This window comes from Netta rufina (genome assembly GCF_964035555.1).
Source record: "Netta rufina genome assembly, chromosome: 12".
Taxonomy (NCBI): Eukaryota; Metazoa; Chordata; class Aves; order Anseriformes; family Anatidae; genus Netta; species Netta rufina.
This window is the reverse complement of record NC_140135.1, coordinates 7136684-7258811: the sequence shown is the minus strand read 5'-3', so window position 1 is coordinate 7258811 and position 122128 is coordinate 7136684. Positions and strand designations below refer to the sequence as shown.

Sequence of the window (122128 nt, the reverse complement as noted above, 5' to 3'; positions counted from 1 at the left end):
AGGATGGGGCATGGGGAGGCCGTGGCCTGTCACCCGGCCCCAGCAGGCAGCTGTGGTAGCACCGAGTGGTGTGCTGGGGGAAAATCTGTGGCTTAGGGCGAAACAGGACCTGACTGTGAGCGAGAGGCTGGACCCTGGTGAAACCCACGATGGGAGAAGCTGCCCCGTGGCCCATTGCCCTCCCAAGTCTTCGTGCCACAGCCACCCTCGGCAGGGACACAGTGGCTCATTTTTCTAGCACTCTCACACGATGAATGGCATTTTTTCCTTTAAGAAAAGAACTTGGCCCACTCCTCATCCTGCCTGCCAGAAGTGGCACTGTCTTTTCCACTGAATCCTGAAAACGCTGTCTTTCTGCAAATTTCCAGCAGGGAAGCCCCAGTGGGCCACATGCTGCTGGTCAGGATTCACGGAGAGGGAGCTATTCATAAGTAGGATCTCATTGAAAGGAAAGGAGCAGTTCCAGCGGCTCTTATTACGAGACATTATGGCTGCTCTGATCCCTTTGTGTGTCTGGGAGGGAAGCATCAACTTCCTCTCTGGTCCCTATTTGCCGTGGGCTAGGGTAAGGAGGGATAGGAATTGTCCTTCCCTCAGTGCCAGAGCAAGAGCTTGAACTAAAAACCTCTCAAGCATCTTTCCAGTCCTACTTTAATAATGCAAACTCCTCTGGCCCATACAGGTGGCCTCATTGTTCCTGGAGCACTGGATTTAGAGCAATCATCCCAGTGAAGCAGGTGGTCCCCATGCACTGGAAGCGACCCCCAGGCCGCCTTCATTCTCCTTTCCTCATCATCCCTGGCTGTCTGGTCACGGCACCAGCCGTTCTTGGTGGCCTGTGGATGTTCCTGGCTCATGCTGGTGGCCCTTCCTGGCAGCAGGTGTTGTCTCTGCAGCAGTTCACACCCACTGTGGAGGTGCTGCACCCTGGCAAAGGGCTGCTGAGCACCCAGGCACAGGAGCTAGAGGTAGAAGGTAGTTGTTTTTTTTATTATTATTTGTTTGCTTGTTTTTGAGGGAAAAGCTCTTTGTTGCCTGGAGTGCTCATCTGTGCAGAGGTCCATCTGTGCTGCAGCAGCAATGCTGGGGAACTCGCCCCCCGCCCAGCTGCTCACCCATTCCCACTCTTCCTCGTGTTTCTTGTAAAGCAGACACTTTTGTTTTGCAGGTAACGGCTTCCTGCCACAGCCCCTTGGCAGGTCTCCCTGTGGGGTTGGTATTTGCTCCCTCCTTGCCCCTCTGGCTGATGCCTGTGCCCTCATCCTTCCTCTCAACCCTTACTCTCTGGACCCAGCACTGCATATGGGCTGGCAGGGCACACACCCCAGGAGCAGTTTTGCAGCGATCTCCTCAATGGGAGATGCCTGATTTGCTCTGAATTGATGCTAGGGTCACAGTCTCAGCACTTTCATATCCCCAAGCCCAATTTTAGCCCTACGTACGCACAGATTTCCAGTAATCCCTGCAGCACTGGCCAGGCATGTCAGGCCTCTCCAGGCTGCTGGCATGCCCTGCATGCAGAGGAGCCACGTGACGAGCAGTCATGACCTTCCAGACATGGGAAAGTGGGTAACTGGTCACCTTATCTGCTTTTATTGCTTTATAAAAGACTTCACCAAGCCTTGAATAATGCAAGCTCCATACAAATGTCTTTAGATCGCTGATCTAATCATGCTGTGCCCAGAAGGATACTCCTGAGACAAGGGGATCTTGCAGCCAAAAAGCACCTGCCAAATCAAGTGGTTTCCCTCAGCTCAGTGCACGACACGGTGCCCACAGCCTGCGAGGGACAGGCATTGCTCTGCTCAGGCACCAGTGTGGGCACTGTCCCTGCTCTGGCAAGTGTCTGGAAGTGGGAGACAAGCGAGGTGACATGCCAAATGCAGTGATGGCTGTTGCCACAGGCAAGGCGCTTCTGTTGGAGTTGGGGAAGGGCACTCAGCAAGGAGAAAGGTGGCTATCCATTTCTAAAAATGCAGTGGAGATTGAACCCTCCTGGTTGTTCTTCTCAGTACTTCCAGAACCAGGTTGAGCAAGTGGAGGCAAAACCAGAAAAAGGTACGTCTGTGGGTCGAAACACTTGCAAAATCTTGCCCTAGTCTCAGGCAGCAATTCTGCCTGCTTGGGTGTTGGAGGGCTGCATGCACTGAGGGATTGCAGGAGCCCCACATGCAAGGGGCAACGTTTGCCTGTCAGAGCCACCAGCCAGCCAGCATGGGGAGAGAGCAGAGATGGTCATACTCCTGCTTGTGGTGGAGATGGACTTGAGGAGCCAAATGCATTTGCAATTTGGGACATGGATGCATGTGCAGAAGCAGCCCGGGTACTGCTCACCCATGTGCTGTGATCCTGGTCCATTTGCTGCTCTGTAGGATGGGGCAAGCACCCAGCTGTGCTCTTCTGGTGAGTAGATGCCTGGAGCTACAAGAACTTAGTAGCCTGGGGCTGCTCTCTGTGCCTTGAAGACAGGAGGTTTGCAAAGCAGCCAAGCCTGTGGGTGAGGGCAGGACCAGAGCTTTAGCTGTGCAAAGAAAATTGGGTGGGAGCCAGATGAAGAACTGCCTCCTGAGGCTGGCTGAGTTGTTTTTTTACTTTTAGTGTTTCCTGGTTTGTGCAGCAGGAGAGTTGGGCCAGCTGAGCCTGGCAGTTTGTTTCCTCAGCGCTGGGTGATGCAGAATCAGTGCAGAAAAGCAGGAGAGAGTGTTTTGCTGGGATCTTGCTTGTGTCATCAGCAAGGCACTGGAGGGGGGGAAACTAGGCAGAGATAGCCTGTATAATGCGAGTTGTGTGGGATTTTGCACTCTGCCCCTTAGATTCACTTTGGCTTTGCTTCAGGCATGCTGGAAAAATGTGCAATTCAGTCACGTTAGTTTCCCAGGTTTTACAGATAGTATGTGCAGGGTCTGTTGGGTTAGCCTAGACTGGACTCGCCCACACCCCCCTTGGGATGGTCAGCAGCAGAGCATTCCTTCCCAGTTCCCATCTTCTGCAGCAGAGATCCAGATCCAGGTCTCATTTTCCTGAGGCTGTTCCTTTAAGGCAAGCCCCAGCCTGGCCTCGTTTGCCTGAGCAGCTGATGATTTCTAACATGTGTTGGCCCCATGATCTTCAGTCAGGAAGCAGCAGCCCCCCTGGGATGTGAAATCAGTGCAAGCAACTCAGGAAGAACTTTGCTAACCTCCCTGGCATGCTCTCTCTAACATTCGTCTTTTGATTTGAACCAGTGAATTCCTGTGCCAAGCCGTATTTGAAAGAAAAAAAAAATAAAATAAAGCCTTTTCAGCCTCTTCACACAGTACTTCCAAGTTTCAATGGGAAGCTCAGTGCTTCCAGCTGATGTACTGGATCAGTTCACCTTCCTGAGCAGGTCTGCCCCAACCACGTGGAGAATGCGCTGTGACATCTGTGCCTGACATCTGTGATCGGTTCTGGGGGTGGCAGGGACCAGCCCCGCTCCCTTGGCCGCTCCTCTCCTGTGGCCCAGCAAAGCCCGGGTGGTTCACCCCCTCCTTGGGGCACTGTAATATTTTACCAGGTAGCAGGAACCTGAGAAACAGGAAGATGCCCAGCTTATACGATGCCCTGGTATTTTTTTATCCTGGGGGATGCTGCAAATGCTCTGCTGCAGGGACATGCCCAGGCTGAGTGTGCTCTGTCAGAGGGAGGAAACGCTGCTCTGGATGCAAATTACAGAAAACAAAAATAGCAGGAGAGCTCCCAGGCTGCTTATTATGTGGAAGCAGTGCAAAGGGATGGATGCCAACGTGAAATGCGTTCATCTGATTCGTGTCAATATGGAACAATGCTAGGGCCGCATGGTATGAATGTGACCTTCTGTCTTACATAGCCTTGAATAACCACAGGTCTCAGAAAAACAGAATGTACATGTATATGGTTCTTGTATCTTGCAAAGGAATAGTCCAGCAATTTGTGTCAATAGGGGATAAGAGAACAAAGGGGTTTCAGAATGACTGCTAACTATTATGACTATTGCATGGGACACTATGCAAGTCTCAGATATCTGGCCAAGAGATTAAGGAGAAGGGGAAAGCTGAAGGATGACTAAAAGTCAAAGCTTGCAGGGGATGCTGCACAAGTCTCTGACATCCGGCCAAGATGGACAAAGGAGAAGGACAAGAAAAAAAGCCTGGGAGGAAGACTACGAGCCTTCAGCACAAGAGATCCCCAGAGGGACCACCAGAGACTGATACACATGTGCCAGTAGGAGGGTTTGGATTCCAGGAACTAATTATAATAACCCTGCCTTTTCTAGAAGTAATAATGAATATGTAGGAGCCTAGGAACATAAAAACCAGCTGCCTGATGTGACTGGTGTGCATCTTGGTGGAGCAGAGACTCCCGACGCACCCAGCGCTGTTTGCTCACCTCTATTCCTTTAATAAATTGCAAACTTTGATTGTAACCCTATTTGGGACTTCTTGGGACTACTTGGGATATGATCCTGTGTGATGTGCACTAGGTGACCCTGCTTGGCAGGGGGGCTGGAGCAGATGACCTCCAGAGGTCCTTGCCAACCTCAGCCATTTCTGTGACTCTGTGATTCTTTGTCATCAGGACCAGGAAGGGGCAACCCCAGCAGACATGACTCAGCACCCAAACAGCATGACTCAGCACTCCAGAAATGTTGTCTAACAATGCCAAAGCGTTGATACAGCAGTAACTGGGTGTCCGGTTTCTCTGTGGGGTCAGCAGTCCTGATCTGCTTAAGGCCACTGTTGAACCAGCAGAAAATCTCAGCCAAAGTTGTCGTGATGGGAGGAACCTGTGTTTCTGAGAGATCCTCGGAGAAACTCTTCTCCCTCAACCCCTGAGCCCTTTTCATTGTATTTTCTCTCCCCTTTAGGAGGAAGAGTGAGAGAGCAGATGTGGGGCTTGGCTGCCCACCTGAGTAAAACCACCACACACACACAAGCAGACCCGGCACAGACACACACAGTGTATGCTTTCTTTTTGAGGAACACAGATCCTCTGCTTTGTTCCAGGGAATCTGGAGAAACACGCAAACCATATGGAGGCTGCGGGGAGGGTGGGTTGCAGCAAAGCAGTAGCTGAAGCTGACTCAGAGCTTCCCACCGCAGGTTTCCTGCTGGCTCAGGGCTTTTCCAGCCTTCCTCCCTCCCCATCCCCAGAACCATCCAGCTCCTTGAGAGGGGGCTGTTTGGTTGGATGGGCACAAGCTATCCCTCGCTGGACAGAAATTCCCCTCCCTAGAAGCTGTGGTGGGGAGCGAGTGCGTGCATCCTTCTGCCAGTGGGCAGGGTCAGGGTTGGCTCAGCTCAGCTCTTCTCCCACAGCACCACCCTTCCTGGCTCAGCCCCAGGATCTAATGTTGTACCCCAAGGGAAGACGTCGCCAGCTTAGGTTGAGTGGTGCCTCCCCTGAATGGTTAAGCTGGGATACGGCACCTGGCTGCTCCTGGGCTGCAGAGAGTAAAAGGAAGCTCTGCTGGGTTGTTTTGACTCATCCTCTGGGTTTTGCAACCTCCTGGAAAAGCAGAGCATCAAAAAAAAAATAAATAAAATAATTAAAAAAGGAACTAGTAAAAAAAGAAATCAGGAAAGCAGCCCACTTTCCTAGTTCTCCTTCTGTCTCCTTCCACACAGCTGACTCTGCTCTTGCTCTCGCTGTGGGAACTGAAACCCAGGGACAGCACAGCAGAAGGTGTTTTGGCTGCTCCTCTGTGTCCGTACGTCTCCTGTTGCTGCCCTTGTCTTCCTGCCACACCAGATTACATCCATGAACATCCCTGCGTGAAGGGAAGGTGTCTTGCGGCGGAGGAAGGATGATCTAGAGGCACCTGCTTCAAGGGTCTGCTTCCCCTGGGCCAGCCAAACGTGGTGTCAAGCTGCGTGCTAGGGGAGGGTAGAGAGGGCGGCTGGTTCATTTTCTAGCCTGGCCAAAATACCCTCAGAGCCTTTTCTTTCAGAGATGCAGGCCTGGGACGGGCTGTTCCTGTATGTTTGGCAGGCAGCCTGATTTCTGCAAGGTGGGGAGAGGAGACCAGGAGCTTGCACGATGAGCTGAACTTTTCCTTGAATGTAGCTAGCAGCCCAGGCTCACCTTGCCAGGGGGATGTGCAATGGGGCTGGTGCCTGGCAGTGGGTAATAGAAGCCTTTTCCCTCTAGGCAACACAAAGACCCTGTGTAGGACCCCAAACCTCCCTGTGATGGCTCCAGCAGTCCCTTGCCCGGGCCAGGGACAACAGGACAGCTTGCACAGAGTACCAGGACGACGCCTGCTGCATCATCACAAAGGGGATCTCCTCGTTCCTGAGATACGTGCTGCCTGCTCAGGAGCATCTGGCGGAGGAGGAAGGCCCAGTTTCTGCCTGTTCCACACTGAAACTCTTCCCCTCGCCTCGCCTGAGAGCTGATCTGCTTGCTCCCTCTACTGAACAGCTCGGGGCACGGCCGGGCATGTTGCTTCCCTGCCCGTGTGCACACCAGGGCCCGAATTTCTTCTCCTCATGCCTTCTACATCTCGTCTTCCTCTGGCCTTGCTGGGTCGGCTCCCTGGCCTGGCCCACCCCTCTCCTTCCAGCAGCCCAGGGGAGGAGCAGAAAACCTTGCGAGAAGCAGCCAGGACACCCTGGTTTTACCAGAATCTGTCTCAATCCCTTCCTGGGCCCCGCTCTGGAGACTGGAGAGGATTAATGTCGCCTGACCTTGAGTGGGCTTAGCATGCTGCTACAAAGCCTCTCAGGGGGTGCGAGGCTGGGTCTTAATGACGAGTAGAGATTAACGAGTGTACACCAGGCACGTGGTGCTCGGAGCAGCCCCAGACCCACGGGCAGCCCTGGTGCAGCAGCTGATGGACGTCACCTTGCTGGGCCTCCTGCACTTCCTTGTATGTCAACAGAAACCTAACCTGGAAATCAATTTAATTCGATCAAATTAAGGCCAAGCTACATTTGATGGAGGGACTGCAACTCTCCAGACATGAGCTCTTGGCTTACTGGTTCTTGCTGGTTTTCAGAAGTGGGACTGGCAGTCCAGCTGCAGCAAAGCCAGGATATCGACCTGAAGGTAGGGAGACGAGGACTGTCTTGATTCCTTCTGAGGGCTCTTCTGCGCTTCTCAGAGGGGTGAGAGAGAAAGACTTTGTAGTGCTCTTTGTGGGATCTCAATAACAAAGACCTTACAACAAATGGTACAATAAAATAACTGTTTTAATAAGTTGGAATAAAGGAGGAATATAAATGGTGAGCAAAATCTTACAAACCTTCAGATGCTGGGAACCTGCAGCATCAGGCAAACCCAGACGGATTTCCTATGGCACTGCAGAGATCCTGTCTGTAGAGAGGGGCTCCCCCAGCCCCGCTCCCCCCACAAGCTGTGGGGCTGAGGGGCATGTTGTAGTGTTGTGGGTGTGCTGTAGGTTCAGTGGGGCGTCAGGGGCTGGTGGAGGCAGGCGGGCAGGGGGAGCAGAAAGGGGCAGGGGGACATCTGAGGGGCTGAATGGAACTGGGAGGCGTTCTGAGGCTCACTGGGGCAGAGGCATCTGGGGGACTGGGGTAGGGGTTACTGGAAGCACTGGGGGGCAATGGGGCAGGGATTCATAGGGGCAAGGAGTTAATGCAGGTGGGGGGTCCATGAGGATGGCCACAGGGTGAAGGGAGCATTGGTGGACAAATAAACGGGACAGGGAGGATGGGCTGCAGGAGATGGAGGATTCCAGGAGGTCAGAGGGGGTCGGGAATGGCAGTCCTGTCCCGTGTTAATGTCTGTGTGAAAAATGTCTCTTGTGGCAGCTGGCCGAGCTCCCCGAGGCAGTGAGGGGTCCACAGGGCCTCTGTCACGGTGCGAGGAGGACAGCTCTGCCCCTCTCCAGCCCTGGTGGTGAAGGGTTCTCTGCCAGGACACTCTCTGTCCCCGTATCTCCTGCCTGCCACGCTGCTCCCCTGTGTACTCTCCACACAACCGTCTGCCCCACTGCTCCCAGTCCAAGGCCTCCACTCCCAGGACTCCCCCTCACCTGATCTGTACAGATCTCCCTCCTGGGCCCATTGCCTACCCCCAAGAGCCCCTGGCTGCCCCTGCCTTCCCCACGAGAGAGTCCTTCCCTTCCCAGGAGAGCGTCCTACCTCTCTCCTGCAGGGACCTGAAGCTGGAACACCTCCAGGATAGCGAGGACAATGTCAAGGTCTTTTCCCTGTTCTTCAAGAGGGTTTCCGTGGAGGCTGCCAAACCTCCAGCTTAAGCAAAGGAGCCCCTTTGCTGCCATTAACTGGCCCTATAACCTTCGTATCTGCTGTGTATATGTGTACTTGTTTCCTGGTAATAGCAGGAAAAGTTTTTATTCATATATACCTATTTGCCTTATTAATCATAATAATTATGATGATTATTATTATATGGTGAATTTTGTTGATTTGTAATAAATATAAATGTTTATTAAACAAACCCTCTATGTCCTCGTGTACCACAGGATCCTACAGACTCACTTTGGCAGTTGCTACATGCCCACGAGCTGGGGAGTTTCCCCCCTTTTAACTTGTCACCACAGAAGCCAAGCAATGGGGCAGGCTGTCCAGGGATGTGCTGCTGTCACCGTCCTGATGACAGGGCCTTTCCCAGAATCACAGAATCACTTTTAGGTTGGAAAAGACCCTTCAGGATCACAAAGCCCAACCATCAACCTGCCCTACAGAGTCCACCACTAAACCATATGCATTAGTGACACGGCCACACAGCTGAATCCCTCCAGGGACGGTGACTTCAGCATTTCTCCAGGCAGCCTCTGCCAGTGCCTGACCACCCTCTCCATGAAGAAATTCCTAATACCCAATCTAAACCTCTCCTGGCACACCCTGAGACAATTTCCTTGCATCCTATCATTTGTCACCTGAGAAGAGAGACTGAAACCCTCCCCGCTGCAATGTCCTTTCAGGTAGTTGTAGAGAGCCATGATGTCTCGCCTCAGCTTCCTTTTCTCCAGATTAAACAGCCTCAGTTCCCCCTCATAAGTCTTTTTTTTTTTTTTTTTTTTTTTTTTTTTTTTTTTTTTTTTCCAGTCCCTTCACCAGCTTTGTTGCTCTTCTCTGTACTCGATCACACAGCTCAATATCCCTCTTGCAGTGAGGGGTTCAGAACTGACCACCACATTCGTGGTGCAGCCTCACCACACACAGGGGCCGTTGCTTTCCTGGTCCTGCTGACTGTGGTGTTTCTGCCACTCCTGGCCACCTCAGCATACTCTGGCCCACATTCAGCTGGCTACCAACCAGCACCCCCAGGTCCTTTTCTGCTGGGCGAATCCAGCCACTCTTCCCCAAGCCTATATTGTGTTGTGGCGACCCAAGTGCACCTGCCCTTGTTCAACAGCACACAACTGGACCCATTGCAGCAATCCAGCCTATCCAGGTCCCTCTGCAAAGTCTTCTGACACTTGAGCAGATCAAATTGGCCTAAATTGGTATTTTCTGTGAGCTTGCTGAGGGTACAGTTGATCCCCTCATCCAGGTCATTGATAAAAATGTGCTGTGGTTTAACCCAGAAGGCAGCTGAGCACCACGCAGCCGTTTGCTCCTTCCCCTTATCTCCCGTAGTGGGATGGGGGAGAAAATAAGGGGGGGAAAAAAAAGCAGGTAAAAGCTCATGGGTGGAGATAAAGACAGTATAATAGGACAGTAGAAGAGGAAGAGGGCACAGCATGCCTCTCCCACCAACAGCACCTGCAGAGAGCAGGTTTGGAGGCGATATCCATCCTTGGAGTGCCACAGCATTTGTCAGGGAGATCCCTGAGTGCCCTGGGATGGGGCTGGGACCAGCAGCGCTGCAGGCAGGCCATCTGCCTGGAGACCCTCAGGCTCCCTTCCCACCCTTCTTTCTGATTTGAGTCGAGGACCCTGAAGATTTCAGCGCTATTCTCGATTATTTGCACTGCTTTACATCATGCTTGCACCACGTCGCAGCACGGTGGTTCAGCAGGAAACCTCGCCGTGCTCTTGGGGCAGGGACAGGAGCATCTCCAAGAGCCATCTGCCCCCTTGAGAGACCTTCCTTTGCTGCTCTGGTGCACCAGGGAGACTGCCTGCTTGGTGGGACACAGCTGAGGCTTTCCTTCAGACCTGCAGGTCAGGGCATTCCTGCTGGCAGTGCTTTGCCTCCGGGCACTGCAGAAAGCCACGCTGGCAACCTTCGTGCTACTGCGGTGAAGGCAGGGGCAGGTAAATGACCACGCTGCTCAGCCAGGGTCTTTCTCCACGCTGAATTCCTGCTGCTGGAGATCAGTTCTTGAGCTTTCACCAGCAAACACCTCGTGTCGTTTTCTGCTCAGTTTTGCCTCGGATTGTGCTATTAAAACCCTCCAGAGCTGGCTGGTGAAAAGGCTGGATGAGGAACTGCTCTTTACTCAGTGGGTGGCTACTGCAAAAAAAGAGTTCCCTTCTCCTTTGCCACCCGGGTCAGGGATGCAAAGGCTCTGCTCTTTCACTGGCACTTGTGGGAACCTCCCCATCAGCCGAGCTGGTGCACGTCCTGGCACAGAGCGAGTTTGCTTTCTGCGCCAGCAAACCCATCCTTGGGGAGCCTCCCTTCGGTATTTTCTCCAGGCAGAGCCTCCAGCCCTCAGGGGAGGGACCACTGCTGGTATCAGCACCAGAGCTGCAGCCCAGGAGGGACCAAGGACGTGGGGCAGTGTGTGCACAGCCCCTGCCCTCGCTGACACAGCCACCTGCAGCAGGTCCATGCAGTGGCACAGTAGTGCTGTTTCCTTTCAGGTTTTCTTGTACTGGCTGGGGTGCAGAGGGATGCCCTCACCAGTGCTGACCCCAAATCCCTGCACAAAGCTGGCCCTTGCAGAGCCCGGCTTTTCTACAGCCCAGCTGCAGGGCCAGGCCATGGTGCCCAGCTATGTCCCGGAGCTCGCGCCGACAGCCCCTTTCCACAGGTACCGAGCTCTGGACCAACTTTTCTTGGTCAAACCATGGCCCCTAGGGCATGGCTGCACCATGCAGAACAACGTCCCTGCTTCCTGCAGCACTGCAGCCCCCCGCCGAGCCTGTGGCTGATGGGGACAGCAGGAAAACCCACCCCAGCCCTTGCAGGGGCAGCAGCATTTTCCCCTCCCTAGCATCTGGCTGCCCTCTGGGAGGCTGTGGGGCAGGAGTGCCCCAAAGGGATGAGAAGGAGCTGGGCATCCCTCCCTCCGCTTCTCCCACAGCTCCTCAGGGCACAGAAGGAAGCAGACATGGGACAAAGGAAAAGAGGCAAGACACAGGGGGCCTGATGCAGGTTTTTTCTGTACAGAAGTGTTTTTGACACCACAGCCTGTTGCTTATAATAAAACAGAAATCAGAAAGAGCAGCCAGAATACACACCCAAAGGCAAAACCCCTCGGCTTAAAAAAGGAGATGCTGGGCCCCTCAGGGAGTGGAGGCCAGCAGCTGGGAGTCCAAGGGGAAAGGGTACACCTGCCCTGGCTGGGAAGAAACACAACACAAAGAAAAAACAAACAAACGAGAAAAAAAAGAAAAAAAAAGAAAAAAAAAAAAACAGAAAAAAAAACAACACCCATTGCTCCCGCTGCTGAGCAGGGGAGAGCCAGAAAAAGAAAAAAAAAAAAAACAAAAACAACAACCAGATTGTCCCGTCCTCAGAGTCCTGTTAGCACCTGTACAATAAAACTGTACCATCTACCGGGAGCGGAGCAGCCCTGCCCCGTGCCCCTGTGGCTGGCACCAGCGCGCCGTGCCCGCTCTCACCAGTAGAACTGCTCCCAGTGACACAGGAGGGGCCGTGGAGTGAGGAAAAGCCAAGCAGACACAGCGCAGGGCAAGGGGAGGGGGGTTCTGCAGTGGTGAGAGACCCCAGGGGGAGACAAGCTGCTGGAAGCGTGGGGTCTGCTCGGGGTCTGCTCGGGGTCGCAGGCTGCAGCTGCCTCCGCGACAGCCGATGGGGACTGAGGGCAGCAGAGGGAATGAAATGCGGGAAGGAGCCTGGTGAGAGGACGGAGCAGAGCGGCTGGCTCTTGGCTGGCAGGTGAGAGAGTGCCTTCAGCAGAAGCTGGCTCCGAAGCTAAGAGCAGTGACTGTCCCCAGGCTCTCAGCCGAGGTGTGAGAGTTCTGCAGCTCAGGGGCTGTGCTCCAGGGGAGCGCCAGCCATGGGGAGTGTTGGAGAAGGGCCGGAGGAAGCCCTCGTCCCGTAGCCCGCAGCTCACATAATCACAGTGATACAGACTCAGCAAAAACAAAAAGGAAACATTACAAATTAAATACTAATTAAATAAATACTATGGAAGACGTTGGGGGCAGGGAGGAGGGCAGACAGAGAGGCGCAGTTCCACAGGGTCAGGCAGGAACGTGCAGCGGCACCCACTGCCCTGCGCTTGCAGAGCTCGAGCTGGTCACTGCCCCATGAGCTCCAGCCCACCAAGCCCCACAGAGAAGGCTTCACCTCCTGCTGCTGCTGGATGGGGCTGCCAGAGAGCTGCAACCACCGCTGCTCATCACAAAGGGACCCTGGGAAGTCCTTGGAGGCGAGTGTCCTCTCGCCCCAGCTGGCACCGAGGCACCGTGAGGAGGAGGAGGACTGGCTGGCCAAAGACTCGGGTCCCTGCTGCTGGCGCTGAGAGGGCTGCTTCCCGTTGGTCCTTATTATTGCCTTGTAATGCAGGGAGCGACCTGCCCCCGTCAGCTGCTCCAGGCCTCATACTCCACCGCCGAACCCAGTAGCTGCAGCAGCTCGGGCTCGTAGTGCACCAGCTCCACTGTCTCTGCGGCACCCTGCGCTGGCTCGGGGCTCTCCTGCACCTCGTCCTGAGCCAGCACCTGGCTGAGGGCGACCTGGCGCTGGAACTCCGCCCTGGGCAGCGTGGCGACCTCGAAGTGTGGGAAACGGGCCTGGAATATGCGGGAGGACAGCTTCAGGCGCTTGAGCACGTCGGAGAAGAGGAACCAGTTGCTGGGCCTGCGAGGACAGCAAAAGGATTGTGTGTTAGGGGATGTCCCGGCAGCACCCCCGGTCTGCGGTCACCAGGGGCTCCATTTCCCTTCCAGCCATTTCTCCTGGTCACCGTACTTGTCCCAGTGGCTGGGCAGAGATTATCAGGAGTAGAAATTTGCTAGACAGAAGAGAGGTATTTTTCTTGCTCCCTCTTCCAAGTCATCCTTCTCCCCTCTGCAGGCCAAGGAAATGCAATAACCATCGTGTCACAGGAGAAGGGAGGAGTGCTCCAGTGCTGTGACCTGACTCAGACTCTCACGACAGGAGAAACCATCTTGTCAGGCCCATCAATGCAAGCTGCTGCTGACTATTGCTGCAGAAACCTTTACATCAACCAACTGGGGCTTTAATTTTTTTTATTTTTTTGAGTAAAAACAGTCTATGCCATGCTTTCTTATGAGATGGCATAAGATAGGGAGTGTGCCACAAGAGGGTTATCCTGCCTCAGCAACAGCAGTTTGCTGCTACTAGGAAAGCTGTCCTAGTTCCATGCCTCTGTGTCTTTACATGTAGAACAAGGATAAAGGTAATTTCATCCATTGGCAAGCTCTGAGATCTACAAGACGAATACATAACAAGCTAAACTCCACACTACCTGTCTCCTTTGCAGCTTGGGCTCTCAAGAGTTTCCTCAAGCACGCATTAATTTTCAATACCTGAACATTTCACATTACCCCCAACCTGGAGGTTAACCCTCAGGCCCATGAGCCCCCTTCTATTGCAGCATTAATGTCACCCAAATTCTCTCTGCTGCAGGAAAAGAGACTCACCCGCGAGACACTGACACCTGGAGGTTATAGCTGGGAAGCAGCGGCTTGTCTGAGAACTCAAACATGAAGTTGTCAGGATCTTGCTCCTCTTCCTCCTGGTCTGAACTTCCCGGAGGGTTGAGCAGAAGATCGCATCCAATGGTATCTTTCCCCTCTGCAATAAGCAAAACAGACGTTGGTATTGCTCAGTTTCACTCTAGCCAGTGCTCATCACTCCCTGGGGCATAACTCCGGACCAGCTAGCAGCACAATCCCACACGCATGGCCCCACAACACCACAGGTGTGAAAGGTAACTCCCAGGGGCACCTCCTGCTCTCTTTCCAGCCCCTCATCTTGGAGAAACTCTCGAGAGTGCAAGGCTGCTCCACAGAGCGAGTGAGTTATGTAGGAAGAACATCTGACATTATAGCGACCTTCAGGTTTACACTGATCCCGCATGAGACAAGGGACTGCCTGCTGGCAAGATGAGACACTTTGACTTGGCAGGTATTTTTTGGGGTCAAGCACACACTCTCTGTGAAATGGCCTCAGCTCTCACCCCTTTACCAGCACAGCTATTTGCAGCCTGGAAGAATCTGTACCAGCCAGGAAGGAGGTGAGTGTACAGGATGCTTTGTCTGCACAGATCCTATAAAAGAAGGCACTGCTCTCTGCTTGAGTGCTCTGCCACCCAGATCCCACTCTTGACAACTGTCGGTGGGTTATCTAGAGGTACATGCCAGTAACTGTGTCTAAATAAGGACTGCAAGACTGTGCCACCAAACTGTGCAGCAGATCTGAAGCTTACTAAAACAAAGCAACAGTAAGTATGATTTCATAGATTTCTGGCATAAAGCTAGCTTTTCTAGGAGGTTTCTGAGCTCCAGCAGGATTTGCTTGCACGTGTTGAAAAATAGCTTTCTGCCTGGGTTTTATTAATAAAAGGTATGAATAGTCTTGGGTTTGCAGAGCCTGCTGAGATAATATAGGATAACTCCAAAAACTTCCAGAAAATAGAGTGTAGATTTAACAGAGCAAAGTAGACTAAATGTGCTGATAAGCAAATAAACCAATCATGCAAAAAAAGTCCAAGACTACATATGAAAGAAAAGGCTGCCAAAAAATCTTACGGTGTGCTGCATGAGCAAGATCCAGGCACCATACTGCTCTGCAAATAAACGCAGCACCTAGCAGGAATGGTATGTTAATAGACAACCTACAGCTGGTGACAGGAGGTGTATTCACACATGGGTCTCAGGAAAAAATTAAATAATGTCTTGGTCCTGCCAAGGAAAAAAAAAACATCCTTAAGAACCAGAAGAACTACGATCTTCAAAAGTTGCTGTAGGAAAGGGCAAAAATAAGTGACATGAACATTGCTCTGGTATCACTGCTAGGCAAAGCTGAAATGCCATTGCTGAAAAAAAAAGACAAAAAACACCACGTTTCTTGAACTTGGGAAAAAAGAATTAAATGCATTTAATGTGGCAAAAACAATGGCCCAACATCTCTCCTGAAAACTGCTCACACTCAGTCCTGTCTGTTAACCTGAGTGATGGCTGCTGACGAACAAGAACATCCTGTGCCACCACAAGACAGAGATAATCAGGCACAATAATGCTAGTCCCAGGTGCAGAACAAAACCCTGCAGTGGGACTTAGTATCGTGAGCTACAGGAACATGAAGTGTATGATGCTGACGAGCTTACCATACCCAGACCTTAGAGATCCCACACCCTCGTTTGTCTCATTTTCCTTTGGCCCCCAGAGATTTGCAGATCTAAGGGAAAACGCAGACAACATTCCTGCCTCAAAGAATAGAAATGGATCAAGCAGGGGCCTGGAATTTTTCCTCCATCCTGAGCAACATGTAACATTCAGTGGGTAGCTCTGATGGAAAGGGAAACTTTGGGTCAATTACTCTGCAGCAGGTACTTCGCTGCCCTGGGGACCATCTGCTGTCAGGAACCAGAGGTGACTATTGAAGAAAGGATTACTTTCCAGCTGGGTCCATTCCTTGCTGCATCTTGCCCCACAGACTCACAAAAGCAAGTGAAAGGGTTACACTGGAAACGCTCCGAGCAGAGAGGTGAAAGGAAGGACAGTAAGACTGACCATCTGACAGCAGCGTGCTACTACTTCAGCTTGGGATCTCTGCCTTCCCCTCTCTGAGCCACAGAGGGAAATATAGCTTGTGTGATACCATGTCATTGCGTTTCAGAATATTTCGTGGTCCCTTCTCTCTTGGGATCATCAGCCTCAGGTCTGGGAATAACCTAAGTTCTCCCAAGTGCTCTGTGGAAGTAACCATTGAAGTCTGAAGCAGCTGAGATGCATCAGCCCACCCAGCAATGGAAAGATCTTTCCACTGGAGCGAGGCTGAAAAGATATTTCTCAGGAATTGTATAGGCAGTTTAATGCTGGATTGGTCTGACTTGTTAACCAACTTCAGGCAGCACGGGATAGAAGGAAGACAAAGCCTGATAAATGGCACCGTGTGAATGACAAGGACCCAGGAGACATCCACAGCAGACAGGAGCTAGTGTGAAGCCCCACTGGAAGAAGCAGGATGTGTTTTAACAGAGACCGTTGTCTTTCTCCATCCTCAATGAAGAAATGCTCTGAAGAGCTCAACTGAGGTCTAGGGGAAGGAAATGAAATGCTGTCCCCAGTGCTTCCTGCAGTGCCCTTCCATGTATTAGCCAAGCATCTCAGCAAGTTCCTTGTGAGCAGTGAACTGCCATCACTGATGGCATCCCAATAGCCCTCATCCCACCGAAGGTTAGCCAGATTAAAAAAAAAACAAAAAACAAAAAATGCCAAAAAAACAGGTAAAAGGAGCTTTTTTTTTTCCATACGGGACAGAAATGTTCAAAGATATTCACATCTATGCTATTAGGTATACAAAAAGCAAAACCAAGATGGCACATTCCAAAATTACTTGCACGTGGCAGTGGGCCTCCTACAGGGTACAAGAATTTGACAGTGTACAATCTCACACCAGGATCTTGAGGAGGAAAGGACACTGATGAATGGGGTACAAGCAGATACTCAAGCACGTAAGCTCTCTGGGCAACCAAGAACTCGGCATGCTGTAGTAAATGATGACAGCCACTCTCTTACCCAGCAAACCACACAATTTCCTTGTTTAGCTAAGAAATCCAGGTAGGAATCAGTGGTAAGTCAAAAGGGGTAATATCTTTGGAATATTTAAGTCAAAGAGAAGCTACTTTTCTTTTGGTCAAGAGGACTCTTCTTAAAGGATTGTAATAGCTTCAAGTATTAGAAATCCATTAGAAATCCAGAGGAAGGAGGCTGTGGTTTTAACAGTTTCTTTGGCCCAAGGTTGCACCTAGGGGTGAGCAACTAAAATCAACAGCCTTTTAGCTTGGCAGCAAAAGTAACCCAAGTCTCTGCGAAGGACTCGGAAGTGATGATCTATCATCTTGGAAGTGGCTGGGAGGGATTCCACAGAGGGAATCACCAGCAGCACCTGGAGTCTAGTCTTGCTCACTGTTTGCAGCCTGCTTAGAAGGACCCCCAACATGTAGTTTCCCAAAGAAAAAGTCCCTTTCAGGAGCAGTGGGAACTCTCAGCATGCAGCATTATGTCAAGATAGCTGAGATGTGATTTGGGAGGGAAGACAGAACCGAGTGAATGCTGCGTTATTTCACAGACACAGTTCTCTCTGCTCTGCTGCTGTAAATTAAATGGGATTGACTGAACTCACCGAGTACAGAGCTGCTGTAGAAGTCCCATGCTGTTTGAGGATCCCCATCAGCGCGCCCCTGGAGATCCAGAAGGTAATCTAAAGAGGAAAACTCGAGATGATTATTGCTTATCTACTGGTCACATTGTGATCCTGGCATACATATCCATTGATCCTGGGTAAGATACATCATCTCTGTTGCTTTTTCTCTGCTGCAAAGTTAGGCAGTATGGCAGAATCTGAACCATAACTTACTTGCAAGAAGGGTACTTTCACTCAGGATAATACAGCATTGCCCTGGCCCAATAACACGAAATAGAAGCCAAAAGGGGAAAACAACTGACAACACTACATGGGCTGGAAAGGTTCTTAGAGTCATCTCAAGTTCAAAATTGCATCACCAACATGTGCACATAACATTAAGCCTGGAGGAGCACAGACAGACAACTGGCAAACAAGACTTTTTAGAAACTGGAGATTTTCTGCCTTACATTTATCTGGGAACCACCACCATTTACTCCATCTCTCTCTTCCTCACTGTTGTGTAGAAGCCCTGACACTCATCTTACTTCTATTTAAACAGTATAGAAAGACATTGCTGTTATTCTTGTCTTGCACATTAGAGGTCAGAAAGTGACTTGTCTCTTATTTGGTAAATGATATATTTGTCTATAATTAAAAGTTGGGTGGTAAAAACATGAACACAACAGCACAGAGCGAAAATTACTCAGCCACTGACTGCTCGGGCACTTCTAAACCCTTCAGCATCCAGACTTGGTCCTGTATGCTGCCACACAGAAGCACTGCCACCCCAAGGCTTGGCACCTACCGCAGAGGAAGCGCTTCATCACATCACTGGTGGCAAGCTTCACAGCTGTCTGCCCAGAGTAAGTGGCCAGAGTGGGATCAGCACCATAAGAAAGTAGAAGCCACATGGTTTCCAGGTTGTCATTTGCCACCGCATCATGGACAGGCCTGCAAGGACAGGAGCATTATCAGAAAAAAAGAAGATACTGGAGGAGACTGCAAAGCAAGTTATCCATTTTGGGTTAAAACAAATCTAGTGATGACCGATAGCTCTTCTTCATAAACACGTCCTGCTGACTGCCTCCAAACTTTTTGGTGCTTCCCCAGAAGCGCCCCCTCCCCTCTCCCTGACTTGCCTTGTGCCATCCTGCGCACTGCAGTTCACGTTGGCGCCGTGCTCTAGCAGGATGTGGAGGATGTCGATCCATCCTCGCGCACAGGCTTCGTGCAGAGCTGTGTAGCCAGCATTGTCACGATGGTTCACGTCACTGCTCTTTTTCTGCAGGCAATAGAGCACCACATCCTACAGGAACGACACCGTTGCAGGCCTGGTTACACACAAACCAAAATAAGGCAGCACGGTACACAAAGCAGCCAGGGGCACCAAAACTCACCTTGTAGCCCAGGCGAGCTGCTCGCTGCAGAAGGGTCTCCCCTGCATTTTTGTTCACTATCAGCCGCCGTGCTTCAGGAGGAATGTGCTGGGCCACAGGCGACTCAGGGGAGTTCCCTGGGCTGACACAATGGGATTTACAAAGTGGCCACGAGTCCTGGGGCTTCTTCGGAGAGCGCATTTTGGGCTGGATCCAGCATCCTTTCACCTGGAGAAAAAAAGAAAAAGGAAAAAAAAATGAATACAACTTCGTAGCACTTGCAGGCATGGCTTGCAGACAGGAAACACCCTCTCATTTCTCCCCACCAGTTCAAGCCATACCTTCCCCTCATCACAGATTCCTGCCAGGTGTTTGGTTTTACATTTGCGTTTTCCTGATGGTTTCTCTAGCTCTTCTTGGACAGGAGAACTGTCTGAGCTCTCCAGGAAAAAGCCATTCCGAAAGTCTGCGTGTCCTTGAGATTTTCGGGGGGATGGGGAAAGCCTGCTCCTCAGCTGTAGCTCTGTGCCTTTACCCTGCGCAGACTCCTTCTGCTTCCGGTACCTAAAATCTAAAGGAGAAATGGGAATGATGGAGTTTCTGTAGGTACAGGAGCAGCAACCAGTCAAAACAAACCGTTCATCTCTGATGGCCACACACCCAGAAATCCAGACCACGGTAGAAGCCCCGTAGCATGACACAAGCCACAAATATGCAAATTTTCCCCATCAGGGATGGACTCAGCATGGACACAAGAAGCACAACAGCAGACAGACACCCTAGTCTGAAAAGACCAAACCTGCTGAGATCTGGGACTCTCACACAACTCACTGAGGTTTTTCTTTAGCTCTAACAGTTCAGAGAACGCAGTTTGTCAGCACGCCTGTCAGCATGTAGTGGGGTAACTGCACGCTTCCCTCCTATCTGCAAGGCTAAGCAGGACTCAGATGGGATACCCCTTAGAGAGAACAGGACATCCAGGAGGCGTCCCCTTTTTAAGCTGTCCATGAACAGTCATTGCCTGCAAAACCAGACCCTACCTTGCCCTCTCATGTCTTCCCCTTAAGCAGGGCATTAGGGTTTCAATTTCATACGCATGGAGGCAGGAAATACTCGAGTGCCTCAAGGGAAATCCGGGCTTTCCTTCCTTTCACGATGCAGAGCTGTGGGGTCCTGTTCATCGTGGAAGGACACGCAATCTGCTTCACTGAAATAGCAACATCCCATAGCAAGGGCACGACAGCAGTGAGAAAAAGCACGGAACCAAACAGCAAAGCCCCGTGACCAAATAACCACCCTGCCACGAACGATAATGTACAGCTCCCTCTGCTGTTTCTGAACAGTGTCTGAATGAAACAGGTTACAAAGGAAGGGCACTGTGCAGATCGAAGGGGAGCAGAGGCATCTGCATGCAGCTTTTCAAAATCAGAGTCTATCAAGCATGGCTCTGTCTATGGCTTTGGGCACTTTGTGAACAAAGCCTCATTTCTAGGTGAAGAGCTAGGAAATGCCCCTGCGGGTTACTTCAAGGGATCAAGAGGATAATCCTCAGAAACATAATGCTCGGGTCTGTTAGGGACACTGTGTGAATGACTGATCCTGCTGCCTGCAGCACCAAGGCAGGTTTTGTAGGTGTCCGGGAGCAGCTTCCAAGTCACGCTAAGGCTCTAGCTTCACCACATCAACCAGAACAACTGAGGAGTGCAGAAGCTACCTTACAAAAAAGCTGGGACTCCTCTGCCTGGTGAGAAGGCTGAAAGGAGGTGGCTGAAGTTTGTAAAAATTACAAATGGGTGGATCAGCCGAATGGAGAAATCTTGTTCACACCCAGTCCTGCTGTGCAAGACTTAGGGGCACTCTGTGAAATGAGTTAAAAAACACGCAGAAGGAAGGGCTTTGCACAGCAAGGACAGAACTTCAGGGCTTTGCTGCCACCCAGGGGTGGTAGAAGCAAGTATCAGCAGGACCTGAAAGGATTCAGACAAATTCTTGGCCACGAGGGCCATAAATTTACTACAAAAGGCCTGGTTAGGGACAGCCCCAGTTTAGCTGCTCTGAATGCTGGGGAATCCCGGCCAGCTGAAGCCTGGCTAAAGCTGTGCTCAGGGCTTGCCCTGCATCGCCTCTGTGCTTGCTGCAGTCAGGAGAAAACCGCGGGCTAGACAGACCCTGGCAGCACGCTGGATGTTAAGCCTGCAATGAAGCAAATGAAGCAACGGCTCTAGGCCACAATTTCCAAATCTGACATAGAGCAGCACACATATCTGAGAACCAAACAACCAGTCTGTAAGAAAAACTGGTTTCTGGGCAGAAGACAGGCACTTTTAAGATGTGTGATAAAGCCCTGGGAGAAAATTCTTCCAAATGCTGCTGCATTCAAACTTCTGCAGGCTCTGTTTGGAACAGCCTGCAGTGGGAGACAGCCTGAGAAAGTCTGGGAGAGAACTGCAGAGATGCCAGGAAACCCATCAGAACTTTGCTCCTGATCACACAGCATAAAGCTAGGCTAGAGCAGAAACAGCTCGGGAGGACAGTTGTCATCTCTACTACTACTCCTAGTGCCTCATCAGCATTACAGCTTCTCTTGGGGGCTGATGATCTGAGCACTGTGCTGCACAGCAGACAGCAGCAGTTGTGCAGCCACTACCTCGCTTCTGAGGGATGAACTGGGGAGCTGGCACAAGTGCTTCCCATAACAGCATGGCTTAGACGTGCTCTTCTGCAGCCCTACCAGAAGTTACCCGCAGCAGACACACCGGTGAGCTACCAGCCCTGAGACACCTGCCTTTTGGTGGATCAATCCCATCCTTACAACGGCTTCAAAACGCCCCCTGCATGGGCAGAGAGAAGGGAGGACAGAGACTGCTAGATCTCAGGGGAACACAGATCACAGATTTCATTCTGACCGCGCGGTTGGGGCAGTAAGAGAAGAAAATGGAAGAGCAGAGGTAGAGCAGGAAGCAGGACACAAGCAGGTGGCACGGCTTCCTCAAGGCAGAGCTGCCAATACAAACCACAGGGGAGGATTTCTCTGTCGCCTGCAAACACTCTGGCTTTGTTAATCCTTACGGTCCATGGTAGAAGCTTGCAAGTTAAGTTAATAAAGCAAAACAGAGCACACAGAAGCCTAGTTGAACTGTGATGGTCCTGTCTCCCTCTGCTTTAGCTGAGAACGTTGAACACCACTCTCAGGGGTCCATGCTTGTCCAGAAATGTTTCACTGTGCTACCTCGTCTGATCCCCATCTTCCCATGCCCTCTGTCTTAATCTGAGGGTGAGATCAGTGCCTAATTAGCCACATAAGCTGACGTTTCATGCTCAAAAATTTACTGCAAACACTTCTGAAAGAGATGATCAATTGAGTGGCTCACACTGTGGACATCAAGCCCATTGCTCTGATTGTGCTGACAAAACCCTGTAATTATTTAGAGGTGAGAAAAAAGGAGAAAAAAAAAAAAAAAAAAAAAGCCTTGGGCCCTGGCCTGGTACCAGAAACTCTTCCGATATTGTACCTGCTTTGGATTTTCGCCTCCTGTGGGGGAAGCCCACTCGTTCTTCCTCTCGTTCAGTCAAGTACTCCCCTGTCTGGTATCTCCGACTTTTCTGTCGTCTCCTTTTCTTTCTTTTGATGTGGCTGTCATCCTCCTCCTCGTCGTTGGGCTCCCATAGCTGCCTGGGTGCTTCCACTCTCCAGGGCAGCTCCCGGGTTCTCCTCGCATGACAGCTGCTCCTCTCCGACAGAGACCTGTCCCTGGCCCTGCGACTGTGATAGCGTGATGCTCGGTGGGATTTCCGCAGCTTGCGACGTTTCAAGGACGTCTCTTCCTCCTCCTCTTCCTCCTCTTCTTCCTCATCCTCCTCCAACAATGGTAAAATGCCTTGCCCAGTCACATCACACTCTCCCATCACGCTAGCTGACGAGCCAGCGATGCTTCCTGCAAGAAAGTGCAAATTCTAGCTGACAAAAAAAAGCCAAGATCTCTACAAGAAAAACAAAACAAAACGCGAGGCAGGACAGAAGGCAGGCACAGGACTTTGTGAAGAGGGAAACGCTCACAATCCACCCGGGATGCCAGTGACCTGCCAAGGAGGTGAAGCGCCCAGAAGGGCTGTCTCAGTGCCTGGGATCCTGGCACCAACTCACCCGACTGACTGCGTGTCCGGCTGCTCAGCACCACGGGAATGAAGTCCCGAAAGTTGTTCTTGGGCTTCTTCTCAAGGCAACCTGTGGGGAAAACCACCCCTTGAGGAGACGCGCCACAGATCTCTGCACACACATCTGCTGGCCTGGGACGGGCAGTCCAGCAGCTCGTTTCTGCTCTGTTTAGGATCCCAGTTTGTGGTAGGAAACCACCAGCTCCAGAGGCCATTCTGGAGACCTACAGCTCGGTCCCACAGCACCAAGTACATCCCAAACCGCCGCAGCCTGACCCTGCAAGAACACACTGCCTTTCACAACAGTACCTTCCTCGTGGCTGTCCCCACGGTGTGCCGGAGACGGGAACTCTGTCTTCGCTGGCCTCCTACGCTTACGCTTTACCCTGAGGCTGTTGTGATCCTTCACTGATGCCAGGCCAGTTCGGCCTTCTCGCTTGCTGAGTTCGTGCACATTGTCGTGGTGTTTTCGCCACTGTGAATGGAGGACACAGACTGAAGCTTGAGCTGCTGATTAACGGTGCTGGAGGAGCAAGGGAGAAGGGACAAAACACCGTCCCCCGCTCATCACGCTGGTGCCCTCCGGCATTTCTGACAACCCAGATCCATTTTTGCTCTCAGCTGCCCACAGATACGGGGTATTTCAGACACGAACCCACTGCCAGGCAAAGCCAAAGAGCGCGGGCAGGAAGCCCTGTGCTCTCCGCTGCCCTCCCCCGTGAGAGCTCCCTCCTCACCCCCAAGCTCACCCTCTAACCTCTGCAGTAACCCACCGGCCCCGGCCAATTCCCGTTCCTCGCAGCCCCTCACCCACCTTCCGGCCGTGCACGCTCTGGCTCCCCAATTTGCTCGGGGACTCCTCGCCATCCTGCGCTTTGCACTTCAGTCTCTTTTGCGCCTGCCTGGCGTCCCCGTCGTGCTGCCGCTTGGATTTGCAGCGCACGCTGCCCTCTTGCTTGATCTGGCCCACGCCTTTCAGCTTGACCTCGGCAAAGGCCTGGGGAGCAGCCCCAGCTCGCAAGCAAGTCACGGATGCAAAGGAGACGTCGCACTCCACCCGCTCCTTCTTGACCCTGCACAGATCCACCTGGCGCACGCACTGGAGGGGCTCTGCAGCTGGCGGCTGCTGGGAGCCTTCGCAGCCCAGCTCCTTGCGCTGGCTCGCCGCGGGTGCCTCTGGAATCCCACGCAGGCTCTGCTGCCCGACCGCGGGCAGATCGTGGGACAAGTAGGCTGCTAACACTTGGTTTTTAGGCTTTGCATCCGACTGTTTGAGGCTACAGCTCCCCTGGGGAGTCTCAGTCTGTACACCGCCCTCTTTGCTGGAGTCAGCTTCTGGTCCATCGCACTTTTGACTCTTCTGAGGGTTGTCCACCTTCCCCTTTCCCCCCTTCCCATCCAAAGCGGTGGTCTGAGGAGACGGACCTGCATTCAGCGGGGCTGGATTGGCCTGCTCCTCGCAGAGCTTGGGCAAGGCCCGGCAGCTCTTGCCCTTGGAGGCAGCTTCCACGGGCGGGAGCCTGGGCAGCCCCTCCGGCAGGCTCTGGGCTGCGGCGCTCGACTCCGTCGGCTGCACACTTAGGAAGGTCGGGAGCTCGCCTGCACCAGCTGGCTTGCAGGAGCTGCTCTGGTTCGGGGGCAGCTGCCCCGTCGTGGAGATGCCAATCGAAAGCAGGGGGGTTTGATGATAAGGAGACCAGCCAAGAGGCAGGAGCTGAGGATTGGAGGGTTTTCCGTTCACGGGGCACCGCGGGTACACGCTTCCCTGGACGGGGTTCCAGGTGGAGATGTCCTTGGACTGACATAAAGGAGCTCCCGGAGTAGCTCTGCCGTGAAGCCTCCTGGCAGGATCCTGCTGTTTCTCTGCTCCAGCTTGGTTGGCTTTCTTCCCGCAGGGAACCCCGGTGCTTCGAGGCTCTCCCTGGTCGATGATGGAAATAGGCTCCTGCTTGGGAAGGTGGCGCGGGTCCCTGCTGAAGCTCACGCCGGGGTCCTTGCTGAGCAGCAGGGAGGCAGGCACTGGGTTGGCGACGCCGACGTAGGTGCCCGGAATGGTGCTGATGAGCGTGGTGTTCTTCACCCAGGAGCCCTGCTCTCCGTTCCGCAGGAAGTCGGGGAAGATGACGAAGGGCGGGGTGGCGCTGAGACACGAGGTGACGCTGCTGCCCGTGCTTTGTGCTGCACGCTGGGACTTGGACAGGACCGTGGTGAGAAGCGCTTTGCCGCTGGTGTGCACGGGTGTGAGGATGGGCATCGGAGGCGTTTTGCGCTGGCTGGGCGGAGGCAGCTTCTGGCGATTGGACTTGGAGGAGAGATCGAGCGGCATCTCGCTGCACTCCGGAGAGGAGACCATCTCGCGCTCCAGCTGCGGAGGAGACTTCAGAGGAGAGACTGAAGTAGCGGTCCCCGGTGCATGCGGCTCAGGCGCTGCTGGGGCTCTGGCGTGCGTGCCAGTGCCAGAAGAGGGAGCAGTGCTTCCGCACGATGCTGCCGGTGCAGGCTGGCTGGGCGAGAGGGAAGGGCCGGCTGTGGACGGGGGAGCGCCCTCGGCAGCGGGCTGGGCACCACTTCCACCTGAAGGTGAAGAGCAGCTAAGCTCCACGGACACCACTTTGGCATCTGGAGCCAAGGGCCTGGTGACAGAGAAGGTGTAGGGGTAGGAGCGCAGCTCTGGGGAAGCAATAATGCCTGGAAGGCAACGCTCGTGTAGGTAAGAAGGCAGGACAGGGAGGGTGAGCGTGGAGGAGACCCCTAAGGTGCTTGGAAGCGTAGCCACAGTGAGTGGCTGCCCGCAGCTAGGTGGTGGGATGTACACTAGCGACTGGCTCGGGCTCAGAACTGTCCCAGGCTGAAAGGACAGGGGCACTTTTTGCATAGCAGGGGCCTGAGATGTGGGAAAGCACACTCTACTCAAGGTAAAAGTAGCAGGGGTGGAGGCTGAGGTGTTGCAGCCGGAAGCAACCACAGACAACGTCCCTTCTGCCAGCACTGCTGGCTCTTGTGCTCCAGTGCTCAGGGTGGTTTTCTCCTTCCCAGCAGGCTCGCTCTCTGGAGCCGCAGAGCAGGCTGGAGGAACGTCAGCCTGCTTGTCACTGGGAGGATCTGCAGGTGTCCAGGCAGCATCAGCACCACTGCTCTCCTGCTCAGCGGCTCTGGGGATCGCAGGCTCCTGCCCTCTGCCATCCCCCTGGCTTGCCAGAGGGCCCTGGACGTCATCTTTCACAGTCTTTCCCACACACTCTGCGTTCGGGTTGGGATCAGGCGGCTGCTCTTCCAGTTTGGGTCCAAGCTTTTCCTCCACCTTGCCGTCTGCATCCTGGGCACCGCTGCCATCACCGCTGACCGCTGTGAGCTCCACCTGCAACCAGAAGGGAGAAGATGACCCTGAAAAGCTGTGCAAGCTGGTTCAAGCTCCTAGCAAGGCAGGCAGGACGTTCTCCCCGTGTCCTGCGGGCAGGGCTCAGGAAGGCCACGCCAACAGCTCTTTCCAGCTTAGAGCATCGCTCTAAGTGCACCTGGGTGCATCCCTCTGGAGGGGGGGCCTGCAGGACCCCTTGGGCAGCTGTTCCATCAGAGAAAAGGCCCTCTCTGCCCCCGACGGGCGCACAAGGAGCTCACCTTGGAAAGGCTGCTGCTGACACAAAACTCTTGAGACCCCAAGTGCTGGGAGCTGTTGGTTTTAGACTCCTCATCAGAAAGGGGGGCTCTCCTGGGGGAGGAACAACAAACACAGCGTTACCACACCCGGGGCCGACCCCAAGACCCCCCACACCCCGTTCTTAGGGACAGCAGAGCAGCCTGCGGGCAGCAGCAGCGAGCTCCAGCTGCTCACCGGGGCTCCGAGGGGCACCGGGACGGGGCCCGGGGCCCTGCTTCGGGGCCGAGGCGGCTCCACCCCGGCGGGCAGCGAGCGAGGCGCCAGAGGGCGCCCGAGCCCGGGCGGCCCAAGGAGCTGGACAGCGGGCGGCCGCCCCGCCCGGCCCGGCCCGCGAGGCCTCGGCTCCCCGCAGCCCCCGGGCCCGTGCCCGTTCCCCACGGGGGAAGCCGGGGGCAGCTCCCAGCCGCCGGGCCCGGGCCCCGTGGGCTGCCCCGAGCGGCCCCTCGAGGCCGCCCCCACCCCCCCCCCACCCGCCCCCGGTGCCTCCACACAAGGGCCGGGGCCGGGCGGCCCGGTTGGGGCTCGGAGCCCCGCCGGGGGGTGCTTGGGGCGAGCGAAGCCCCGAGCGGTTGAGGAGAGGCGGCTGGAGGGCGACGCCGTCCTCCGGTTCTTATCTGAGGGCCGCAGACGATCCCTGCCCGCGCTTCTGCCCCAGATGAGGCTGAGCTCTTCCCTATCCCGCTCTTAGGGCTGGCGCTGGGAGGGCTCGCTGCCAAAAGCCTCCGCTGAGGAAGGCAGGGAGACAACGGGCACGCGCTGCCTGTGAGCCTGTGAAGCCTTCCAGGCTCTGGCAAATGTTCTGGATGTGCGGAGCCTCCAGGAAGGCACCGACCGATTGAGGCTCACTCTGAACCTGCCCCATGTCTTGCTCTCAAAACCAATCGATGCTGCCTTCGGGCCACTAATCCTCCCTCAGCTCCTGTTTGGTGGTGGCATGTCACCGCTCTCCCACCGGATCGTTAGGTCTGCACTGACCCCCCCCGGGTCACTGGGAGCTCTTCTTCATAGCTTGCCTTGCGGTGGGTCAAGCCTTTCCCTTCAAGCCTCTTTCCTTTCCCTTGTGGTTAAGGGCACAAGTCTGACGAAGCCAACGGCGTGCACAAACAGCACAGCCCCGAGACCCACTGGTGCAGCCGGACACAGCTGAGGGGTCCTCTGCAGAGAGCAGAGACCTCACCCCTTGGCCCGATCCCCTACTAAAAGCAGCAGCCCCACCGGAGCCTCTCTCCCAGACCCCTCGCTCACGTCCTCCACCTCCTTCCCCCGGCAGGCCACCCACGCACCTCACCTCTCCTCGTTGAGGCCACACATGCGAATCCGCTCTGTGCTGGTCCAGTTGTGCACCCCGCTGTAGAGAGGTGCTGTAGAGATCATGACAACTGCTCGTCACCGACCAGGGCCTGCTGGGGCTCGAGGGGCCACTCTGCCTACAGAGAGCAAAAAATAAAAAGAAAAGAAAAAGTGTAAACCAGAGGCTTGGTAACTCCTGCCAGGACGACCATTCAACCACGGTTATCCCTGCTGCATCATCAGGCAGGGTGGGTGTAATGTCCGAGATGCTTCAGGGCTGGAAGGTGACTGGAAGAAATAAGCAGTGCCCCAGGACGGGATCCACAGTCCGCTCATCCTCTTAATCAAAGATCTTTATTGCCAAAAAGCCTCAGGCTACCGCCTCGCGAGTTTCACACCGGTGAAACCCCACGCACAGGCGTATCCTTTGCAAGATTCCCCTGGTTTTCTTCCCGCTCCGGAGGAACCTCCAGCACAGGACAGGGCGCCTCGAGACAGACCTTCGCCCACGACCATGATGGCCTGTTCAAACACGGACACCCCCGAGGCTTCGTATTACATCGATAAACCGGCATGTGCCGGGTTCAACGCGGAAAAACTCAAACGAGGAAGCAGCTGAGGAACCCGAGGGGGGGGGGGGGCAGAGGCTTGCCAGCAGTGCCATTGGACGTGCCGTGATGCAAACACCTCCACGCCTCAGCACAACAGCACCTTCTGTCGGGAAGGTGCCGGTATTCAGCGGAGGTACGGGGTGAAAGTGGGGGGGGGGGGGAAAACACGAGGAAACACAGAGACTTGCGAGCATCCGCGATGCACCGTCGGCTGGGTGGAGCTTTCGAGGGAGGCTATCGCAGCCAATCGTGCAGCGCTGGGTGTTGGAGCATTAAGGCAGCTTTGCTGCTGAAGTCGTATCAGGGAAAAGGCGAGGAAAAGGAGGAGAGGATCTACGGCACTACGCAGGTCGGAGCCAGCAAGGGACTGCCTGCAAACGGCGGAGATGCTGCCAGAGGGGTTCCCGATCCCGATGAATTGTAAACACGTGAAGGGAAAGCAGGCAAAGAGGCAGAGGGGTGTTCTTGGTGCAGCGGGGGAGAGTGGGAAGAGGCTAAAAGGGCCACGTGATCCCAAATCTCCGTCAGTTGTCTTTTCCCTGACAAAATCCTGGCGACGCAAGCTGTGAACAGGACAAGAGGTGGCTCGCACGATCCCTTTATGCTGAGACCAGCTGCAGAGGGACCGTCAGGCCGAACTGACTGCACCCCCTGGCCGCAGCTGCTGCCAGGTGTCCTCGCCTAAGCCCGAGGATGCCAGTAGGGATCCTCCGAAAATGGAAAAGAAAGGCCAGGCGCGTAGGAGAAACGGGGGCAAGGCGCTTTGCTGGCTAAAAAAGAAGCGACGGACACATCTGCACGGACGAGTGAGCAAAACGATGGAAAGGGGAGCCACGAGAAGAGGGGGGAAGCTACTAAGAGCCACGCTGTAAGAAGGAAGAAATACTCTATCATGGAAGGGGGAGCTGGGCCAATTCTAAGGCAGAGAGCAGGGTCATACCCAAAGAGAATGAGAGGTGGCTTGGAGCAGGAAGGGGAGGAGTCTTTCGATGCTTGGAGAGAAATGCAACATAAAGGAAATAGGGGAACAAACAATCTGCGGGGATTTCACCATCTTAGGCTAAACTGAAAGAAGGGGAGGAGAAAGTTTCTGCCCCTGAGCACAGTGACAGGACAGCTGTTTCGGGAGGACTGGGAAGGGACCTTCTGTGCGAGTGGGGAAGGGGACGCACGCGGCTGTGCGACGCAGGACGGGAGTTTGGAGGCAAGCTGAGGCATCAAAACAAGCAGGGAACAGGCACGGCCTGAGAATAGGTCTGGCGAGGGAAGCGGTAACAAGGCGGTGCACGGGGCTGGCAGAAGGGACACGTTTTGAGCACTCGAGTAAGAGCCGGCCAACAGAGGAGGCGGGATGGCCACCAGAAGAGAGCCAGGGGGGCACAGCCACGGAGACGGACGCCGTGTCGTGAATTCTTGGTCTCTGCCCTCTACGGATGATGCGGGACACGTGCCAAAGACACTCCGCAGGGAATGAAAAAGGAACAAGGGGAAAAAAAATAAAAGGAAAACCAAGATTTCGCGTATGAGAAGGGATAAAACATGGGGAAAAGAGCAGGCACGTTCTCAAACACGAACTGGAAGGAACGGCAAAAGAAGAGCATCCTTCAGAGCACCGACTAGGAAGGTTGTGCAACGCCGAGCCAGAAAGAGCAGCTGCAGGGTGCCTGGATCGAAGGAGACTTGTAGTTGAGTCAACACAAGCAAGCCCCTCTTCTACGCTAGTTCAGCTTGAAACGGCTGTAATTAAAGCAGGAGAAACCCCTTGGAGAACACAACTAGGGCATGGGTTCTCCTTTGAGTAGCAGAAAGCACTGCAGCCCTTCTCTCCCTTCACCCCTTCAACAACGCCACTGAAACCGTGGGGTGCCCCGGCAAACTTGACCAGGTTGCTGATCTGTGTTTAAAAACGGATATATTTTATTTTATTTTCCCCCTGGCTGGTTGGGTTTTAACCCATCTTAGCTCCTAGATCAGGTTCACCAGGAGAGAGAGAGGGCGCAGCCTGGCACAGCATCTGTTTAATCCAGAACCTCTGCCAAAAGAAGTGTGTATGAAACCACAGTCTTATTTTGATTTAGCTCAATAGGTGCCCGGCCAATTCTAATTAACTCCAAAGAAAATGAGTTTAGAGTGAAATAAGACCATCAACATCACATTTTGCACGGAGAGAGGCTCATCGTGTGGAATTAACGTTCGTTCACCTCTCCAAGCAAAGCGTGCTCTAGGAATTGCCAGAAGAAAGGTGCTGAACACGTTTGTCTTCGACAGCAAGCACTCAGAGAGATTTTCAGGGAAATGAACGCTAATGAATTAACTTCATTAAAAGCATAGTGATTTTTTGTTGTTGTTGTTGTTCATTACAACAAAACCCCTTGTTGCTCTGCAGATGGACAGCACGCTGCTATGCAAACCAGTCTGTGCCGGGCTCCAGAACCAGCGAAGCATTAGGTGTCTTTTTTTGTGGTAAAACCATGCTTTTGCTCAAGTTAACTGCACACGAAGTCCCCTTGAATTAAGTCAAGACTTAACCCAAGGCTGAAGTACAGCCAGACAGTCTATGGAAACAAGTTTCCTGCGATGAAGTTCTTTGGGAACAGATCCTTTCCCGTAATTATCTATAGGGATATTCTCCTCACCCAACATCCCAGCAGCACCGAGGCAAGTTGTCAAAGGATGGCCAAGCTGAGGCTGGCAGGACAGGCTGCTTTTAACTTTTTTTTAAATCTCCATGCCGGGCACTGTTAAAAATCACGCCTGCTCCTCACCCTCAGGGATCCTAACTCGAGCTGCCAGGCTTCCTTACTAAGTTTCTGACTGCGACGCTGCCCCTCACCCTGGCATTAACACGGCAGAGGTGTGGGAGGTATTTGCGAAGGAAAACGGGTTTGCAAATGGGAAATAACAGTGCAAATAACAGCGATTCCCCAGCCAGCCCAGCTCCCCGATCGGCCGCGATGCTCAGCCCCTCCGCTGCTGGTGCTGGCAGGCACCTAGGCCAACTTCTCGGGGCTACCCCCAGCCACAGGGAACACGGGGTTTGTCTTCTTCCCGACAAAATCCACGCCGTGTTAGTTCGCTGCTGTCAGCGTGCGCCCTAAGGGCTGTCACATCCGTGCTGTCAGCTGGTGCAGCCCTGATTTCGGTGCCCCTGGCCTGCCGGAGCCGTGGTGCTGACCACGCTCTGCCACTGCAGTGCCTTGGGTGCACCCAGGCAGGTACAGGGCGGCGTTTTTCCCCCGTTCCTCACAGAGATGGCTCGCGCCAGCCACTTTGTCATGCTGCAAACTCCTTCAGCTTTACGACCGTGCTGTCTTTACTCCCCCAGCAGGCTTTTTATGTATTTTACCGCTCTATACATCTCCAAGCTTTGAAATGGCTCGGATTTTCAGATGCTTACCTCTCCACTCCTCCACCCTAGCACCAGCTACGTGCCGACCCATCGCTGCTGTCTCCACCGTGCCAGGTAGGAGCTGACAGGCACCAGAAGAGCAGCAGCCAGCCTCCTAAAACCTCCCAGCTGACGGCGCAAGGCTTCCCTCTGCTCGGGCTCTGGGCAGGTAGGAGAGTGCTGCGCAGTGCCCTCAGGCAACGCGGGGCTACAGGTGCCAGCAAGCTCCCCCAGAGCGAACGGCAGCTCCAGCACCACACTGCTCTCACAAAGCAAACCTCACAAGGCCAAGGGCAAGCTCTGGAGATGCCACTTTGGGTCACTTTGAGCAGACAAAGAGATGCACCCAGCTGGGGGCCGAGCTCTTGACAGGCACGGCGCAACGCCGCCCCGACGTCGGCTCTGCTTCCCCGCTGCATAACTGGGGCAGCGGCTCAGAGAAAGGGAAGGGAAGGGAGATCTGCCCGTCTGAGCGCACTGGAAAAGTCCGGCGCATCCCTCTGCAGCAAGAGATCATCGGGAGGACGCAGTCGCTGGGATTTCCAAGGTGCTGTACAGCGCGGCTGGCCAGGGGGCACTGTGGGAGGCCGGCAGGGATGCACTTTGACCCTGGAAACACACCCACGGGAGACACCTTTGTAACACTCCTTTCCCAGAGAGGAGCAAAACCCAGAACGCCACTTTTTCCCCCCGCGATGAAAGCGTAAAACGGTGTCAGCTGCAGGGAAGCCGAGCGGGACTTGCCATAGGGCACTCGCCGCCTGCAACCCGCTTACTTCGACGTGAGCAAAAGCAGGGGAATGAGGAGAAACGTGCCCCTGCTGCCCCTCGGTGGGGCACGTACGGGTCAGGAGGAAACGATCTGCACCAACAGGGACAGTCTCATTTGCTCACGATAGTTTGCTCACTTTGGCAATCTTCGTTGCCATTAGTAACACAGGCAAGAAAATATATATATATATATATATTTTTATATGCAATTGTCAGGCGTCCATTTGAGGGACACGGGTCCAGAGCAAGTGCCAACCGGAGCGCTGCCTGAAACGCATCTGCAGAGATTCAGCCCCAAACGGCGCTTCAGAAAACCCCTCCAAAGAGAACCGCATGCAAAAAAAATAAAGAAAGAAGTAAATCACGATGGTCCTCTCCCAGGACTCACACAGGGTATCGTATGCAGCAAAATTAAAAAAAAAAAAAGAAAAAAAAGAAAAAAAGACAGCGCTTTATTGTGTGTTTCTCACAGAGAGGACAGAAATTGTGGCCAAACTGACTAGCAGAAATTGCTGGGAGAACAAAACCCAGCGGGGACAGGTCTGTCACCCTCTGCTTGGGTGGAAGCAGAGGGAGACAGACCCCGGCCCCGGCAGCAGCCCCGCGCTGGGTCTGGTCTCCCTGCACAGCCCCGGACCGCTGCGGTGCTGAGCCAGGCTTTGCCCGCACGCATTTGCTTAAGCTGCTTTAAAGACACAGTAACACCGTAAGCAATTATAAATACTCGGCGCGATGAATTGAGGGGGGAAAAAAAAAATAGAAAGAAAAAGAAAACCCATCCCTGCGTAAAATAAAAAAAAAAGAAAAGTTTGTTGCGCATCAAGCGCTCGGTGAGTGGGATGTCCCAGCTGCCGGACAGCTTCTGTCACTAGAGCCTGACTTGCTTGAGGCAACGGGGCTGTCCCACGAAAGCCCATCCTCGTGGATTTTAAAGGGATGGGGGAAAAAAGAAATGCCACTAGACGTGGCTATCCGTAAAACGTTTTGGAAACCGCACCTGGAAAGGCCCACGGCGCAGCAAACCCCGCAGCACCGGAGCCCAGAGGTGCCCGTGGTGGTTTCCTCCCGAAGGCCAAACCACGCCAGGGCCCGGAAACCTTCGCAGGAATGCTTTTTTGGGAACGGGCGGAGAAGCAGCAAGCAGCACGCTGCCTTCCCCGCTGCGCAGCCACCGGGAGCTGCTGAGCTGCACCGCCGGCGCTGCGGGACGGCACGGGGCAGGCTGCGGGGTGCCGGAGCCCTTTCGCCTCGCTCGCTGCCCCTCCGGCTCGGGCAGCGTCCAGCGGAACAATGGGGTCCCCGGCAGCGGATGCGGAGGGTGAGGAGCAACTCGGCAAGGACTCGGAGCGGAGCAGCGCAGGAGCAGAGCCGCAGGACTCCCGGCGATGCTTTCCCGAACGGGTTTCACCCCGCGGTCAGGCGAGGACACGGAATCGGTTCGCCGAGCGAGCCGCCGGCTACCGGCACGCCGCCGGAGGAGTTGGGTTTTTTCCTCTCCGGCAGCAGGAAGCGCCTCCTCCCGGTGCCGCTGCCTCCTCCCGGTGCCGCTGCCTCTCCCGGTGCCTCTCCCGGTGCCGCCGCTCACCTTGGGCAGCGGGGAGCGGGGCGGGGGCCCGGCCCCTCCCGGCCCCTCCCGGCCCGCGATGCGCTCGCCCGGCCGCGGAGCCAGCGCCGAGCCCGCCCCGGAGCTGCGGGGCCCCAGCGGCGGCCTCAGCCCCGCCACAACCGGGCGGGGACGGAGTCCGGGGCTCGGACCCACCCCCCCTCCCACCCCCCTCCACGGCCCCGTTCCCGTTCCCGTCCCCGTAGCCCCGCGGGGAGGCCGGGCCCCGGCAGCCGCGGCCGGGGGTGGGCGGCGGAGGGGAGGGAGGGAGGGAGAGGAGGGAGGGGGGGGGCTCCACCCGGGCACTCCGCGGCCCCGCCGAGGCCCAGGCCCCGCCGCCCCCGGGCCCGTCCCCGGTTCAACAGTTGGCCCCGGGGCCGCTCGCCGCAGCCCCGGGCAGGGCCGTGGGGGGGGGCCGCAGCGGGGCAGCCCCGAGCACGGAGCCGCGCTGCCCCCGGGGAGGGCTCCTTCCGCTAGCGGGGCCGGGCCGGGACGGGGACTCCGCCGCCGGCTCCCGGTAACGGGCGGAGGAACCGGGAACCGGGAGCGGGAAGCGGGGCAGCGGGGCCGGCCGCGGGGGCCCCCACGCCGCCAAACTCCGCGAGCGCCCGGCGCCGCCGTCCCGGGTGCGCCGCGCCCCGCCCCGCCCCGCCCGGCCCCCGCCGTGCCCCGGGACCCCCCGGTTAGCGGCAGGTGCCGATCCCCGCTGCCTATCCCCGGTGTCGATCCCGATCCCGATCCCGGTCCCGATCCCGATCCCGGTGGCGGTGCCGCCGCGCCAGGCTGGGCACGGGCACGCGGCGCCGTCGCGGGGCAGGGAGCGGAGCGCGGAGCGCGGCGGCCCCGGCGCTGTCACCGCCCGCGGCCCCCGCCCGCCGCCGCCGTTCCCCCCCCCTTCACCCCCCCCCTCATCCTCCGCCGCCCGCCCCGAGGTGTCCCGGGACCGGTTTCCATGGAGACCCCGACCGGCGGGGCGCGGGGTCGGGACGCCCGCCCCGTCCGCCTCGCCTCGCCTCGCCTCGCTTCGCCTCCCCCCCCCCCCCGTCCCTTCATCCCCGGTGCCCCCCCCCCCCCCCCACCTTCCCCAATTCTCCTCTCGGTGGGCTGCGGCCGAACGGGCCCCGGGGGGGGGGTGCCCGGGCGGAGCGGGGCCGGGCGTCCGGTGCTGGGGAGGGGGGGGGGGCGGTGAGGGGGCGGCGGGCACGCACCTGTTTCCCGAGCCGGGCTGCGGTGGAAAGGGGGCGGCGGAACCGAGGAGGGCCCCGTGGCCGAGGAGGCGGGGGTCGGCGGGACCCCGGCGCGGCGGAGCGGCGGTTCGGCGGCGGCGGAGCCAGCGGCAGCGGCAGCCGGAGTGTGAGGGCGAGAGCGAGCCGCCGCCGCCGCCGCCCGCGGGAGCTGACGGGAGCCGTAGTCCGGCCGCCGCAGCCCGGCCGCCCGCCGCGCCGCCCCGAGGACTACAAATCCCGGCGTGCCCCGCGGCCAGCCCTGCCCGTGAAGGGAGGGGGGGGGGGGAGTGGGGGGGGGAGCCAGCCGAGTCCGGAGAGGGAACGGGAGGGGAGGGGACAGGGAGGGGGGGGGACGGGGAAGGGGGGGGGGGAGGGAGGGGGCTCCGCGCCCGGCACGGCCCGGGGGAGGGGGCGCGGGGGAGGGAGGGGAGGGGAGGGGAGGCCGCTCCCCGGGTGGGGAGGGGCTGCGCGGCTCCGCTCCGAGCCCCACGGGCGGCCGGCGGCGGTGGCGGAGCGGGGGGAGCCCCGCGGGGACACGGGGGACACGGGGCTGGGAGGGGGAGGGCGAGGAGGAGGAGGAGGAGGAGGTGGAGGAAGGCGGCGGTGGTGGTGGTTTGGGGAGGGGGGGGGGGGTGCGGGAGCTCCACGCCCGGAGCGTGGCCGGGCAGCCGGGAGGAGCCGCTCCCGGTGCCCCCCCCCCCCCCAGCCCCCTCCCCACGCCGGGCACAGCGAGAGCCACGGCGGGGCCGCAACTTTCAGCCCGGCCCCGGGGCCGTGCCCCCACCCCGCTCCCCATTCCCCGGTCCCCTCCGGTCCCCTCCGGTTGTCAGCAGCCGCCCCCCCCCCCATCCCCTCCTCATCCCCTCCCCGGTTCTCCCCCCCCCGGCCCCGGCCGCGGCCTCCGAGCGGCCCCGCCGCGGGCCCCACGCGTGGCAGCGCCGCCGCCGCCTCCTTTGTGCGGCCGCTTTGCGGGCTGTGCCCCCCCCCCGGTACCGGGAAGGGCACGGAAAGGGAAAGGACCCCCCCCCCCCCCCCAAAAGCACCCACCCCAAAAGCAGCGGCGGTGGGACGGGTGGGAAGCCCCCGGGCAGCCCCCGCCGCTCCCGGTGCCTCCGCCCGGCTTTGCAGCCCCCTTTCATTTGCATCGCGGGGTAATTAAAAAGCCACTTTTTATTTTTATTTTATTTTATTTTATTTTATTTTTAATGAGACCCCCCCCCCCCGTCCTGCAGCCGGCCTCGCCGGGGATGCGTTGCATCGGGACCCGGGGACGTCGTCACGCGATTTGCTCCCAAATCCTGCGGCTTTTACGTTAATCCTCCTTGAAAACGGGAGATTTTGGGGCGTCCCCACCAGCTGAGCCCCGAGGTCTCCCCGCAACCCCCACGGGCAGCACCCACAGCCCTTCAGCTCGCCCTGACCCCACCAGCAAGACCCTCTGCACCCCGAGCCTCCTCCCAGAGCCCTCCCGGTGCCGGTGGCTGCGGGATTTTGGCTCCTGCCCGGCCACGCACCCTTTAGGACACGGGGCCCATCACTGGGTTTGGGCATCCCTGCCCCAGGGCCTGGCCCCAGGATGGAGCCGTGGCCGAATAAATGGCCCCAAAGCCGGGGAGGGCTTTGTCCCGAGGGGGCTGGTTGCCACGGGGTCCGGTGGTCTCTGTCTGGGTCTCCTGGGGTTTTTCCTGCAGCTTCCAAGCAAGCCTGCGTGTCTCCCCGTCCTCCCCGGGCAGCCGGCTTCAGCGAGGTTTTATTGGTGTCGGAGCAGCAATAAAAGGTGTCAGCTCTCGCCACAGACTTCATCTGCCCGCTTTCCGCCGGCCAGCCTGCCCACAACCCCAAAAGCTCCTGCAGCGTGGCTGAAGGTGCGGCTAAAATACAGAAAATTCTCCTGTAGGGCCAGCGGCTGCCTCCTCGCCTCCTTGCTCCTCGGGGATGGAGGAGCGAGGCAGGAGGCTGCCGTCCCTCCCTGCAGGCTCAGAGGTCTGAATTTTGGCCCCAGCCACCGCCGTGGTGATTTGGCACCGGGAAGAAGGGTTCGTGGCTCAGGGGTTTGGGTTGCGTTGCCTTGGACCTCGCAGGGGGTTCAAACATGGACCCTTCCTCGCCGGGTGCCCCACCGGGATCCTTCTTGGGAAAAGTGAGGCCAGAGAGGCAGGAGGTGTGCGGTCCACACGCCGTCCATCCCCTTGGCCCAGGAGATGAAGTCCTTAGCTGGGTGGACACCACGGAGCAGCGAGGATTTGGGGCGAGAGGCACGGGGAAGGGAGGGAGGAAGATCCGCGCCTGGCCCCGCTCCTCGGCAGCTCCAGGGCTGCCACGCTGGAGCCTGGGGTCCTTTTATTTCCCGTCCTTCGGCCCCGCAGTCGCCAGGTCTGGCTTCAAGAGGCGCTGAGCGCTCCTAATTGTAGTGGCAGACAAAGAGAGCCGGCCTTTGAAGGCGGCACATGCTGCGTCTGACAGCACGTGCCTGCAGCCGCTGACAGCGCTGACAGCGGCCCCGGGGACGCGGGAGCTGCAGGCCAGGGTGCAGGACACGGCCCCAAGCCAAGGGGAGCAGCTCCCCGGCCCCAGCTCAGCACCCCTGAGGATGAGGAGGGTTCACAGAGGTGTGCTGCTGTCACGCTGCTGTCCCGGGGCTCTCATCCCCCTGTCCCTGCTAGCTGTGTGCCCCGGAGTGGCTCTGAGGGTGGGGGAAGCTGTGGGGTGCAGGGGGCAGCGGGGGGCGCGCTCATTGTGGGGACACGGGGACTTTCCCGCTATCCCCATGGGTGCCTGGGGACGGATGTGTCCCCGTCCCTTCTGGGAGACCCAGAAAGTGCCACGACAGCGTGACCCGAGTGCCGAGGTGCCCCCTACCCCGAGCAGGGCTGAGGAGCCCGGTGGGAGACGGCGTGCCAGGGAGGGGGAAAGCGCTTGGCCGACCCCAACCGGCGACGGCCCCGCTGCGGGTGCCGAGGGTCCCGGCTACAGCATCCCGGCGGCAATCTCTGGCTCAGGTTGTGCCGTGCTGGATACGGCATCTCCATGGAAACCCTCCCGCTCAGGCTGTGCGGGCTCGGGAGATGCCATCTCCACGGAAACGCGGCGGCCGTGCAGGCCGGGATGCGCAGCCGGGCACCGCCAGGACTGCGGGTGCCCCCCCGGTGCCCCCCGATCCCAGAGGCGCCCCCCAGGACCCGTAGCTCGCCCCTGTCCTCGGCACCGGGGGGGTGGGGAGGCACGGGGAAATTCGGGGGAGCTTTGCTCTGCTGGAGAGCCCTGGTGCAAAGTAAGGGAGCAGCGCGGGACCCTCTGACGGCCACGGGGGCCCTGCCGCGGCCAGGGGCACCCCGGGCACACTCAGGCAGTCCCGCGGCATGCGGAGCCGGGGGGCCTTCACCGGGGGCTGAAATTTCACCCTCCGAAATAGCCCGGATGAAATACTTTACAGGTTATTTATAGCCCACGCTAGAAAACAAAACAAAACAAAACAAAACAAAAAAAATAAAAGAGAAAAAAAAAAGGACGAAAGAAAAGAAAGCAGCCACGCGAGCCCTTTTATGTGCTCGTTTTTCATCTGCCTTTTCCTTTCGGCCGACTCCTGCTGGCCCCGAGGGCCGGCCGGAGCCCGAGCACGGGATGGCTGAAGCCTCGGCATCACCTCTCTCCCCACGGGGTGCCCGCGGGGTCCCCACCCCAGGGCAGCTCGGGGGCACCCCAGCGGAGCCGCGTCCCCGTCCCGTCCCGGAGCAGCACCGGGCGCTCCCTGCCGGAGCCAGCGGCGGTTCGGCCGCCTTTCAGCCAGGCTCCCCAGCTCCGTAAACCTGGCTTTGACGTAGCCCTGAAAGTAGGCCAGTAAGAGCAAACTGCAGCCGCTCGCAGCCCTCTCGAGGGACGCCGTGGCTGCGCGGCGGGAGGGAGGAGTGCGCATTAACAGCGCCGCTGCTCTCCGCGAGCTCCCGCGCCGGCGGAGGATGGTGTTTTTCTCTCCTCCCGGTGCCTTCAGGCTCGCCCAGCCAAGCCCCGGCGTGGCGATGCGCGGCGGCAGGGCACGAGCGTGCTGCAGGAAGGGGATTAGAGCGGGGAGTGTCCGGCCCCCGTCTCCTCCCTGCTGCCGTGGCAGCTGCCAGCGGGCATCCCCGCCATCCCCCTTTCCTGCAGCATTTTGCAGATCCTGATTTATTTTTTAATTAAAAGCCGAGCGCTGACGTCCCCCTGCCCTGCGGTTTGATTTCTGCGGGGACACCAGGGGGACGCAGCCCGCTCTCGTGGCAGCACCAGGAGCGGGCGAACCCCAAGCGCTGCCAGGAGATGCGGCTGCATCTGGGTCCCTCCCGTAACTCACCCCAAGCGGCTTACACCAAGGCTTTAGGGATTTATTTTGGAAGCATTTCCCGATCCTCGAAGCCCCAGTTGGAGCCCAGGCCGCCCCAGCACTGCCCTTCCTTGCGGGACCGGGCACCCCCAGCTCTGCAGCTCGCTGCCGGCTGAGCGTTGCCGTGCTCACGCCGTGGGAGGTACGACAAAAAAACTGGCACGAAGCTGCCCCCAGAGCGAGGGGCCGGATGGCCGCAGGTCCCGCTCAGCGCTTCAGGTGGTCACAGCCTTCGGGCCGCTGCTCTGCGCGGGGACACGAGCCCGTTTCAGGTGTGGTGACCCCGATCCTCTCCGGGATCAGCACCCTGCCCTGCTGCCTCCCAGCACACCGGGCACTGCCTTCCCTCGGCTTTGGGGCGCTTCGGCTTTTCCTAAAACAAACACGAACTCCCCCTCCCCCCCCTGCTGACGTCCCCGGGGGGACGAAGGTTTCCCACAGCGTTTGGGGCAGCCGGAGCAGAAGGAAGCTGGGGTTTGAGCTGGGGCCACCAGCCCAGCGAGGGGCTCGGCGGAGCCGTGGCACGGAAATGATCGCTGCTTCCTTTCTTTTTTTTTTTCTCTTTTTTTTTTTTTTTTTCAGCCCTGTCGACTCAAGTAACGCCACCGTGCCCCCCGTCCACGGCCAGCGTTATCCAGCAGCCCCGGGGCACCGCGTGGAGCCAGCCGTGCACCAGCTGGACCCCAAAAACCCCAAAAAGGACACGGCCCGGGCAGAGGGCAGCACCCGGCCCCTTGTCCTGGGCACCGCGGGCTCCCCGACTCCCACACCGGCTCGGAGCAGCCTCCCCTGCAGGGTGCGGGCGCAGAGCGGAAGAGCCTGGCGTATTTACGGGGCCGGGAAGCCAGCGAGATGTGGGGCCGGCTGCTGGCAGCCTGCACGTGCCCATGCAGGCTGTAGGGGACAAGGGCCAGGCCCCTGCACGAGGCGGCTGCGGGGCCGAGCGGCGGCGGTGTGGCTCTGCCCCAAGGGACGCAGCGGGATCGGGGCTGGCCGCGGTGCCAAGGTGGGAGGAGGCGTCCCCGGCGCAAGGGCCGTGTTTCCTGGGAACAGGAGCAGCTCCTCAAGTCCCTCCTTCGCTTGGGATCAGGAGTTCCTCCAGCTGGCACGAACGCAGCCCACGTGGGAAGAGGGAGGAGAGGCCGGGAGGGCTCTCGGCCCGCTCCCGTTTCACCCTGCCTCTCGGCCACGGCCCTCGTGCTCAGGAGGGGGACACCGAAGATGTGGGGGTGGCTGCGTTGGGACAGAGCCCGCTCCCAGCCCCTGTGGGGTGGCAGCAGAGTCGCGCAGCCCCGCTCTGCACTCCTCAGAGCTGGCCAGAAGTTACTCGGGGCAGGAGGAGGCCATGAGGAGCATGGCCACGGGGCCAGGCTGTGAGAAAGCCAACGCGGCCAAGAGGATAACTCTTTATGCAAAAAATTGTGGCACTGAAGACGAAACCAAGGGGTAGAGAGCTTGCCCAACACGAACGTGGTGCCAACAGGGGCTCCACCTCCTCTTCGGGCTCCCACCCCCAGGCTGCACCTCAAGGGCCTAACCCCTGGGGAACTGTTCCCGTTACACCAGGACGAGCCCCCCTGCCCCACATCGGGCCCCAAGGACAGGCAGGAGGGCACCAGCTGTCCCGGCACGAGGGCAGCCACGGCACTTTTATTGCGGAAGGAGCATTAAAAAGCCCCTGACAGAACCAGGAGCCTCTCCCCGGGAGGGAAACCCCCGGGCACGGCCCCTCCAGCTGCTCCCCAGCGCTGTGGGGGCCAGCGCTAGCCCTAGAGCTATCGTGCTCTCTTTTGGGGGCGGCGAGGGGGCTGCTTGGGGGCCGTTTCTAGCACTGGTTTGGCTCCGCTGGCAGCTGAGGCGAGGTCCTCAGCAGAGAGGGGCTGGATGATGTGGCCCGCCCGGGTGATGACACGGGGGGCGGTCAGCTTCTGGAAAGCACGCTGCGTGTTCCACGTGGGGCCCACGGGCGTCCGGATGCTCTGCTCGAACTGCTGGTGCTTCTCAAAGGGGAAGGGCAGCTCGCTGACCTGCGGGGAAACAACACGGCAGGGGGGGAGCACCCTCAGGGCTGTGTCAGAGCTGGAAACCAAATTTCCCTTTAGAGGCAGGGATTTAGGGAGTTTAGGGGCCGGGCCAGCCCTGGAGGCAGCGCAGCACCCACCTGATGTGCCGCCGCGTGGATGTTGCGCTGCTCGCTCAGGATGACGTGGGGCAAGTGCTGGTCCTTCCTGGGAGGCGCTGGGGGGGGCTTGATCAGGAACCTGCCGGACACAGGAAGAGGTCAGGCCCCGGGGCCAGGCTGCAGCGCGCTGCCACAGCCCTCCCGCGCTCACCGTTTTATTTTCTTGGCGCTGGGCTTCAGCCCGCTGCCTCCCCACTCGCCCCAGCCCGGCAGCACCAAGTTCACCGCCTGGGGCTTGCCGTCCCGCTCCGCCTTGCTCTTCTCCCGGTGGAAATCGGCCACCACGTCGTCCCCGGCAAACGCCTCGCTGATCACCCCCCGCTGGTCGATGCCACCCTCCTGCGGAGACAGCAGTCAGTGCCCGGCCGCTCCCGGCTCACCCAGGAGGACCGGGCCCATCCCGCTCACCTCCTCCTCCATGACCACGGGCAGGCTGGGGCACTGAATCTCCTGGGGCTTTTCAGACAGCACGGACTCCAAGCGAATCATTTTCTCCTTGGCTGTGGGTTTCTTGGCAGGCCTGGCCCCAGCTTTGTCTTTCTCCTGCTGGGGCGCTCGCTCTTCTGCTCCCGCAGCCGCCGGTTGCTTCTCCTGCTCCTCCGAGGGCTCCTTGGAGGCCAGAGCCTCGACCTCCTCCATCGTCTGCACGCGGTGCAGCTGCTCCGACAGCAGGATCTCCTCCTGGGCCTGGGGAGGGGGCTCGATCCCTGCACTCAGCTGCTCCTCGTCACAGATGGGGTGCATGGAGCTGTCCCCAGGAGGGTCAGGAACCGCCTCCGTCTCGTCAGTGCCTGTGCATCAAGGCAACAGGGAAGAAAACAGCCACCCCGTGAGCGGGGAAGGGAAGGACGCAAGGCAGCTGTAAGAAAACACAGCCCTCATGACCCAGCCCAGCCCCACAGCACATCAGACGTCGCGTGGGGCTGTGAGCTCCTCACCGTGCTGCTCAGGGCTCCCCGTCCGCCGCTGCCGCGCGTGCCGTTTCTGCTCAAATTCTTGTAGCAGGGCCTCCTCCTCCGACACCTCCTCCTCCTCCTCTTCCTCCTTGCTCTCCACAGCAGCAGGCACCGCAGCGTCTTCACGAGCCTCTTGCACCTCGGGTTCCTTGGCCGGGTCGCTGGGCTTGCCCAGCATCCAGGGATTTGCTCTGCTGGCACTCACGGGGATGGTCACGGGCGGGAGGTCCTCCTCAGGCACATCCCCTGGCTCCTCCTCGGGCAGCTCCACCCGCACCTTCTGCATCAGCTCCTTGTTCCTGGCCAGCTGCTCCTGCATGGCCTTGCGGGCCTGGGAAGGGATCGAGACAATTCTAACGCAGGCCAGAAGCAACGCGCCCGCTTCCTTTGCCCCACCTCAGCCGTTCTCCCCTTTTCCCTGAGCTCCAGCTCACCTCCAGGTCGTACTTGGCCATAATGGCCCTGGAGCGGGCCCATTTCCCCTTGTTCTGGTGCTTGAGACTCATCCGCTCCTGAGGAAGAGGAAGCCTCAGGAAGAGCACCCTCAGCCAGGGCGAGCTCCCGAGGGATGAGAGAGAGGCAAGCAAGCGGCACCTCCATCCGGAGCTGCTCCAGCTCCTCCAGCTTTGCCAAGGCGGCCTCCGGGTCCGACTTCTGCAGCAGCTCGAACTCCTTCAGGGCCTTGCGCCTCTTGCTTTTCTTCAGCACGCGGTGGTACCTGCGGCACGAGGGGGCAGGCAGTGAGACCTCCAGGCACAAGCACCCAGCCTCCTCTTTAGGAAGCTGGGCAGGCAGCACGGCTTCCCGGCAGCACCTCAGCCTTCCTCCACCCTTTATCCGTCCCCACGCACCGGGCCCCGGCCCCCTCCCAGCTCCCCGAGCCCGGCACCGTCAAGAATCTTACTTCTTACTCTTGATCTTCTTCTCTCGCCGAGCTTTGGCTTCGTAGTAGGACTGCAGGACCCGAGCCTTCTGCAGCTCCGCTCGCCGCCGCCGGGCCTGCCAGGGAGCGCGGCGTTAAGGGGAGGGCAAAGGAAGAGGCCCCCCCACGGGCAGCGCGGGGCTAAAGGGAAGCGTCGCCCACCTCCTCCAAGCTCATCGCCTGCAGCGAGGCTTTCTCCTGCGGCGTCAGCAGCGGGTCTGTGACGGGTTGCTGCGTTTTGTGGAGCAGCCCGAAGATCTCCTGCTCCAGGGGAGTTCGTGGCTGTCGGGGGGACAGATGGCACAGCAAGAAGGGGTGAAACAAGGAGCGGTGCAGGAGCCAGCACCCACACAGATCTCCCCGTCCCTTCCGATGCTTGAGCAGGCTCACGAAAGGGCATAAGCAATGAGAACTCCCAGGCCCCACAGCGCTGTGCCCAGATGAAACGAGAGGGAGCTCCGGGAGGGTGAAGTGGTGCTTGTTAAGCTCAGAGCTCGGTGGGAACTGACATCGCCCTGACCTGGGGAAGCTCTCCAGGGACGGGAGCCTCTCCTGCTACACAACACAGCCCGCGTGGGAACCCTCCAGAGGTGGCTGAGGCCCGTGAGCAAGCACCCGGCTCCGTGCAGAGCCCGGGCAGCAGCAGGCTCAACCCACAGCTCGAGCGCTAAAGAGCGGGGAGGAGAAAGGCACCCGAGGGGTGTGAGAGCCCCCACCTTCCATGCCGAAACCACTCGCTCCAGGGGGGCAACCGCCGCGATCTCCTGCTTCAGAGGGAACACCAACTGCTCTGCTCGGCGGTTCTGCAGGACCACCGGCTGCCACTTGCCAACGTCTTTGGAGGTCTTGACGTAGGCAGCCTCCCTCACGACCTGCAGGTGGGAGCGAGAAGGGAAAAGGATCAGTGGAGAAGCTGAGCTGAAGAACGAGGAAAGCCAGGCAGCATCAGAGAGGAGCAGATGGCAGCCAGGGACTCAACCCAGCTGCCCCTTACAGCTGGAACTGCTTCCCTCTCCCCTGCCACCCGCACAGGCCCACGTACCCGCTCCTGCTCCTCCTTGCTGAGGGGCAGCTCCACCGCCTTCTTCTGCTTCACTTTGCTCAGCTGCTTCTTCACGCTGCTCAGGGCGGACTGGGCACGGATGGGCTGCAGGAGCTCGGACAGGACCAGCTTCTCCCCGGCACCTACGGGAGATCACCCCTCACATTGACACGGACACCCCACAACCACACTGAGCAGCGCTATGAGCTCCGATGCTGTTTGTTACGAGCTGAGATGCCTTCAGCACAAACAACCAGCACGGCACCTCCCCGGGGATCTCCTCCAACCAGCCTGGAGAACCCGAGCACCTCCTGGGGGGGGAAAAAACACAGGGGAAAGCCCCAAGACCCCAAGGAGCCCTCACCTTTGGAGCTGACATTGAACTCAGACACCTGCACGCTGGCCTCCGAGCGCTCCGCCAGCTTCCGCCTGCAGGAAAAGTGAATAAAACAAAGGAAAAGAGGTGAAAAAGCTCCTCCAGCCCCGCCACCAGCGGCTGCTCGGGCTGCAGCCAAGCCGGGGGGGCTCGGGGTGGCGGGAGGGAGGGGACAGGGGGTGCTGGGGGCTCACCGCTTGCGCCCCGACAGGGCGCTGACCGCCTCCAGGAGCTGCCGGTGCCGCCGGTCGCCATCCTCCGGGCCCTGCCGCGAGGCGCACACGGGTGTGAAGGCCGGGCCCGCGCGGCCTAGGCCCGGCCCCAATCCCAATCCCAGTCTCAATCCCAATCCCGCTCCCCATCCCAATCCCGGCCCTAATCCCAATCCTCATCCCAATCCCGGTCCCGACCAGCGCTCCCAGTCCCCTCCCAGCCCCCCCCGGCCCGGTCCCGCCGCCGCTCACCTCCTCCTCGCCGCCGCTGCCCGCCGCCTCCACGCCCAGCCACTCCTCCGCCATGCCACCGGAAGCGCGGCGCTCACTTCCGCCCCTCCTTGACGCCGCCGCCCGGCCAGCCTTCCGCCCGGCGCGTGACGTCACGGCTGCCTTGGCAACGGGGCCGTGCCGCGGCCGGCCCGGGGCGGGGAGGAGGAGAAGGGGAGAGGGCGGGGACTCGACGCTGAGCGACAGCGCTCTCCGCCAATGGGCGCGCGAGAAGAGGAGCGGGCGGGCCAATGGCGGCCGAGCTTTCACCTCCCTCACGGCGGCGGCGGCGGCGGCGCGGGGCGTGGCGGCCCCTCCCGCGGCGCTGGGGCAGGAGCGGCGCGGCCCGGCCCGCACCGGCACGGGGGTGAGCGCCCCACACACCCCCTTTTTACTCCTTTTCACCCCTTTTCACCTTTTTTACCCCTTTACCGGCCGCCCCCTGCCCCCCCGGTTCCCCGGTACCCGCCGGTTGCCATGGCGACCCCGGGAGGGGGGGGGGGGGGGGGGGGGCTGCGGTTACCACAGCGCCCCCCCCTCTCCCTCCCCACTGAGCCCCTTTTGCTCTTTTTTTCCCCCCAAATTCTCCCGCAGCGCCCAGCCCAGCCCGGCCCAGGCGGGCCCCGAGGATGCCGGGGGCAGCGGCAGAGCAGCAGCAGCAGCAGCAGCGGCGGCGGTGGCGGCAGTGACGGCCCCGCCATGTCGGTGCTGGTGGCGAGGAAGAAGAAGAAGCCGAAGGTGGTGCGGCGATGGGAGCGGCTGCCCGGCAGGAACACCTTCTGCTGCGACGGCCGCATCATGATGGCCCGCCAGAAGGGCATCTTCTACCTGACGCTCTTCCTCATCCTCGGCACCTGCGCCCTCTTCTTCGCCTTCGAGTGAGTCTCCCCGCCCTCCCGGCAGGGTTTGGGGCCTTCACGGGGCTCCGTGCACCCCTCCCCGGATGCCGAGGCCTTGGGCACGGAACGTGACCCCCGCAGCAGCCCCCTTTCTGCTCGAGGCCAAGCGCCTGGGGAGGCGCCGCCTGCCCCTTTAGGTCAGATCCAGGCTCAGCTTGGCCCAGAACCAGCAGCAGGGGGTTCCCCGTAACTCTACCAGCTCCTTGAGTCGCTCGCGGAGAGAAGCGACCTGCTAAAAAGCACAAAATTGCAAAGGTTTGGCTAACAGGGGTGGTGGTATGGGGAGAGGGCAGGCCGGCCCCTTTTTGCCCACTCTGTGGAGGGCTCAGCCTGAACAACGACGAAACTCCCCTCCTCAGTTCCCGTCAGCGTGTTTGTTTGCGTCTCGGGGAGGCGAAGTCCTCAGTGGTGTTGGGTAACACAAAAGCTCCTTAAGCCAGGAAGGCAAAAGGAAGAACCTTGCCGGCTGGTTAAGCCCTTAAGTTTTTCCTCCAGGTCTATAAAGTGCTCAGCACGTGTGCTGGCCTCCGAGGCACCTGCCCCAAAGCGGGGAAGTTGTCTCTGCTCCCTCTGGTCCAGCATCGCCCTCCTTGCTAGCGGACGCTGCTGGCAGCCTCGCAAAGGGCTTTCTGGAATGCCCCGCGGAGGCCTGCCGCGTCCCAGCAGAAGCAGCGGGGTGCAGCACGTCAGGTACGAGGCTGCTTTTTCTGCTTAGTCGTGGTGGAGCTTCGCAGGCGGGCGTCATGCAGCCGTAACGCGAGGTGTTGGGGTTCCCAAGCTCAAAGAGCCCAAATTACCCCTGACTCAGCCCGAATTCATGGGTAAGGACCGACACCGCCGGTTGTTTGTTTTGTTTCACGGCTGAAAAATGGCACTCGGGCTTCCTGCCTTGCAGGACTGAGCGTTACCACACTCCAGGAGCCCTTATTGCCAGGGATGATTGCTCTCACTCCCTGTCCCGGTGGGATGAGTGGAGCCGTGTCTCCCTCTGCCCCGTTTTGCCCTCGCTGCTGACCTCCACAAACCCTGCTGGGGTTTGTGGGGCAGCCCGAACCAAGCCCCTGTTCCCAGCCCTGGCGGCGTGATGGAGCCGTGTGTCAGGGAAAGGCTTTGGGACGTTGGCTGCGGGGCGGTTGTGACCTGGGAGGTGAGGGAAAGGTTGGAGAGAGAAATCTAAAGTGCTGACTTGATGGTCTCCGAGCGCCGTGTCTCGATGCTTCCTGTCTGAGCGGGGGAGCTTTGTTGTGAAATTGCTTGCGGGTTTTTCAATTTCTGGGGAGGAATGAAACGCTGCAGAGAAGGCAGGCGGCCCGGCTGCTGCTGGAGGCCTGGCGACCCTTTGTGCCTTCTGCCTGAGGGTCGTGGCTTTGATCTTTGTGCTGGGCGTGTTACCCACCCATTTCAGCTCTGCGGCCGCGCCGAAATCCAGTTTTCCCCCCGTGGAGTTTGTTCCACGGAGGAACAACGCGGGGCGTTAGGATTGGGCTCTGGAGAGCAGCAGACGGGGCGGGTGGAGGAGCCCTTTCGGCCCTCGCCCGCTGACTGCAGGGTTTTCAGTGCCCGTTTCTTTCCGCTGAATCACTCGCGCAGTCACACCTTGCCTCAGCACGGCTCGGGGATGCCTGAAGCCAGCGCCGCTTTGCTCCTCGCCCTCCGCTTTGCTCCTCGCCCTCCGGGCTGCGCCGCCCGGGCTCTGATTGCAAACGCCCTCTCCGCGGAGCCGGTGCTGGCTGGCATCACGCGTCACGAGATACAAGCCACGAAATGACAGCCTCTCTGTTCCTGCTGGCCGTTTTGCTTCTCCCCACCTCGTTGCTGCGGTCTTGGAGGCTCGTCCGTGCCCCGAGGACGGACCCAGCTGCTGGCACCGTACCCAGCAGGCTCCTCCCTCCCTCCCCGATAAAGCAGAGGCGCTGCGCCGGCTTCTCGAGCGGTGCCAGGCAGCCTCCGAGCGCTCTGCTCTGCCCAAGGGCACCTCTCGCCGCCGCCCCGGCTGAAAGCGGCTGCTTCAAGGCTGAGGCTGGTCCCCGAGGCCTGGGTTTCATTGGGCCTGCTCTCTGACCGGCGCTGCGTCACGTGGAATCGCGTTTCACAGCCCCTTTGCGTTGTTTCGGGCGTTTTATCGGGTGTGGATGCTGCTGCGTGAGGGTGCTCAGCTGCCTCACCGTGCCCGTGGCGCCTGGACACGATGAGAAACCCTGGCGAAATCACTCTGGGATGGAAGCTGAGGGGATGGGGCGTCCCCACTCTGACTGCCGGGGCTTTCTCTTTCCAGTTTGCCAGCGCGGCTGTACCGGCTCTCCTCAAACGGCAGGCACTCGCTTCTCCAAAGCGGCTGCAAGAGAACTCAAATTTCTTTTGTCTGCAGCCTTTCGCACAAGCGAGACGTTTGTAAATGTTACAGGCGAGATAGCGCCTGCAATGCCAGGCTCCTGGCTGCACGAGGGGGCTGCTGTTTGCTTTTCCAACAACCAAGCACGTGGAGCTTTTATTTTTTTTTTCTTCTCTCTACGTCCTTAGCTATGCAGAGACCGCATTTTGTTTGTTTTTCTGATAAATCCGAAATCCTAGGCCGGGCCCGTTGGTTGCTGATGATATTTCTCTGCTTTGACAGCGTCCGGGGTGGGCGTGCGTGGGTTTGGGGAAGTTAAAGGGGTGATTTTGGGAGTGGGGTTTAAACAAACTTCACAGCAGAGCTCGTGCTGAGCCCTGCAGGGACCCAGAGGTGGGATGCCCGGCCTGGTGGTCCCGCCTGAACCCTGTGCTGCTTGGGAGCTTCAGCAGAGCAGTCCGTGCTCCTCGGGCTTGCCGCACCTCCGTCTGTTGCTTCTTGCTGCTCCCCCCTTCCCCGTGGTAATGATCTCTTTGTCTGAGGCTCCCCCCTCCCCCCGGCGTGCATTGTAATGGTGCTGTTGTCTGATATTAGACGGCAAAATGCTCAAGAGCGCAGCTATCGCCCTGGGAGGGGAGGAGGAGCCACATCCTTCCAGCCCAACAGCGCGGCTCTGTCGGTGCTCAGCTTTCCCAAACAATGGCCCTTTAAAATATCAGTTCCTCAGCAGTGTGAGTGACTCGCTGTGCTTGATCCCTCTGCAGCCCAGGCACAGGACGAAGACTCCGCAGCGCTCCGGCCACCTGAGATCTCTTCTTTTTCCTCCTGAGCCCGGCCTGCCCTGTGCCTGTTCCACGATGGAAGAGCCGGGGAGAGGCTGGAGGATGCTGCTTCACCTTCCCACAGCAGAGAGGACACTGATGCGCTCGTCTTCTGTCTCCTAAAATTGCAGGCTTCTTCTCCTGCCTAACAGCAGCCCGGAGGCTCCTCTGGCTGTGCCCCGGGGCACGTGTGCCTCCCCGAAGGGCTGGCTTCTCCGGGAAGATGCCCGGGGAGCAGGTCACGTCCCCACGCTGCTGCTTCTCTGCAGCCCATGCAGGGCTGATCCCATTTGTTCTCAGGTGCTGCCGCGTAAAGCTTTCGGCTCCATGCGTGGCAGAGCACACCCAGAGCAGATCACGTGCTCGAGGGCAATAAATCTCTTTGCTGGTGGCACGCTGGAGAAACTTAGGAAGGTGTCAGCGTGATTCTGGGGCTGGGAGCCCTGGCGTGGTTTCAACTCGGCTTTAACGCAGTGCACGGATCCTTTTCCTAAGCCTGTACCGTGTTCCCGGTGTTCCAGCAGTCATAAAAGCCGGCGTGTCAGCTGAGCAAGGCTCAAGCTGCAGCCCTTGGAGGCAGAGCCGCTGCGGGAATCAACCATATTCCTCCCCAAAATGGGATCCAAGGTTGCTGTTTAATCGCTGGCTGACTCGCAGCTCTCCAGCTAGACTTTGTCCTTGCGGGGGGGAAGGCAAAGTTATCTCAGGCTGCGTTAACGCGCTAAGCCCAGCCCTCTGCCTGCTGGGGCTGGCTCTGCACGTGGACGGCTCCAAGGGTTGCGTGGTTCTGAGTAGCTGCGGGGCTGGCAGTGTCTAAAATTAACCACGGTGGTTTGGGGGCCGGGCCCTGTGTGTCCCAGTGGCCAAAGCGTCCCGTGGTGTATGGGCTGGGGCGTGCACGTGTGCGGTCTCTGCTTGGTGGCACGCAGAGGATCGTTGCTGGAGTCAGGCAGCAGCAAATGCAAGTCCTCTGAGCCGTCCTGCAGGGGGTGGTGAGTATTGGGGTGGCAGAATTTGGGAGCAGTTGGAGCGAGAAACTTCAGAGAAGCTGTGGGTGGGACGGCTACCCGGAATTGATCAGCTGATGTATGGATGGCATGGAAATCCCCCTGTTCAGGACGACGAGTCCACTGGGGAGGATGATCCTGTGTCGTTCACCACCGCAGCCTTGTGCTTTCCTTGAGAACAGCAGTGGCTGGGAGCAAGGGTCTGGGCTGGGTCCGTCTCTGCGGACTCAGAGGCATCGGGAGGAAGCAGGAGAAATGAGATGTGTGAGGAGAGGTGAAATGCCCCATGAGTGGGGGCTTCAGGCAAGGCTTCCCTTAAACCAGAGGAAAGCTCCGTGAGACCATCACCCCATCATAAGCAGGGCTTTCTAAAGAAACCAAGGGAAAAAAATGCTTTCTGTTTCCCTGCAGGTGTCGGTACCTGGCAGTCCAGCTCTCTCCAGCCATCCCCGTGTTCGCAGCGGTTCTCTTCCTCTTTGCCATGGCCACGCTCCTGCGGACGAGCTTCAGTGACCCCGGGGTGATCCCGAGAGCCCTGCCCGATGAAGCAGCCTTCATTGAGATGGAGATCGGTGAGTGCTGCAGCTGGACGGGTGGTGGCTGGAAAAGCCTTGCTGGTTTTGGTACGGTCTAGGTTCTCTGCAGAGCTTTTTTTTGTCCCTGTTGGGGGGCACGACCTCCAAAAGTGGGAATTGCTCCAGAGTGAGCATCTTACCGCCTCCTGGCTAATTCTGCTTGGCTGAGTCTCAGCTGGTGCCAGGTTCCTTCCCGGGAACCTTTTTGTGCAGTTTCCTCTCCTGTAGCTGTGAGCATCCAAACTTTGCTCTTGGTAAGGGGTGCAGGAAGCTTGACGCAGGCCCTTCGGTCCAGCAAGCAGAGAGGACATTTGGTGGATACAGTTCTACTTCTTGTTTTGGTGTTTTTTTTCCTCCCCTTGTGCTCCTGAAAACTCTGGCACCTCGCTTCCAAGTTCCAAGTTGGCTCTGGAGCGTGTGAGCAGAGGTGTAGCCACTGGCTGTTGACCCAGCAGGCTCCGATCCACCTGGTAGAAGGCGCGAGGAGGAGAGCTGTCGCTCTCGTCCTGTTGTGCTGTAGCAGCAGATCTGATCTCTGCTTGCTTCCCTCTCTCAGAGGCCACCAACGGGACCGTGCCGCAGGGTCAGCGCCCGCCCCCGCGGATTAAGAACTTCCAGATCAACAACCAGATAGTGAAGCTGAAGTATTGCTACACGTGTAAGATCTTCCGTCCGCCCCGTGCCTCGCACTGCAGCATCTGTGACAACTGTGTGGGTGAGTAGGAAGGGCTGGGGCTGTTCCTGCAGCCGCCTGCTAGGTGAGAGCCTTTGGAGGAGAGCAGGCGAAGAGCTGCAGCAGCTCTCGCTCCGTGTCCTGCCTCGTACCACGCATGCCTCCAGCAGCCGTGGAGGAAGTCCAGGATGGTGTTGCCTGAACAGATGGGGATGGCCTGCTTCGTCTTAAGCCCAAGGAGCTTGAGATTTGCTCAGAACCTGAAGCCAGATGGTTCGGCTTTGCCAGCATCTCGTTGGCAGTAGCTGGTCTAATATAAATCTAAATTATCTGGGGAAATGTGAAAGCAGCTCCTCGCACCATCTTGGAGACTATGCTGTTACGCTGAGTGCCCGTTTTTTGTCCCCCCCCCCCACACCACAGCAGCTCTTTTAGCCCTTGTATGTGCCATAATTAGCTCATGTTCAGCGTCCCTTCTCGAGGAAGGAATCCCATTCTGGATCCCTCTTCTTCAGTACAGCTTCCCAGCCCTTTGAGCATTTAGGCAGTCTCTTGAACCTTCTTGTAATGATCCCAGTAGGAGTAAAGCAGCATGCGGGTGAGATGAGAACTGCTGAACTCCCAGACCTTCAGCCAACCCGTGCGCTGCTTTCAGAAAAGCTCAGGTCTGTGGGAGAGGAGACATGCATGGGGTGAAGCTCTTAAATTCTACCTTAACGCACTGACTGACTCCAAGGAGGAGTTTTGCGCTCTCTTACCTGGCTTCCACCGCCCCTACTGATGCAGGGACCTGAGTTAGCAGAGGGGCAAACTCAGTGGCCCAGGGGGGGTCCTTGTCAGCCTTGTACATTTCTGAGTTTGGGGCCCTGGGATAAGCGCCTAGAAGCAGGCAGAGCTGTGCTAGAGCAGTGCTGATCTCCATCTTCACTTCCACAGAGCGCTTCGACCATCACTGTCCCTGGGTGGGCAACTGCGTGGGGAAGAGGAACTACCGCTATTTCTACCTCTTCATCCTCTCGCTCTCACTCCTCACCATCTACATATTCACCTTCAACATAGTCTACGTAGCACTAAGTGAGTCTGCCTGCGGGGAGGTGGCTGGCTGGGCTGGCCGAGGGGGAGGGAGAACGTGGATGGTGTTCCCGACCCAGAACTGATGGAGTGGGAAAGGGAAATGAACTCGATGCAAGCTCCCGGAGACCAAATGCCTCTTTCTTTGTGTTGCCAGAATCTCTGAAGATTGGGTTTCTGAACACGTTGAAGGAAACCCCAGGGACATATCCTTCCCCAGTGCCAGAAGGGTTGGCTTCTAAGTTGGTGAGGGAGTGCAAGCTGCATGATGGGGGGATTGAAGTCTTGATACTTCGCTGGGTTTTCCAAGGCATCACCTCCCTGCCTCCTTGATTACAAGGCAGAGAGCGATTTTTGTGGTTTTGGGGAGGGGGGTGAAACAAAAAACTGCCTAGGTGAAGAAGCAGCAGGGCTAACGCACCAGAGTGTCGTGACTCAGCTCGGGTGTGACTGTTTGCCCGGTCCCTGCTCCTTAACTGCTCTCACTGTACTGGAGGTGCTCATCTGTTTCTTCACCCTGTGGTCGGTGGTGGGGTTAACTGGGTTCCACACCTTCCTGGTGGCACTGAATCAGACAACCAACGAAGACGTAAGTGAAGTCCCTTTGTTCCCCTGAGCCACCCCTCTTCCTCTTCGCTTCCTCTGCCACAGCTGCCCCCACCTTGCCGACGTGCCCTGCTCGTGCTGAGGCTGGGGGCGGATGCTGGGGGAGCAGACCTGAGCTTGTGCCCTGTCCGTTGCAGATCAAGGGTTCCTGGACTGGGAAAAACCGTGTGCAGAATCCCTACAGCCATGGCAACATAGTGAAGAACTGCTGCGAGGTGCTCTGCGGGCCTCTGCCCCCCAGGTAGGCTCTCGAGGAGCAGCCCTGCTGTTTTTGTCCCCCTCCCTGGGAGCCCGTGGAGCTTTCCTTGCGTGGCTGCAAGACCTTTCTGCCAGCGCTGCGTGTGCGGAGAGCTTCTGGAGGTCTCTTGGGACAGAGCCGGCCCCTCTGGGGAGGAAGGTTTTTTGTTGCCTTCCAGTGATTCACGCGTGTGGTGTGGTCCCTTAACGCTGTGTGTTTTTGGGAAGCAGAGGAGTGACTTCCCTTCCCCGGGACAGCGCATGCAGAGGAAGCTCAGGGTGCTTGTTTCGGTGGGCTCCCACCCTCTGAAGCGGGCTGTTCTCTGGAGGGCTTGATTTCCCAGGAGGAACGGAGGCACTCCTAAGATTAACTGGGAGTTAACTAGGACTGGGTGGAGCACAGCCTGGTTTTGGAGGGGAGAACGCCTTCTCTTGACTTCTGTCTTCCACCAGCGTTTTTCCTGCTAGAGAAGAAGCTGGTGCAGAAGAGGCGCGGGGTCTCTGACAGCGGGATTTTGTTCTTTCAGCGTCTTGGACAGACGGGGCATCTTGCAGCAGGAGGAGAGCACAGCTCAGGAGGAGACCTGCACGCGGGGGTCCGGCGCTCCAGAGCCCGCTGCTGCTCAGGGCCCTGGTGGGCAGGAGGAGGAGAGCAGCGCTCAGCAGGATGGCAGCCTTCCTCACCCCAGTGCCGTGAGTGATCCCCTCTGCATGGGGTTACCGGCGGGCTGCCGCTTTGAAACGAGCTCTGCTTTGAGGGCAGGGTTGAACACGAGACCCTCGCTGCTCCTTTCCTTCCCAAATTGTTGTGTGAGCAAGGTGTGAAGGGGCTGGGCCCGCTCCTGCTGGAGTGTGAGCTGCCTGTTTCTCTAGCACAAACAGACCAGAACACTGCTGGAGCAGCCCGGTGCTCTGGCTTTTTCACGAAGCTGATGTGCTGCCTGCTTGGTGAGGGGAAACAGCCCTGGTTTCCCGTTTTCCCAAGCGCAGCTGAGAGCTCTGCTCCTGGGGCTGGAGGCAGGGGCTGCAGGGGAGCCGGGCCACATCTCTGTGCGCAGACAGATCCTCCGTGCGTTCGTGCCAAGTCACTGCTGTCTTCTCTCCTCCAGGTCCCCGTGCCGTCCCTGAGCAACGCTGAGATGCCGGAGGAAAAGCAGCTAACGACCGGGGAGCTCCCGGCCCCATCCCAGGACGCTGGGCAAGCAGAGCACTAGCCTCTGCTTGAAAGGGAGAACTTTCTTGTTTTGTCTAATCAAAGCTGGAAGTGATTGAGGAGAGGAGGAGATGGGCTGGATGGCAGGCAAATGATTCCTCACGGCCGTTTTGCTTTAGTCATTATTCATCTGGAGGCGCAGGTGGCGTGGGCTGGCGCTGGCCATGCACGGGGGCAAAGGAGAACGAGCACGAGCAGCCCAGCGCGCCCACCGAGGGACGCTCCCCGCCACCGGGGCTGGTCTCCCTGCGGGCCGAGGCAGGACCTCTTGCTCTGCAGGTTGTCCTCAACGCTAAATGCTGGCTTGGTGGCCTGAGCTGTCCCTCCGCCTGGCCCTGACTGACCCGCTGACTTGTGGTCAAGCAGCTCAGAAGCGATGTTAGGGTCGGCCTGCTCCCTGCTGCTGAGGAATCCCGATGGGAAGGAGCAAGTGATTAATGGCAGTAACGTCCTCTCTCCCCTCCTCCCTCCTTCCTCTAATCTGTGGCATTGTTTTATTGGTTAACGTGGCAGGGGTTGTCAGGAGACGTCGTTTTGGTGCCAAAAGGGCCGAAAAAACTGGGAAGGTGTTCTGCTGGCCGTGTTTCTTACAGTAGCTTCCTTCCCTTGCTCCCTCTTCTCACGCCGCTCCGCAGGTGTGAGCGCAGCCGCGGCACGGGCACGGGGCTGGGGGCAGGAGCGGGGCAGCCCCATCCTCCTGCTGCTCGGCTCTGCCCCGGGGGTGCCCGCAGCGTGTGCCAAGCTGCAGGGCAGGACCTGCCCGCGGCGCTGCCTCCCAGGCTTGCTCCGGGGCTGGAGGTGCTCCTCCTGGGTGCCTGCGCCCAGCACGGGCTCCCCCCCACGCCCTTCCCCGCTGGGCTGCGGCACGCCGCTCTGCGCAACCTCGGCCCCGGTTCTGTGTCGTGTTGTTGTGTCCCGTGCCCCCTCCCCGCCCCTTGCCCTGCAATTTCTCAGCCATCCTTGGCTGGCTTTCAGAGCCTTCAGTTTTCATCCCCCTGGGCTTTGCCGGCCGTTTTGGCTGCGCGGCGTCCTCCCCAGCAGAGGAGGGAGGAGAGGTTGGTGGCCACCCCTGGTGCCGTGGGCTCCTTTTCCGCTGCAGCACCCCTTCCCCGGGGGCTCCTGCGGAGGCTGGAGGTGGAGGGAAGGCCGCGAGGTGCCCTGGCAGCTCCCCATCCCCATCCCCATCCCCATCCCCTGCCGGGTGTGCTCGGTGCTGCTGCCTCCCGCGGACATGCGGCAAATGGACGGTGGGTGGAGATGTGGCAGGGGCGGCCCAGCTCGCTTCTCCTCCCGGCAGCGCCTTCCTCCCGCCGTGCTCTCAGCACCGTGGCGTGGAGCAGAGCCGAGGGAGCCCGCTCCCTGCAGCCGCTCCTCTTGCTGCTCCTTGCCAGCTCCTGAGCGAGCTCGGGGTCCCCCCACGCGGGGCTGGAGCCGCCGACACCCTACGGGCAGACCGGCTGCGGTGCCCTCGCTGGTCCCGTGCACGGCCCGCGGCAGCCAGAGCTGCCCCCTCCTCTCCCGCCTGCCCCCAACGCGCTACTGACCAAATCTCAAACTCGTTGCGAAAAAAAAAAAGTGTATTTTTTTGGTTTTACTAATCTATTTTCTAACGCGGTGTGTCGAGTGCTGCCTGCTGGGGCCGTCACAGATGCTGCCTGCACCTGTGGTTCCTGTCTGCTCTGTTCAGGTTCTTGTGAAGGAAGTGGGGGTAGGGTGAGGGTTGGTTTTTCTTTTTCTTTCTTTCTTCTTTTTTTTTTTTTCTTTTCTTTTTTTTTTTTTTTTGAAACAATGAAGGAAACTTAATTGGTTTGGAAAATGGCTGAGCTGTAGCCTCTGCCTCTCTCTCTCTCTGTTTATGCCTCCCGAAGCGGGCTGCCTCCTTCCCCATCCCCTGGGGCTTTCCAGCCTCTGCATCTCCCCCATCCACGGTGTGCTCCAGCCCGCCCCTGTCCTATCCGTGTCCTGCCGTCCCCGACAGCGGGGGCCATGGGTTACAGAAGGAAGCCACCATCCTGGGAAGCTGAACTACCCCCAGCTCCACCGAAAGGCCGCTGCTCCCCTCCCTGCCTCTCTTCCCCGAGCCCTTGGGGCAGGTAGGAAGCAGACCGAAGGCCAGAGCACGCTTTTATTGAGCTCAAGCGCAAAGGAACAAACTCGGGGCCCAGTGGCCTGGCGCGGCGCGGGAGCTGGAGCTGGGTGAGTGCAGCCCTGAGAGCTGGGGCCAGGCAAGCGCTGCGCTGCCACCGAGCCCGGGGATTTGTCACCCGTGGGCTCCTCTGCCACCGCCTGCCCTGCCTGGCTGCAAGGGGCTGTCCCGGGGGGTACCTGGGGACGGCCCTGTCCACCTGCGGGCAGCGCGGTGCTCGGCTCTGCTCCTCCACCATCCTCTCCGGAGCAGGCTGCTGAGTGTCCGTGCTCCCCCCGGCCATCCTCCTGGGGCTGGGCTGCTCGCAGGGCTTGGCTGAAGCTCTCCCGGCGGCCTCCCGCTGCCTGCTTTGGCTGGGCAAGGAGGTGGACGGGGGAAGGTGGCACCTCCCTGCTGCTGGCGGCGTTTCCTTGCCACCTCTGCTTGCTTGCACCCATCCGCGCAGCAGCGGGTGTGCTCTGTCCGTGCCATCCCTGTCCTCGCAGGCTCCCCTGCGCTCGTGTTTGCTCAGCCCAGCCAACGAGGGCTCCTGGAGGAGCTCCTGGAGCTGTGGACAACACGGGGCAAGCCCAGGAGGGGCGGCCCAGCCCTGGCTCGCAGCCCTGCGGCGTCACCTGGGCTCACCCAGGGCGTGGGGCAGTGCTGTGGGGCAGCGCAGAACGTCCCAGGGAGCAAACCTTGGGGGCTGAGCCCGCCTGCAGAGCAGCTCCTGCTTTGGGGTCCCATCCCCGCGGCTCGCCTACACCCCGGCAAGCTTCCCCTCCTGTCCGCTGCTGGGCCAGAGCCGGCGAAGCGCTTTTGGGGGGAGATCAGGAGGACTCCGCTGGGGACAGAGCCCCCGGCTGCCCCTCGGGGCCTGCCAGCTCAGCCTCCTCCCGGCTGCCGTCCAGCGTCTCGGATCCTTCGAAGCAGCCCGAGTCCCGCGGGATGTCCCCCTTGGGCTCCGAGGGCGAGGGCTGGGCTTCGGAGCTGTCGCCTTCCTCTGACTCGCTGGCTGCTGGGGGCGAGAGGACGAAGCATCAGCTCCCCCCCGCCCCGGCAGCCAGCATTGGGGACAGCGTGGGATTGTCCCCTGCCACCCGCCCAGCCCTTACTGTCGTAATCCAGGAGGAGCTCGGCGGCCGTCAGCAGCTTGGCGCGGTGCTGGGGGTCCGTGATGTTCAGCTCGTTGAGGTGGGTCTCCCGCAGCTCCTTGAAGTCCTCCAGGGTCTGGTAGCCGTTCAGGAGCAGGGTGGAGGTGTGCTCCTGGGGTGGAGAGAGGAGGGGATGAGACACCCTCATCCTCCTGCGTCCTCATCACGTCCCCTCCCCGCCTCTCCCGGGTGCCCCGTGGGTCCCCAGCCCTCACCTGCAGGTTGATGCGCTCCAGCAGCTCGTGGAGCGTCTTGGGCTTGGGCCTCTTGCTCTTGCCCTGGCCCCGGCTCTTGCGGGCAGGGGCCATCTCCTCGGGGATGATGTCCACGTAGATGAACTTGAAGGAGCCCACCTTGTTGTTGAGCAGCCCCGTCCAGGTGCCCACGGGCGGCTTCTCGATGATGCCGATGATGTCCCCTTTCTGGCCCAAAAATGAGGAGGGGGTGTGAGGGAAGGAGCCACCGCCACCCCCCGCTCCTTCGGGGCCGTCCCCAGCCCTCCCTGCCCGTGCTCACCCGCAGCTTCAGCGAGTCCTTGTCGTAGGGGCTGGGCGTGAAGTCGGTGTGGACGCGGGCCCTGCCGCAGAAGGGGCCGGTGTAAGCCGGGCCCCCCTCCTCCAGCCTCAGGCTGTCCCGGTTGTTGGGGCCGGGGCTGGACGCCTCACTGCCTGCGGAGGGGAGAGGGAAACGGGGTCAGGACAGGGTGAGGGTGAGGGTGAGGGGCTGGGGGCCGCCCGGGGGCCGTGCTCACCGCTGGACAGCTGCCGGCTGACGGCCGGGTGCCCGTCCTCCTCCAGCTCCATGTAGGACAGGGGCACCTTCTCGTGGCTCGGCTCCTCCGTGCTGCTGGTTGGGGACAGCGGGGACGGGGTCCCCTCCTCCTCCGCCTCTGCCTGCTGGGGGGAGCGGGCTTGGTGGTGCCGGGGAGCAGGGGCTTTGGCCCTGCACCCCCCCGGGGCACCCCGCTCACCTTCCCCTCGGCCAGCGCCTTCACGGCCATCCTGCCCATCTTGCGGTTCATGGTGCGGGAGATCACCGCCCGCCACTTCTTGCCCAGCTTCATCCCGCTGCTCCGCGCCGCCTCCTCGGGGGCTGCGCTGCTGGGCTCGTCCTCGGGGATCTGGCAGAGGGGGGGGAGAAGGAGAGGGGAGGGCGCGCTGGGGCTGCGGGGCTCCCCGGGGAGCAGGACCCCAAAGCCGGGCACGGTTGAGCCCCCGAGGCTGGGGGAAGGGGGCTCAGGAAGGGGCTGTGGGCGAGGAGGGGCACTCACGTTCTCATCCAGGTTGAACTCCTTCTCGCTCGCCACCGGGGAGCTGACTTTGGCCTTGGCAAAGTCCTTGAAGCTGCTGGAGCGCTGGAGGGAGAGCTGGGGGCAGATGGAGAGGGGTGAGGGCTCCCCCCGCCTTGCTCCCCAAGCTCCCGCATGCCCCAGCGCTGCCTGAAGCCCTTCCCAAGCCCTTGCCCACAGCCGTGCGCCTTCCTCCCCTAGTTCTCCTTTTTGCCAGCTCAGCCCAGCATCATTTTCTCTTTATTTCTACCCCTCAGCCCGCCAGACCCGGGCGAGGTGAAACCCTCTGCGCCTCCTTCGGGTCTCCTCGAGCCAAAACCTCCTCGCTCTGCGGTTGCCACCCCGGCCTCGCTGCGTGGCCGCCCGCCCGGGGAGCGTTGCGCGATCGGCTGGCGGCGGCGGCGGGGAGGAGGAGCCGGTGTTGCAAGAGCAGCACCCGGCAAAACCACCAGCTCTGGGGGGGCACCGGCTGCCCCGGGGGGGCCGTGCCCATGGCAGCTCGGCAGAAATGGAGCGAGAGGGAAGTGAGAGCAGCGGGTGCGGCCGGGGCCGGGCAGGGGATGCCCAGCGGGGGCTCGCTGAGCTCTCCGGGACACCCCTGCTGCAGGGGGATGCTTCATCCAAATTTCCCCCCGGCAGCCGGGTGCTTCCCAGAGCGAGACCTTGCCCCTCTTGGGCACACGGTGGTTGGCAAGGGACCCTCTGCCCGGGCCTGGCGGGGTCGTGCCGGTGCCGTGCCGGTGCAGGGCTGCTGGAGGAAGCAGCAGACACACGTGACGGGGCTGCAGCCTTGCGCTGCCTCGACCGCAGACACCTTGCTGGGAGCTGCGCGCCCGGCAGCCCGCGCGGCACCGCCGTCATCCTCTGCCCGGGCAGGAAATGGCAGCGGTCGCCCACACCGTGGGGAGCAGCGGGGTGGGGGAGGTTCTGCCCCCGGGGCATGGCCCCACAGCTCCCTTTGGTCCCCCTGCCTGCACCCACACGAGCTGGGGGGGGGTCTGAGCATCCCCGACCCGCTGCTGCTGCCTGCAGTGCCGCGGGGACGTGATGCTGCCCTCCTGCTGCTGCTGCTCATGGGCTGGGAGCAGATGGGGGCACTGGGTTGCAGCCGTGCGTCCCGGGGCCACAGCAGGGTGTGGGGCAAGGCAGCTGCGAGCAAGGACTGTGCGAGCAAGGCGACGGTGGCTTCGGTGGCAGGGCCTGGCTGCTGGCACTGCCATCCCCCAGCCCCAAGGGGCTCTGCCCCACGGCCACCCCAGCCGCCCAGACCGCATCTCCCCATCCTCCCTGCCCCACATCCTGCAGGTGGAGAGGGTGGGCATTTTGGGGGGGGGGGGTGCGGGGTCTGCTCCGGTGGGCGCTCACCTTCCTGTGGCACGGCTCCTTGTCGCTGGCGTTGGAGGGCTTGCGGCGCAGCATGGTGCTGGGACCCCCCCGGGGGGCAGAGCGCGGCGCTGGACCGAGCGCCTGGCGGGGCACGTACCGAGGCGCCGGCACCGAGGCCGGGAAGCACACAGGAAGCCAGCAGTCACATGAGAGGTGCTCGCAGCGGCGCAGCTCGGGGCTCGCTCGCTGGGCCAGGAGGAAGGAAGACCTCCTCGAAGCATCTGCCCTGCCCAGGGCCCCCGGGAGGGTGCCAGCCTCGCGCCCCGGCACCCGCCTCCGGTGCTGCTGATGGGCTCGGTGTCCCCACTAGGCAGAAGAGGAGGGTCCCCTGCCCATCCACCGATGCACCATGCCCCCTCCCCGTTCCCCTTCATCCTCCTTGGCCATCCCCTTCATGGGACGTCGGGCTGGGATGTCCCCCGCACCCTCAGGTTGTCCCCGCGCTGCAGAGGGGCAGCCGGCCCCAGGTGGGACGGGCACACGGGCGCCTCACCCCCCCCGTTGGTGTTGACACTGTTTAATCGCAAGGATGAAAATAATAATAAAAAAAAAAAGGCAAAACGAGGAAGTGAGCGGTGGTGAGGAGAAGCTGCCTCGGCAGGGGAGGAGTCGGGGTCAGGCCTGCAGCCCCGCCAGCAGCACGGAGAGGAGCGAGCTGATGGCCAGCGTGCCCAGCGTGGCGGCGGCGGCGGCGGCGGTGCTGGCCAGCGGGAAGGGCTCGGTGTTCCTCTGCAGCCAGCGGTACTCCTCCTCCAGCTGCTGCCGCTGCAGCTCCGGCCCCACGCGTGCCCGGATGGTCTCGTAGTAGGCGTTCAGGTACTTTATCTGCAGCCGGGGACCAGAGGCAGCTGCAGAGGGCTGTCCCGGCGGTCCCAGCCCATCCCGGTCCCCTGGTCCCTCTGCACCTCTCTGTCCGTGTGTCCATCCCTGCCTCGGCCCCATTTGCCCACCTGGGCTCTGTTTGTTCACCCTCTCCCAGCGCCCCGTACCTGCTCCTGCGACAGGAGGCTGACGTCGATGAGGTTGCGGTCGTAGGGCACCAGCGACACCACCTCGAAGGTCAGGAAGGGCTCCTCCCCGGTCGGGTGCTGCTGGGGGGAGGCCGTCAGGTGGGTGCCCCCCGCTCCTTGCCTGGCGCAGCCCCCCCGGCACTACAAGTCCGGTGATGGGAGCAGAGGAGGGGTCCCCGCCACCCCAGCGCTGTTCCCAAGCCCCCTGCCCTCCCCTGTGCCCCCCCAGCCTGATGCAGAGCCCTGGGAACGGAGGTTGGGGAGAGGAGGCAGCTCCAGGCCCCTCGGGCAGCGGAGCGAGCGGGGCTGGCGTTACCTTGGTCTGCGCCTCCACCACCAGGGCGATGTCCTCGATGCGGATCCCGAACTCCCCATCCCGGTAGTAGCCGGGCTCTGAGGACAGGAGCGGTGCCAAGAAAGCGCCAAACCCCAGCAGCCTTCCCCCCCCGAGCCCATGGAAAGCCCTGGACTGGCTCCCCAGCAGGGCAAAAATTTGGGGCCCTTGGCACAGCCCCGCACCATCTCCTAGAGCTGGCCGGCCCTGCGCCGGGGGCACCTACCGATGGAGGTGAACATGCCCGCGGCCAGCGGCACGTTGTTGGACTGGAACCCCACGGGCCCTGCGGGAAGGGGGAGACACCCTCAGGGGGTGAGCCCTGGTCCCGCTGTCCCCGGAGCTGCCCCCCAGCACCTACACTCGTGCACCGAGAGGAAGTTGCCGATGCCGTGGCCGGTCCCGTGGCCGTAGTTGAGCCCCACGTCCCAGAGCGCCCGGCGGGCGAAAGCCTCCACGTTTCTGCCTGGAGGGCGAGGAGGTGAAATAGGGGCTGGAGAGTGGGGAGGGCACCCCCTGCCCTGCTCTCCCCGTGCCGGACGCGGCACCCACCGGCCGTGTTGGGGGGGAAGACGAGGCGGGAGAGGTCGATGTTGCCCATCAGCACGCGGGTGTAGGCTTCCTAAGGGCGGCACGGGGTGTGGGGGCTGAGCATGGTGCAGAGGGGATGTCCCCGTCCCCCCTCAACGCATCCAGCCTCTGGCCACAGCCCCAGCTCCGTGGCTGGGACGGCCCCGTGGTGCCAGCACCTTCTGCAGCGGGGTCGGCGTGCCCCAGTGCACGGTCCGTGTGATGTCCGTGGTGCCATCCCTGCAGAAGGGGGGGACATGAGCCCCAAATCCTGCAGGGCTGGGCGCAGCCACGCTAGGGGCAGGGTGGGACGGGGGTAGGGGGTGGGATACGCACAGGTACTGCCCGCCGGTGTCCGCCAGGTACATCTCATCCACCGACAGCTTCCTTCGGGTGGTGTTGGATGGGCTGGGGAGGAGAAGGGGGGGGTTGCTGGTACCTGGGACCCCCACCAGCTCCGCATCCCCAGCCCCTGACCCCAAACCTGTAGTGGGCGAGCGCCGCGTTGAGCCCGCTGGCGGAGATGGACTCGAAGCTGGGCCCGCGGCTGTGCTGCTGCGCCCTGGAAGGCAGCAAGGGGAGAGAGAGAGAGATGTGAGGGGGGGGTCCCTGGCACCCTGCGCTCCCCCCCCCTCCCCGGGTGGGCGGCACTGACCATCGGAGGGCATCAATGTGGCGGGCACCCAAAAACTCGTCCACCTGCCCCTGCGGCACCGTCTGCTCCAACCACAGCAGGTACTGGATGACAGCCACCGCGTCCCGGACCTGGGCACGGCCCGTCGGCATCAGCAACCCCCCCAAAACCTTCTGCCGGTGGGTGAGGAGGAGGGGACGGCCCTTACGTGAGCGGCTCGCAGCAGCTCCTGCTCCTTGCTGTTCTTCACGGCCTTGGCCAGCATCACCGGGGAGTAGCTGTCCTCCAGCAGCTTCTCCTGCGAAGGAGCCGCTTTTGGGGCACGGCCACCCCGCTCCCAAACCCCAGCAGCCAGCCTCGGAGCCGAAGGGGGGTGTCACGGCCACGTGGGGCGCATCGTCCTCACCTGGGGGATGACCCCGTAGAGGCCGTAGGTGGTGTACTCGGTGCCGAGCCAGACGGTGACGTTGCCCTGGGCGTAGCGCTGGAGGTGGGCGCGTGCCTGGCTGTAGTTGTGCAGCTCCACGCAGAGCGGCCCCGGGCAGCCGGCCCGCAGGGACTGCCGTGCCTCCGCCGTCAGCCGCCCCTCGTCCACGAACAGGCTGCGGGCAGGACGTGGGCTGGCCCCCCGAGCCCCCCCAGCCCTCCCCGGCCCGGCCACGGGGGCACGGCGGCGGAGGGGAAGGGGCTGGGGGGCTCGTGGAGGGAGATAGGGGTGGTTTTATAGGGTGGGGAAGAAGGGAAGGGAAGGGAAGGGTCAGGGCAGGACCCGTCCCCGCGGGGAGGTGCTGCCCACCTTATGTTGGTGCTGGTCAGGAGCGTGTAGGAGTAGAAGACGGGGTTGTAGGGGATGTCGTCTCCACGGAGGTTGAAGAGCCCTGCCGGGGGGGGAGGACGTCAGATCCTGCGTCCACCGCTGGCCCTGGTTTGCTGCTCCAGGTCCCAGCCCCGGCGGCGATCCCAGCCCCGTTGTGGCCACTCACAGGTGGTCTCCTCCAGCCCCGAGAGCAGCAGGGCCGTGGGGCTCCGGGTGTGCTCCTCCATCTGCTGCCGGATCCCGGTCACCTTCTCCTGCCAGCTGCTCCCTGGGAGATGGGGGTGAGCCAGCGGCTCAGCTTGTACCCCCCCACCCCCAAAAAATAATAAAAAAAAAAAGGCTGGGGTGTTTGGGTGGGGGTTCTGTACCCGTGAACTCTGCCGGGAGGCTGTAGATCTCGCTGGAGGCCGGAGGGGGTCTCTGGTCGCCCCACACTTGGTCCACGAGGTTGGTCTCTATGGGCACCAAAGCCCTGCCGGAGCCCTGCAGAGCCTGGCTGTAGCTGTTCCAGGTGTCTGAAGGGGAAAAGCAGCCCATGGAGGGGGAGGACACGAAGCAGAGACCTCCCTCTCCACACCCAGGGGCCGCTCGTGCACCCCATCATGTAGGGTCCCCCCCCCGTGCCGGCCAACCCTACCGATGGAGAAGAGGAAGGGGTCCAGGCTGACGTTGCCCCCTGCGGGAACCCACTCCAGGATCCACTGCCCGATGGACTTGATCCATGCTGCAAGAGAGAGACGGCTGGTGGAGGACTGCAAGTGGGGACCCCCCCCAGCCCCCCCAGCCCCCCCTGCCCTGACTTGTCCTCTGCAGCTCCCAGTTGCAGTCCAGTTGCCGCTCTGCCTGCGTCCAGTAGCGGCTGTCGGTCCACAGGGCCGCCCTGTCCAGTGTCACCACCACGGTGCCTGGGGTGGCAGCGAGGGCTCAGGCATCGCCTCTCCCCCCCTGCCAGGCTCCCCCAGGTCCTGCAGGTGCCCCTGGGGACCCCCCCGGGGTGGGGAGCCCAGCGGCCCAGGGGTGGTCCCCGGGGTGGCGAGGATGCTCTCACCCGCGGAGCCGGTGAAGCCGGTCAGCCAGCCCAGACGGGAATCCCTCTCGGCGATGTACTCGCTCTGGAGAGGAGGACGGGGCCGTGAGAAGTGGCCGGGGGGGCCATCCCGCACCCTGGGGCACGGGGGGGGCTGTCCCCTTACCATGTGGGCATCCGTGGAGGGCACGATGTAGGCGTGGACGCTGTGGGCGCGCATGGCATCCCGCAGCGCGGCGAGCCGTGCCGTGGTGTTGGTGGCCGTGGGGGGCAGGTACTGGTGGTGGTGGCATTTTGGAGGTGGTGGGTTTTTTTTTTGGAGTGGGAGCCCTGCATGGGGCTCCCTGAGGGGTGTGGGTGCTGTGGGGACTCACCGGTGGGTCCGCAGAGCAGTCCCGAATGTCGGTCCGGGGGGAGGCGGCTTGCTGCGAGCGTCCTGGGGGGCAGGCTGGGGTGCAGGGGGAGCCCAGAGCCTCAGGAGGGGCTCCAGCTCCTGCTCAGCCCCAGGCAGAGGCACACGGTCCCTGGCACGCCTTGGGGAACAGACCCCAGGCCACGATGGGCGAGGTGGGATGGTCACAGGAGCCTGCCCCGTGCTGAGCATCCCTGGGGCTGGGACCCGTCTGGGAGCTGGGGACGTGCCCTGGGGGCTGGAGCAGCAGAAGAGCCCCCCCAAGGGAAAGCCCACCCATGCTTCACCCCCACCAGGCAAGCAAAACAGGGGCAAAAAAACGAGGCGCACCGTGCTGGGGCTGGGTGGGGGGCCCTGGATCTGGTCCCTGGCCCCACCCAGCCCCGCCACGGGGACATCTCCCACGTACCCTGGAGAAGGAGCAGCCAGGCTGCGATCCACCGGGAGGGCTGCATGGTGCTGGGCAGGCCCCGAGCTGCTGGCAGAGGAAGGGACGTTTTGTTTCGGCAGCGCCGGGGGGTGACAGGTCCCTCCTCCTGCGCCTTTGCCCCAGGGGCGGAGGGATGCTGGATGACAGCCCCCGAGCAAATATGGGGGGGTCGTTGCCCTATTCACTGAGTGCTTCTCCCTTCCAGATAACCAGATAACAGTAAACAGCCGAATCCGCACAAAGTCCAAAGATCCCCCTGGAAGCAGAGGTGGAGCTGTGCCAGCTCAGCCTGGCACGAACCAGCTGCCCGGGCTGCTAACCCAGCACCCAGAGCTCTGTGGGGTGCTGCTGCATCCCCCGTGCCCCCCGGGGAACCCCTTGTCCAGAAATACCCCCCCAGGGACGAGGCTGTCCCGTGGAGCGGGGCTGTGGGCACGGCACCGTCCTCACCCGGCTCAGCAAAATGTCACCCCCGAGGTGGGGATGTGGTGAGGGCATCCGGGGTGCTGTGCAATGGCAAAGGGGCTGGGGGGGCTGAGCTGAGCTCCTGAAACTCTCTCCAGTGCGTGTGTAAGAGTTTCGGGGCAGCAGAAACATGTGCAGGGCCCTGAGTGGAAGCACAGCACGCCTTCAGCACGAGCGAGAGCGCTCTGGCTAACGGAGTGACGGGAAGAATAAATTCAGCTCCCGTTGGTGTGCCGGGCTTGAAAGGCTGGCGAAGGAGACAAAAGGAATATTTTAGCATCCTGACGAGACAGGAGGCACATTTGGCAGTGGCGTACGGAGGGAGGGAGCAGGCTGAGCTGTGCGGTGCCAGCGGGACACCAAACCATGCGCACGGCCTGGGGACCAGCACCCGCACCCGAGGGCGGTGCCGGCTGGGCCGTGCCCTTCGTCCCTCTGAGCCCGTGTGCTCGGGACCTGCCGTGGTCTCCACCTTGCAAAAAAAGCTGATGCGAGGCATAACGAGCCTGGAGCCCGGGGCCTGCCGCGTTTATGGCACGCATATTTCCTCTGGCTGGTTTAATGACTGCTCCGCCGCCGCTGGAGAGAAAACAGCGGTGCCCGTCCAAGGGTGGTGGGTGCTGCCAGGGGGAGATGTGTGGTGCCAGCCCCCTCCAGCACCGTGGTGGCAGGACCTCGTGCGGCAGGATGCAAGCTGCTGGGTGGCTGGTAGGGCCTACAGTAAACAAACAGGTGCTTCACAAGCAAACGTCCCTGAGAAAACACCAGCTGGGCAGCGGGCTCCGTGCGATGGGCGGAGAGGGGGCTCTGCCGGCTGGCCCCTGTCCCGGGGCATCTCCCACGCGAGTTTTTGCCCCCTGCCCCGGCCCCCTCCCCGCCGTGCCATCAAGCAGGCAGGGATGCTGCGCCCCGGGCCGTGTCGCTGGGGTGCTGCCGGCCACGAGGTGGCACCACGACCCCGCCGCGGGCTGTCCCCTGTCCCCTGTCCCCTGTCCTCTGTCCCCTGTCCTCTGTCTTCTGTCCCCTGCAGAGCCCGGGGGGAGCAGGGGGGAAGCAGCAGGAACCAGAGGCATCGCCCCCGTGTCTGCAGCCACGCCGAGCCCGGGCGCAGTCGTGTCACGGATGGGTTGGGGTCACCTCCCCGGGTCCCCCCTTTGGGTTCTCCCAGGGCTGGGGCTGTGGAAGGGACACACGGGGGGGAGGTCCGTGCGCCCACAGCTCTGAGCAGGGGCAGGACAGGGCTGGGTGTGGGGACAGCAGCGACCCCGAAGCTGCCGGCGATTGTCACGGGCACAAAAAGTTTCTGCAGGATGCGTCGGGCAGGTTGTCACGGCGACCATCGGGCAGCGCTTTGCTTCCACCCCGGTAATTAGCAAACCGTGTTAATCACCGAATCACAGAATCAGCCAGGTTGGGAGAGAGCTCCAAGACCACCCAGCCCAACCTCTGACCTGACGCTTCCAAGCCCTCCACTAAACCACATCGCCAAGCTCGACATCTGCCGCGCATCCAAGGCGCTCCCCAGGCAGCGTCAACCGGACGAGGCTCATCCAGCGCCGCGCGTCCGGTGGGGCCCGGCCCTCCCGCGGGAGCTTTCCTCGAAGACGGGGCCGGAGGAAGGCTTGGGGGAGACATCCTCCCTTTGTGGGCTATTGTTAGCCTTCCGCCACCTGCGGGGCCGCGGCGTGACTCAGGCCGGGGTGATGCGCCCGAGCAAACAGGACGCGCGCGGGGCGGGAGGGAGCCCGCTGCGGCCCCAGGAATGCGGAAGCGAGGGCGCTAAGTATCTGATAGCCGGAGAAAATCCCCCCTGTGATGGACAGGCTGGGAGATCCTGGCTGATGGACGTGATGGGGGGGACGTGGGGGTTGCTACTCTGTCGACAGAGCACCCCCAGGTCCTGCCCGTGTGGGTGTCTCGGCTTCCACCAGGTGGGTGCCTGCAGGAGGTGTCACATCGTGGCTGTGGGGACCCCCCTGTGGGGCGTGGAGCTGTCACTTCCCTTTGTCCATCTGCGGATCCCCACTCGTGTCCTGGCCGTGCCTCGGTCGTTACCGTGCTGGTGACCTTACAGGGGCAGTTTTGGGGTGCCTCTTGCGGGGGTCTTACACCTCTGCTGCCCTGGTCTGCATGGAAGCGTTGGGGTTGGAGGGGACCTCTCCATGTCACCTGGCATCCCCTGCTCAGGCAGGGACACCCAGAGCAGGTTGCCCAGGACCACTTCCCACCTGCTTTTAAATCTCGCCAAGGAGGGAGGCCCCATAGCCCCTCTGGTCACCCTCACAGTAACGCAGGCTCCCTGAAGGTCAGACATAACACGCCGCGTTTCAGTTTTTGCCTCTTGCCTCTTGTCCTGTTGTTGTGGCCATCATCTTCAGAAGAGCCTGTCTCTGTCCTCTTCGCGCTCTCCTTTCAGGCCTTTATAACCTTTGGTAAGATCTCCACGTGTTCCACACTGCGCACATCCAACCCCTGGCCCGTTGCCCTTCCTCTGCCTGCTGCCGTGTCTGCTGCAGCCCAGGGCGCTCCTGGTGTTCTTCACAACGAGGGCACGTGGACTGATGAATCACAGGCTCACAGAACAGGCCAGGTTGGCAGGGACCTCAAAGCCCACCCAGTTCCCACCCCCTGCCATGGGCAGGGACCTCTCCCACCAGCCCAGGTTGCCCAAAGCCCCAACCAACTGGGCCTTGAACATCTCCAGGGATGGGGCACCCACAGCTCCCCTGGGCAGCCTCTGCCAGTGCCTCACTGCCCTCGCAGTGCAGAATTTCTTCCTCCTATCCCATATAAACCTACCCTCTTGTAGTTTAAAGCCATTCCCCTTGTTCTATCACTACTGGGAGTCCCTCCCCGGCCTTCTTTGTGCTGGGGGCCCAGAGCTGAGCGCAGGGCTCCAGGAGGGGTCTCAGGAGGGCAGAGCAGAGGGGGACAATCCCGTCCCTCGCCCTGCTGCCCACGCTGCTGTGCAGCCCAGCATACGGTTGGCTTTCTGGGCTGCAAGCACATGCTGCCAGCTCATGTCAAGCTTCTCATCCACCAACACCCCCAGGTCCTTCTCCTCAGGGCTGCTCTCAATCCGTTCTCACTGCACAGCTCGGTGTCAGCGGCAAACAGGGCGCCCTGGATCCCACTCTGTGTCACCAACAGAGATGTTAAACGCTGCTGGTCCCAGCACTGCCCCCGAGGAGCACTGCTTCTCACTGATCTCCACCTGGACACTGGACTCCACCTGACTAGCTGGTCTCTGTTCCTCCCCTACCCACCAGGGCTGTAACCCCCTTGCAGAAGACCACCAGGTTTGTCGGGCACCATCTGCCCTTAGCGAAGCCCCGTTCGCCGTCACCAATCACCTCCTTATTTCCCATGGGCTTTGGCAGGGTTTCCAGGAGGATTTGCTCCCTGATCTTGCTGGGCGCAGAGGCGAGGCTGAGCGCCTTCCCTTTTTCCCCTCCTAAAAACGGGGTTAGGTTTCCCCTCTTCCACTCAAAGGAGACTTCACCGGGCTGCCACGGCTTCCCAGACACGACGGAGAGAGGCTCGGCAGCTACACCCCCAGCTCCCTGGGGACCCTCGGATGCACCCCATCGGCTCCCCCCGGCCTTGTGCCCGCAGCCGGCACGCTCAGCCCGGTGCCTACCGGGGCTCCGCATCCCCGGAGCGGCACCGGGAGGGACGTGGCCAGGACGGCACCCGAAGGGGGGGGTTCCCCGGAGCCGGAGGACTCCTGAGCAGGCTCTAAGGGACAACGGGGGGGTCCCGGAGGACCGGGGGGGGGGCTCAACCTCTGCGGGCGGAGGGGGCGGAGCGGGGCGGGCGGCGGAGCCCCCCCGGGGCGGGCGTGCGGCGGGGCCGGGCCGGGCTCTCGCCGCCTACAAATGCGGCGATCCCGGAGCGGGGCCGCCACCGCCGCCGCCCCCGCCGCCTCCGCCGCTTCCCCCCCAGCCTCCGCCGCCTCCCCGAGCCCGGCGGAGCCGCGCAGCCCCGTGCCCGGCGGAGCATGGCGGAGCGGCGCTGGCTGCTGCTGCTGCTGCTGCTGCTGCTGCTCTGCCTCGCCCTGGCCGCCGCCGCGGGTGAGTGCGGCGCCGGGGAGCGGGGCCCGCTGCGGGGCGGAGCGGAGCGCAGAGGTCGGGGGGGGGGCGGCGGCGGCTGGCAGGGAACCGGCGGCCCCCGGGCGAGGGGGGAGGACAAAGCGCTTTTCAGGGAGGTAACAAACCTCGCTCTGTCCGCCCCGGGGCAGCGGGGCCGAGAGCCGGCCCGCCGAGGGCCCCGGTAAGCGGCCGTGCCAACGGGTGCCGGGGTCCCGTCGGGTGGGCAGAGGGCGCAGCCCCCCGAGCCCCCGCTGCCGGCCGAGGGCTGGGGAGGTGCGAGGGGGCTGCGGGGGGCTTCGGGGAGCCGGGTGGCTTTGGGGTGGGCACGGGGAGCCGAGTCGGGGCCGTGCCGTGCCCTTGGCAGTGGCCGCGCTCCCTGCAGGTGGCCCGGCAGCTCCAAACCCAGCTCGGAGGGCGCCGCAGCATCCCCATCCCTCGCGCAGGTGGTGGTGGATTTTTTTTTTTGTTTGTTTTTGGGGTAAGGGGGACACGGCTAACGCTCTTCTTGCCATCCCAGGACCGCTGCCGGATGGGACGGGGCCGGAGCGCGGCCGCATCCGAGCCCTGGTGCGGCCGCGGGGTGCGCGGCGCGGGGCTGGGCAGCGGGCGGGTGGGTGGCGAAGGCTCCGCCGCCCCCGGCCCCGGCTGTCCCACAAGGGCCCCATGCCCTTCTGACCCAGGTGAGTGGCTGTGGGGCATGTGGGGAGGAACTCGGGGACACCAGACTGTGCTGCTGGGCCGGGGCTCATCCCACCATGCTTTGCTCTCGTTGCAGGGTCGCCAGCAGCCCTCCAGGGACGCCTGCCCCGCTGCCAGCCCTGCTCCCTAGCCTGGTCTGCTCGGCCCTGAGCCCCCTGCGTGGGGGTCCCAGCCGTGAGCCCCGGGCTGGCGACACCTCCACCACCGTGGCTGGCCCCCGGGTCGTGTCCCGTGGGTAGCACCGCGTCCCCTCGCCGCCTCCCAGGCTTTGCCCCGTGCCCGGCTCGCCGAGTGCATGGGCTTTGCAAAAAGCACTTTGTCGGGCAGAGGAGCTCCCTCCCTGCCCTGTCCCTGTCGCCCACCTGCCCCGGCAGCGTGGCTGGGGAGGGTCTATTTATTCTCGTGGTGCTAACCCCGCCTGAGCTGCCCTCCCCTCCTTGGCCGCAGAGCCACCTCTGCAGGACCCCCGGGGCGTGGGGTGCCCACCCGTGGGGTGCCTGTGGGGGTCTCTGCGTGAAGCACTAACGTATGCCAAAGGGGGGCCGTAGTGGTGGTGCCGGGCCCTGTTGGTCACCGTGTCTCTCGTGTCTGTAAAGATTTGTTCTGTGTAAATACATCTTTATAATAAAGAGCTATGATGACAATAAACGCTTGTTTTCGGCGCGGTGGCGGCCGGGCCGGCTGGACCAGGGGCTGGGACGAGGTCTGCAGCCCTTGGGGCTGTGGAGAGATGCTTGGTGCCCTGCGAGGGGGACAACCTGTCCCGTCCTGGTCTCAGTCCCTGTCCCTCAGGGTGCTGATGCTGTACCCACTGCTGCAACGGCAGCTGGGGCTGGGATTTGTGCATCTCACCAGCTGAAAGCAATGTCTCGTTGCCGTGGTTACTGGCGATCGGTGCAGGGTGGGTGCAGCACCCGGGGTGGGGAGAGGGACCTCAGCCTGAGCCTGGCACTGGGGGGGGGCATGGGGCGATGGGGCAGGATGGGACGGGCACTGCTGCAGCTGCTGGAGCTGCCCTGGTTCTCTGGGACCCCGTCCTGGGCACCTTTGGCTCTTCTGCCATCATGCCCTGGGTCTGCCGGACCTGCACCCCCCCAGCCTAACACCACCAGCCCCGCTGGTCACAGGGGAGCAGCGGTGGGTGCCTGGCCTCTGGCATCCTCGTCCCCAGCATCCCCTTCCCTGGCATCCCTATCTCTGGTGTCCCTATTCCTGGTGTCTCTATTCCTGGCGTCCCTGTCCCTGGCATCCCTGTCTCTGGTATCTCTGTCCCTGGTGTCTCTATTCCTGGCATCCTTGGCCCTGGAGCCCCTGTCCCTGGTGTCCCAATTCCTGCTGTCCCCCTCTCTGGTGTCCCCATCCCCATGGGCCCAGGCAGGTGAGCAGCTGCAGGCACCTGGGCCCTGGCATCCCCATCCCTGGTGTCCTGACTCCCTGCATCCTCACCCCTGCTCTCTCCGTCCCCGTTTTCCCCCTCCCTGGTCCCTCACGTGCCCATGGAGAGGGGCAGCAGCTTAGAGCTGAGAGGGTCTTGGATATGGATCAGCAGCTGAGCCCTGCAAAGGGCTGGGACCCCTCCTGTCTCCCCAAAATCCCCTGGAGCTGTGCAGGGCTCCCCGAACAGGTAAGCGAGGGCTGGGGGCACCGTGTCGGGGGTCCCGCCGGCAGGCATGGAGGGGGGCAGCACTGGTGGGGAGGGGGTTAACGGGGCCGTGGAGGGGCGGAAAGGCTGCAGCTGCGGGGCTGGGAGCAGGGGCCCGGGGGGAAGCGGGGCTGGGCCCAGCTGGCCTCCATGAGCTCATCCTCGGGGAGCGGGAGGGATGCGCTCCCCGGCCACGCGCCAGCGCGCTCCCGCCACGCCGCACGCCTGCGCCCGCCCCGGGTGCCTCCCGTCTGGGCCCCTCCCGTGGGTTTTTCCCCTCCCGTGGGGGCCAGCGGGTGCCGTGATGAGGGGAGCGGCAGGATGCGCCGCCCTGGCCGCAGCCCAACCGCCCCAACCCCGCTGGCCCCATCTCTGCCCTGGAAGGGGGAGGCCGGGGAGGTCCCCCCGGTTGGGCTGTGGCCAGCCGGTGCCGGAGGAAAAGGCTCCTGGGCCGGGAGAGCGAAGGAATCTCTGGCTTTTCCTGGCTTGGCCTGCTGCCTGCGGGCAGGTGGGGGCTGCCGGGCTCCTCCGCCGTCCCCGTGTGCCGCGTGCCACGCACCGTGCCCGCTCCCTTGCACGCCGCTGGCAAGCACCGAAGCCGGAGGGGCTGTGAGGTCTCGGCAGCTGGGGGCAGAGGCGCAGAGGGTGCACAGCCTCCACCCCAGTGCCTGGCTGCTGGGCACGAGTGCGGGTGCCTGGCCTGGTGTAGCCAAGACGTGGAGCTTTGCCGGGTCCAAGCTGGCCCAGTTGGGAAGCAAACGGTGCTGGGTGTGCGCCGGGAGAGGGATGAACTCACTGGGGGCCTCCGTTTCTTGGGGACCTCTGGCTGCATCCCAGGGGATGGATGGCTGGGGCTCAGGACGTGCAGGGGACGGTGGCTGTGCCAAAAACACAGGTTGAGCCACGCCACTCGCACCACTGGGTGCCACCAGCCCCACCACGCAGGCGCTTCCAGCACCAGGGTGGCTGCCGGGCACGTTCAAGCCCCCATCCCCACGCGCTGCTCAGAGCTCCGAGGCCCTCCAAGGAGAGGGCCGTGAGGATGCACTCCTTGAGGATGCACGGGCCCAGCCCGTCCCGCGGGAGCCGTGGGGCTTCGCGCCCTCTCCGGCATTTCCGCCGGCAGTGGCAGGAATGCAGCGGCCGAGGGAACAATGCCGGCACCTTGCAGCGGGTCCCCTCCGTGACGAGGCCGGGAGCAGCTGCCCGGGCACGGCCCCGCGCTCAAGGAGCAGGCAGGAAGCAGATGGAGATGACACTGGTGGCCGTTTCCTGCGGCAGGATGCGGCCGGCTTTCTCCACCGCTGCTCCAGATGCCGAGCCAGCGGGGCTGCAGGGTCCCGGGACACCAGGACCCCACTGCGCCCCTCGTCCCAGCACGTGGAGGGCCCTCCTGGGCACCGTGTGCCACCAAAGCACTCGTGCCCAGCTCTGCCCATTGCTCCCTGGGGGTTTTCTTCCCCCCCCAGCCCCGAGTCCCCCTTGGGATGCTGCAGCCCCGCAGCCACTGCTACGTGAGGGCTGGCAGGCTCGGCCCGAGCCCCGTGCCCACGAAACCACCGCTTGCACAACTGAGGTTTTATTTGGAACAGATGGATTCCCAATAAATTATGTAATTTAAAAATTAAAAAAAAAAAATAATAATAATTAGAGCCACGAGGTCCGGGGAGCCCCCAGCTGCTCAGCCAGGGCACGGGGAACACGGGGCAGCACACGATGTGGCCAGGTACGTGGGGCTGGGGCTGGGCACAGGCACCGTCCCCATACACCCCCCGCAGCCAGGGCTCTGCTTAGTGTTTGAGCAGGGGCAGCCCCCCCCTTGAGCCCCCATCTCCCTTCCTGAGGGCTTCCCCTCCCCGGCTGCACCCCCCCACCCCCAGCATGCTGCTCCTGTGGGACCTGGGGCTCGTTCCCCATTCCCTAGGATGGATGGAGGCGCCCTCAAACCTGGTCCTGCAGCAGGGATAGGGGGGCAGGAGCCGTGTGCTGCTCCGTGCCGTGCCCAGGGGCTGCCCTGGATAAACCTTCACCTCCCAGCCCTGCTCGATCCGGGCTCCTCCACGTCAGCCACCAGTCCCCACAGCCCAGGGGGCAGCTGGGGCACAGGGGGAGAGGGCAGAGCGAGGCGCTGGTGCCAGAAACCCAGGGGCTGGAGCAGGGGATGCCAAAACCTCATCCCAGGAGGGTGACCCGGGCTGCTGCATGGCACAGGGCTCTCACCAGTGCGGCCAGTACCCACCAGCACACAGGGATGCAGCCAGCTGAGCCGCGGCCCTCCAGCAGCATCAGCAGCCTCCACCCTTCCCTGCGCTGCCTCCAGGGAGACGGGGGGTGAAAAGGGGAGAGAAGCACGGGTCGGGGAACCGGTGACATGGCTAGGGGACAAGCGGGCCACTGGCCCCACGTTTGGCTAGCGGCAGATCCCCCCCTCAAGCTCCAGGGGAGAAAGCAGGAGGGTCCTGTCACGGATGGCAGTGCAAGGAGCACGCAGGTCCCCTGCGGCGCGGGGTACAGCAGTGGGAAAGAGAGGAGAACGCTTCCCTTCCACCCGTAAACACGGCCCTCAGAGGAGCTCGGGGCCTTCTGCCCTTTGGGGAGCCGCCGGAGGCGCAGCCCGGGCACGAGGCCGGCTTTGGCAGGCGGGCAGGGGTCACTCCTCGTCCCCGGAGAGCAAGAAGCCGTAGAGGAAGTTGATGGCACGCTGGCGGTCCTGCTGGGTCTGCTTCGCCATCAGGTTGGGCGGAGGCCGCAGGAGGAGGCTGGTGAACAAGGTGGCTGCGGGGACAGAGCCGGTTACAGGCCTGGGGAGGTGGCAGGGAGGGGGGGGGCGTTTTGGGGAGGGGGCAGGGAGCTGCCTCGGCCTTACCGATCATGGTGGCGCTGACGTTGTTGTCTTCCGAGTATTTGAGCAGCTCTCGGAGGAACGACATTAGGTACCGAAAGACGCTGCGATGGCAGCGGGGCAGCTGAGAAATCACCTGAAAAAAAAAAAAAACACCAAAAAAAAAAAAAACAGGGATAGGAGTGCTCCCAGTGCTGCTGCACGGCCACCAGGCAGCAGTTACAGTCCCAGGAGGAGAGCAGCAAGCCAGCAGCTGTGGTGACAGCACCACCAGGAGAACCCACTGCACCAGGTACAAAGTGACACTGCCCCGGGGCTGCTCCCCCCTCGTCTTCCAGCTGGATCCAGCTGCACAGTAGCAGCACGAGGACCAGGACAAGAGGTTTCCCGAGGCCAGTTCTGAAAACATTCCTGGCTTCTTCCTCTGCCCAAGGACACGCTTGGCCTTGCTTGCTGCTCCGCCAGCTATTTTTAAGAGCCGCTCTGTTGCTGTCCTGAGGAGAACGCACAGGAACTGCGGCACTGAGCAGGTGCTCAAACCCTGGAGACCACTGAAGGCTCTCTCGCTCCCTGGGGACACCGTTCCCGAGGCGCTCAGGGTGATACCACCCATGCCTGGGGGCTCTTTGGAAGCCACCAGCTCCCCTGGGACGGCTGGAGGAGCCGCAGCGCCAGCCCTTGGGCAAGAGGAGAGCACTGCTGGAGCACCCAAACCATCCTGCTCGCCACAAAGAGCCTCTCCCAAAGCTCTGTGGCAGCCCAGGGGAAGGCAGCAAGCCCTGGGGCCAAGCCAGAGCTGACAGCAGCGGGGAAACCCCCCCCCGAGCCTGCCACGAGCGGATGGAGGCAGAGGCAGCGCCGTACCTGGCGGCAGAGCCGGCTGTCGTGTGACCAGTCGAGGCAGCGCTGATACATCTCGTAGCAGATCACCGGCTCTGGCAGAGCCTCCAGGAAGATGAGGAGTGCTTCGGCCACGGAGTGGTTACTGCCCGCTGGGCCAGGGGGAGTCAAGGGGCACACGGAGCAGACGGATCCCATCCCCAGCCTCTCCTCCTACCCCTGTTGGCTTTGCTCCTGCAGGTTTCTCTGCCCAACTGCTTCCCGACACCACAGCCCCTCTCCTCTGCTCTCCCCCATCCGCACAAAATGCTGGCACAGCCACCCTGCACTGCTTTTGCCCTCCCCCGAGCCCCACCGTCCGTTCTTGCCCTTGGCACAGCCTCGCAGAAGCTCCCCTAGGGCTGAGCTCATCCAGGGGTGCCCAGCTCCCAGAGGGGGCATCTCTGAGGGACAGAAAGGAGCCAGCCCCCAGGCAGGAGCCCTTCCAGAAGAGGCAGACAAGCGCTCCTCAGAGAGCAATCTCACAGCACAGCTGAGATTCAATGGGTTCTGGGGAACGCCAGGCGCAGCGAGGATACGGATTGTCTCGGGGATACTGGTGTCCAGGCAGTCGATGATCTGCTGCAGCTCCTCTTGCATGCCTGGAGTCTGGAACAGGTCCTCCTGCCAAAGACAGCGGTGTCGGCGCAGGGACAGGACCAGTCATACCTTCCTCACAGAAGCTGAGGCACACGGGGACAGCAGGGTGGAAGCTGGAAGCCCAGCCGGCGCCTCAAGCAGAGGGGAAAAGCCCTGCCTCGCAAATACCCCGCTGGAGATGATCTCCAGGCGGAGGCCCCATCCCTCACCTGGTGGCAAGCGTGCTTGAACAAGTGGTCCACCAAGAGCCAGATCTCCTTCGGCACCTGCAGCGGCATCTCGCTTGCATCCTCGCTGTTCAGGATGCCCATCTGCAGCGCGGATTTCTCCTGGTGGCAAAGAGAACAGCAGGTTTCAGGGAAAGCTCAGTCCTCCTGGACGGGTCTGGAGACGGGAAGCAGCGGCACCCAGGGCGCCCCTGGCTCTGCTTCTGCAGCACAGAGGTGGCAGCTCCCTGCCCCACAGAACCACAGCTCAGGGGAGCTCCCTCTAAAAAAAAAAAAACACCAAAAAACAGCTCCCAGGATGGGTCCCTGGCTGCCCAAGATGACCTGTCCGTGTTACAGCTCCCACCCTCCCCAGAGGATAACGAGTCTCGCTGCTGCGCTGGCTTCCACGGTTGGGTTTAAGCCCCAGCCACGGCTCTCTGCTCTGAAGGCACAGTCAAGGACGTGTCTTTACCGACTGCTGCGTGCTCTGGTGGTGCGTGACTGAAACAATTCAGTTTCCCAAAGTTTGTTTCCTGGTTTTCCTAAGGAGAGGTGTCTGCTGAGCACAGGACACCCTGACACCATCGCCAGGTTTTCCTGCTTACTCACGGGAGGCAGCCGACTACCCCAGCTGCTCAGAGACCCCCTCCACACCAACCTTTAACAGGATCAAAGTTTTCTTGCTCGGTTTTATCTTCGCTTTAGGATTGCTCCCAAAGGAACACCTCACCTCGTGCAGCCCCCCCGCAGCACACACAGCACAGCCGCACAGCAGGGACCGGCACAAGCACCAAGGCAACCAAAGGACACCAGCAGAGAGGAGCACCACAAGCCTAACACATTGGGCACGCGGCACAGGACAGCCTTGCCCTGCACACCACTGAGTTTTACCCTGCCAGCAGACACTTGGGAGCTGGCTGCACATCCTCCTCGCTCATCCGAGCACCCAGGGCAGGCTGGAAAGCAGAGCATTAAGCAAGCGAGTTCCTCACCGCTTCCTTCCAAGAGCTAAGGCGAGAGCTGGGAATGCTCTTGGGGAGCTAAAGACTCTTGGACAAAAAAAAATCCCTGCTCCAGGCCGTGTGGCGATGGAGCTGAAGCCTAGAGCAGCACTCGGCTGACTCGGAGAGCTGCGGACCCCCCCGCAGGAGCTTTCCCTGCTGGCTGGAGCAGAGGCAGCAGCATTGGGGCTGTCCTTGCGCATCGGGCGGGCACCGAGCGCCCTCTCCTGCCGCCTGCGAGGAAGGGAAGCGCCGCCGAGGAAGGAAGATGCTCTGCAGAAGGGTTGCTCCCAGGGGACAGCATCCAACTCCTCCCTTCCCCGCTGCTAGGAAGGAGCCTGGGGGCTTCATCTGGTTCAAGCCCCTCTTGGAGAGAGGACTCCTACCCTGACAGCTTGGAGAGGGAGAAGTCGCCCGGCCCAGGGAGCCTGCGCAGTCAGCTTGCATCAGCTACCAAACGTTTGAGCTGGTGCAGGAGGAGCAGGAACAACGCTGCCGTGCACACAGCAGCGTCTCCACCTCCCCCCTGCCCTCAGAATTACAGATTTGTCTCGCTTGCGCCCCAGCGCAGAGCACAAAGCAAAGCAGCAACCCCACTCTGGCACCGGTGGCTATCAGTGCTGCCTCCTACACGAGGCCCTCCCGAGGGCTCTGTGAGGGCATCCCAGGATGGAAAGAGCAAAAGATTTCCCTTTTCTGACTCAGCACTTCCCTCCCATCTGAAAAGGCTGCTCTGGTGAGCCTCACCTCACGTGCACAGTTCATTAATTCAGGTGCGTCACAGGTTGCCAGTCTGTTCTGGAAGTATTTATCACTCCTGCCCGGATCAGGACAGTATATATATATTTTTTTTTCTTTCCCCATAGCAAATTTGGCGAGCTTTAAGCATGGCTGGCCCCATCTTGACTACGGGGTCACTTTGTGCTCCTACATGCTCTCATCTATTCTGGGCCCACAGCTGCGCTAAGAGGCTTTGCTGGAACAGGCGCTCCCTCTGGACCCACCTCCCCTTCCCTCTTCAGCAGCAAGCAAGGGAAAAAAAAACTCTCATTCTTTACAAACAAGTCATCGAGACGCAGACTTCCCCAGCAATTGCTTGCATTACCTTTTCTAAGAAGCTGTCTTCTCCCTGAGAGCATTGGGAAAGAGAGAAGAGGAAAAAGTATCGTTACGAGAGAGAACGATCTCGGATTAAGCAGAAACCTACTTTGCATTACGAGACCCCACCAAATGCCAGTTCCTTCACACATTTTGCTGACGTGGCCAAAGTTAAACCTGTGGCAGGAGATTTGCCTGCCAGTTAGCAAAAATCCTGCTCACATGATGCACAACCTCGTCAAGATTTCTGTGAACTCCTCAAAGCAGCCTTGCAGCAGCGCTGCTCACTACCGAGCAAACAGCTGGGCCACGGGCAGATGAGAGGTCTGACAGGAAGAAGTTCCCCTTCTTGAATCCTCCTGGCCAGAAATACACGTTCCTGCATTGTTTCTGCCATCTTCCCCTGTGACCAGGGAGATAAAACACTCACCAAGCTAAATCTGTAGTGCTGAGTGCGTGGCAGCTGTGGAGCTAGCAGGCCCCCTAAGCAGCTTTGTGTAGGGTGAGGGAAATGAGTGTTTGTGCTCAAAACCCGGGGCTGCTTGTCTGTCTCAACCTAATAGCATTAACGCTGCGGCGAGGAGCACGCCAAGGCCCCCTCCAGGCTGTGTCCAACCCCTCAGATGATGCTGAGACGCAGCCTCCACTCGCCAGGCTGGCAATGGGAGACGCCAGTTGGTGGAGTCCACAGGAGGAACCAGAAGCAGGTCACCCAAGCTGAGTTTTGGCAGAACGACCTCAACCAAAGGGGGCCGAGCTGGACGTGCAGCTGCAGCAGCCACCACACAGGGCGTGCTTAGCAGGGAGCAGCATCTCAGGCTCTCCTCCTGCTTTCTTTGGAGACTCGCTGTGTTTTAACACAACCAGGCTAGCCCAACTTGCTCCAAATAGCAGCTAGTGCAGGTTCATCTTCCACAGCACAGGAGGAGGGACTGCAGGCACAGGTTTGGGACAGCAGATAGCCACGCTGCTCCTGCAGAGAGGCTCCTTTGGTATCTGGGTGAGTCACCGACCTGACCGCTGCTCACCTCTCTTCCTGCAGTGTTCAGCATAACGAGCTCTGTGGGACAATGTGCTCCTAAGAAAGATCTTTCAAGATGCTTTTTGAAGCCCACAGGAGGACCCCAAGAAAAAAAAAATAGGATGAGGACACTACTGCTGAAATCACAAAGGCAGGATGCTCAAGTGCTAGCAGCTTCTCCTGGGAGAACTCGGCCATTTCCAAACAAGCTCCCACCTACACGTCGCTGTCCTGCATCAGCTCTGCCCCTCAGACACCGACCTGCATTCTCCAAATCTCCCTCTGCTGAAGACAAGACATCTTGCCAGGCCAAGAAAAATGCTTGATGACAAACTCTAACACTAAGCAAGTGCAGGAGAAAGAATGGTTCTCAATACACACACACACAGATTTCTTTGCACAGCCAACACATTTGCTAAATTCACGGAAGCCAGACCTAAATACCTGTGGGCTGCACAGAACGGAGTCACCATTCTCCTGTGTAGAAAATGCTCGTTTTTTGCTGTCTCCAGGAATTTCTCAACTCACAGGTATGATCAAAGACAACAGACCTAAAATAGCTCTAATGTTACAGTAGTTTTATAATCGTAAGTGACTAAATTTTCCTTTGGGCTGTTACACTTGTATTCCTTGAGCTTGCTTAACATGCTCCAGTTGAGGTACTGCAGTCAAAGTGACCTCACTCACAGAAGAGACTGTTTCTTCACTGCAAATGCTGGGACAGAGCGCCTTCATGTCTTGCTCTTCTCTGATTGTTTTGCTTCCTGTGCTTCTCTTCACTGAATAACAGAAGGAAACTGAGAGGTAAAGGAAGCAGAAGAGGCCCCAGAGTACAGTTACTCAGAAAAGCAATGGTGCATATCCAGGAGGGCAGAAGCTGAGAGTCTAGGCCCAAGATCCTATCCATCAAGCGAAAAGTCACTGGGAAGCAGGAAGAAAACTCACCAAGACTATTGAAATGCTCCAGACCGAGTTTGACACATTCCAAAAAAAAGAAGAGTGATTATCAAGCAAATCCTGAAAAGCATGAGGAGCTTGAGGCCTGCGTTAGTTGCTTGAATGGAGGAGGCAAACACTGTGTTTTGCCATCTGGATTCTGCTCAACCTCATCTTGTGATTACAAAAATCAGAAATCTAGCACAGAAAAAGCACAAAGGCCTTTCTGCACGTTGGGCCAGTGATAAAAGTGGCTGCTTACTACAAAAGGTGGGAACTGGAGGAGGCAGAAAGGCAGGGGCAGCTGCTAAAGGGAAGAGGAGGGAGTTTAAGCCAGCAGGAGCAGGCCCGGTCAAATCTACAACTGTGAAAAAGCATCAGCTCACTGGGCAAAACAACACCAACAACAAACCACGCACAGAAGGACAAGAATTTAAGATTTGGGAAGAGAGGAAAGGCTGTCAGAGAGACTGCAAGAACTGTGCTCATCCACCAGGTCAACAGAAATTGGGCTGCACCCTCAGCAAGTTTGCAGCTGGCACCAAGCTGAGGGGTGCTGTCAGTAACACCAGAAGGAAGGGATGGCATCCAAAGGGACCTGGACAGGCTGGAGAATTGGGCCCACGGAACCTGAAGAGGTTCAACAAGGCCAAGTGCAAGGCGCTGCACCTGGGCTGGGGCAATCCCAGACAGGAGCACAGCCTGGGAGAGGAACTCCTTGAGAGCAGCCCTGCAGAGAAGGACTTGGGGGTTCTGGTGGATGGAAAGCTTGACAGGAGCCAGTAGGGTGTGCCTGCAGCCCAAAAGGCCGACTGCATCCTGGGCTCCATCATCAGAGGAGTGGGCAGCAGGTGGAGGGGGGATCGTGCCCCTCTGCTCTGCCTCGTGAGGCCCCACCTGGAGCCCTCTGTCCAGGTCTGGGGCCCCCAGCACCAGAAGGATGTGGGGCTGTTAGAGCAGGTCCTGAGGGGGGCCATGGAGATGACGGGGCTGGAACACCTCTCCTATGGAGAAGGGCTGAGAGAGCTGGGGCTGTTTGGCCTGCAGGAAGGAAGGCGCTGGGAGACCTCACTGTGGCTTTTCAGTATTTAAAGATAAGATGAGGAGCGACTCTTTGCTCAATCAGGTAATGACATGACAAGGGGGCATGGTTTTAAACCAGAAGAGGGGAGATTTAGATTACAGGTTAGGAAGAAATTCTTCACTCAGAGGGTGGTGAGGCACTGGAACGGGTTACCAAGAGAAGTTGTGGATGCCCCATCCCTGGAGGTGTTCAAAACCAGGTTGGATGAGGTCCTGGGCAACCTGATCTAGTGGGTGGCATCCGGCCCATGGCAGAGGGGTTGGAACTGGGTGATCTTTAAGTGCCCTTCCAACCCAAGCCATTCCATCATGCTATGAAATGAAAGGCCCTTCCTGGCTGAACGAGAATAAATAAGCAGACTAAAACTCAGCAACTGCTAAACCATTCTGAAGCAAGGCCAGGGAAGGCCATCAGAAAAGAGTGAAAGCAGGCTGAAGCAAGAATCAATGCCCCTCAAAATGGGGCTTCACTTCCAAACCAGCCATGAGATAGCAAAAGGACAAAAGATGGCACGGTCACACAAGGTTTCAGAAGGATGAATGCTGATGCTAGGGGCTCGTGATGCTTGTAGAGATGAACAGTTATCTCTGCACTGCAGAAGAGTTTGCTCACTGTGGCGTGACAGGAACTGGCCAGAGAGGCTGCAAGGCTGGCCATTTGCAGAGCTGTAGTTCATCAGCACACTTAACAGCACCAAATCCCTTTCTTCGGTCCTGCTTCTGTCTCTTCCTTCCCTTGAGCAATGTGAACACCACAGCTGTCCAGAAGGAGAAGGATCCTGGAGCGCTTGCCGTGGCCGAAGAAGCAAGGGCATCTCAGAGGAGATCATTTCAGGCATGCTGCTTAAGGCACAGCAGAGCCACCCAGCTGAGCACGCCAGCAACAGCAGGGCAGCAATGCAAAGAAAGATGCTGGAATCATTGTTTGGTCTCACCACCAAGTAATATTTAGGACTTGGTCAAGGAAATCACAAAGTACAAGCTACCAAAAGCTATCGGTGGTGGAGGGGAAAATCACCAAAGACCACCTTAAGCTCTGGAAGAAGTAAATCAGCTTAGAGCCAGCACAGCTGATCCATATGGAAGGCATTACTCCAGCTTTGAGGAGTAAGCAGAAGGAACATGCTCTCTCCCTAGGGGAACTGCAGGGCAAATCTGGTGTGCCCATTCACAGCAGCTTGGGCTCCAGAAGTGCTGCTACTTACCAGGTCAATGAGTTTGGTGACTGGAACTTCTCGGATGGGTTGTCTCATGCGGCACAAAGCCTCTAGGGAGGTGCCAAAGCAGCTGGGCAGGTAGCTCCCACTGATGGTGAGGAAATAGTCCTTCCCCCGGTCCAAGTGAAGGACAAGAATATCCTCAATTTTATCCTCGCCCGAGTTCAGAAGGGTGACAGAGTCCTTACTGACGTACACATCCAGGGAGATGTCCACGCTCTCATCTGCAACAGGCAGGAGCTGTCATGAACACACAGACACTATCCTCAAGGGGTAACAAAGACGTATTTGGCCAACCTCTTTTCAGTGGCTTGTGGGGACAGGACAAGGGGCAATGGCTGCAAAGTGGAGCCCAGGAAGTTCTGCACCAACATGGGACAGAACTTCTTCATGGTGAGGGTGACGGAGCACTGGGACAGGCTGCCCAGGGAGGTTGTGGGGTCTCCTTCTTTGGAGATATCCATGGCCCATCTAGACGCCTACCTGGGCATCCAGAGGTCCCTCCCAACCCAAACAGCTCTGTGATTCTGTACTACAGGGACAAAGGCCACAAAACAGGCAGGCAAGGATGATGGCAGAAAGGGGGAGAGCCAGGAAAGAGGGGAGGGACTGATGAGCAGTGGCAGCCTATACCAATACACTGGAGAAACAGTGGCAAAACTCACTTGGCTCCAAGTAACCTTCACAAGGCTCAGCCCGAAGCCATGGCTTACAGTACTGCCTGTCGTTGAGCTTTGGGATGAAGGAGAAGTGACAGGTGACCTGCCCGTTGTTGGTTATCTGGAACTTCTGCTTCTGCAGCTGACGGAACTTTACATTCTCAAAGTCAAACTGCAGAGAGGAGAAAAACAGAAATCATGTTAGCGGCCAGGACAGGACACACAAGATAGCCACACAGACTCCACAGTGGTAACCCACAACCAGAAAGTGCCTGCATAACACAGAACTACTAGCAGAAGACCTCTCAAGAAGCCAAGGTAAGATATCCCTTTTAACCCAATTCCTGATCATAAGATAACAGATAAAAGTTCAAACTTTCTACAATTAAGTCCCAACACTTCTAAAACTGCTGTGTTGGGGAAGCAAACAGTGATCCCGATTTCATCCTCACTTCTCTCCTGCTTAGCTCCAGCGAAGGAAGGAAGTCGTTCTCCATTCTGTCCATCATACGAACGATATCTTCAAACACCTTTCGATACCTCTGGTCATCCACAACCTTTACCTGCAGAAGATCAGAAAACACTCAGCAAAGTTTCTGACCAGCCTTACAGGAACTCCTGTAATCATGAGTAAACTGCAGAAGTGACAGCTTTCTCTGAGTAGTTGCTATGCGTACCTGAGGCTCAGGGAATTTGCACACGTGGGTGCACCTCCAAGCTGCATAGGCAACTTAATGAAGGTTTTACCCCAAGAGATGTGTTACTGGGGTGTTTCTGGTCAAGGGATCACACTGCTGGGAGATTACTGGGGGTGATCTCTGGGGGACAGCACTGGCATCTTGCACCATTCTCCAGGAGAACAAGAGAAAAGCTCTCCTTTAAGGAGACTTGAGCAGCCCAGAAAGCCAGGAAACCCAAATCTGTTGCCAGCCAGTCACCAGCAAACAAAACCAGATGTAAACCAGTGACACACTCTCCTAACACAACACTGCAACAGCAGGCACCAGTGATTACAGTTTTCTGCCGTCTCCTTGGGGAGGACAGAAAACAGTAGCTCACTCATTTTAGTGCTACATGTCATGGGGTACACGTAGCTAAGAAGCAGGGATTGCCTTCCTATTTACTGCATCACCACATCTGCTAGAGTAAAGGACAGCAAGCACATGCCTTGCTTGGGCATAACACTGCCCCAGCACTACGGCCAGGCTGCACTGCACACGAAGACTGCGACTGCTGAGTCGTTTGATGAGCAGAGGCTGGCACAGCTGCCAAATTGCAGCACACCTACCAAGTGGACACACCTTACTTTGTATTTACTCTGCCCTCTTGCAACAGCATTCACAGACGTGCCTTGACTACACAATCACATCCCAGAGGAATGCGTGACAAAATTGTGGTCCTGCCCTTGCATATATATAAAAAAAAAAAAGTTACCCCGATGTGGAAAAGCGCGCTGACTGGTTTGTGGTCACTAGTCTTCAGGTCCATGTGGCTGCGATAGCAGAGCTGATTTATGTTCCCGCCCCTCCAAAGGATTCGGTCACACCATGCTGGCACACGACACTTTCCACTGCAAGGAAACACAAGTTACCACAGGAATCCAACAGTTCTAATACGGATCTAAGCTCTTGCTCTTCCTGGCCATGCAGCTCCCTCCACCCCTATCATCAACGAGCACATCAGCAGTGGTGGAGCGAACTCCCACACTCCCCAAAACTGCAATATGATGCAATTTATTCTGCTCTCTTCCCTTTCCCCACTACAGAAAGTCTACTCAATTATGTTACGAAATCTGAATCCTGGGTTATCCTTCTCCAGATTAACTACCGTGCTCATTCACAAACATGGGCAGAATAAAATCTAATTGCTCTATGGCTTGGGACTGCTTCTTGGGAGTTTGTCCATTCAGAGCAAGCGTCTGCAGCAGAAGCATAAACGTCTGTGGGAGGCACCACGCAGAGAGTGGCAAGCAGGAAAAACTGCTGCTATCCCAAGGTAGCCACCCCTGCGGGTGTGCAAGTCAGGGGTGAGGATGACTCACAGAGCACGTCCCTTTCTCTCTTCAACTACTTTTATACTGTTTTTCTCTGGAAGCAGTAAAAAACCCCTCCAGTGCAGGGTCACCTGTGAGTTCACTCTACCCACATTCATGTATTGGTATCATCAACCACTGAGGTTTAAGCCATGTGCCTCCTCAACATGTACAGGATCTGCTTATTCCAGAAAGTAGGGAAACAAAGGAGTACAAGTTTGTCTGTGTACTCCAGCTACCACCGTAACACTGAGAGGTATTTCTACCTTTAGGAAGCAGGAAATCACATTTTACAAGAGAAATATTTTTATGTTATAGGTCAAGGTGTACATTGGCAGCAGATTTACCTGGAATCCCAGCGATCTGTTTTAGAATCGTATTTGTACGTGGGGATGAATTTAATCTCTCCCTCAGTGAAATCTGCAAATGCTTTCTTATGAATACGCTGAATATTCAGCTGGAAGCAGAAAAAGATCCTTTTAAAAACGAACAAAACAACGAAAAACCAAACCACCCCAACTGACCCACCCCCTCCAGCAGTGTCAGAGAGCAGATCTATCGGCTGAGCAATCGCAACCTGTCACCACGGGATTCACCACAGACATCGCACAACCCACCTCTCAGATCTTACACCTCTAACAAGGATGAAAATTCAACGCATCAGCGGAGCGTTTTCCAAATAGACCGAATACAAATTGGCACAGCACTGCTTGCCATACCACACAGACAGCATTTAACAAATTAAGGGAAATACTAATTGTTCCTCTTGTGCTAAATGCCTTCATTAGTTCTCAGGCTCAAGCAACACCATCATTAATATTTCACTGTCAATTATTTAGGAAAAGCCTCCGGAAGCGTGCTCAGATGACAACCTGACACTGCCTTCCTTTTCTCTTCCACTCTGCTGCAAATTTTCCTCTTTTTTTTCCTCCACAAAAATCTAAGCTACAGTTGTTTTCTGCCTGAAGCTCTGTAGTACAGCAGACACGAGCTACAGAACAGAATCAATCGGATTTACTGTTAATTTGTGTGTCAGAAATGCTATTGCACTATTTTTGCTCATGTTTCACGGGTAGAATCCGTCATCTTAAAGACAAATCTGGTACTACCTTAGTTTCCAGTGTGTTGCAAAAAAAAACCACTGAGTGGTGAAGGCTACAGCACAGAATTTAGGTCAAACTGCCTGAGCAGACAAGTACCGGTCTCCAAATCAATACCTTTTCCAGGACACTGATTACAACAGCTGTTGTTGCAGTTACAAATTTCTATGTTCCAGCTTGTATTGAAGGGAGAAATCTTCCAACGAGATGCAAAGACACTTCTGTAGTAACTGCCTGAGTCATCCTGTTAACCCCAGTATTGTGTAGAAGCTATTTTGGTCCAGGGAGCTGATGTCACCAAGACACTCAAGTGCTCTGTCTAGGTTGTAGCATCTACGTCTGTAGGCACTTATCGCAGAGCGCCTGCCAGATCCTCCCAAGTACAGGCACATCTCAAGCCACAACGGCCTCCCAAGTACAGAGCAAACATAGGCGGGGTTCACTGACCTGGTCATATGTCAACAATTTCTGAAGCTCATTCTTACTGATAAGACTTTTCACCTCACTGGCATCAGGGATACAAAGCCTGTAGTTCAAGTCTCCTAGCCAGATGACAACACTGAAAACAAAGACAAACACGGAGAAGAAGAGCCAGAAGTTAGTATCGTAAGCTACATGTGGAAGGAGGGGTGGGCAGGAGAACAGACGTTTGGGCGCTGGTGATTAAGACTGAGACACACGGAAGACAACAGGAGACATGAAGGACTGAGTCTGACAGCAGAAATTTCCACTGGCTTCTCTTTTGGGATCCCACATGGGATTGAAGACTTGGTTTAATGGGAAGTGCTCGTGTTTGCCTCTGTCTGAAAAAAGCCTCGAGAACATCACCAGCTCCGTAATGAAACAGAACTTGCACGTCTCACCAAGGCTTCAAAACCTCCCAAGCAGCATAAAATACACCCAGTACTCAGGCTCTTCTTGTCTATAGAAGAGGGCAATGACAGAACTCGTTCCTGCTTGTTAATCAGTTAGGCAGGCCCATGTGCATGTGTCTGCACGCTCGGACCTCGTGCAATACCGTGGTTTTACCAGTTGCTCGCTGCCCTTCTTTCAACCAGATCAGCACGCTGCTTTATCAGCTACCTAGCAAACACTGCCTGATGCAGGATTTGCAAAAGCACAGATAGGACAAAAGCTCAAAGGCAGCCTATCTTATCCATCAGCCATATCTCATCAACAACTGCTCTTAATTCTGCTCCTCATCGGGCTTTCAAACAGATCGACAGCCTTCCCACTACCAGCAGCTAAAGAAACACCGGTAGTATTCTCTCTTTAATAAAGGTTTCCTTCAAGGATTAAAGTCTAAATGCTTCTAGTATCAAAGCTCTTCCTGTTTATAACCAAACCTCAACATTTCCATTAGTGGATTATCAAGGATAATCTAACGTTTGAAGTTTTTTCTTTATTTATCCACTCTACATTTTGAGTTTTTAATGGTTTAATTATTAACTCTAGAAGTATTAATTATTTGTATTAGGTTTAGGAAAACTTAATTTATATGCTTTGTTGTATGCATGCTTGGGATTGATTTGGATTATTCAGCAGCACTGTCACTCCATAAAAAAATAATATAATTGAATCAAGTGTTGCCTACATGCCATCTGATGCACTTAAACTGAAACAGCAATTGTAAACACTCATTACTCAACAAAGCCTTTGCTTTTACTTTTTAAAGCACAAACAATGCCCATTCTGCTATCCCTTTTCCTCCCATATTTATATTTTATTTCCCATCACACAAAAAAACAAACAAACAAAAAAAACACTCGGCTTGCTCAAGCCCTGTGATGCTCAGCCACTGACTCGGGAATGCTGCTTGCTTGAAACGAGAAAATTATGCACAACATGTGAGAAAAGGGCCATGACAGACAGTTTGCCCGAGTCACTCCAGTAAAAAGGTGACCAGCTAGCTCGACTGCAGGAGCTCTAGCACACAAGACACCTTGGCATTTTTAGTTATATTGTTAATTAAGCCAGCAAACTTATCTATGGAAAATCCCTCGTTGCTGTGATTTTAACTCAATTTTTATTATTCAACGCCACTTCAGGAAAGGTGGACAGTAAAAGAAACTTACTCATGTTTCATGATGTTGAGCTGAGGTAGTGTATCATCAGGGGTTACAAAGCTCATCCGAGCACAGATATCCTTATAATCCTGATTTCGGCGCTCGAAGTCCTCCACGTGAGCAGCCAAGTGGGAATTGACAACGCAGAAGGTCGTGTTGTGGAACACGAATCTCACCGCCACGCCGCCCTTGTTGCCCTGGGGAGAGCAGGTACCAACAGTGGTTAGAGGAGAGGCACCAGGGAGAAGACAGGGACAGCACAGAGATGAGAACAAAACCAGACCGTGCCAGTTCTTGCATGGAGAGACTGCAGCTAGAAACTGGCCGCAGTGACTCACCATCTTCCCCATGATTCCAGTGCCCACAGTCTCTGTCATGATCTCTCTGATGTTACTCAGCTGATCCTTCCTAGCAAACACGAGCAGCATCATTCCAACCAGACGGACCATTTGCACCTGGAGAAATAAAAGAAACCCTGAGATCCCAGCAAGGCACTGCCTGCTCTGCCTCACGGCTTCCTTCTCAGTCTCTCATCGCGTTTCGTACTCAACCCCTGCTTGCAACAGCACCCAAAGGGCCTCCTGCCCCAAAGCTAGCTTCTGGAGGACAATCTATCATCCTCCCCTTGCCATCAGTTGTGCTGAGCTTACTACATTTCCCACTCTGGTGTTTCCCTACAAGCAGAGCCGTCTTGTGAGGTAACAGACACTTCACTGACGTGTAGCAGACCTTTTTGTCAAGTCCCAGCCTTTCACCAATTATGCCCCAACCAGCAAGGCAATCACAGGAAGATCCCAAGAGAGCTAGTTAGGCACGGTGCAGAGAACTTCTTGTTGTGACTGTCACTGAGGGCTGCAGCTCCAGCTCACGCTCACGCTTGCTTACTCAGCACTACAGCAGAAAAAGGGACGTAACTTTGAGGGGAATGGACAGAAAAGTTCTTATTTCCTGAGGCAAAAGTGCCTGGCGTGCAGAGTATCCAAAGGCAGTGTCTCTGAGCTGTACCAACTGTTTGCTTTTCAGAAGACACCTTTTCTCTAATGCAAACAGGCTCTTTCTGCAGTTAAGAGGTTCTTCTCTGCTGCAGGGCTCACCCCCAGGCCTCAACACGGTGCTGTCGTGCGCTGTCCCAGCAGGCCTGCAGGTCTGCTGCTGGCTCTTTGACACACGTGATGAGGCCTGATCGCCCCGAGCACTGCTTACACGCTCACTTGAGAGGCATAAACACATGAAGATGTGCTGGGGTGAAGCCTGTGCAGTGAAGGAAGAAGATGAAACCATAGCATTAAACGGGAAGAGGCCGAGCACTCGGCGCAGTCTGCAGGAATGACATTTACATGCAACCACAAGTCTTATCTATGGTTTCAGTCACTTCCCCCTGCCTGCGGCCATATCCTCTTCTCTCCCTTTTGCAAGGGTGGAAGAAGTTTGCCTAAAAACTCACGTAAAACAAAGGCGGGGGAACATCAGCCTCTCTGCAGTTCATGCCATGACCCCCGCCTCCCTCACCGTGAACTTCAGCTCAGCGAGGTGCTGGTTTCCTGCTTTTGGTCACTGTAATGCAGCTCAACGCAAACCAAGCAGGCCACGGGCATGACAATGAGTGCATTGGCCATCGAGGAAAGGGGAAAATGTATTTAGGCTGGTACCTACAGCAAAAAGGTTTGCTACAGCAGAGGTGAAAAACAACGGCCTGCTCCAAAGCAACCAGCATAAAGACCAGGTGCCACAACTGAAGCAACTCTGCCCCAAGGCAGCAGCCTCTGGAATATTTCTTCTCATAAATTTTTCCATTCCTTCAGGGAGAAGCTATTCATTTAACTGAGCAGCTCAAGACACACCTCGTTTCTAAATTACAACAGTAAGAATAATACAAACAAAGAATTTGAACCCACCGCTACACTTTTATTGAGCATAACACTTCCTTGTTACCTGCCTCTTATTTTATAGTTATTTTTACCCGTCTTTGTGTATGTGATACTGACTTGCAGACACATGCCAAATATGCATCCTTGATTTCTCCGGTCTCTGCTCTTTGGGTCAGGTGAGGAAAGGGAAGGACCATTTCTGTTTCCTTTCCAGCTGTTCCAACCCTTTGAGAAGCCCCCATACGCTGAACAGAACTCACTTTCTTATACTTAGCCTGAGGGTGCAGGGACTTCTCCACAGCAACCAGCCATTCTTGCTCCTTTGAAGAGTCAAAGTAGAAAAAAGCCTCCGTGCTGAGGTCCAGCTCCTGGAACCTAAAACCAAGTCAACTTAGCACATTCCACCTCTCCTACAGATTGCCCTCTTTCTCCAGGATGGTCCCATATGAAACGTCCAGGAATCTCCTCGTTCTTTCTTGCTAAAGCAGCAGCAGAATTTCACTGCGGTGCCTTGGAGACCCTACTGCAATACACCCCAGAAACCCTCTCTCTTTGGAGAACCATTACTTTAAACTGAGGACAACCAGAGAGCACTGCAGGTACCTCAAGCAAAATCTGTTTTGCTATGTCACAGCTTGACTTGAATTGCTGCCTCAAACAAATCGCTCTTTCCCTCTAGACAGCTCTTCTGAGACACAGCTCAGCTTTTTTGGAACCCCTGAGAACACGTCAGGAACTCCAGATAAATACAGCACACCAGCATCCAAGCAAAAGCAACAAGAAATCCAGCACCGTAAGGAAACAGAAGGTTATCACTTCTCACCCGATGCAATACAAGTCTGGAGGCTCTGTGTCGCATGCCAGCCAGGGCTCCAAGCTACTGTCTGGGGACTGCCCGTTCACGTTCCACGTTCCCACAAAGAATCTGCAACACAAAAGCAGCTGAACTGTCAGAAAATCCAGTAACTGATGCAAAAGTTGGGTCCCTCCAGTGCACACAGCAACATTCAGACTGGGAGCAGACAATACATGAGCTCTCTCATATTATATTTTCAGTTATCCTATAGCTTAGGATATTAGGATAACTGAAGTATTTTCTGTCATCCTATAGCTGACTTAACCTGTACAGGGTAAAGTTAGCTATACGATAACTGAAAATATTTCTAGGCTTGGCTCATCTTTAGCGATACCAATTCTACAGAAAGCTACAAAACTAAAGATGTTTCACCGGGGCCAGCAAACATCTGTCTCTCTTCAAATCATGCTGTATGGGGTGATGCCAAGACAGTGCGGTGGGACAGATCCCTTCTTTGTCTTTCTGCTCAACTGCTTCAGTCTTACTTGGAGGTCCAGAGATCTGACACACATAAGGGAAATGATGCCAAGCTGTATTGCAAATGTTTGTTTTCTTCTCAATCTGCACCAACCCTCATTTAGCCACCCAAACTGTCTGATTTCAAACCTGGGCTGGATTTGAGCTCACAGAAGAGATTATAAAGGTTTGTCTCTGTGTACGCTGTAGCTTAGTCTCTAACCTGAAGTTCTCGAGGTGGACGTACTCCTTCTCTCTCCTGGCAAGCACATGTTTGATGAGGCCTTCTCTCTGTCCTGTCTGGGTGTTGGGCATAAATATTTTGCGCATAGTGTTGGTTACTTTTGGCTGCTCCCTCGATGCACTTTCTCTCTCTCGGTGAAATCTTGGAAGGAAGCAAGAGCAGAATTAAAACTGGTTCTGCTGTCTAGGAAAAAAAAAAAAAAAAAAGAAACACAAAAAAAGGGGAAGATATTCACCATGGTACTTACTGCCTACTTGGAGGCACAGGAGGAGGTGGGGGTTCCCGGCGAGATCCTGTTTGGTGGTTTTGCATGTTTCTTTTCTTCTCTAGGCTCATAGCATTGAAGTCATCCTCAAACCCCAGAGCTCCTACAGAGACAAAGCCAAGCACAATCCCGTGAAAAACAATTTAATACAGCCCAGAACAAAAAGGAAAGAATTTAACTACATGGAATGTGAAAGAGCAAATGATAACAACAATATACCAAGCTCTGATGACACAGGGAAAAAGGTGCACAGGTGACACAGAAAAAGGGTACTAACCACAGAACAAGGCAGAACGGAGCTTAACGCATGCAAACCAAGGCACTAGGCAGAAGGCGGCACTGGAGAAGAAACAAATGGTCCAGGGCAACACGATCCAAGGACCAGGAAGTTTCACTTTGCACAGGATAAGGTGAGGCCAAGAAACAGGGTGGAAGGCAAATGGCTGAGTGCAGGGTCAGTACAGCTCCCTGCCACTGAGAGCCCAGTCCTGTACATACCCCAGAGCATGCAAAGGCGACAGTCACTTTAATACCTGAAGGAGAGGCCTGCAAAAGGCTTGGGAGGTTCTTCTCCACCTGATGCCAGCTGGTTGAGTCCTTATGGTCGGGAAGAGAAGATTTTAACTGAGCTGGAAAAAGAATTGGCCCCATCAGAAACTGCTGGTGGTCTAAGGATTTCATCGGTACAGCCATAGCTCTGCTTACCTTCCTGTACGCTCTGCACCTCCGCAAGGAATCCCAAGCAGCGCTCCTCATCAGGGAATTCAAAGAGCCGCTCAGCTGCCTTGTCCCCTTGTATCCGGATCTTGCAGCCTGCTTCGGGCACAAACACAGACTCACAGAGTCACAGCCACGTCTGCTGCACGGACGTGATGCCCTCAGAGCAACCAGGCTAACTATATACACACTGAGCTCTTCAGTGGCAGGCAACGTCCAGCTACTGTTTCTGGTAGGAACTGGCACCTAAACTAGTTTCCCCGTGCTTCAGAGATTACCCTGTTTGGGCTATCACCAGTCTTGTTTTCCTGTTTTTAGGAACACTTCCCCCCACTGCTCCCCACAGAAAAGAGCTCTACAAGTATAGAGAAAAATGTATTAAAATGGAAAGCAGAACAAGTGATGAGAGAGTGCGCTGTCACACGCACACTGGTAAATGCAGATGGTAGCTGAGGCTCAAGAACAGGTCAGAGAAACAGAAGGGGAATGAGAAGGGTTCTGAAAGCAGGAAAGTTGTAAGAAGTTAAAGTTTAACCAATTGCCAGTCCTTCTATCTGGACGGTTAAGATCGTGACAACTGGATGCCTATAAAAGCCAGACAACCCTAGAGGAAACACATCCCCTGCCTGCTCAAAAGGCAAACACCAAGCATGGAGAAGTATGAAACAGCAAGTAAAAGACACGTGCATTGGTGTCCAGCAGGCAGCCTGCTTCCCGAAAGGAGATTTAGCCACATGATGGTCTGTAGTTATAAAACTTACTGTTTGTAGCTATGTCAATCAGCAGGGTTTCTTCTGCCTCTGGAAGAGAGGAGAAACAGCATCAAGAGAGCTCGTGCTTACTGCTGCAGTGACTGAGCACTCAGAAAAGCACGCTGCCTGCTTCTAGCCACGAGCGTCCTAACAAACGGCTTTCATTTACATCTCTCATATTAATAATGGCTCCTGAAGGAAGAACGGTCACATCGGGGCGGCCTGGACAGTGATTGCCCCCCGTCAAGGTGTCGGGGGGGGCTGGTAACGATCAGAGTCCTCACACCTCGGGGTGTTTTGCCCCACTGGGGTGTAGCTCCCTTGTGAAAGGGCAGCCTAACAGGGAACTTCAGAGCTCACACAGCCGAAACGAGGGGCAGAACCCGCTGCAGGGCCACTCTGAAGGATTCGGCAGCGGGTTCCTGCCGCGGGGGGGGTCAGTACCTTGCACGCACTTGAAGCGGCTGTTGATGGGGATGTAATCCGGCTCCGCGCCCTCCCTGTCCTGCCAGTGGATAAGGATCCTGGGGACACAGAGAGGCAGTGAGGATGCAGAAGGGGCTCCCTGCTGGGGGGGGGGTGGCATCGGGATGGGGACAGGGAATGGGACAGGGATGGGGACAAGGGGAGGGGATGGGGACAGGGAAAAGGGAAGGGGACAAGGGAAGAGGATGGGGACAGGGGAAGGGAATGGGGACAGGGGAAGGGAACAGGGCTCGGCCCCGCGGGAGCAGCCCCAGCCCCAGCCCCGCCGCCCCCCCCGGTGCCGGGCCCTCTCCCCCCGCTCTCACCCGTAGCGGCCGCCCCGCTGCGCCAGGCTGAGCACACACGGCTCCCGCCGCCCCCCCCGCACCTCCGCCCCGGGCAGGCCCCGCACGGCCCCCGGTGCCCCCGGTGCCCCCGGTGCCCCCCGCCGCCCCCTCCCGGCCAGGCCCCGGCCCGCGGCGGGCGGCTCCATGGCGGCGCCCCCCGTCTCCCGGCGACCCCGCGGCGGAGCCCGCCCCCACCCGCTGCCCGCCCACCCGCCGCACTGCCCTCTGCCGGCGGGAGGAGCGAGAGGGAGGTGCGGAGAGGGGGCGGTGCTCCGAGAAGCCACGCCCACGCGGAGAGGTGATTGGGCGCGGCGGGTGCTCATTTGCATAGAGCGCGGGGCAGGACGGGAAGCGGCGGGGTTTGAAGCGCGCGGCGGCGGCGGCGCTGGAGCCATGGAAGGGCCGGGGCGGGACCGGGACCGGGACCGGGACCGGGATCGGGATCGGGATCGGGAGCAGAACCGGGATTGGGACCGGGACCGGGATCTGGAGCAGAACCAGGATCGGGACCCGGATCAGGATCAGGAGTACCGGCGGTGAGTGGGGTGGTGGTGCCGGTGTCCCGGTGCCGGTTTGGGTCCCGGTGGCGGTGCCGGTGCTGACGCCGTTCCCGTCCCGTCCCCGCAGGCTGGTGAGCGGTGCCAAGGAGGCAGCGGGCAACGGGGACCTGGAGGCAGCGCTGCGGCTGTTCCAGCGGGCGGCCGCCATCCGCCCCAGCGAGAAGCTCCGCGGCCGCATGCAGAGGGTGGAGGAGGCGCTGGCGCAGCTGGCGGAGCAGGAGGAGGAGGATGAGGAGGGTGAGGGTGAGGAGGAAGGCCGCTTCGTGGACGTGTGCGGCAGCGGGCTGCTGCTCTACGGCGAGCTGCACGCGAAGCTCTTCCAGCACCAGCGCGAGGGAGTCGCCTTCTTGTACCGCCTGCACCGGGACGGGCGGCCCGGCGGCATCCTGGCCGATGACATGGGGCTGGGGAAGACCATCCAGATCATCGCCTTCCTCTCGGGGATGTTCGATGGCGAGCTCATCCAGCACGTCCTGCTCGTCATGCCCACCACCCTGGTCGGTAGTTGGTTGGCCGAGTTCGCCCGCTGGACCCCCGGCCTGCGCGTCAAGGAGTTCCACGGCAGCAGCAAGGCAGAGCGCACCAGGAACCTGGAGAGGGTCCGGAGGAGGAACGGCATCGTCGTCACGAGCTACCAGATGCTCATCAACAACTGGAAGCAGCTCGCCAGCTGCCAGGAGCAGGATTTTGTCTGGGACTACATCATCCTCGACGAAGCGCATAAAATCAAGTGCCCGTCTAACAAAACGACCAAGTGCGTGTACGCGATCCCTGCGAGGCATCGCATCCTCCTCACGGGCACGCCGGTGCAGAACAACCTGCAGGAGATGTGGTCCTTGTTTGACTTTGCCTGCCAGGGCTCTCTCTTGGGAACAGCCAAAACGTTTAGAATGGAGTACGAGAACCCTATTACTAGGGCCAGGGAGAAGGATGCGACTCTAGGGGAGAAAGCACTGGGACTTAAGATATCTGAGAATCTAATGACGATTATAAAGCCGTATTTCCTCAGAAGAACTAAAGAAGACATCAAAAAAAGTCACGCTGACAAACCGGATGCCCCTCTTCCCGAGGATCCAAGCGAGGCTCGTGCTCCTGTCATGCCATCTCTCACTAGGAAAAATGACTTTGTTGTGTGGGTGTACTTGTCCCCAACGCAGGAGAAAATCTACAGGAACTTTCTCTGTCTAGACCACGTGAAAGAAGTGCTGATGACAACCCGGTCACCTTTGGCTGAGCTGACTGTCTTGAAGAAGCTGTGTGACCACCCCAGGCTTCTGTCTGCGAGAGCGTGTATCCAGCTGGGCTTAGATGGCCAGGAGTGCTCAGAGCAGGATGCCAGCAGCGAAGCGGGCATGCTATCAGGTGCCAACAAAATAGATCACCTGTCTGTTGAGACCCTGATTCAGGAGTCTGGGAAAATGCTGTTCCTTGTAGGGCTTCTAGAAAGACTGCGAGAGGAGGGGCACCGAACTCTGGTGTTCTCGCAGTCGAGGAAGATGCTGGATATCATCGAGCAGGTTTTGTCTCGCAGGCAGTTTAAGATCATGCGTATCGACGGCACGGTGACCCACCTGACGGAACGGGAGAAGCGCATTAGCGCCTTCCAGAGTAACAAGGACTACTCCGTCTTCCTGCTGACCACACAGGTCGGTGGCGTTGGCATAACCTTAACAGCAGCCAACCGAGTGGTGATCTTCGATCCCAGCTGGAATCCAGCTACAGATGCTCAGGCTGTAGACAGGGCTTACAGGATTGGGCAAAAGGAGAACGTGGTGATTTACAGACTGATCACCTGCGGTACAGTGGAAGAGAAAATATATAGGCGACAAGTATTTAAGGATTCGTTAATAAGACAGACTACTGGTGACAAAAAGAACCCATTTAGGTATTTCTCCAAACAGGAACTAAGGGAGCTTTTCACATTAGAAGACACCCGCACATCCACAACTCAGATCCAGCTGCAGTCTTTGCATGCCACCCAAAGAAAGACTGACCTGCAGCTGGATGAGCACATCGCTTATTTACACTCTCTGGAAATGTTTGGCATTTCTGATCATGACTTAATATTTACGAGAGAAATGACTCACGAGGAGCAGGCTGAGAGTGAAGAAGCCCATCAGTACATTCAAAAGAGGGTCCAGAAAGCCCACGAGCTAGTTCAGTTAGAGTCTCAGCTTAGAGATATGAGGATGGAGGGGATCAGAAATGCTGTGGAGGAGACTTGGTCAAGACCACCAGAACTGGCTTCCCAGGCAAAGAAGAGGTCTCCGGGGCTGAACAACATAAATAACATGGTTTCACCACCAGTAGCTGATAAAAGTGAAAATGACAAAGTCGTTGATCTTACAGAGGATGTGGAGGCCCAGATCCTTGATGTCAGCTCTAAAATGACAAGTCTGACTGTTGATGAGTTGGGTGAAGAGAAACTGGCACAAGCGATGCCCAGTATGGATACAGAGCTGCTTGCTAGCAGCAAGATAGAGGAACAGCCCGACACACAAGGGTCTGAGCAAAATCTGGACTCAAGCATTATATCATTATCACCTGGACTTCATCCACTCGATAAAGAGAGCCCGAGCCTCAAACAGAAGCAGTGTTCTCCTGTTGCCCATGTAAATTCGGATAGCTTGGCTGAGGCTGGGAATGGCCTTTCTGTGCATTCTCAGTATTTTGCTGATGAGTCTGGTGTGGCTGACCATCCCAGAAAGTTAAAAGATGCAGAAATGTCAGTTCAAGTACTTGACCCACTTGCTGGCTCAGAGACAGAGGGGGATGACATTCCTGAGCTAGCTTTAGCTGTCATGCCACCAGACCTACTGAATGTTATGCCAGAAGCCCATGGTGGGTTCCAGAAGTCTAGTGTGGTGGAAGCCAGCTTGGAGGAAATGTCTGTGCCATCTCTCCAGGATCAAGTTGACTTCAATCTGGTCTTGGAAGAGTCTGAAGATGGATGGCAAGATGCCTCAAATGGGGAAAGGTCACTGGAGCACCCAGCAGATGAGGGCTCCCAACTAAAATCGGGAAGTCTTTGTAAATCTCCAGCAAAAACTATGGAAAGTGAGAATGGTAACTCTGGAAGCCCCTGCCAGGCAGCTGAAGAAGATCCAAATAACTCCTTGCAAGGGGGTGAAGCATCAGAGGAAAACAGTGTTATCCTTGTTTCAGGTAGAAGAAAGAAGCGTCTGAAAAGAATCGTTTCAGATAGTGAGGATGAGGACTCTTCTGTTATGATCTCAGAGGAAGAGCAGTCTGATAAAAAGTCCTCTCCCTTGAACATCCCTCTGCATCAATTTCTGGAAGGGATTACTGCATCTACTCCTAAAAGCAACAGGAGTCTAACAAAAGACTTTCTTTTTTCTCCCAAATTAACTAACAGCGGTAACAGGTCTACAGCTTCCAGGAGATCTCTGATCAAGAAGGTGGTAGATGAGGTGGAGGATATCGGAGAAATCATGGGAACCACTGATGAAGAAGAAAACAGTGAGGAGGAGCAAGAAGACCTTGTGGAAGAAGAAGCAGAAGAGTGTAGTGCAGAGTCTGTTGAGCCTGAAGAAGAACCTGCTGGAGAAACGCTTAATTCAACTGAAGAGTCCTTCCATGTAGAGGGCATGCAGTCCGAAGCAGATGAGACAGAGTCATCTCAGGAGGAATCCACTGGTGATGCTGAGCTCCAGTCAGGTGAGCAGATAGAGTACTGCACCCAGGGAAGGGTCTCAGAGGAAGAGGATGGTCAGAATTCCTCTCCTTCCTTAGGTAGTTACAGTATCCTGGTAGACAGAGGGAAGAAACTGAGGGACGATGGAAACCTGCAAGAGGCACTGAACTGCTTCCAACAAGCTCTTGACATAAAGAGTGAAGATCCTGAAGTTATGCTTATGACTCTGAACTTGTATAAACAGCTAGCCCAGAAATGAAATCTGTGTACCTCTGTTAAATATTTTAATGTGATCTCTATGCCTCTGTTAAAGCTGTCACTTTGTTTGTCTGTGCTGCATCACTGATTGTTTCAGCCATCTAAAGCTTAAAAATAAATACATATTTCTTTCAGGTTATGTAACTTTCTGTCGTAGCTAGTGAGCAAATCCAGCATCTCTTCCTGTGTGAAGAAGCAGTCTAAGAAGCCCTTAGTCACATTTCAGGTGCTGGGGAAGGGACGTCACTGTGGACTCGGTTAACTAAGATGAAAACAGTTCATGTTCTTGTTATTTAATTAATAATAAAAAAAATATTAATAATAAAAAATGCCTCTCCAAGCTTGCAGCTCTGGTTTCCTGTTTCTGGCGTTCAGAGTCCCTCCTGTCTTCAGAGGAGGCTGAAGGTGAGGTTCCACAGCAGCTTTAACACAGCCTAAATCCAAGCTGCTGGAGTTCCTCCTTCCTCCACTAAAATAAAGCCCGTGTGCCTGCCTGAACCTTGCCTGCCATTTGGGTGCGCCAGATGCTGGTGCAAAGAGAACACAGCTACTGCAATCTGTTTTTAAATTTGCTGTGGTGGAGGTGGTGGTGGTGGGGGGAAGCTGATTGCTGCTATAAATCCTCCATGCAACGGAGGCCAGCGCACCATCTGCCCGGTGCCAGCTCGAACGCTGACATGGAGCACTGCAGAAACCCTCTTGCTCAAATCCCTGCCAGGCTGTGGTTGCTGCAGAAGGGTTGTAGAGCTGGGGGGGGGGTCGCAGAAGGACTGAAATAGCAATTACGGCCTTGCCTACTGCAAGGTGCTGCACATTCGGGACCTTTTAGTATTTCTGGGGGAGTCTACAGCTTCAAAGCAGGCTGTGGTCTAACCTTGTAGCCCCTCTCATCTTTCCCTATTAGTACGGTCAGAAGCCCACCCACACATAAAGGCAACAGGGGGGGAACATCCCTGTCTTAAAGTTGTGGGCTGCCTTTTCTCTGGTCCTCTAACACTCTTCCCACCTATGGTTCAGCTGTAGTAAATAAAATATTTTCTTGCAGGTACTATAGGCACAGTGAAATCGAAATGGGTTCCTAGTTTTGGACCATGCAATTTTAAAATCAAAGGTTCTGGCTTTTAGCAATGCTTTGCTCGTCTGACTTGCCCCTCTGCCACAGTGATGGGATAAACTTGGCCTGGGTATGCTTGCAACTATCACATCATCTTACCTTGTAACAACACGGCAGGGAATTTCAGTGCTCCCTCATCTCTGTTAAATGCCTAGCAGGTTTGCCTTGTGTGTTACAGCGTGATAGCAAGGGACACTTTCACACCTGGTTGAGTTCTGCAGTTTTTGGAGAAGAAACTGGTATGCTGTATTTGAATTCTTTGTACTAGATAACAAACCAAATACGAACAGTTGTCCTGGTAGAACAGGAGATATGCCATGTGCTTTTGCTAATAGGTAGAACAAAGCCCTGGTAGCCTAGAAACGAGCAGTTTATTAATAGAGCATCCCTTAAATGAGGCCGCATCTGCTCTCATGCTGTAGAAAGGCCTGTCTGCCTCTCATAACAAAATATTAATGAGGTAGAGCTTTGCGAGTGTTGGTCGGCCCGTGCAAGCCTCCCATCCTCTTAGCAAAACAAACACCTCATGAAGTGGGGCAGGAAAAAGACCTGCCCTGGTTTCAGTTTTGCATCTTCATCGCATGTGATCCTGGGAAAGGCGTTTTTGTGCTATTTGATTTTTTTTTTTTGTCCCCATCCTAAGCCCTCTGACACGCTGGGATGCTCACCTGCAGCAAAGACAGCACCAGTCTGAGTTCTGCCTTTCAGCAGGCAGAGGATCAGCACGCTGGGATATTTATTACGAAGGTCAGAGAGGTAGGAGACATGCTGAGCTGCTTCATTCACATCCGTCATGCTGTCATTTAGCCGGTTTTACCAGAAGGACAAGGTGCAGTCTGCGAGGCTTCATACACGTACTGCACACTGAGCAGTAGAGGAATTGATGGAGTGACAAGCATTTAGTGTTTTTTTTCTGCTTCTCTCCCCTTATTCAAGCTACAGTTTCTTCCCTGAGCTTTGATCAGATAAAGTGTGGATGACTTTTTATGCAGGGCGACTCCTCCTGCACCTTCCCCCTCCCTGCTACTGCTCAGCCAAGCCTCCAGCCTTCGTAAAGGTCTGGGAACTGAAAGAACGAGGAGCCTGCCCAGGGCAGCGGCTGTGAGCTCTAGCATTATTTTGCCTCTACCAAAGGGAGGCTCTTCCCAGGTTAAGTCTGAGCTCTGGAGCAGAACCTGTAGCATGAGAACTGTCTACATTCTCCCTGGTGGGGGTAAGGGTAAATGCCCGATGGAACCCGTTTTCAGTTTGGTTAGATTTGCAGAGAAACGCCTGAGCTTCCAGCTGGACAGATCATACCATTTCCACGTGCAGTTGCAGCCCAGAAAGCCAACCGTGTCCTGGGCTGCACCAAAAGCAGCATGGCCAGCAGGGCAAGGGAGGGGATTGTCCCGCTCTGCTCTGCTCTCATGAGAGCCCTGTGTTCAGCTCTGGGGCCCCAGCACAAGGAGGACGTGGACATATTAGAAGAGTCCAGAGGAGGGCCACAAAGATGATTTGGGGGCTGGAGCATCTCTCCTACAAAGACAGGCTGAGGGAGTTGGGGGTGTGGAGCCTGGAGAAGAGAAGGCTCTGGGGGAACCTTTTAACAATCTTCCAGTACTGAGAGGGGGCTACAGGAAAGCTGAGGACAGACTTTATCAAGTAGTAATAAGACAAGGAGTAGTAGCTTTAAAATAAAAGAGGGCAGATTTAGATCAGATATAAGGAAAAAAAATCTTTATTATAAGGGTGGCAGGACACTGGAACAGGTTGCCCAGAGAAGCTGCGGATGCCCCATCCCTGGAAGTGTCTAAGGCCAGCTTGGATAGGGTTTTGAGCAACCTCATTTAGTGGGAGGTGTCCCTGCTCATGGCAGGGGGATTGGAATTAGCTGATCTTTAAGATCCCTTCCAACCATTCTATGATCATCACCTCTGCAGCTGGAAGAGAAGAGACTCACCTGCCAGCTGAAGCTGATTTAAAATGCTAATTTGACCTTTTCCAAGGAAAGCTTTACCTCTCTGTGCAGGGTCCTGTACTCCGTGCATCCTGCCACAGCAGCAGGGACGGGCTGGCTGTCTCCAAGCACCCTGCTGTAAGCTCTAGGTGCCTGGGACACGCTTGGAATTCAAGCAGTCAGTAACTTAATGGGCATTCACACTTTATTTTCGGCCTTCCACCATGATAATGTGGTACCCGAACTTGGTTTTGACGGGAGGGTCCGTGTACACCGGCTTGTCCATACTGCTCACGGGCAAGGCGAACGCAGCCTCCTGGAAGGGCCCCACCATGGAGCCTCTGCTCATCCAGCCCAAGTCTCCCTGCGAGAAGGAACCGTCGGGGTTAAGGACGGGCTCTGCACCGAGCCCTGCACCGCTTTTGGGGTTGGGCAGCCCGCTTTTTGGGGCCGCTCGGGGGGCAGCCTTACCCCTTGCCTGGCCTTATCCTCGCTGTACTGCGCGGCCACCTCACTGAAGCGCACCCCGGCCTTCAGCTTCTCCATGGCCTCCATGGCCTTGCCGTGCTTCTCGCAGAGGATGTGCCTCACCTGGAGGGGGACACGGCGGGGCAGCGGGGCCGGTGGATGCCCACCGGGAGCTCCGTGGCCCCGGTGCCGCCGGTACCCACCTTAACGGAGCTGCCGCCGCCCTTCGGGCCCTGCGCCTTGCCCTCGCCGCTCTCGCCGCCTGCCAACGCAGCGCCCTGAGACCGAGCCGGGCCTCGGGGCTCGGGGCTCCGCTACCGGCCCCCAGCCCACGGCCCCCCTCGTTCCCCGGTCCCGCTGCCCCGGCCCCGCTCACCCTTGCCGGCCTTGCCGCCGCCTTTCCCCTTCGGAGCCATGGCCGCCGCCCGGCCCGCCCCGCGCCGCCGCCGTGAGGCCGCGGCCAGCCCCCGGGACCGCCTTTTTTTTTTTCTCTCTATTTTCCCTTTCCGCCTTTCTATCCGTTCTCTCTCTCTTTCTCTCTCTTTCTCTCTCTCTTTTTTTTTTTTTTTTCTTTTCCTGAGTTTTTCAACCTGGCTCTTCCTTTACAGCCTCAATTCTGCAACCCCGTGAGAGTGGAGGGTGCGACGTGCAAGCGATGGGAGGGGGGAAAAAAATAATAAAATAAAACCACAAAAACAACAAGCACAAGGAGAGCAGAGTCTGTTCCCAAGAAAAATCCAGCACAGAGCTTGGCACGGAGCACCCCAGCCCTGCTGAAGGCGTGCCCTCAGCCCCCTTCTCCCTAGGGCTGCCTGTCCTTAGCCCCATCTTCTTCCCCCTACGCACAAATACCCGAAGAAATGAAAGTGCAAACTTTCCAAATACCCCGTTTCTGCAGCAGGCACTGCCTGGCCCTTCCTTGCTCCGAGGAAGAAGAAGGGCTGGTGTTTCTGCTTAGCCCTCTGCCTTCTGCCCCCAGCCCTCGGGTGTTGCTGCCCCGCTGCCTCTCAGCACGGCCTGGTGTGGATCCATGGGGGGGATCCGCTTGTGCCGTGGGGATCTGGGGATCTGCTTGTACCATGGGGGATCTGCTTGTGGCACAGGGATCTGCTTGTGGCACAGGGATGGCGGCACCATCAGCAGCATGGGGACAGTGCTGGGGTAGAGCCCCTGCTGTGTGGGTAACCCCTGGGCATGGGCAGCATGGTGGGAACCCCCCTGAGTAACGCGGGTGTGGATCGGGGCATGTCCCCCTGTGTTTCTGCCCCTGGCTGTGTTTGGCCAGCAACCGTAGGATCCCCAGCAATGGAAGCTGCGGGTGTTGGCTTTTGCAGGGTGCTTCAGTCCTATGCCAGAGGCAGGAAAGGAGATTTCTTGCCCTGCTGCAGCCCCTTCCTTCTCGCAGCACCAGGACCAAGCCCTCCCCGTGCCTCCAGGCACCTGAAGTTGAGGAGATGCTTGTCCTGGGAGGCTGGTGGGGACCCGTGTGTGGAGCATGGCTCCTCAGGGAAGCAGTGGAGTGACCCTGGGGCCTGTGTTTACAGCAAGGGCCGGAGAGCTTTCAGAAATGCAGCACTGTCAGGGGCTTTTGAGGGGGTGAGTTTTGGCCTGAGGTCATTGCACGGGCTGCAGACACTGGGGCGCCCGCTCCCCATGCAGCAGGGAGGATGCTTTGGCTGACGAGAGGGAAGAGTTTGTGGCTCTTCCAAAGCAACCTCATTTCCAAACAGCCTCCTCACATCTTCCCAAAGTAAATCTCCGTGTTTCCAGCTGAACTCATACCTGGGACTTTTGCCTGGGAAACTCAAGGTACACCGTCAAATAAAAAGAGAAAAAAACATCATCGCCATTGTGCATTAGAAAAAGCCATTTAAAGTACCACATGCCGAGTGACCAAACAGTTTCAAGCTAGCTTTGCTGCGGGTGCTGGAGGGTGCCTGGGGCTGCTGTCCCACTCTGTTCCCGAGGAGCAGCAGGAGCTGCCAGCCCAGTGCCACAGGAGGTGCCGGGTCCCGGGGCCAGCTCAGCAGGGGACAGTCCCCGCTGTGGTGCTGCATGCCTGCCTCTTCCCTCCTGCGAGCAGCCCGTCTCCGCCGGGGACATGGGGGCCTCAGGTCCCAACACTGCCTCTCTTGACGGCGGCTCTCCCATCGGAGACGAACCAGAGAGGATTTGCCGAGGAAGAAGTGCGAGCACGAGAGAAGCCCCAGCGGGACAGCCAGGACACCCCTGCTGCAAAGACCTGAGTGCCTAAAGCTACCGCTCGCAGCAAGGCTCCCTCCGCAGCCATCTCGAGCCCTTTGTGGCCAAGAAGGGTCTGTGCAAGGTTAGGGCTGGCTTTTGGGGCTGTTTGCACCATCCAGCTCAGGGGCAAACTCTGTCATGACCCTCCGAGCCAGCGGGTTTGTGGTCTTAAGCAGTTCAGCTGCAGATGGCCGGGTACCAGCACTGGTTTTACTGCTCTTCTTCTGGAGCAGGGCCTTAAAATCTTCATTCCTGCTGGAGGACTTCCCGGTGCCGACCACTGCTGCAGGGGACTCACTTGTTGGTGAGCCCGACGTCTTCACGGGCGAGTGGGAATTGGGCCGGCTGCCAAAGGTGTCACCAGGCTCCTTCCGCCCCAGAACCTTTCTCTTGGACCTAAGCAACAAAGAGCATTGTGGTGGGAGCAGCCCCAGGCAGGAGCTGCCCCTGCTTTGGGATGTGGCGAGTTCCAAGGGCTTGCTCCTGAGCTTGAGCACCAGCCCCGGCACAGAGAATTTCGGGCACCAGTGATAGGGACAGAACCACGTTGGCTCTGGAGGGGCCACTTGGGCAGCCGTGCCCACCCCCGCATACCAGCCCTACCTGTGGATGACGGTGAAGAGATCCTCTGTGGTACGGGCTGCCACAAAGACATCATCGTCCTCCTCTGCGATGGAGTCAGCTGTCTTGTCGCTGGCAAAGCTCTTCTCCTCTGTGCTGGCCTCAGACAAGCTGCCTGTTTGCAGGGAGGAGAAGACAGCCATGAAATGCATGGGCTGATGGAGAGGGGCCCCCTCAGCCCCCTCTCCCTGGGGTATAACACGGAGGACCAGGGAGACCCTCACCTTGCTCCAAAGGGGTCTCGCCAGCTTGTGCTGTGCCCGGGACCTCCGTGGGCATTGGGTCATCGGTGTCGGGGTGGCAGCAGCTGGGCTCGGTGTCCAGCGTGATGATGGGGCTGGGGGTGGGTGCCGGGTCCCCCGCACCTCCTCCCTGCTGCACCGGGGCTGGGGCGAGCGGCAGGTAGAGCACGCTGGGTTTCTTGGGCACTGGTGGTGGCACCTTGGCCTTCCTCCGCTCCCCCTCGGGCCTCGGCTCATCCTCCAGGCTGCCCTGTGAGAGCCGCCGGGGCTCCCCGGGGCCCCTCCTCGGCTCCCCTTTGCGCAGCACTGCCAAGCCGTCCTTGGTAGCAACGCTGGGTGGGGACGTAGGGGAGAGGGGGCCCTCTTCCCGCAGGGCCGGGGGCTTGGGCAGGATGCTGAGGGGGGGCCGCTTGGCCAGTGGTGGCTTCTCCGCCACCGGTGGCTTCACCTTCCTCTCCGGAGCCGGGCAGGGGACGCGTGGTGGATCCTCGGCGTGCTCCGGGCCGTCGGCATTGTCCTCTGGCTCGGAGCGGCTGATGGAGCGCAGGCGGACGGAGCGCAGGTCGGACTGGGTGACCACGGGCATGATGGGCTGGATGGGGCTGGTCTTCTGGGCCAGCTTGGTGCCAAAGGTGGAGTCGGAGTGGTGCCGGCTGACCTTCGTCTTCCCCTTCAGGGAGATCTTCAGCCCCGAGAGGTCGAGGTGGGCGGGTGGTGTGAGAGGGAGGTCGAAGGACAGCCTGGACTTGGGGCTCCTCTCCATGGGGGATGTGGGCGGCAGCGAAGACTTCCTCTCAGGGACCAGTGGCCTCACCCGCACCTGGTGTGGGGAGTGCCCGAGGATGGCCGACGTGGGGACGGTCGGGGTGGGGGTCTCCGACTGGCTGGAGTACCCGCTGGACGGGGACATCAGCCCCGTGGGCCTGCCCGGGGAGGAGGTTTTGAGGTCAGCCTCCGCCGAGAGCTGAGAGGGTGTTGTGGCTCTGGAGATGGAGGGGGACGTCAGGGACTCAGAGCTGCCCCGTGCCTTGATGCACTCAACGGCCGTGGTCCCCGTGGCCGTGCTTGAGCCGGAGAGGGACCGGTAGGCATCACCGGTCTTCCAGTCTGCCAGGTACCACTGGTGGGGGGCGGCTGGGCCGTCGGGCTCCCTGCCCTGGGGGTCCGCGTGCACCAGCCGGTGGCTGGAGGGCTCCAGCGGGATGCACAGGCTCTTGGGTCTCTGATCCCTGGGCAGCCCCAGGGCAGCGGGGCCATCCTGCCCGTCCTTGATCAGCGAGACGCTGCGGGTGGGCGGCGAGGGCTTCTTCTTGGCCTTCTTGAGGGAGATGCTCTTGGAGCGCCGCCGCTGCTGCCCGTCGGGCTCCGGCCCCAGAGAGATGTTGTCGGTGCTGGTGCTGCCCTCGGAGCCGGCGCTGGGGTAGCCCAGGGCGCAGTTGGTGCTGCCCCGCCGGGCCTCGGCGTAGGCGATGTCCACGGAGCAGAGGGACCCCGAGTCGGTGGGCACCGACAGCGAGCGCTCGCGGAAGCGGCACCCTGCCCGCTCCACCCCGAGGCGTGCCGGCTCCGACGCCGGCTCCGGCTCCTCTTTGCTTGCCGGCGAGAAATTCACCCTGGCCTCTCGTCCCTCACATCTCCGCAGGCCCCCGGAGCCCGGGGGGGACTCGGGCACCGCAGCAGGGAAGGAGCCGGGCCCGGCACTCCCCACACGCTCCTCTTGGGCGATGAAGAAGGAGGCCGCCCGGTCGGTGCCGGTGGGTGAACCCACGGCGGAGCTGCCCGGAGAGGCTCCCTGACCAGCCGTGGGGCTGGGGGGAGCAGCGTAGCTGAAGGAGCCGGCGCCCCAGGGTGAGGGAAAAGGGGTGCCCTGAGGCCCGTTGCAGGTGCTGGGGGTGGCCGTGTTGTCCATGGGGGTGGAGGGTGGGCAGCAGCGTGCCTGCAGCGTCCCCCCGAGGTCGCTGAAGGTCTTCCTCAGCGGGGCGGAGAGCGGCTGGCGGGGGCTTATCTCCTGGGGGGGCTTCCCCCCGCTTGCGGGCTCGAAGCTGCAGGACAAGGACTCGGTGATGGGCGGGCGCGTGGTGGGCGCGGGGCCGTTGGCGCTGCCTGCGGGGACAGACATGGGGTGAGCAGGGGGCTGGCACCACCCCGGGCATTGCCCCTTAGTGTTGCCCTCCTGACCCAGTGCTCGACCCCTGTCACAGGGAAACTTCCTTCCCCTTCCTCCTACTCCGTGAGAGTTTCCCTTGGTGGCACGGTTTCTCCTCCTGTCCCTACACACCTCTGAGCAGAACCTGGCTCTCAATTCTCTGCACCTTCCCTGGCACGACAAGGTCCCCGAGCCAGGGTCAAACAGCGGCCTGTGGGGTGCCACCAGCACGCTCAGCCACACCAGCACCCTCACCACCCCGCTGTGGGTCTGGTGAGGACAGGCTGGAGCTGTGGAGCTGAGCCACCCCTAGGAGAAATCTCGGTAGCCTTTGCTCCCCATAACCGTGCTGCGCCCCGACTTGGGGTCTGGGGGGTGTCCCCTATCATCACCCAGCTTCGGCGCCAGGCCAGTGCCACCAGCACGCCCGGGACCTCAGCTCCTCAGAGGGTGCAGAACCCTTGTGGTGGCCTTTCCATCCCCACGGCCGGGGTGTCCCAGCCCCACGGCGGCGCCTCTGCCCATCCTCAGGTGCCAGCCAGGCCCCGGGCACTCGTGGGGCAGGAAAAATGGGCTGCGCGGTTCTTGCTGTCACCTTGGTCTCGCAGGGACATGTTAGGGAATCCGATAACGGTCCGTCTACGCCGCAGGGTGGACTTGGGGTTCATCGCGGTCTCTGTGTTAAACAGGGAGTGACGAGCACTCGCGTGCCTAGCAAAGTGCTGCCCTGTAGCCAAAACAAACACGCTGCGGACACAGCCCCGTGCCATCGCCGTGGCCGCGGGTGTCCCCTGGCTCGCTGGTGGGCAGCGGGGGTGTGTGAAGGAGCAGGGTGAGCCCCACGGTGGGGATGGAGGAGCAGCGGGGATGGTGGTGGCGGCTGGTGGGAACACGGAGATGCTGCGATGGGGATGGGATGCACGGGGAGGCGCAGAGACGGGCCCCGCTCTGAGCAGCGGGTGACACCGCTGTGCCTTGTCACCGATGGGGCCGGGCTGCTGGGACACACCGGGGACACGGGCTTCGATGGGATGTGTGCAAGGGCCGGGCAGCTCTGCGCTGCTGGGCACTGCAGCCCCCCCGGGGACAGACAGATGGACGGATGGACAGACGGAGCGTGGCGCGAGCCAAGGTGACAACAGAACCGGCTGGTGGGGCAGCGTGGCAGCGACGAGAGACCGGATGGCAGCGTGGCTGGTGGGTCGGATGGACAAAGTTGCAGATGGCAGGAGAGGTGGCAGGGAATGACGCACACGAGCGTGGCGCTGCTGTCCCCTATCGCCCGCACGGGGCCGGCAGGGACACGGGCTCGCAGCCCCGGCTCGCCCTCCCACCACCCCATATTCCCCTTCCCCAGGTCCCGGCCCCGCTGGCCTACCCGAGACGTTGATGGGGACAACGTTGGTCTGGACGGAACAGGACTGGTGCCACTGCTTCTCCTCCACGGTGGGCAGGGGGAAGGCCCTGGGCCAGGCCGTCTGCTTGTCGGGGGTGGTGGGGAGGCTCAGGGAGGCGTCGGGTGGCCTCACGCCCAGCGCGGTGGCACCGCTGCTCTCCTCGTCGGTGGCTCGCCGGCTCGGGGGCTGCAGGGAAAGGCGTGTGTCCGGCCAACCCCCCCCCCAGGGGGCAGAAAGGGCCACCTCTGGTCCTGCTGTCCCATCAGCCGTGCCAACCCTTTTTCTCCACCCGATGCTGGCGCTTTACCGCCCTGCCCCACCTCCCCAGGGAATGCTTGGGCACGGGGGGGTCCTGGCACAGGGGGGCCCCAGGACTCACCATAAGCACAAACTCGAGGCGTTTGGAGGGTGGAGGTCGGGGTGAGGGCTCCGGGGGGGTGCCGGGGGACGGGTGGCCGGCAGCGCGGAAGGTCTGCCCGGTCACCCTGCTCTCGTACTGCTCCTCATACTCCTCTGCAAGGGAAACGGGGGGACCCTGCTCCAGCTGCCAGCTTGGTGGCAGGAGGAGCACGGAGGCGTCTGTCCCTGGGCTGTCTGTCTGTCCCTGCTCAGCACGGGCGGCTCAGGATGCAGGGAAGGGGAGGGTGCCCGTGCTGCCAGCAGATCCCGTGGAGCGGGGCCAGGGCTGAGAAAGCACCAGCCCTCAGGGGGGCAGCGAGCCCGGCTGGGGATGGCCAGCATGGATCTCAGCATCTCCCGCCCTGTAATTGCTGAGCTAATTAATGCCGGTCGTTACGGCCGGCCTCGCACGGAAACCAGGTCTGCTTGGGCTGGCTTAATGAGATTACGAGTTGGGCGAAGGGCCAGGCTGCTGATCTAACCGATGCCTGTAAAGCATCTGATCTGAGGCTGCGTGGCGTCGCGATGAGGGAACTGGAAGGAAACCAGATCACCAGCCCCGCTGATTGCATTAAACGGCTCGGCAGCCCCGGCCCCCTCCTCGCGGGCAGGAACGCGCCGTGGGGCCACTTCTTGGCCACGGTCACTCGGATGGGGACCTGGGAGAAGACCGGTGCAGAGGCCGGGACCTCCTGAGGACCTGATTTTTGCAGTTTGGCGAGGCCGAAGGAGCAGCTTGGACAAGTGCATGTGGGGAGATGGCCTCGGGGCAGCGTGCCCTGATCTGTGCCTGTCCCTGCCGCCCCAGACCGCCTCCCTCGCCCCGCTACCTTGCAGCAGGCTCTGGAGGTTGAGCTGAGCCTCCTGGTGCAGCTGCTCCATGCCCGGCGGGCGGCCGGCAGCCAGGAAGACGTTGACGGGCTGCTGCCATGACAGCTTGGTGTGGGCGGCTTTCTTGCTCTCGAGGTCCAGGTTAGAGGTGGCTGCGAGCAGGAGGGAGCAGAATGAGAGGGAGGCAGGCGAGCGGCTATCCTGAAAGCGCTGCTGCGGGCTTGGGGCCAGTGCTGAGCCAGCACAGCGCGCTCATCCTGCCCGCCTGTCCCTCCAGGAACACGGGGACGGGGACGTGACCGTGTCACGCCCCGGCAAAGCCACCCCCGCAGGCTGCAGGAGCGGAGCCCGTCGCCACCGCCGCTGCTGCTCCAGGCACCGGCCACGCTCCTGTGGGCGGACAGAGCGGGGTGAAATTGGGGAAGGAAGAAATCAGCCTGTCACCCCGGGTGATTGCACAGCTGCTCTTGGGCGCAGGAAAGGCAGCGCGCAGCACAGCGGTGAGGCAACCTCCTTGCTGCAGAAGAGCAGAAATTGCAGCCTGAAAGGAGGGCGCCAAGGGGCACGGCACCTTTTTGTCACGCTTAGCTCATCCAGCAGCCCCAGAAGAGGGGACGCGTTGCCTGGCATACCTCACATTTAGCAGGGAAGGGTGGCGAGCCAGCAGGGGGTGAGGGCTTGCTGATGGCACCAGGGTCCAGGCAGGCGCTGGGTGCACACCCATTCCTATTTCCTGCGTGGCAAACACTTCCCCTCACCCCTGCCTCGCGGGGCCTGTCCCCAGCGAGCACGTCAGCGCCTCCGGCCGCAGCACCAGCACCCGCTTCGTGCCAGACCCCACCCAAGCAAGCAGAGGAAGCAAACGGGGTGGCTTTGGTGAAAGGGGACCACACCGCAATGGCTCACAGCTGCCCAGCACCTCCCTGCATGATGCTGGGGCCCTTTTCCCACACTGCTTGAGCCTGCTGTGGCTACCTGGGCCACTGCGGCCCCAGCCCGCCTTGCCCCGAGCATCGCCCGTGCTGCCCACCCTGCCCCCAGCTCCAGCAGAGCCGAGCGGCGCAGCCTGCACGACACCCAGCATCCAAAAGCAACGTGCCTGGTCCCTAGCCTAGTTACTTTTATAATTTGTGTTACCATAACGACGTGCCTTAACACAAGCCCTTTTTTTTTTTTTTTTTTTTTTTCCCTTTCCTTTAAATAATTTGACTCGTTTCCATATCAACCAAGAGGTGTCGGGGTGTGCGCGTGTAAATCACACCAAGGCTTTGTCGGCTGCCAAAGCCCCGTCCCGGAGGGCGCATGCAGGGCAGTGCTGTGCCCAGAGCAGCCAAACACCCGGGGATGAAATTCCCCCGGCTGCAGGTGAGTGCAGCCCCATTTTTTCAAGCCGGAGCACGGCTTTTCCTCCTCTTGCCTCCTAGTTTGGTGCCCAGGGATGCAATGCCCAGGCAGGACGGAGGTGACGGACGGCACAAGGCGCACAGGCCATGCACGGAGCAGGCTCTGGGCATCCCGCTTCCCCCCTACCCCTGCAGACCCCGCAGCCACTAGGCAGGAAATCAGGGACACCCCAAACCACAGCCCCCCCCTCCCTCCTCTTCCCTCCTCCACCTGCATCCTGCCCCGAGCAGGGCACCTTACCTCCGCCCTGGCACCCTCGGCACCCCCAGGCACCCACCCCGCCGGCTGCAACCCGGCGGGCAAACGGCAGCACCGAAACTCGGGGCCGCCCTTCAGCAAAGCGGAAGCCTCCCCGGGCAGCCGGGGGGGGCCCCGCAGCCATCCCCCAGGGCAGGGCTCCAGCACCGGGACACCCTGCCTGCACCACAGGGCCCCCCCCCAACACCCCCAACACCCTGTGGTGCCATGAGGGGCTACGCCATGCGCACACGGCTCAGGGCTGCCTGCGGGAGCCAGTGTAATGCCCTGGTGCTTCGGCTTTTGCTCCCCAGGAGGGTTTTTTTTGGGTCGGGGGGCATCACGCGATGGCTCTGCAGGTCACCTCGCAGGTCACCTCGCAGGAGCCAGGATGTCTCCCAGGGGATCGTCCTGCTCCCAAACAGCTCATTCCCTTGCCCCAAAGCCAGGCAGTGTCTGTGTGAAGGGCTAAGCAGTGGCACCCCAACCTTGGTGACAATTTGCAGAGTGCGAGTGAGCCTTCAGGCTTGGCCCAGGGTGCTGCCCGTGGTGGCATCAGGTCCAGGACTCAAGCTAAGGGGATTTTGCTCCTGCTTTAGGACCGGAGCGAAGCTCGAGCCAAGGTCTGGTCCCTCCTAGGACTGCCAGCTGCAGAGCACAGCCTGTGCGCTCACCCCACACATCTCCCGAATCACCCCCGCTCCCCGCCAGCACCCGTATTTACCTCCTGCCCAGGCATCCCGAATCCACAGCGAGATATTCGACAGCGCCATCGGGAGCTGTCTGATTCACTCCAAAGCTACCCTAAGACGACGGCTCCTGCCGGAAACCACGCGGCCAAACTTTTCCTTCTCAAGCCCTCCCCGAGCCCGCGGGCGGCACCGGCAGCACGGCCCCTGCCGCTCGGCTCCTCGCTGGTGCCGCGGGAGCGACGCAGCGGCAGGCGGTGCACCATCAGCAGGGCAGCCATGGCAATGGGCATCGGCACGGCGGCATGTCGAGCGCGCCGGAGGATGAAGGCTGTGAACTTCGAGGCCGAGATCGACCCCGAGCAGCAACCCGAAGAGCGCCGGTGACGTTATGGCCCCGGCTTCGAGCGAGCGCCCCGACCTGCTGCCGGCTCGGCGAGCGCTCTCTCCCGGCGCGTGCGGCTCGGTGACATTCCCTGTGGTCCGGAGCCAAAGCGCACGCTGCTCTGCGACGAGCGGAGAGGAAGAGAAACTAGCAAACAGCAGGAGCTGGCAGCCGCCGCGGAAAGTGCCTCCTGTCCCAAGCTCACCCCATGCTGAATTCGGAGCCGCCGATCCAGCTGCCCCGCTGAGACGCGGAGCAGCATCCGTGCCTGCCGCAGCCCCAGGCGTGGACGCCCGCCCAGGCCCAAACGATGTCCCCAAACTGAAAGCACCGTCCCGCTGAGAACCCCGTGCTAGGAGAGAGCGACGAGTGCCAGGCAGACCTTGCCACGGGTGCTTGCCGTGAGCGGGATGGGGCATGCCCAAGACATGAAACATCCACGCGGATGCTTTGCCAGCCTCTGGCTGCAGCCAGGGCTCCAGGCTCTTGAGGGGGGTGCCCGTGCTGGGACCCCAGCACACTACGTCTGCCCCTCCCGTGGCACTGCACGGCACCCGGTGGGGCTGTGACATGAACTAATCACACCGGCCTGCTACAGCAGATTTGCCTGAGGCTCCAGGCTCTCTTCTCCCCGTTTCACATGCAATCAGCTGATTTTTGTACTGGCAGCAGATAACAGCACTGCAGAAGCTGTTGGAAGGGGTGGGTGGGTTTGGCAGCTGTGAGGGTCACTCAGCTCGCAGAGGGAGGGTTGGATTGCACGAGAGGTTTCTGTGAAAAGCACCAGCAGCCAAACTGGTTAACGCCACTGTCCATCAGTAGGGTTCAGAGTTAACACCACGCTAGGACAGTCTGCCCAGCCAGCCCTGTGGTGAGATCAGGCAAAAACAGATAACAGCCCGATTTCTCCAGCCGGATCCCAAGCGTTCCACGTCTTGTGCGGGGCGAGAGCGGAGGGGACACGCGTGCTCCCCGTGCATGGTGCCAGCGGGACCCCGGTGACCCCGCCGGGGGTCCTCCTGCCAGCTCAGCGCGCATGGGGGCACGCAGGGCCACCGTGCCGCTGTGGGAGCAGTCACCACAGCAACCAGCGCGCTGCCACTCGTGCGGAGACAGCGGGGATGTTGGGAACGGTGGCAGGGAAGCGAGCGAGCCCGCAACACCGCTGGGTTTCGTGGCTGCCTTGGAGGCAGGGAGCCCGGCCACCCGCTACTGCGGCCACCCCGTGCCCGTGGCTGTCCCGGGGACGCTGCGGTCCCGCGCTGGGAGCGGGCGCTTCCAGGAAAGCGCCGTTTCCCCTGTGCCCTGCTGGTTTTGCACTCCGCGGGGCCAGGACAATGCGAGGAAGTTGCCTGAGAGGGGAACGTGGCCAGGCCCCGGGACAAAGGGGCCCGAGATGTGAAATCAGCCGCAGCAGGAGCAACAGCAAGGGCGGCGAGGCCCCCGGCCGCTGCACCCTCAGCGTGGCCCCGCAGCCCGTGCTGGGAGGATCTGCCCCGTTGTGGTTTCATCAGAGCGAGGACACCCCAGATGGGCCGGGGAGCAGCAGGGAGGGCTTAAAAGACAAAGGGACACATCGCAGCCAAGGCCACACTGGGATAGTGGGGACAAGACCTGCAGCGTCAGGCGGCGCTGACCCCATCCGTGCCTATCGCACGGCCTCCGAAGACGAGAGCCTCCACGTCCCCGTTCCCCGAGCGGGCACCCCAAATCCCTGCAAGCACCGCTGCCCTCCTGCCTTACCTTCCCGGTGCCACGGCGCGAGGAGCCACTCCACCTTGGCCATGGCTGCAGCCGGCGCTCGGGACTCCGTGCAGCAAAAAAACACGGCGAGAAATGAGCTGCCTCCGCCTTCCCTGCCTCCGGCCCCGTCCCCAGCCCGGAGGGAAAGGAAACGACCAGGAACTGGCTGTTTGAGTCAGCGCCAGCAGCCCATTGTCACAGCCCCGTCCCCTCTTCCTTCCCATGTCACAGCTTTCCGAATTCACTCGACTTTCACCCTGGGTGCTGCAGGAGCCCCCCAGGGCTTCCTCTTGGCTTGCCTCCTGCCGAACGCCACCAGCGGAGACTCCGCAGGGACCACTTTCCAAGCACCCCGAGGATTTGTAAAGCCGAGCCTGATTTTCCTGGAGGACTGAGGCCCTTGGGAGCCAGGATTGCAGCAGAGATGGGAATGTAGCTCCAAGCACTGGCTTGCTTTGGGATGGGCTTGATTTTTGACATTGGGGCAGCGTGGGGAGCGTGCGCCTTGCACTCAGTGATGCTGCAGGCCCAAAGGATGGGATGCCTCGAAGACAGCAGATGCCGGCGGAGTTAATTTCCCCCAGGCACTTGCAACCCTGGCAGCACTTGCACATGGCTCTGGTAGATGGGGGAGACAAGCAGACCTGCTCTGACACACACCAGCAACAGCCACGGACGACGTGGCAACAGATTCCCCCGGTGCCCCGGCACCAGCCCCTATGTGCTGTGTGTCAGAACAACTCCTGGGCATCTGCTACTGCTGGTTTCCTGAAACACAGTGACCCGAGAGCCCCCCCCCAATCGCTGGCAATAGGGGAATATCAAAGATGCGTTTTGGCCAAGTGGGAGCTGGGACTCCCAGGAACCCAGGTACACCTTTCCCAGCCCTGATAGGAGAAGCACGATCAGCTCCAGTCCCCTGCGAGCCGTGAGTGTTAGCTGGGGCAGGAGACGTGGGCAGGGTGCAGGCCAACACCCCAGACCCCCAGGCCCATCCACTACCCACATCCCAAGCCAAGAGGGCAACACACTGACAGCATCCTTCACCCCTCAGCCCCCAAGGCGCACGGCAGCCCCTCCTGACCTAAAGCTCTCTTTGCCCTATTTCAGTCCTCTGCGCCACCCGCTACAACAGCAGCTGCAAAATTATACAGAGACAGGCTGTACTTCCACCCCCTCTGCCCGCTCATTATTAAGCTGTGACAGTCACTTGGGCTGTGACAATCACTCCACGGTTTCGTGCGGCTCCCGAGCGATTTGCTGGGGGTCCCTCCCAGGGCTGCCAAGTTCCCCGCTGCTCCCCGCGCTGCCACCTCCCTGCTCTCCAGCCCACAGGAGCGTGCAGGGCAGCGGATCACGGCCGGTCCTGCAGCCCAGAGCCCTGCCAGACCTCAGCGTCCCAGCTTTTCTGGCATTTCCAGGCGCTGGGCTGGGTCGCAGAGGGAAGCCGAGCTTCCCGGTGTCTGGAGAGGGTTGTGGAACCGCCTGGGCTGGCCGGGTGGGGACAAAGGAGTGAGCAGACAGGTCCTGCTTGTTCGACCCAGCTTTTTCAGAGGGCAGCTGTGCTCGGCCGCCCCATGCTCCCCCCCCCAAACGCCCACAGCAGATTTGCTGGGCTTTCTGCCTTTCTGCCTGGGGAGAGACCCCTCGGAGGCACCCGCTGTGGGAGGGGGGGGGCTGGGGGTGCTGGGGGGTGGCGCAGGGACGGGCTCCCTGCCTCGGCAGGGCCCTGCTTTAGGGCCAGCGAGTGCAGGCCTCTGCAACACAGCTGGCTCCATGAAGACGGGGGCTGGCTCCACGCGTTTCGGGGCTGCCTTCTTGCACCTGGGTGCCGGTTCCATTCAATTCGGGGCTGGCTTCTTGCACCCTGGTGCTTGCTCCCACCGATTCAGGGCTCACTCGTTGCAACCTGGGGCTCGCTCCTTGGAATTAGGGGCTCGCTCCTTGCAATCTGGGGCTCGCTCCCCGCAACCTGGGGCTTGCTCCTTGCAGTTCAGGGCTTGCTCTTTGCAATCTGGGGCTCGCTCCCCGCAATCCGGGGTTTGCTCCTGGCAACGTGAGGCTCGCTCCCTGCAATCTGGGGCCGGCTCCCCACATGCCAGAGCTGGCTCCCCACATCCTGAGTCTCCCCCTCCCGCAGCCCGACCCTCCCCGGGCAGCACCCGTGCCACGCACCGGGGAACGGTGCTGAGCAGGGCAGCGGGGTCAGGGCCCCGCGACAGCCCCCGGGCTGGCCGTCCCCGGCAGCGAGGCGCAGCTCAGCTGGAGGTGACCTCCCCCGCGTCCTCCAAGCGACCCACAGGGACCGGGAAGCCTCTGCCAAGGGCGAGCCGCCCCCTCCCCTGCCTCCCCTGCTTCCCCCGCTGCCGCCGGCTCCATCCCAGCCCGCGGCGGGGGGCACCGGCACCAGGCACCGGGCGGAGCGGAGCGGGGGGCGCGCGGGGAGCGGGGCCGGTGCCGTGCCGTGCCGTCCCATCCCGTGCCGTCCCATCCCGTGCTGAGCCGTGCCGAGCCGTGCCATCCCCCGGTACCTGTTGCTGAGCGCATCCTGCCCCGCCGCTGGCTGCGCGGCGCCTTCCGCTGCGCGTTGCCCATCCTCCGGCGCTGCTCGCCCGGCCCAGGTGGTCACAGCTCCGCCGCCCCCGGGCCGCTCCCCTCCGGCTCCATCCCACCCCTCCGCCGAGCCCTAAGCGAGCCGAAACGAGCCGCACCGAGCCGTGCCGAGCCGGGCCGGGCCGGGCCGAGCCGGGCCGGGCCGGGCCGCACCGAGCGCCCGCCGCATCGGCGCGGCGGCCGCCGGCCCGCCCGCCCCCTCGGAGCCCGCCCGCCGCGGCGGGGCCGCGGAGCGCGATCGCGCCCAATGGCGGCGGCTGCGGGGGGCGGCCGGGGGCGGCGGCGGGGGATGGGGGACACGGGGATGGGGATGGGAACGGGGAGGGGGCGGCCCGAAGTGCGGGGATGGGGGTCCCGCGCTCGGCGCGGCTCGGTGCGGGGGGACCCTTCGAAGGATGGGGTGCCCCGGGGGGGGGGGGGGCTGCGGGGGTGGCAGCGCTCCCTGTGTCATTCAGAGCAGCTCTCCGTGGCTGGCCCCGAGGGGAGCTGGAGCCCTGAGGTGGTGCCGAGGGAGGAGGGAGGGTACGGGTGGGCTCTCGGGGATGCTGCCCCATCGGGGAAAACCCAGGCGAGGTGCCTGGTGTGCATCGCAAGAGCCATGGGTGGTTGGGATTTGGGCCTGTGGGTGCTGGGGGGTGTGCTGGAAGGAGCAGGGAGCACCCAGAGACCCCAATGCTGCGCTGGGACCCGGCTGGCAAAGGGGCCTTACACCCAGAGGCCGGGGGTGCCGAGGGACTGCTCAGCCCCCCTACTCCATCCTGGGCCAGGAGGGTTGGAGCATCCCTCACCCGCCGAATCTCGGCATCTTGTGCAGCGACAGAAAGGACCAGAAAGCGCCGGGAGGTTGTTATGGCAACAGCCACAAATTGGATCAGTACTTGGCGCAAGGAGCGGCAGCGTGTGTGCAACTGCTGCGGGAGCAGGTGGGTGTGAGAGCTGCGGCGGTGCGGGGGCCCAGCTGTGCCACCCCCGGCTCGCGGGGACGAGCCCCCCCCCTCCTCTTACCCAGGAAAGCGAGGCACCGCGGCGAGCCCGGGGCGGCTTGCAGAAACGCCGTCCCAGCAGCTATTTGCTTGGAGCCCCCCACCCCAACACGCGCCCCGTCCCGGGCAGCGGGACCCCCGGCTCGTCCTCCCCTCCTGCAGGGTTGCCCCACGCCCGTCTCTTCCTCCTCCTCCTCCGCTGCTGCCCTCCGCTCCCGCTGGCGCAGCTTCGTTGAAGCAGCCATAAAGCGGAGGAGCCGATGGTTTTCTGGCCAAGAGACCACGTTAAAAATAAATAAATAAATTAATAAATAAATAAATAAATAAATGAAGTAACTAGCGACTCGGATGAGCTCATTGGAGAACAATGGCTTGGGGCCCGAGCCAAGGACGGGGAGAAGGGGACCGGGGCTGCCGAAAGCGGGCTGCGGCACGTGTGGCGCCCAGTTGCCGCACCAAGCCGGGCGAAAGGGGTGCTGAGGGGTGCCCACCGAGCTGGGGGGTGCTGGCAGAGCTCGGGAAGCCGAGCCCTGAGCCCGTCCCCACCCTCCCCGTGCCTCCCCACCACCCCCGAAGGTGACCTCCAGAGTGGCCCCTGCGAGGCTGGCCTGGCTCTGGCACCGCTCTGCCTGCAGAGCTCCCAAAACGCCAGGCTGAGGCTGCCGTGCCACCTCGTGTCCCCTCTGGGTTCTGCATTCCTGGGATTCCTCCAGCGCAGCAGCACAAGTTTCCTTACTCGGCAGTCCCGGGAGCTGCACGAGTGCCCCCCGGGAGCTTCTCATGCCCCGACACCACCACGAGCACAGGGCACGCTGTCAGGGCTCTGCTGCCCATGCAGGGGTCAGGCACGTGCAGACCGCCGAGGGGATGTGGGTACCCGAGCCCTGAGCACCCCACCAAGCTGCACCCCAATCCCTGGGCACCCAGAGCTCCTTCCAGCTTGGGAGCAGCAAACGCAACCCAAAACCACTGCGCAGGACCACCAGCACAGACCCAGACAAGTGCCACATGCTGTAATATCCCCACCACGATGTGTGAGCCCACGGCGGGGGACGTGGTGCCAGTGACCCTGCTGGGGCACGGGGCGTGGTGCTGGCACGCTGTCCCCCACGTGGCTGCACTGACCCTGCAGCCACCGCATCATGCCCAGCATGGGGGAACCCACTTGGAGCACCCATCCTGTGCCTGGGAATGTGGCAGCAAGGCGGGGGCACTCCGGGCACCTCCCGTCCCAGTGGGGTCCCTGGGGATGCTCCCGCCCCAGCCAGTGCCAGCGGCAAGGGGGAAGGGGAAGAGAAAAAGGAGGAAGAGAAGGAGGAGGAGGAGGAGGAGGCGGCGCCCAGCCCCAGGGCTGGGCACGGCTGTGGGGCACTGCCCAGGGCACAGAGGGCTCTGCATCCCTAACGGCCCCATGCCATGCACCCGCTGCGCTCCCTGCCCTCGTCCAGCGGAGCTGCCAGCCCCCTCCCTGAAGCAGGACAGCGATCGGGGTGGAGGAGGAGGATAAAACTTCTACATACCCAGCTCGGCCTCCTCCTCTTTCTCTCCGCACAGGGATGGGGGCCACAGGCTGCTCCGTGCCCCGCTGGCTGCCCCGTGCCCCCATGGCACCCTGGCACCCAGCGGGGTGGCTGCGTGGGGCGAGTTGGCCGCCGGCCGCCGCTCGAACTCGGCCGCTAACTCGCTCCAGGTTTGCTGGGAGAAAGGCTGCATGGAAATGCTTTCCCACCCCAGCCCAGGCCCTTCTTAAAGACATAGCTGCACTTCCCCGCTGCAGACGCATGCCACGGCGGAGCCATGGAGACGGCGCGGGGATGGAGCTGGCCGGGGGAGCAGGGGATGGGGGCCACCAGCTTGGAGGGGCTGCAGGAGAGGAGGTGCCCCGGGCCGCCCCACCACTGACCTGCCGGCGTGTGTAGCTGCCACGAGCAGAGCCAGCCTCCCCTCTCCCTTAATTAACGGGGTTTGGGCAGCCAGCTGGGGGGATTTGCTCCAGGCTCCATCCTGCAGCTCCCCTGGGATCTGCCACTTGCCTGGTGACATCCCTCGCCCTGCCCTTTGGCCCCACGGCTTTGGGGCACATCCCTGGTGCAATGGTGGCAGCTCTCCTTCCCAAGAAGCCGCAG

General features: G+C 59.3%; 9 protein-coding genes across 14 annotated transcripts; 2 read left to right on the top strand and 7 right to left on the bottom strand.

The window, feature by feature from the left end:
- Positions 1-12213: 12213 nt before the first annotated feature.
- BCORL1 (BCL6 corepressor like 1) lies at positions 12214-35626 on the bottom strand. The gene is made up of 14 exons (XM_084294066.1): positions 35509-35626; positions 27926-28064; positions 26598-26688; positions 23794-26337; positions 23289-23454; positions 22969-23049; positions 22337-22759; positions 19166-19395; positions 18846-19052; positions 18588-18754; positions 18254-18399; positions 17446-17523; positions 13737-13890; positions 12214-12930 (listed from the first exon to the last, which is right to left on the bottom strand). The coding sequence occupies exons 2-14, from the start codon at positions 28009-28011 to the stop codon at positions 12654-12656; spliced, it is 4650 nt and encodes a 1549-aa protein (XP_084150192.1). The 5' UTR covers positions 28012-28064; positions 35509-35626; the 3' UTR covers positions 12214-12653.
- A 5868-nt stretch (positions 35627-41494) lies between these two features.
- On the bottom strand, positions 41495-45916 carry UTP14A (UTP14A small subunit processome component). The gene is made up of 14 exons (XM_084294082.1): positions 45826-45916; positions 45556-45626; positions 45350-45414; positions 44986-45128; positions 44660-44815; positions 44106-44225; positions 43926-44020; positions 43616-43739; positions 43456-43533; positions 43004-43352; positions 42474-42856; positions 42217-42404; positions 42045-42144; positions 41495-41910 (listed from the first exon to the last, which is right to left on the bottom strand). The coding sequence occupies exons 1-14, from the start codon at positions 45877-45879 to the stop codon at positions 41659-41661; spliced, it is 2178 nt and encodes a 725-aa protein (XP_084150208.1). The 5' UTR covers positions 45880-45916; the 3' UTR covers positions 41495-41658.
- A 213-nt stretch (positions 45917-46129) lies between these two features.
- On the top strand, positions 46130-56125 carry ZDHHC9 (zDHHC palmitoyltransferase 9). The gene is made up of 10 exons (XM_084294108.1): positions 46130-46210; positions 46438-46721; positions 51314-51474; positions 52034-52192; positions 53087-53224; positions 53379-53427; positions 53708-53810; positions 53965-54068; positions 54592-54757; positions 55174-56125. Exons 2-10 carry the CDS (start codon positions 46543-46545, stop codon positions 55276-55278), a joined length of 1164 nt encoding a protein of 387 aa, XP_084150234.1. The 5' UTR covers positions 46130-46210; positions 46438-46542; the 3' UTR covers positions 55279-56125.
- A 1263-nt stretch (positions 56126-57388) lies between these two features.
- On the bottom strand, positions 57389-61338 carry SASH3 (SAM and SH3 domain containing 3). 3 transcript variants are annotated; one of them, XM_084294109.1, is made up of 8 exons: positions 61210-61338; positions 59827-59922; positions 59527-59676; positions 59308-59452; positions 59073-59224; positions 58772-58978; positions 58518-58668; positions 57389-58420 (listed from the first exon to the last, which is right to left on the bottom strand). In XM_084294109.1, the coding sequence occupies exons 1-8, from the start codon at positions 61261-61263 to the stop codon at positions 58233-58235; spliced, it is 1143 nt and encodes a 380-aa protein (XP_084150235.1). In that variant the 5' UTR covers positions 61264-61338; the 3' UTR covers positions 57389-58232. The 3 variants fall into 3 exon arrangements, with proteins under 3 accessions (XP_084150235.1, XP_084150237.1, XP_084150236.1); XM_084294111.1 differs by having other exon boundaries at positions 57389-58417; XM_084294110.1 differs by having other exon boundaries at positions 59308-59449.
- A 507-nt stretch (positions 61339-61845) lies between these two features.
- Positions 61846-66489, bottom strand: XPNPEP2 (X-prolyl aminopeptidase 2; the record flags this gene model as incomplete). Its single annotated transcript, XM_084294253.1, has 21 exons — positions 61846-62055; positions 62220-62318; positions 62557-62633; positions 62801-62860; positions 62936-63036; positions 63123-63196; positions 63324-63384; positions 63481-63552; positions 63629-63706; positions 63800-63909; positions 63987-64076; positions 64185-64380; positions 64575-64656; positions 64762-64863; positions 64964-65110; positions 65233-65319; positions 65396-65500; positions 65644-65707; positions 65789-65899; positions 65997-66070; positions 66444-66489. The coding sequence occupies 21 exons, from the start codon at positions 66487-66489 to the stop codon at positions 61846-61848; spliced, it is 2046 nt and encodes a 681-aa protein (XP_084150379.1).
- Positions 66490-75871: 9382 nt separating this feature from the next.
- OCRL (OCRL inositol polyphosphate-5-phosphatase) lies at positions 75872-96109 on the bottom strand. 3 transcript variants are annotated; one of them, XM_084294093.1, is made up of 23 exons: positions 96054-96109; positions 95707-95786; positions 95272-95310; positions 94499-94609; positions 94327-94422; positions 93776-93896; positions 93508-93669; positions 92796-92897; positions 92233-92347; positions 90443-90559; positions 90114-90301; positions 88486-88597; positions 87286-87395; positions 86341-86476; positions 85359-85469; positions 84913-85078; positions 84236-84471; positions 79998-80021; positions 77892-78011; positions 77622-77706; positions 77068-77195; positions 76228-76339; positions 75872-76136 (listed from the first exon to the last, which is right to left on the bottom strand). In XM_084294093.1, the coding sequence occupies exons 6-23, from the start codon at positions 93862-93864 to the stop codon at positions 76012-76014; spliced, it is 2238 nt and encodes a 745-aa protein (XP_084150219.1). In that variant the 5' UTR covers positions 93865-93896; positions 94327-94422; positions 94499-94609; positions 95272-95310; positions 95707-95786; positions 96054-96109; the 3' UTR covers positions 75872-76011. The 3 variants fall into 3 exon arrangements, with proteins under 3 accessions (XP_084150219.1, XP_084150220.1, XP_084150218.1); XM_084294094.1 differs by having other exon boundaries at positions 94499-94606; positions 96054-96089; XM_084294092.1 differs by lacking the exons at positions 94327-94422; positions 94499-94609; positions 95272-95310; positions 95707-95786; positions 96054-96109 and having other exon boundaries at positions 93764-93883.
- Positions 96110-96702: 593 nt separating this feature from the next.
- On the top strand, positions 96703-100548 carry ERCC6L (ERCC excision repair 6 like, spindle assembly checkpoint helicase; the record flags this gene model as incomplete). Its single annotated transcript, XM_084294075.1, has 1 exon — positions 96703-100548. The coding sequence occupies exon 1, from the start codon at positions 96811-96813 to the stop codon at positions 100546-100548; it is 3738 nt and encodes a 1245-aa protein (XP_084150201.1). The 5' UTR covers positions 96703-96810.
- A 3239-nt stretch (positions 100549-103787) lies between these two features.
- PIN4 (peptidylprolyl cis/trans isomerase, NIMA-interacting 4) lies at positions 103788-104594 on the bottom strand. Its single transcript, XM_084294126.1, has 4 exons — positions 104445-104594; positions 104272-104330; positions 104072-104191; positions 103788-103964 (listed from the first exon to the last, which is right to left on the bottom strand). Exons 1-4 carry the CDS (start codon positions 104482-104484, stop codon positions 103806-103808), a joined length of 378 nt encoding a protein of 125 aa, XP_084150252.1. The 5' UTR covers positions 104485-104594; the 3' UTR covers positions 103788-103805.
- Positions 104595-105908: 1314 nt separating this feature from the next.
- On the bottom strand, positions 105909-116528 carry NHSL2 (NHS like 2). 2 transcript variants are annotated; one of them, XM_084294076.1, is made up of 8 exons: positions 116407-116528; positions 111948-112100; positions 111098-111231; positions 110700-110904; positions 109917-110048; positions 107158-109278; positions 106916-107048; positions 105909-106708 (listed from the first exon to the last, which is right to left on the bottom strand). In XM_084294076.1, the coding sequence occupies exons 1-8, from the start codon at positions 116447-116449 to the stop codon at positions 106396-106398; spliced, it is 3234 nt and encodes a 1077-aa protein (XP_084150202.1). In that variant the 5' UTR covers positions 116450-116528; the 3' UTR covers positions 105909-106395. The 2 variants fall into 2 exon arrangements, with proteins under 2 accessions (XP_084150202.1, XP_084150203.1); XM_084294077.1 differs by lacking the exon at positions 109917-110048.
- Between the last annotated feature and the right edge of the window lie 5600 nt (positions 116529-122128).

Excerpts from the sequence above, each read along its gene's own strand:
- BCORL1 (XM_084294066.1), bottom strand. The coding sequence starts at position 28,011 with ATGATCTCTACAGCACCTCTCTACAGCGGGGTGCACAACTGGACCAGC. Across the intron at positions 18,755-18,845 it reads CAGCTCGCCTGGGCTACAAG|GATGTGGTGCTCTATTGCCT; the intron begins GTGAGTTTTGGT and ends TCGTTCCTGTAG. Across the intron at positions 18,400-18,587 it reads AGTGCGCAGGATGGCACAAG|GCCTGTCCATGATGCGGTGG; the intron begins GCAAGTCAGGGA and ends CTGTCCTTGCAG.
- UTP14A (XM_084294082.1), bottom strand. The coding sequence starts at position 45,879 with ATGGCGGAGGAGTGGCTGGGCGTGGAGGCGGCGGGCAGCGGCGGCGAG. Across the intron at positions 44,226-44,659 it reads GAGTGGTTTCGGCATGGAAG|CCACGAACTCCCCTGGAGCA; the intron begins GTGGGGGCTCTC and ends TCCCCCCGACAG. Across the intron at positions 44,021-44,105 it reads AGGCGATGAGCTTGGAGGAG|GCCCGGCGGCGGCGAGCGGA; the intron begins GTGGGCGACGCT and ends GCTCCCTGGCAG.
- ZDHHC9 (XM_084294108.1), top strand. The coding sequence starts at position 46,543 with ATGTCGGTGCTGGTGGCGAGGAAGAAGAAGAAGCCGAAGGTGGTGCGG. Across the intron at positions 52,193-53,086 it reads CATCTGTGACAACTGTGTGG|AGCGCTTCGACCATCACTGT; the intron begins GTGAGTAGGAAG and ends TCACTTCCACAG. Across the intron at positions 53,225-53,378 it reads CATAGTCTACGTAGCACTAA|AATCTCTGAAGATTGGGTTT; the intron begins GTGAGTCTGCCT and ends TTGTGTTGCCAG.
- SASH3 (XM_084294109.1), bottom strand. The coding sequence starts at position 61,263 with ATGCTGCGCCGCAAGCCCTCCAACGCCAGCGACAAGGAGCCGTGCCAC. Across the intron at positions 59,225-59,307 it reads CAGCCGGCAGCTGTCCAGCG|GCAGTGAGGCGTCCAGCCCC; the intron begins GTGAGCACGGCC and ends TCCCCTCCGCAG. Across the intron at positions 58,669-58,771 it reads TGGAGCGCATCAACCTGCAG|GAGCACACCTCCACCCTGCT; the intron begins GTGAGGGCTGGG and ends TCTCCACCCCAG.
- OCRL (XM_084294093.1), bottom strand. The coding sequence starts at position 93,864 with ATGAGCCTAGAGAAGAAAAGAAACATGCAAAACCACCAAACAGGATCT. Across the intron at positions 87,396-88,485 it reads AATTGTTGACATATGACCAG|CTGAATATTCAGCGTATTCA; the intron begins GTCAGTGAACCC and ends TTCTGCTTCCAG. Across the intron at positions 76,137-76,227 it reads CGTCAGCGCCACCATGATCG|CCACCTTGTTCACCAGCCTC; the intron begins GTAAGGCCGAGG and ends CTGTCCCCGCAG.
- PIN4 (XM_084294126.1), bottom strand. The coding sequence starts at position 104,484 with ATGGCTCCGAAGGGGAAAGGCGGCGGCAAGGCCGGCAAGG. Across the intron at positions 104,331-104,444 it reads CGGCGGCAAGGCCGGCAAGG|GCGGCGAGAGCGGCGAGGGC; the intron begins GTGAGCGGGGCC and ends CTGCGTTGGCAG. Across the intron at positions 104,192-104,271 it reads GCGGCGGCAGCTCCGTTAAG|GTGAGGCACATCCTCTGCGA; the intron begins GTGGGTACCGGC and ends GTCCCCCTCCAG.
- NHSL2 (XM_084294076.1), bottom strand. The coding sequence starts at position 116,449 with ATGGCCAAGGTGGAGTGGCTCCTCGCGCCGTGGCACCGGGAAG. Across the intron at positions 109,279-109,916 it reads CATGTCCCTGCGAGACCAAG|GCAGCGCCAACGGCCCCGCG; the intron begins GTGACAGCAAGA and ends CTGTCCCCGCAG. Across the intron at positions 107,049-107,157 it reads CGAGACCCCTTTGGAGCAAG|GCAGCTTGTCTGAGGCCAGC; the intron begins GTGAGGGTCTCC and ends CCCTGCAAACAG.